The sequence below is a fragment of the Doryrhamphus excisus genome, chromosome 1 (assembly GCF_030265055.1).
Source record: "Doryrhamphus excisus isolate RoL2022-K1 chromosome 1, RoL_Dexc_1.0, whole genome shotgun sequence".
NCBI lineage: Eukaryota > Metazoa > Chordata > Actinopteri > Syngnathiformes > Syngnathidae > Doryrhamphus > Doryrhamphus excisus.
The window spans coordinates 43382809-43522297 of NC_080466.1; the positions used below are offsets into that span (position 1 = coordinate 43382809).

Here is a 139489-nt window from a genome sequence, read left to right on the forward strand (position 1 = left end):
ACGCCCATGTGGGCAGTGACAGTGTGACCTGGAGGGGCGTGATTGGGAGGAACAGCCTCCCTGATCTGAACCCGTGCGGTGTGATGTTATTGGACTTCTGTGCGAACCACAGTTTGTCCATAACTAAAAAAAAAAAAAAACTTGGAAAGGGGGAAAAATATTCTTCTGTGACAAGTTTGGGGAAAACTGAACCACCAAAGCAAATTGCATAATGAAATATCTTGCATATGCTGTTTTTTAAAAAGTAAAACAAACTCAAGAACAACTTGTGTGTGTGAGGTCTTGTGTGTGCCACAATCACTTTCACTTCACAATCACTTTTTATTGATTGTTCATGATCATTATTACAAATGTACAAGAAATGACTGAGTAAAATGTTGCATTTTGTGTACTTGCATGGACAATACAGGACTTGCAGGTAGACTATTGATACTGTGTGATACTATTGAATGCAGATGAAAGAACAGTAAGATATATTGTTGAATAAACACTGGCTACAGACACCATGAGAACACCATCAACCAACATGTCTTCCTTGTGTTTATAACAGACAGACGCCAACCATGAACACCAGCAATGGGGCCCGGGTACTCGTTGTGAGGCAAAGAATGGGAAAGAAAAAACAAACCACGTAACATATTCATGGTAAAAGGGGACAAACGCTTGTCACGCAAGCGTACTAACACGGTAACTGCATAAGACTTCACACTTATGGTGTCATAACTTTAATACTCCATCTTGCTGCTGTATCTACCATCTAATTAACACTAAGGTTGTAACAATACTTAGCAGATACTCATACAGTGGTACTCATACAGTTGGTCGCTGTGCCCGAATTCAAAGCGAATAAAGCTTTGCCTGTGATGCCAGCACCAGACTCGATGGCCTCCGATAGCCTCCAAGCCCAGGGTGGCATGGAACGCGTAAAGCAGACTTTTCAGGATGTGATCCACGGGTGTTGCAGGCATTGAGCTGCAGTGGCTCTTTTTTCTGGCTGAAGCCGCAACATGGTCAGGAGGAAGGAGCTGAACTGGGCCGCTTCATCCTCGGCCCACTCGTACTTATCCAACAGAATTTCTAACAAGCTCCACGGCTTCAGCTTCGAGATGTGCCTCAGTTGTCCTGGATGGAATCGAGAACAGATTTGTCGATTCAATCGTTAATCCTTGGGATTTGAGCTTTGGGAATACAGTTGGGGTCAGAAGTGTAACATTCACTTATGATGGGATTCAATGTCTTATTCAGTTTGAGTTCTTCTGATGGAACATCCTAATCAAAAGACCAGTTGAAAAGACGAATATACAACTTTATTCTCGTAATATTACAGGTTGGTTCTAGGGAATTTACGGGACTTTATTTTTGTAAAATTCCAAGTTTTTTTTTTCTTGTAAATTCCTGACTTTGTCTTAAATTTAATGTTCTGACCAGACTTCTTTTATTGACTTTTTACCTTTCTGGTTGAAGAATATTTTGTATTTCTTCCCCGAGAGGGCAAACTGTGACGGAAGGGCTCCCAGCAGTTCAATAATGTGAGCAATGTGATCTAAAACGACATAACATCACATTTGTTTTGTCAATTACAAACACATATCCATTTGTAGAATATCCACCTTCATCACGGGAGAATGTGGCCCCTGACTGAGGGTCAAAAAGATAGTCTCCGGTTGCCAGCTCAAAAGCCTGTCGTATGCAAAGACGGACACAGTTGGTCTGCATTGCATTGAAGTACTTAGAAAAAACTGCTCTTCTCACCATGCAGGCAGTACTCCAGATGTCAGCCGGAGTGCTGTAGTCGGCCCCGATCAGGACCTCCACGGAGCGGTACTGACATGTTTGGATGTCCTCGGTAAAGTGTTTGTGCTGCGTGGTCACACGGATGGCGTATAAACACACAAAAAGTTCTGTAGTCTGCGAATATTTATAAAAAATATTTCTTTCTGGTTATGTTTGTTACTCACCACCCAGCAAGCGTTGCCCAGGTCGGCGATCTTAATGAGCAGCTTGTCGGCGTTGTGTGGCAGCAGGAGGTCAAGAGGCACATCACAGTTGCTGCTTCCTAAAATACATTCAAGTATGACAGCACAAACAATCTGGACTATCTTTGTTTCATTTTCAGCAAATAGGGGGCTGGACGGACTTTGATTAATCTATGAAATAATCAGTAATAACTCAAAATGGAAAACAGCACAAACCAGTCTAAACGGTACCAGTTTTGGTTGGTCACTTTGTCCTTTTGTTTTGGGTCTAGTCTTGTGAGTTCACTTATCCTGACCTTCTTCTCAGTCAGTCCGTCAACTTTGTACCTGGCTAAGCCATTTAGATCTGCACAGGTTTTCATATCAAATGATTCCCAAAAGTATGAACTCCAAAGCAATGTTTCCAACATCAAACAATAAATAAATCCAATGAATCTGTTCCAAGCATCCCAACAACATTTTGATCTTTGGAAAGCGCAACGGAGGTTATGTTTTTGCAGGCCTTTATCTGTTTGTGGTCAAAAGAACTTTAAAAGTTCGAAATGGATTTGGATGAAATTTTCAGAAATTGTCGGAATCGAGATATGGAAGAACTGTTAAATGTTGGGGTTGATCCGGATCACCGTCTGAATCCAATCATTTTTTAAAGGATTCGTTAACATTTGTTCATATACGTCCACAAAACCAGCACCGCCACTGACCGTGAGGGGAAGAGACTTTGTCTGCAGTCTGGTGTAAAATTACGGATCTGGGAGCCTCTTTGGGGATGTCTGGCAATGAAGAGGTGAGCTTTCTGTGATGGAGCGCAGGTGAGTCGGGCCCATCCGACAGCAGCAAGGTCTGCCTCCGTAATTTGAGGTCAGCAGATGGAAGCAGTGATTGACAGGTTGCGCTCCGTGCGCTGGTGGGTGTTGTGAGCGTTTCATTTGGATTGTGGTCGCTCTCTTGTCCTTGTTGCTGCTTCTTCTCCTTCCTCATCAGTCGTTTGAGTTGGGATCTTGAAGCCTTGCTGGACTGCAAGGAAATGAGGGAATAACTAGAGTGATTCGGTGTGCTTGTGTGGGTTCCTTCCAGGTACACAAACTTACCCAATTTCCTATGGTTTGGAAAACGCCCGTAAGCTTTCCCATTAAGTTGGACAATGTCTAAAAAAAGGTTTAGGAGACATGAAATTGTGGCGCTTGTGATTGGATAGACTCAGATCTAAATATCGTTGTTGAAAGACTGATATTATAAACTTACCTTTTTTTGTTTGGCGCTGGAGTCCACTGGAGTAAAATGCAAAATATTAGTATTAGGATATAAAACTCAGTGGCGGTATGATTCATTCATTCATTCATTTTCTACCGCTTTTTCCTCACAAGGGTCGCGGGGGTTGCTGGAGCCTATCCCAGCTGTCCTCGGGCGAGAGGCGGGGCACACCCTGGACTGGTGGCCAGCCAATCACACGGCACATATAGACAAACAACCATTCACACTCACATTCATACCTATGGACAATTTGGAGTGGCTAATTAACCTAGCATGTTTTTGGAATGTGGGAGGAAACCGGAGTACCCGAAGAAAACCTACGCATGCACGGGGAGAACATGCGTGGAATCGAACCCTGGTCCTCCTAGCTGTGAGGTCTGCGCGCTAACCACTCGTCCGCCATGCCACGGTAGGCTCATGTTTGGTGTTTTCCATCAATCAGAAACACAAATATAATAATTAGCGCTGTAAAAAATGACGTGTTAACGGTGCTAATTAATCTGGAGTCATTCATTGTTTTTTTTTTCAAACATGCTGAGCGGTTAGCACGCAGGCCACACAGCTAGGAGACCCGAGTTCGATTCCACTCATCTCTGTGTGGAGTTTGCATGTTCTCCCCGTGCATGCGTGGGTTTTCTCCGGGTACTCCGGTTTCCTCCCACATTCCAAAAACATGCTAGGTTAATTAGCCACTCCAAATTGTCCATAGGTATGAATGTGAGTGTGAATGGTTGTTTGTCTATATGTGCCCTGTGATTGGCTGGCCACCAGTCCAGGGTGTACCTCTCGTCCAAAGACAGCTGGTTCAAATCCGGATGCCCCCGGATACACAGAAGAATAGTCTAAAAATACATGAATTGTATTCATATATATACACATATATTGTATTCAATTTTATTGGTGGACGAGTGGTTAGTGCGCAGGTCTCACAGCTAGGAGACCCGAGTTCAATTTCACCCTCGGCATGTTTGCATGTTCTCCCTGTGTATGTGTGGCTTTTCTCTGGGTACTCCGGTTTCTTCCCACATTCCAAAAACATGCTAGGTTAATTGCCGACTCCAAATTGTCCATAGGTATGAATATGAGTGTGAATGGTTGTTTGTCTATATGTGCCCTGGGATTGGCTGGCTGGCCACCAGTCCAGGGTGTACCCTGGGTGGATAGGCTCCAGCACCCCCACCCTTGTGAGGTTAAGCGGTAGAAAACGAATGAATGACAAACTGGGCTCACCAGGCAATGCAGGGAAGTCCGGCAGTTGCCACAGTTTGGTGTTGGCTGCCATTTTCTGAACGTAAACGTCATCCACCCGCAGGAGGATGTTCTCCGGCTTGATGTCTGTGTGAATGATCTTGCACTTGGTGTGCAAATAATCCAAACCCTGCAGAACCTGAAATATGGAAGGTAAACACAAGCACTTTCACATTCTCACTCGTGGGCAAGTTAGTCTGCAGTGAAGCTAGCATACAGCACGTGTTTGGAAGCCCCCAAACGCCACACGGAGTACGGGCGGAGATTGGAGCCCGGAACCACCCGGCTGTGAGGCAGCCGTCACAACCACAAGCACCATCATGCTGCTCTATAAATAGGCCGTGTAGCCGCAAGATATGGGCCGGGTTCCCATTTGCATACTTGTATACTTACACTTAGCTTTTTGAGTGCACTCGACACATTCCCAATGCTAACAAGCAACACGACAATAACAGAAAGAGCAGCTTTTCTTGCGAGTGAAGGATAATAAACAATAACTTAGTTAACTCTAAACATGTACTTTGATTAACTATTCACACAAAGGTGCCGCAAGGCATGCTAGGAAGCAGTCTTTTCTTTGTACTTTCCGTTACATGTCACCTGTCTGATGATGCTTTTGACACATGGAAGTGGAAGACCAGTATAGTTGGATTTGATGATCCACTTGAGGACGTGTTGGCCCAGCACCTCCAGAACCATGCACACATCTGATGAGCAATTAAGGACAGATGCTTTTTTATTATTTAACGACTTCATTAAGACGGCAATAATATAGGATACGCTCCCCGTTCACTCCAAAGATCCTGAAGTCATCGATGAGGTGCACAACGCAGTCACGGTTCAAATCTCTGGGATCGCTGTCCCTCACCTGATGATAGATGGACAAATTAATATTCACGCTCAGCAAATATTAAAGAAAATCTATATTGTAGTACAATAACAATGAAAAGGTCTCACTGACGCATTTGAGAAGTTTGATCTCATCCAGTGCCGTCTCTCGGTATGTCGCCGCGCTCTTCACCACCTTCAGAGCCACAAAACGGCCTTTTCTGCATCCATGACCACGCATCATTCATGAGCGGTATTCCGGATCACATGATCCATACTTACGTCATATCCCAGCAGAGCCACACGGTTGAAAAGTGGCCCCATCCCAACTTTTTCACAACCTGGTATCGGTCCACAAAGATCTCTCCAATGTCTACAGGATAATAACCTCCTGCAACACAGAATGAAAATGAAGGGCGTCCCCGAGGGGGCTGAGGTTTAGTGTGGATGTGATGTCTACCTATCCCGTATTCTGCAGGGTTCTCCTGGTCATCATATGGTCCCACAGCCTCAGGGGGGGCGGGATGTTGCAGAACGGGGACAGATTTGGGACTAGCAGGCGGGTCTGGAGCAGAGCGAGGAGATCTGGCTTTAACAAGGGCGGATATCGTGGCAGCGTACGAAGACGACATTTTCATCAGGCGGCTGGTGAGTCCAGACTGAAAGAGTAACGCAACATCTGCATCAGTTTGTCAGCAGGCTAACATCCATCCATTGAGGGCTGTTTTCTTAGTTGATTCATCCAGGAATCAAACACAAATAGTTAGTGCTTTGGGCCACAAAGTATCAGGAAAGATGCAAAAATGTCCATCAAAGATCCATTGTCAAAGCTGAATATCTTGATTTACCTAGATCAGGGGTCAGCAACCCACGGCTCCAGAGCCGCATGTGGCTCTTGAGTGTCTCTGTCGTGGCTCCCTTTGCAATGCTCAAGTATTTTTTAACACTAGAATGAGGAAAATACGCATCTTTGGAATGAGTTTTGGAAAAAAATCAGACTTTCTGTGAGACCGTATACTAGCAAGAGTACTTGATCAACTCCACTTTTTCTCTTCTGAACTACTTTGATACCCCAAAATTCCACTAATCAAAATCTTGGGAGACTCGCAATTCGCTGCGGATTTGAACACGTCACTACACATTTCTTCCATTACACACAAACACTGTACTTCTACTTGTTGGATTCTGCTCTTAAAACTTGTTAAAATAAAGAAAGATTAAAACTTTTGAAAGTTTATCAGATATTGTTTTTAAATTGTTTTGCGGTTCCAGCCTATTTTTCTTTAGTTAGCGAGGGGCTAAAATGGCTTTTTTGATAGTAAAGGTTGCCGACCCCTGCCCTAGATAATACGCATACATATACGTATATATATATATACATATATATAATACACATACAATACCTGTATAAAGATAACAGGTCTGCTTTCATGGATGATGGACTTTGTAAAATATTTGTGAGGCTAAATTAAAAAAAAAAAAAACAATGAATAAGATATCAAAATAGTTGTCAATTAATGGGATGATTGATTAATTGTTGCAGCTCTACATCCATCAATATTATCAATATTCTTATTCAGGCTGATGGGAGTTGAAGCCAATCTCGGCTGAGGCAAACATTCAGTCAGAATTAAAGGTAAAGAGTGTGAAGTAATGCGGACTGCATGCCAGCCAGCCCAGTGAACCACTACACTGACCCCTCCAACATTTGGAAACACATTTAGAATATGATAATTGTCAGGTTTAAACCCCAACACTTGTAAAAAAACACTGCCTGTACAAAGGAAGACACAGAGAGGTGAGTTTATTTTTACTTGCAAGGAGAGTGATGGAGACTGCACAGTTACAATCCTCCTACCAACTCTGAAACAGTCACCTTTCTCCTCGCTATTTATTGAATCAGGAACGCTCTAGTTACACAAGATTTCAATTTCTAAGGGGAGGGGGGTTTAACTAAACAAGTTGAAACTGGTTCTTTCGTACAACATGTTATCCATAGTGTGTGGGTATCTCCTCCTTGGCATGTGATCTTCTGGAGACACTCACACACACACATATACATTCCGGGTCACATGCAGCTATTTCCTCTCCACGAGGGTATGATAAAACTATCTGTTGAGAGAATGTTCTGTCACGTTCTGTTTTCTGTAATCATGATATACACCAAATGTGCAAGCGTCACAGCATTAATCTTACTTTTGCCACGTGAGTGATATGAAATGCTTGTAGGTCATAAGAAAATAGGTCATAAGAATATAGTAAAAATAGAATAACTTTATGTACAATTCTTCCAACAATAATGAATATGATAATGAATGAAAGAAAGTACGCTACCATTGTACCATTGTCCTTGCTAGTTGCTCAACTGCGCCCCTGCTGGTGGCATCCAGTCATGCACGATACGGAAAGGCCCGTCTGTGGTGTCACTCGATGCTATGTGTGGGTTGTTTGTGTCGCTGGTTGTACGGCCTTGTTGGCTATGACATTTCAAAGGAGCCATGCGGCCAATGTGCACGTTTATTTTTAGCCAGACAAAATAGCAAGTCAAGCTCACAACTCTTCCTCGTATTGCATGAAGCAGGAAAGAAAATGACAGTGACGTGTTTGATTTTTAAACCCATCATTAATCACATGATTCTGTAACTTTTACTTTATATGGAGGACCAAATTACCAGGAACTCAAACTCAGTGTCATGAAAGATCTCTGCAAGACTATGACACCGACTATTATACTAGTTGTTCTTGAACATACGCTAACCTAGTACACGGCACAAGTACTAAACAATAGAGAGGAGCCGACCTACCTGCTGTACGTCCACTTTTGGTCTCCACGGAGGGCGGTCAAACCGTGCACGTGTACACCAGGTCCCCCACCCACAGTCTCATAGGCTCCGTCTCGGCCTGCTGGGCTGTGGGACCCTCAACACTTATCCCAGGAATAGTAGCCGACCACTGGAAGAGCACGCTGCATTCCTGCATAGCTCTTCCTCCAACTGCTGTACCCCGACCCCCCCTGCGGGGGTGCTCACGCTTGGTCAGCACACAAGCGTATGTTCTGTCGCTTATGTTATCATATGAAATTAAGTTTAAAAAAGATGAAATACAAGAAATGTAACAGTATTAAAAATAGAAAAACGCCTTATGTTTATTCATGTGCTTGTTTTGCAGGGCTTATTAAAATATGGATAATGTCTCCTCCCAGATCCTCCTCGTAACAGCGCACAGAATCCATAACCCCTTTGCCATATGGTCACAACAGTCGAGCGGTTGGGACCATTCAAAGAGTGAAAAGGAGTTATAAGCCAAAAACTGAGGTGAAAGAAACACAGGAAAAAAAAACTTAGCAAGGCAAACCTTGTAAAAATTAATATCAATATTGGATTTTATTAATTTTTGTCCTAATCAATTCTTCAATTCTTGACATAATTGTTACATCATTACAGTGCGATTATGCCCTTCTTTCCCACTCCTGTATTTTAACGTCCACACAGTAGTCTTATTATCCCTACATAGAGAAGAGCAGGATTGAACACACTGGTAAATATGTCATAAAAGCAAGTAAGAAACACTGGAAATATGATTATGGAAATTTGGAATGGGCGTCTGTAGTGGCTATTTGTCCTTCACTAAAATAATAAACGTAACTTACACTATAATCAAAAGGCCACTGATGCACCACGGGTTTTGTTTTACGCAGGCAAAAGAGTCATTGTCCAAACAATCTTGTTCCGTTTCTTCTTCTTTCCTTTTATTACCGAGCAAGCAAACAAACAAACAAAAAAGGAACTAGGGCCTTTTCCTGTTGCCTCTCTTGCGCTGGTACAAAAACCATAGGCCCACCCCGGTGCATGCTGGTCCTGTGAGCACTGCCTACCTAAATATATTGCAGGTGCCCAGGGTGTTATCCAATGAAATAAACCCAGAAATTAACTACTAATTAACCCCAACAAAATATGATAGATAAACAAATCAATAAATTGAAAATTGAAAATATTATCAAGTAATCCAAACAAAACAACAACAAAAAATAAATAAAAAATAATAATAATAAATCAGATATCAGAAACATAGGAACACACTAATAAATAGCTCCTACAGCGTCCTTGTTGCTTACCTTTTGGCCCGGCGTTCCATAATGCAGATTGCAAGCATCTTCTAATCATGGTAGGAACTGGAGGCTCATTTTCAACTTGAATGGTCAATGAAGTCACCACAGTGACACGGGATGTTCCCAAATAGAACTAAAGAAGTTAAAATGGTAATACTACAAAATAACAAAATAATAATACTACATTTTTGGATCAGTGTTGGATATTTTATCAAATCTGTGTTTTTTTTTCCAAGTGCTCTGACCATTTTTTGTGGAGTTACATACACAAATGCCACAATCTCACAATGTTAACCAATTCCTGGATAGAGATCCGTGATCCGGATTGCCCCCAAAATGTAACCAGTTCTTCCATATCTTGATATTTCCGACAATTCCTGAAGTGGACCTTTGTCCATGTTTGAAAAAACTTATTTCATCTTTCCATCCACAAGGTTTGGAAACCAAAATAAAATGGTCCACTCCAAATGTGTCAACTGCAAGATGAGACTTTATTGTAGTAGAATGAACGCACACTCATACGTACGTGTACATACAGTATCAGTATAGCCTGATGTCATAGACCTGCTAATAAAGGGAGGTACTTAAATATAGTTTTTCAAATATTAACAAGTCACATTGCTGAATATAACGTTTGTAACATAACAAATTCATCCCCGCGCTGACTGATGAGAAGGAGCCACAGTAGATTGCTACAAAGTCTTCAAGTTTAGGAATACACGGCTTTTAGAGCTACCGCGGTTCTTTTCAACTCAAAGAAAAATACATTTTCACCTCCAGTGCACAGACTTTTGGTCTCGGCACAAAACTGTACGCTGTGTAGAGTACAAGAAAGCGTATCGTTCCACAGGGTGCTATACTTTGTACCAGAGTAGAAAATACGACGTGGACATACAGGATGAGGGATCGAATACATTCAAACGAGTCAAACATCATGTATGGCAACTCAATATGTCCCAAAATATGCTACCATTTTATGTCATAATCACATTTTCAGAGGTTTATGTTGCACTTTCATTAGAAATATAGACATTAAAAAAATCATACAAATGAATTGAAATGCTAAAATTATTGTAAATGGTAAAAAAAAAAAAAGTGACAAATAGTCTGGAGTGAGGCCTGCTCACGCCGTCATTCAGAACCGCAGCCCTCTTCTGATCGCGCCACTCGAGTCTGTGCAGACTCATGATTATTATTGTTATTATTATTATTATTACTACCTGTGGTTGGTTGTAACAATGACTGTATATTGTTAGTAAGGGAATAAAAGCTCAGTACAATCCACACTATGTACAGACTCAGACAGGCGTCCCGCAGAAGACGACAAGGCTTCGTTTGTCCCTTTTAGCGATCCTTGGCAGCACTCGCGCCCGTCTCCTCTCCGGGTGACAAATCATCGGGAATTTAAGGCTTAAGATGTTCATAAAGTGCTCTCCGTACGACAGTCACGTCCACGCCGCCACCGCATTCTTCGGAAAAACGAGCCGGTTTCTCGTCATACGGTCGTGTGCTACTGCCGTCCCGTAGATCTCATAACAGCACCTCGGCTTCTTCCTCAAAGTCTTCCGTCTAGAAATGAGGCAGAAAAAGCTACAAATATATGGAATGACATCATTCCAAACGCTCCCGATTTTAGTGACATCATCAACCGCTCGAGGTGATACAGTACGACTACGCTTACGTACGGAGGCTGAATACGAGAGTACACATCGTTTTTACGTGACCTTAAAGTCATCTAACCAACGTTTAGTTCTGCTCTATTAAAAATATGGAGGCACTCCTGTCTGCTACGCCGGTTAGCTAGCGTTCATAAAGCATACGTTTCATGTAGAAATATTACACGCTAACGATGGATCTGTGCGATCGAGCAGTAGCGCTGCGCCCGAGATGGATCCATCGTGAGCGCACAAATCGATCGATTTCCGCGCTCACGATGGATATAACTGCCTTCCGTTGGAGACCGATGCTTTGACACCACGCTGACGATATAATGACAATCGTTGATCTGCTAATTGCATACAATGACACAGTTAGGGTTAGGGCTAGAGGTAGGGCTAGGGTTCACACTCCCCCCGCCGAGAACGGTAACAAAGTGAACTGCTTGACAATTAATCATTCATTCATTCATTTTCTACCGCTTTTCCTCACGAGGGTCGCGGGGGGTGCTGGAGCCTATCCCAGCTGTCTTCGGGCGAGAGGCGGGGTACACCCTGGACTGGTCGCCAGCCAATCACAGGGCACATATAGACAAACAACCATTCACACTCACATTCATACCTATGGACAATTTGGAGTCGCCAATTAACCTAGCATGTTTTTGGAATGTGGGAGGAAACCGGAGTACCCGGAGAAAACCCACGCATGCACGGGGAGAACATGCAAACTCCACACAGAGATGGCCGAGGGTGGAATTGAACCCTGGTCTCCTAGCTGTGAGGTCTGCGCGCTAACCACTCGACTGCTGTGCCGCCCGACAATTAATCAAAGATTTGAAATTTGCATGCATGGACTTCTTGTTGATTCTTGTAAGTAACAACGCTCAGCGCTGCCATCTGTTGGCATCTAAACAAACTACACACATCCGTCCCGGGCGCATTAATATACCATCCATCGTGAGCGCAGAAATCGATCGATTTGTGCGCTAATGATGGATCCATCTTGGGCACAGCGCTATCGATCAATCGCGCAGATCCATCATTAGCGCGTAACATCAACGTCAACAAACGTGATCCACAAACACACCGGCATGTCGTAATACTTGGTCAACACACGTGATTCATGAGTAATATATTATTCCTTCTTCTTAATATAACTGTTCATATCCCACAAGATACAAAATAGTCATTTCAATGTGTAAAAAAGTATATCTCGGGAGAATATTTTTTTTGTGTGTTATCTTACGGCTCATGTTGGAGCAAAAATATATAAGTAGTAGAGCGTGGCCATATTGTTAGTAAATGCACCCCCCCTGCCGCCTTAGGGAGTTACGTTGAGAGACTTGACGAGGCGTTTTGACACTGGACATCTACACTTGGTCTTCAGTCCTTTTCTGCTGAGGTTGCAATGTTTTCTTTCACTGTTGAGGTCTCGTTGGGTCCACTCGTTTGTCTTAGGGTGGATGCATGGTGCTACCTGGAGCGTGTGTGTGCGTGTGTGTGTGTGTGTGTTCTGCTGCGTCAGACAAGGGTGCCTGGATCTGTGTTGGCTTCCTTTGAGGTCCCTTCTTGTGTTTGAGGAGTCTCCTGATAGAGGGACAGCTCCATCGACCTGTTGGGGAAACGAGAGATTTCAAATATCTAGTTGACCTTTCCACCCTGAGACATCACATGACCTTAACGCTGCATGAAGTCAGCGTGGACAATATCATAGAGTAAAAAAAAAAATAAAAAAATAAAAAGTTATCCTCCCACTCTGTGTGGAAGTGGTAAATTTTTGGCTACTTAATTTCAGTAAAAATAAATTTGAGGCTAACTGGTTAGCTCGCTAGTCAGGGGCCGTCTCGAGTTCCCCAACATTGGAGTCGTCCAATCTAATGTAAACGATGAATAATGGCCGTGTAAAGGGGACTAAAGGCCTGTCATTGTTGATGTTAAAAAACGTATTTAGAAAGTCATGAAAAGGTTTTCTATGCTGGTACTCTAAAAATATTCACTTTAATAACAATGAATCCTATATCATGGAAATTTACTTATCGTGTTCGGGTCTGGAACCCGGTAACCAGGTAAACACGATAAATGAGGAAAAACAGTACTGTGTCTCCAGGACTGGACAGCAGGATACGCTAACCACATTTGCGGCCCCCCATGGTGGGTTTATGTCTCGGTTAAAGCATGCGTGTAGGAAAAACCGTAACTGCTCTTAAGCTCTGCTGACCACAAGCTGAAGTACTTTGGCTCAAACAATCGGATATCGGATCGGGACCCCCCTAAATACGAGCGACTGTCTGACCCAAACCCAAACTCTGGCGGTACTAAAAAGCAACACACACCTGCCGTGCAGCGGGTGCCCGTGGAAGCTGGCTGAGGGCGGCATCTGAGGCCGGTGGGGGTTGGCGGCTTCACCCTGGACAGTCTGGGCCTGTCCCACCAGAGGGTAAGGGTGAGACAGACGAGAGATCCCTGCTTCGTGGCCCTTGGGGGGGTACCCAAGCGCGTTCCTCAGGTACCAGTCCCTTAGCCCCTCCAGAGCCAGGGCTTTGTGGAGGCTCCGTGTTGAGTCTTCCGGGGTAGGGAGGGAGAACTGCGGGGGTCTTCGGCCGAAAGCGGGTCCGGAGAGTTCAGTCTGGTAGGGAAGCAGGTTGGGGATGGAGGAAGTGGTCGTACCAGATGCGGGAAGCTGCGACTCGTACGCAGACAGCAGGATGGCGTCCTGGGGTTGCTGCTGCAAAGGAATGAAGGGCCCGCAGGATTTGGTTCTGGTCACTTTGACCCGGCGCATGTCGGCTTGAGACCCCCGGCCCACCATGGGGCTGTAAGGAGGTGCGGCGCTCGGGAGGTGCACCTGGGAATGGGAGAAACCGTTGGCATGGGGGGCCACCCCTCCGCTAGAGGGGCAGTGAGGGGGCAAGTCCTGCCAGATCCTGCCTGTGGACTGGAAGAGGTGATGCTGGACTTGCATCCGCTGCTGCTTTCCCCAGATGTAGTCCATCAGCAGCTCGTTGTACCCCGCCCCGGCCCCTCTGCCCCCCATGGAGAGACGCATCTTGGCCTTTTCTCCGGAGCCGTCGGCGTGTTTCTCGGGGCTGCCGAGGTGAATGTGGCGCAGCTTTCCGTCCGTGAGGGTCTCGGAGCTCTTGTAGGGACCTCCTTTGGGGTGCATTCCATTTCTGGGTGCTGGATCGTCGGGGAGACTGGACCGGTCTAGCAGGGCCTCCGAGCTGTTGCTGCGCCTGGCCCTGGAGTTGTACGGGCAGCCTCGGCGGTCAGAGGGGCCCTCCTGGGCCAGCGGTATCATGTATGGCACATCGAGACTGCCAGACCACTGCTTCAGGCCGTTGCCCCCAGGACCATCCGACCTGTGGAGGACAAGTGGGACAGTCAAGGTCAAAACGAGGAGAAAAGGCTGACAGTTGTTATGTCGACGCCAGTGGCCAAAGTGACATTTCTATGCTGTTATTGCTATTAATGTTATTTTTATTTATGGTAATATAATAAACATTACCATAATATTAACATATAACTTAACATATAATATTATGGTAATATATTTCTATATACGCTGATGTTCCCACTCTTTTTTTGTTGTTCTGTCTTATGTAACATTCTGTGATTATATGTGTATGTATGTATGTATGTATATATATGTATGTGTATATATATATATATATATATATATATATATATATATATATATATATATATATATATATATATATATATATATATATATATATACACAGTAAACCTCGGATATATCGGACTCGGATATATCGGAAATTCGCTCACAACGGACAGATAAAAAAGAACCAATTTTTCTGTAATGCATTTCCAATAAAAATTCATTGCATATATCGGATTTTTTATAACGGATTTGGCCTATTTCGGACAAAATCTCCAGTCCCGTTCCAATGCATTTCCATGAAATTTCCCTCGCATATATCAGATGGCCGCATCGTGGCGCTCCGATTCGCCGAATCGTGACAGGCCGCTATACGACGTCATTTGCAGCGTTTGCAGCGTTGCCTGCGCGTCCAGGTACATTGGAAACATAGTCAAGGAAGTGCCTTTTTATAACGGATAAAATCCCATTTACGCATATACCGGATATAAATCCGATATATGCGTAAAACGGACATTTTCCGGTATACGCATATAACGGATTTCGCTTATATCGGACAAAACCAGTGGGAACAATTGAATCCGATATATCCGAGGTTTACTGTATATGTACGTATATGTGTATATATATGCATGTATATGTGTGTGTGTATGTGTACATATATGTAAGTATATGAATATATATTAAGTGTATATGTGAGAAACCTTACTGTAACATAGTATGCATGTCTGTAATAAATAAAAAATAAAACCTTCATACGTGTCCAGTTTAAGGACAACACAACCAGGAGTGCGTCATGTCCTGTGGCCACTAGGGGGCCCCCAAGACTGCCGTGTGTCATCAACTAGCCCAATCAGCTACTGAAGTACTGATACACCATCTGTATTCCTATGTTGGTCAAGGATGGCCCATTCCCAAAATCTTTCCCTCTGCGGAAATGAACCGGGATCAAACATTACCTGACATGAACGCTGATGGGTGCCGTTCGGGCCAAGAGAGGCGTGGCCGGAACGCTTCGGCCTTCAGCATTCGTTGTACTTCTTGGTAACGAGTGAGTCGGGCTACGAAAGGGCAAAGTAATGTTTTATGTGTTTATCCCGTACATCACGTGTGAGCCAAACCTCGCCAACTCCAAACGTTGACTTCAGGTACCTGACGGAGCTCGTGACGGAGTTGCGGCGTGTCCGCATTTCGTAGTAAATCTCCACAGGGGAGAGTTTCCTGCTGATCCTGTGGTCGGGACTCCCCACGGTGAGCCGAGGCTGGGACAGCGAGCGCTGGTCGGCAGCCACACTGGGGGAGGACTCTTTGGAGAGGAAATCCACAGACGTGGGAAAAGGAGGTCGACATGACTTGGAATGTGAAACGTATAGCGAGCGTGTTCAACGCGAAGACGGATCCTACCGTTGTCGTGAGATGTGGAATCCGACATCGAACTTGTGCTCTCTGACATGACGCTATCTTCTGGAAGACAAAATAACGGGTCCTGTGAGTACGTTTGGATTGTTGTCGTGGGTTCAAGGAATCCTTTATCATCGCTCCTTCTCTTTACGTCTCGGGCCAAAGTCAAAAGTACATTTTGGGTTTTGGTCACTTGTGATATGAACGGGTTACACTGTACACCCAACTGTATAGTTCAAGTGCAGTAAATAAATACTCATGTGTACTGTGGTCCTTCTGCTGCTAAATGGCAATCTTTCTAATCCGTTAAAGACGTCCAAAACCAAAAATAAGAGTAATAGAGAAGAATGAAAGTACTCCTAGTACAGGGGTCGGCAACCTTTACTATCAAAACAGCCATTTTAACCCCTCGCTCACTAAAGAAAAACAAATATGTAGATTAAATATCTTTCAAAAGTTTTACTTTTTTTATTTTAACAAGTTTCAACAGCAGAATCCAATAAATAGAAGTACAGTGTTCATGTGTGATGGCCGCCAACTCGTAGCGTAACGATAGTATCATCTTGGTTCAACCTCAATACCTGACGCCTGAAAAACTGTGCAGCCAATTGCGAGTCTCCGAAGATTTAGATTGACTGCCAGATTTGGAGGGAATTTGGGGGTATCAAAGTAGTTTGGAGGAGAAAAAGCAGAGTTGAGTATCGGGTCTCACAGAAAGTCTGATTTTTTTTAGCAAAAAAATCATTACAAAGATGCGTATTTTCGCCATTATGGTGTTTAAAAAAAAAATACTTACAAAGAGGCTTAAGAGCCACATGTGGCTCTGGAGCCGTGGGTTGCTGACCCCTGGCCAGATTTTCAATCGTGTTTTTCACCTTCTTTAGAAACGTCTGTCTTTGGCCCCATGGTGGGTTATTTGGCAGTCACACTCAATAAAGAGTCGAGTGCTTGTTTGGCCACTTAGGGACACCACAGGGCAAAGGGTCTAGTGAAATACTGTATGAAAACCGAGACGGTTTGTATTCGGAAAACCAAATCATATAAAAACTGTATTTTATTTAACGAAGACCTCAAGTCAAGGTGCGTGTTACCTGTGTGACATCCCCGATGAACCGTCCTTTTGCTACTTGGAAGGTTCCGGTCCGAGTCCGCGTGTCGGTACAGGGCACCGGTAAAGATGGTTTTCATCTGCCTTCTCTGGGCGGCTTCATCCTGCAGACCGAAGGCCATTTGATCATTTGCGTTAAACCGCAGCGCGCAAGTCAAAGCCGGCGGAGCAGAATTGATATTCAAGGTTGACGACTTACTTCCGCCTTGCCGTTGGGCGGCAGGCCAGCCCTGCGCTGCACGGCGGGGGGTTTCTCCCCCGTCTCCAGAGGGAAGGCTCGTGGCAACTTCCCAGTCAGCTCCTGTGGAGGAAATCAATGAACTGAAATCCCTCATCTTGGCGGCCAAAGGATGGGAAGGATTTCATAAAAAGGACACCACTTAACAGATTGCTTTAAGTCGCTATAAAAACCATCCTAATAAATGCCTTGCTGCTGTGAAGCCGTTATGGCAGAGGTAATGTTGCTGCCATAAAATACCCCTACAGCAGTAACGGGGGGAGGACGTGAGTAGAGCTCACAATAAAAGGTGTTGGCAAAGAGTCTTTGACGGCTGTCAATCAACAGCTGAGACAGACGTGCGTCTATAAGATGGAGACGACCAACCAGGAATACATCCTATTATTTCCTTTCAAATGCAGCTTTCATTCAGTTGGCATTGTTCAACAATGACTACTTCCGGAATCGAACATGAACAGGATCGTTACACCAACTTGTTTCCATGCATCTGGATATGCATAAAATAAAATAAAATAAAATGTCTATCCAGTGGGGGTGTAGCTCAGTGGTAGAGCGTTTGACTGCAGCTCAAGAGGTCTCCGGTTCAAATCCGGATGCCCCCGGATACACAGAAGAATAGTCTAAAAATACATGAATTCATTGTATTGAATTGTATGGTACGGTGGTGGAATGGTTAGTGCATCACTAGCTAAAAGACCCGAGCTCAATTCCAATTTCTCCCTCCAGGTATTCCGTTCTTGCTAGGTTAATTATCCATAGGTATGAATGTGAGTGTGAATGGTTGTTTGTCTATATGTGCCCTGTGATTGGCTGGCCACCAGTCCAGGGTGGACCCCGCCTCTTTCCCTAAGACAGCTGGGATAGGCTCCAGCACCCCACACGACCCTCGTGAGGATAAGCTGTAGAAAATGAATGAATAAATTGTTTCCGTCTAAGCAATTCTATTTTATCTTTGCGTTGTTTTCAATAATTTTTCATCTTATTTAAAGATGTACATACAATATCATGAACTGAACTAAAGATACTTTGTTTTTAGCGCATCATTTTTACATGATCATTATCTTCAACCAAAAGCCAGAAGAAAGACACTTCTGGAAAAGCACCGCATTAAAAAAAAAAGTCATAGTTAAAGTCCAACAATGACCCAAAACAATAAAAATAAAGATTAAATAATAATAAAGTCAGATACTGCAAAGGAAAAAAAGCTGAAAATGTTGAGTCTTGCTGATTCTGTGAATTTTCAATAAGCTAAGATGTGGTTTGTAGGCAGTGCTAAGGTCAAAGGTTATACTACATAACATGCAAAGCACAGTGCGGTGGTGGTGGGGGGGGGGGGGGTGGCTTAGTACTCACTGCTTCCTGCAAGCAGACCAGTTTGAGCTCCTCCACGCGGGTGTTGAGCAGAGCCTCCAGGGCCTGCTTCCTGTCTTGGAGAGCCGTGACCCGCTCGGCCTGCAGTTTGCCGTCCTGGCAGCCTTGAACATCTACACGCATGACACATATGACACACATGACATACATGACACACGGGTTACTGTGTACGAATCATTACCCTTGCAGCAGCTACCAATTACATGGCAGCTTTTGGAGGGTGGGGGTGTTTTTTTTCCACTTTGACAATAGTCGTCTAGAAAGTGTGTATTTTGGGGCGTCAAGTCCCAGTCTCACACACACACACACACACACACAAACAAAATGGCGTGATAAGGTGATCAGACAGCTGAGGTGTCGGCGTGAGAACAAAAGGCCTTGACGCTGGCAGCTGTTGTTCCAGTTGCTCGTTCCCTTGAGACAAACTCTCGTGTTTTCATTGGCTTGGACCGCCAGTAAAAACACGCTGGGAATTCCTCCAGGCCGTTCCAGGCTTGTCCGGACACGAAGGTGTGCGCCTTCACACACACACACACACACACACACACACAAGAGTGTGGGAAGTCACGTCACGGCTCACCTGGAGCTCCCACCAAACCCATAGAGGTGATCAGATGGCCTTTGACCTCCATGTGATGTAATAACGGGGACTAGAAGGATTCACGCTCCCAGCCGCGTTCCCAACCTGAGGAAGCCAAAAACGGGATCAGACGCAGGATGAGGTGGACGCCCACATGGAAAAGATGCGTTGTCCGTCACGCATGGCTCACCTCGTATCGGCCATGCGTTGAGTCGGTAGGTCAGCAGTGGGTGAATTCGGGCGTCTCCTCATTCAGTCGCGGCATCGGGAGACCTCAGGAGCTGACAACGGAATCAGTTGGGAGATATTTCAATGCATGGAATGTAATCTATGATTATACGGATGATAGGGGAGCATGATGGCGGAGATGATGGCACACCTGCCAGGACATCCGGGTCGGGAACGTCTTCCCACAACATGCATGCTATGTGAAGGAGTGGGCGGGAACGGGGCTTTATGTGTCCTATGATTAGAGCCCTGCCATTGGCTCTCGCCCAAAGTCAGCTGGGATAGGCTCCAGCCGGGACAACAATTGGTATACAAAATGAACAAATGGATGACATTTCGGAACGGAACATCGGCCGATTGACACCAAAATTAACTTATTTCTTCCAAACTTATTACAAATATTAAAATGGTGGAAAGAAGAAACGGAAACACATCACTTTCTTGATTGACAATGTGACAAAAGTCTAGTTTATCTGTTTTAAGTTCATAAATTATATTAAAAAAAAAAGGTCCTCAAGGCGAAGAGTTTAAAATTAGCTCAGTGAATTAATTAGCAAGTCATTTGTGAAGAGGTGCTGAAGTAATATTAATATTATATTCAGACAAAGGAGCTCCAACTGTGTGATGTACAAAAATAGCAAATGCCGGAGAGGACAAAGTTTGCCATCACAGATTATACGCTGTAAAAAGTGTGGCATACGACACACTTTATAAATGGGATTAACATTAAAATGCACTTTGACTCTTGCTTGATGAAACGTGGACCTTCTAAGTATCGTCCGACGTGCACTTTTGGTCACACGACAGGGTTTCATTAGCGCCCCAATTTAGGGCTGCCATCCAAAAATAGCATCAGTGTTTTCTGCCAAAAGCCTCTCCGGCGACAGCGCTCACAAATCAGCGCTAGAAACGAGCATCTTGATGTCTGCATGCCAGCGGACTAAATCATGACAAGATTCTGCTCAAGCCGCAAATCTCCATGGGAATCCTTGAAGGCCGGATCCAAACGGGCTCCCAGTTTTTAAGGAGGAAGACGCTGAGTTATAGCGTGAATTGGGGTAACACCTTCATGAGACTTAAACTGGTGGAGGGTCGGGTTAAACCGTGTTGGGTACGCCACTGGAAAATCACTTGTATGTACGGTGGAACCTCTATTCGGTTTTCCAGGAAAATCATTGGCAAAAATTGTGTTAAAGTGTCTAAATAAAAGATCCACGTATTGGTGACCGCGTCTCTGCAAAGATCGGATAGTGTTTCTTTTAGAGTCACAAATATCCAGGGAATGTTCTAATCATGTATGTGGGGGCAGTTTATTTGCTCATTGAACACACACAGAACAATAAACAACTCTGTGTCTGGCTCCTTTCTGCATGTGTTTGGCCCGCAACGATGCAAAGAACTTTGACAACTCAATAGCGTTTCTCACCTTCATTTTTTTCAGTGCCTTTTTAAAAGAGCCGTAACCACACGAGACGCAGCAGATGGCATTTAAACATCACCCAGCGCACCTCAGAGCTCCCTCCCCCCGCATATTGAAGATGCTGAAACGACCACAATCAGCCCCTAGCCGCTAGCGGCTAGCGTATTGGAGACACACGGCGACACACGGCGGCCGATGATCGAATAAGAGATAACGTATCACGGGACTTTACATACAAGAGAAAACTGCAAACCAAACCACAAACCACCTTGGGGGTCCGACCTTTTCAGTTTAAGTTTTATAGTTTGGGAAAAGAGCAGTCGTCTCCGAGCTAGACGGGCTTTTTGGGTCAGACGAGAAGATCTAGGGTTTTGTTTTAGCAGCTCAAACAACATCAAGATTGAGGTGCGCTTTGTGTACACACGTACTTGGAATGCTTCCACCGAGTTTGCACCGGCTCCCATCCGGGGTCTGGATGAGTAACGTGTGAAAACCAGCAGCATCCTCCGCCTATTGACAGACTAGAGACTAGACACACGCTCAGACTAAAGACCACATGAGTCCTATTACACAGAACCAGATCAGCAATGGGGTTTGAAGTCATTCTTTCCAATGAGCAGGAGTTCCATGAGAGGGGGGGGGCTGCTTTGTCATGTCTGCACTCTGGTGATCTGCACACCTAAGCACTAAAGTCTCTAAGGGGGGCAGACTGTTGGTGGAGTTCTTCTTCTGGGCGGTTGCTAGGCAGCTCAACAAGGGAGCCAAAAGTCTGGAAAACATTTGCCTGGAAAACAGGTGCTACCTTTTTACGTGTTGGCCTTAAACGCCCGACGCAGGGTGTCAGTATGGCCCCCGCCTAGCATAAAAGTTAGCAGGACAAGGAAAAACCAGGGAACTTGTTTCCAGGACACTTTGTAACGGGGTGACACGGACCAGAAAGGTGATCTTCCAGATAAAATGGTGGATTTTTGGTTACAGTTCCATCATCACCTCTGTGTTTATAGGTTTAGTTTAGCTAGGTAGGCTTGGTGCTTGTGTTGACTTAGGCTTAGATCTCCAACGGGATTGAACGGCGGGTCGTGGGAGCGCACATGCATGACGTGCTGGTCTTCCAACGGTTCCTAGTCATGTCCGACAACCTCTACAGGCGCTTACGTTTTTTTCGGGATTCAAGACAAACTTCACCCGGGTTTGGACTAAATGTCAAAATGTTTTTTCCCAACTCTTGAGCGGCCAACACACAACAAATAAAGTTGGAATTCTTGGAAAATGAGTTTGCGGAAAACGTTACAATATTACAGGAATCACGTCAAACTATTACGGGAATGAAGTCAAAATGGTAAAAATAAGAAAGTCGACATAATTTGGGAAAGAAACATCCTTTCATTTTCCTGACGTGATTCCCGGTGTAAAATGTTTGGACGCGTCCGCTTGAGCCGAGCTTGAACAGCTGAGGTCCGGAGCGCACGGAAGCAGCATTTGTCCTTGTCAATTTGTCAAACAAATGGTTGTTCAAACACCAAATGGATGGTGACGATGGGCACGCCCCCCCCCTGTGAGGTGACTAATGGGACGGCCACTGAAGTTGAAGTATCAGGAAGAAAACGCCAGGAAGACTTTATCCGAGCCCCAGAGGCGGATGAAGGAGCGTAATAACAGCCTACGGGTTGGGTTGCATGGTGCAACACGCCGTCCCATAAACAGCAACGCACCTCAGGATGAAGAGTGGAAGCACCAAGTGCTCTGGAACATCTGGAGCGCAGATGCCTGGGAGATACAGGTACACCAGCGTGGACCGCATCGCATTCCTTGGAGGAGCCTGAGGGATCAGATAAAGCGGGCGCCGCATCAAAGGGAGGATGGAGGCAGAGATATGAACGCCGGGCGATTATGGAACACATGTTTTGTTTTTGCACGGATAGGGGAAGGGGGGGGTGGCGGGGGGGGCGAGGAGGCGCGGGGGCCATGTTGGTTAAAACATGAGCTGCGGTGCGAGCGCGCTTCCTCCGCATCACACGAATGCAAATCAACAAGGAGTTTAATATTCAAGTCTGCCGGGCCAAACGCTGAGAGAGTCTGTGACGCGGGTTCAAATCCTGCGACGCCTCGGCTCGCTTTGCGGCTTCTCACATTTTAAACTGCCGCATTCAAAGGGAAGCCGAGGTACATTTTGTTGGCGTCTCACCAGGATTACCAGGACTTTGATAAGGCCCTCGGTCTCGATAGAACGTCAGTAGCTTTACGTAAGATATAGCCACTGATGATCCAGTGGAGGGTTTCCCAAAATACGAAAAACCTCCCGGGACACCGCCAGTAGCTTCCAACAGGTGGCTACCAAGATCAATAGCCACGTTTACATGGACCCAAATATTCCAATTCCATTCGGGTTATTTGCTCAAACGGAAAGAACGTAACCTTTGTATACACCTCATTCCCAAAGAAAAGTGCCAATCCCAATGAATATATGATGGGATTCCCAGGGGTGGAATATTCCTTTCCCCAATCCGATTGAGGTATCTTGTATCCGCTCAATCGGAAAGTTGTCAGACTGCGTTCTTCTTCGAGGTGTTTTTCTTCTTCTGTTGTTTTCGTGTTTGGTGTGCATTAGCGCCATCTGTGGAACAGAATCTAAACCCTTCTATACGCCATTCACAAGTTCGGTTTTATTCAAAAAGAAAATACATATCTATATAAAACATGTGTCGAGCTTAATTATAAAATATTAGCAAGATTGAACTTTATCTTTTCCTGTTCCCGGGTGCGTTTTTTTCAGCGAATGCTGAGATATGACGTAACACGCAGATCCACACGTTCTTTGATTTCAAAAAAATGGAGGCGAGCAATTGGCACTGGACTGCTAAGGAAAGTTTGTTTTGGATCCAAACTAAATTTCAAGACTGGACGAAGGAAAAACTGGCAATACGGAGTTATTCCAACCATGGAAAGAAAAACTCGAGGAAGTCGATATCACGTGATGTTGGTGTTTATGCTTTAGTGGGCATGCCCCATTGACTATTCTGGTTGATTATAGCGGCACATGTAGACACACGATCGGAATATTCCTTTCCATGTATACCATTGCTTTCGGAAAGGTCATTCGGAAAGTCAAAAACTCCTCATGTAAACGTGGCTAATGATGTACTACCTTCTTCCTTTTAATTGTCCTGCCAACGGAACCAACGCATCCACATACATAAGTCCTCCTGGACTTGGGACTTGGAGAATGAGACGACAAATATCATGAGAACGTTGACTTGGCTGAGTCCTAGTCAGATATTACGTCACGAGCCGGGTCGGTGAAAGACGACCATGAGCCAACGTTGTCAGATGCCGTTTCAGGTCACCCGGAACGCCGTTGGCCTGCGGATGAGAGGCTGGAACATGAAAAGTGTTCCGTGTGGCCCCCTGGGGCTGTGCGAGTGTTTACGCCACGTTTTTTTAACCGCTTGTTCATGCAAACAAGCCTCGTACGACGCCCGCAGACGCCGCGCTACGTCGGAGTGAAGTTAGGTCAAGAGGCGTGTTTATTCTTGCTGCCGGCTTGTCGTCACCGTCAACAAACTGTCAATACACACAACACGCTTTTGGTCGTAGAAGAAGATGCGATGCTGCCAACTAAATAAGGGCGTCGTACGAAAATATTTTACATGAACTCATTCGCTACCAAAAACATACTTTGCATAAGAGGTGATGATGCAACTCTACGATAGATGAGAGTACGCTTGATGCAGTTTAAGGGTGGAAAAACACGACCACAAGGTGGCAGAAGTGGATTTTATAAGAATTGAGTCTGCATTTTTCTCATAGAAATCCACGCGGGCACAAACATAGTTGGGTACTAGACATTTGTACCGCCCCCCACACCTCCAAGGGGGGGGCCTGCCCCACTATTTGAAAAGCACTGATATAGAACCCTTGAAAATGAGTTAAATATGCAGGTGGAATTGCGGAATCGGATACGATGTCTTCCTGAACCACAAGTCCAGGCGTTACATCTGGTTGAGGATTTCGTAGTACAGTAAACCTCGGATATATCGGATTCAATTGTTCCCACTGGTTTTGTCCGATATAAGCGAAATCCGTTATATATAAGATACTATCTACATCAGATTAATTTTTCAGTCCTGTTTCATTTTTATTTTTACCAAATTGACCGAAAACGTATCACCTTATTATTTTGTTAATATTGTTACAGTTCCATATTATTGTATTTAAGTACTGATAAATTATTCACAAATCTGAATTAGAAGAAAAAATGTAAACATTTCAAGTAAAAAGTGCCGATATCATTACCAGTATCAGCAATGTTGGTCCTGTGTTTATTCGTCTATTATTGACTATTATTATTGATTATTGATGGGCGTGGCTGATCCTGCATAGGCCTTCTTTCATTGGCTATTGGGGCAGTTGTGACACAGCCCTATGAATTCCGCCTGGCAACAAATGGCCACATGACGGTACGTCATAAATAAAAAAATCAAATAGTTTTATTTCAGTTGTAGAAGTGTGTAAGGATTAATGAACACTCATATTTAACAGCATATCTAATAGTAGTACAGTACAATACAGTACAGTACTTTCCTGGTGTTTGTTTTCCACAGTCTGACATTTTTACGGTCCTGGGCCTTGCCTGAACAAAAATGGGAAGCTCCATTTTATTCTAATTTAGCCGCAAGAGGATTTTGCAGATATAAGTGAAATCCGTTATATGCGTATAACGGAAAATGTCCGTTTTACGCATATATGGGATTTATAACCGGTATATGCGTAAATGGGATTTTATCCGTTATAAAAAGGCACTTCCTTGACTATGTTTCCAATGTACCTGGACGCGCAGGCAACGCTGCAAACGCTGCAAATGACGTCGTATAGCGGCCTGTCACGATTCGGCGAATCGGAGCGCCACGATGCGGCCATCCGATATATGCCAGGGAAATTTCATGGAAATGCATTGGAAAGAGACTGTAGATTTTGTCCGAAATAGGCCAAATCCGTTATAAAAAATCCGATATATGCAATGAATTTTTATTGGAAATGCATTACAGAAAAATCGGTTCTTTTTTATCTGTCCGTTGTGAGCGAATTTCCGATATATCCGAGTCCGATATATCCGAGGTTTACTGTACCGTGCAGAGGTTGACATAATCAATAAAGTTAGCCAAGCTACATCAGTTTCGGAAATGTTGGGAAAATCGGTCCATGATGTATGGCATCAATAAATGTGAGCATTTTTGCATTTATTAAAATCACTCAATCTCGGCCATTTTTCTAAAGACAACACCTTCAGTGTCGGCCATTTTGGATGACAGATTGCAAGGCAGACTTTTAAATCTTGAAAAAAAAAAGATAAGATCTACAACAACGCCCAATATTTAGCTCCATTCTCCCGACAGAACGATCCCAACACTTTCATCCACGTTTTAAAGTTTATCAGTTCTTCGTCGTTCCTCGTCAACTCGCCGTCGTGGAACAGCTGACACGTAAAAGAGCATCTGAGACACGTGACGCTTTCCCGCAGCACAGGTGAGGCCGTGCGGTCGTCACCTTAACTGTTGGTGTTGACACAGCTGCTGCTGCTGTTGTCAACACCGACGGCTCAACGCCAACCGAGACGGGTCGCGACCGCACGTCTCCCGCTAAGACGAGAAGGACGCTGCTTCTTCGGACAAATCCTGACGACTTTGTCCCGTCCGCATCGTCTGGTTTGTTTCATAAGCAGCAGACATCCGACTTATCCAACAATATCGGACACTTGATAACAGCGGCGAGTCGGAGGAGTCATGGTCATGGAATTGAACATTTTTAACTCATTTAAATCATTTAGCTTTTTACTCATACTGAAAATGTGCTAAATATGTTTATGTTTTGGCTAATAATTGGCTTTATTCAAACAGAAAAAACAGTATGATTTTTTTTTTTTATATACCGTGAAGGATTGAAGACGCAAAATTCCAACCGCATGGCGACGGCCAACGCTATACGAGTTATTTCCCTTCCACCGTTCTGGATCATCCATGATGATCCAGATCCAAAAGTTCTGAACCCGGAGAGCCGTTTCACGTCACGCTTACAGGACCGTGTCCGTTTAAACCCGACCGGGCAGCCGGCCCCCGCCGAGCTGAGCGGGCTGAAGCGCTACACGGGTCCTAGCGTGAGCTTATTCTGCTTTCCATATTCATCAAATACGGATTCATAACACGCTTATCTGCACTGACCGGCGCTCCCGCGCCTCCGCGCTCACCCTTGCACTTTTGACAGCAAGGAAAGTGAGATGGCTATCCACCTGGATTCTGTTAAGCCAATGTGGGGGGGGGGGGGGGGGGGGGGGGGGGAATAAAGTGAAGAATGTGGCTCAGACGTCTGAGGGGATTATTTCCGTACATTTTCCCTTTTCTGCGGAACACCTGAGGGATGTGTGTGTATTGTCCGGGTTTGGACGACTCTAATCTGCTTTGCTGGTGTGTGTGTGTGTGTGTGTGTGTGTTGCTCCCACTCACACCTCCTGATAAGCTTTGGGACTTCCCTGATTCCCTGAACTCACCAAAGGTTATATGATCTTGTTTTGAAATACATTCCTGTATTTAAAAAAACAAAAAAAAAGTTCAGTCAGTGTCTTGTGGGCACAATGACGAGATAATGTCACCTTGACTGAGCTTAATAGCAAAATCTGCACTGATGGGGGGGGGGGGGGGGGTCAAGGTCCACTCCCATGATGCTTGCCTAGCAACATACCAAGCGATGGAGCGATGGAGCGAGGGAGTGGCTCATTGACGACTCGGCCGTGAGAAAAGCAGGGAAAACAAACACGGCGGCGGCGGCGGCATGTGTAGAAAAGATCAGGATGAAAGCGGCCATTAAGGCTGTCATAAATCAAACCAACCCAGCCCTTTTTTTTGGGGGGGGGGGGAAGGTGTGACTAACTTTCCCAACTGTTTGGCTTTAAAGTCACATTGGAAAAACAGAGATGTGTTTAGCAAACAGCACGGCAAAGACTTGCAGAGAATCCCCCCTGCAGGCATTGACTGACCCTCACAATACAATTGGGAGCCCCCCCCCACCACCATCACCCCCCCCCCCCACCAGAACCCGACAAGACATCCTTGTTGAGGAATCTGATCATGATAGGCCTTCTTTATAAATGGCAACCATAAACATGCTTTATGTATATTTTGGCTGTAATAACATTTTAGCAAGGGGGGGGGGCATGACACGCATTTCTCCTGCAAGGCTTGAACGCATGCACTCGCAATCCGGGACATGTGCTGCATTTAATGACTCACTCATACAAACCGACACGCGTTCGTTTTTTTTTACCTTAAACTGAAGGAACATACGTTTAAAAAAATAAACATTCCATTGCTCATAATGACCCCCCCCCCCCCCCCCCCCTCCCACCCCAACATACAGACATTTATCTGCATAGACGCAGACCACAATATGAAACAGACGTTCCGGTAAGGCCCCGTCAATGACACATACATGATATCCATGCTAGCATGAATGTTACATACACCTCGTAGAAGAATCCACCTTACCGGAGAGCATGACCGATGGCTTAGGAGGTCTCCATGGTCCGGGAATAAGAAGCCTTACCGGGGCGACACGACAGGGCGAAATCCTCCCCCCCCCCCCCTCCCCCGAGGAACCTTCACCAGGACGTAAAACGCCAACAAACGCGCTCGTTCATGGCGGCTCCTCGTCCCGATTCGAATTCACGACCTCGCCGCCGCTTTCGTCTCGTCGCCAGAACCGTGCGCATCTCAGCTGAGCTGCCACCGGAAACAAGCGCGTCAAAGCCCGCCCTCCGCAACAGCCAAACCCCGCCCACACGCTGCACGCCCCAGGTGCAATCAAACGAACGGAGGAGTTCTAGCATCCTTGGGCTTCCAAAGTAACAAGTCAGCCATAAATGTGGGCAAAGTCGTGTATGATAGATACGAGTGTGCTTTTTTATGTTTTAATCCATATTCTTGAAGAGTTATAATCATAGTTGTAATTCACCAACGCTAGGTCCACCCTCTGGCGAATCAACAGAACATGGAACGGCAGTTCGTCCTCCTGTCCAGCAGTCGGCGCTTTTTCTTCACTGAACAGAAAAGTCGTAATATTATCACAATAAAGTATTAAGATTTGTTTAAATTGGCTCGTTTTTGTAGTAGTTTTTATCTTTTTACGTAGTATTGTTATTTTCTTGCACAATAATCATAACAAAATGTGTGCTTATAATTTTATTCTCGTGTATCTGATAGCTCTGGGAGGATCAGTCCAAATATCGATGATACCAAAGATACTATCTACATCAGATTAATTTTTCAGTCCTGTTTCATTTTTATTTTTACCAAATTGACCCAAAACGTATCACCTTATTATTTTGTTAATATTGTTACAGTTCCATATTATTGTATTTAAGTACTGATGAATTATTCACAAATCTGAATTAGAAGAAAAAAATATAAACATTTCAAGTAAAAAGTGCCGATATCATTACCAGTATCAGCAATGTTGGTCCTGTGTTTATTCGTCTATTATTGACTTATTATTGATGGGCGTGGCTGATCCTGCATAGGCCTTCTTTCATTGGCTATTGGGGCAGTTGTGACACAGCCCTATGAATTCCGCCTGGCAACAAATGGCCACATGACGGTACGTCATAAATAAAAAAATCAAATAGTTTTATTTCAGTTGTAGAAGTGTGTAAGGATTAATGAACGCTGATATTTAACAGCATATCTAATAGTAGTACAGTACAGTACAATACAATACAGTACAGTACTTTCCTGGTGTTTGTTTTCCACAGTCTGACATTTTTACGGTCCTGGGCCTTGCCTGAACAAAAATGGGAAGCTCCATTTTATTCAAATTTAGCCGCAAGAGGATTTTGCAGAAAAGATCAACAGGATTAAAGTGTATGAATAATCATGGCGGATGGCCACAAAATGAGGTACACCTGGCAGCGAGCGCGACACGAAAACGCTAAACACCGCATGAAATAGACGTCTGTCTCTCTTGGAGCACCACAACAAAGAAAACATGTCGATGACTAAAATAGCAACGACAGCATCGCCCTCAGGAGAGAAGGTGCGGGAGGATTGTGCTTCGTGTTTTCGACTAAGGGCTTTAATACACCTGCTTAAAATAGCAAGGCAGTAAAAGGTGTAAGGGAAGTGGCGGTGAAAATAAAGGCGTGCGTCCTAATGAACTATCAGGGGTCCCAAGCCCTCCCCCCAGGTGTGGACCTGCCAAGAATAAACTCTTAAGTCACTTTTAATGGAGCCTCGGAACAAGGCTGAAATGAATATTTATTTCAACAGAATTCTCCAAATATTTAAGACAATATTGAAGAGATCCACAGTTACTTGAGGAAACTGGACCACAGCCCGGCTTTTCGCAGATGTCGCCTTCCAGGACCGTCAGCGAATCACAGGTCTATTTTTGACACAGCTCGCTTCCCCCTCCAAAATTCACATTTTTTTGTAATTTCAGATCAACATTTGCAATAAGAGTGACTATAAACGATTGGATTAATCTCCATTGTGCCTCACACGCCCCACCAATGGGTGATGATGTCAGATGATCAATACAACAGATGGCGCTGGTGTTTATAGAAGTTTCACTTTTGCATCTCAATGCAACCATGGTGCGTTCAGGGACAGCTGAATAAAGTGCAAAATCTCAAAGCTGCATTTGAAGGAACCAAAAAGACTTTCCCCACATATACAGTCCTGCTTAAATATTTACCTGGGGGGCGTGAATGTTATCAATTGGGGGCCCTTCATGACTCCCAATTTTAGCCATAGTTTTTCCAAGGTGGAATGATGATATCACGTCCTAAAGCAGGTTCATAGTCACACATTTTCCCCCACTCTGGTTTTCCAAGCCAGGGGGGGGGTCAGTCACCACAGCGGGTCAATCGCATCGACGACTTTGGATTACTTCTTACAACGAATGCCCTTCCTGACATTCCGAGCCCTCTGCCCCCACCAGGGAGCAGGGGCGTCAGTGCTGATGCATTCAAACACTCGTACTTTTCAGCTGCTTGAAGTGATCATTTGGAATGTGAAGTGGTTGAAAATGGCTGTGTTTCATCATGGTCACTAAACGTTACTCGGGTTGTCTATTTAAAGACCACTAGCGACTGTGAGTATATTTCAGCCTGATTGTGGTTGGAAGAAGACCCAAACTGTAACCCTTAGTTGAAGCGATATTGCTCAGGATGTTGAGGAACCAATAAGACTGGAGTCTGACATGAACACCAGCAACACCAGCGTCACGCTCCACAGGGAGGCTCAGACCACGAAAGATCTGGCAGCAGCTGTACCTGGGCCACAATGGGGTCATCCGATTAGATGACCATCCCAGACGGACGTCAACCTATTGAACATGTGTGGACGAGAGTCTGCTTAAAAGGTGGATCTGTGGCAGAAACCAGTTTCGATAATTCCAACTTTGCACCCAATTATTAAAATGTGTACATCGTATGATGATTCCACCCCAGAAAAAGGGCCCAGCATACTTTGCCATTTCCCAGGTACACAAAGTAGACGCAATGTGTCAGTTAAACCTTTAGTATTGTAGTATTTTGAAGTATGTGTGAGTAGCTTGTAGGTTAAAAACAAAAACTTCACAGCCTTTTCCCCACAATATTTTGTTGGTATAAAACATGAATTTACAGTAACGTATGACAATATTAGGAGCTATGGCTTATGTGTAATATATTGAACCATGGCTGAGTCCATCAGCTGTGAAATGAATGCATGAACATATCCTGTATGATCTAGAACAGGGGTGGGCAAACTACGGCCCGGGGGCCACATCCGGCCCGCCAAGTGTTTCATTATGGCCCGCCAATTTTTTTTCCAAAGTATTTCATTTAAACTCAACACATAACCTGGCATCGTGGCTTGGGCCAACTTTTTGATGGTTGAGGTAGCTGCTTTATCAATTTCGTTATTTGATGTGGTCTGTTGTTTACAAAATACTCCTGGAAAAAGGAGCACAAGCACAATAATAGTAATAATAATAATAATAATAATAATAATGTTGTCAATAATGATAATAATACTACTATTATATTAATATTGTTGTTAATAATATTAATATAATAATGGTAGTAATATTATTATTAACAAAATAATAATAATATAATAACATTACTATAATAATAATAATAATTCTAATAAAAATAACAATAATAATACATTTATAACACACTTTACATCAAATAAATGATTTCAAAGTGCACATATAGCAGATTGCATGACACTTTTACATGTAAAATATGTGTAAAAATATAGGTGTAAAAATGGACTGTTACGTGTAAAATACTACATAATCCCCCCCCGTCAATTTTGTTAAATTAATGCGGCCCGCAAGTCAAAAAGTTTGCCCACCCCTGATCTAGAATCATAAAGGCTACAAGACCACGGCCTCCAATTCAGAACGTACCAAGATGTTGCGTAAGAACAACTGTATCTGTTAAGATTGAACACGCTGCATATCCAAGCCTGTGAACATGCAGAGTGGAATATTCCATGTGAAACGGGATTGCTGCGATCTGGATCAGATCCTGATAATGATCCTATCATCGTACAGTATATGCACATACTAGCAAATTGTGTCAAATCAGGCCAAATGTATAGATGAATTTAGTAAGACAGGGATATATTGGAGATACCTTTATAAAGCTCTTGGTGACGTGATTACAAAATATGGAATGATATCAATAATCCAGTAGACAAAAGACACAACCCCACCCAAACCTTTTGGTAAAAAAGCTACAACAGGGAATTATCGGGGATCGTCACACCTGAGGCATAGGTGGGGCAAGAGAAGTGGAAATATTCCAAAACGGGACGGGGGTATTGCTTCCTCAAGTAAAAGTGGATCGGCCAGCACCACTTACCACACATAGGGGGCCATCACCCTGCCCAAATTCAGATGTTCAAAGAAAAAACGTCCACGGAATGCTTTTGGTGACGCTTCAATCCCAGCATTCCAGGGCAGAAGAATTCCATAATGCAACAGCGCCCTCTCGGTCTGAGGTCCAACATCCTCATCCGCGGAGCAACTTGCAGTTCGAGCAGATGTCCACGTTTCTCTCCACTAAGAAATCGCACGTCGAGGCTCGCTCCAATGTGATGGGGCCGTTACTGGACAACGGCCGTCGGGGGGGCAGCCCCTGGCACAGAACGTAGTTCTCCAGGCCCAAAAGCAAAGTGACCACTTCAGTCACAGAGGTCAGCTTGGGGGGGTAATCGTCATAGAGCGGGTGAGTGGGTGACAGCGGTTGATTTTGGACGGTGATCTGGAAGAAGAAGCCCGGGTCGATCAGCACGACGGTGTCCGACATGCTGGACTGTTTGGCACATTGGATGAGCTGAAGCTGTGGGCCCTCCGCCATGATGGCGTACCACAGGATGGGCAGTGTTGTGTCGCGCAAAGAGGCCAGCAGTTTCTTGAGGTGTTCGTCGAGTTCCTCCGTGCTGACGGCAGGGTTATCAGCCAAACTGAAGATCTGCGTGATCTGAAGAAGTCAAATAATGAAAGAAATGGTCAGTCAGAAATCTTGAGCAATTAAAGACGCCTCGCTCACCCTGGCATGATAGCAGCTTTGTTTGCCAATGGAAGCTATTTTTCCGAGATCCTTGCTTTGTTGGATATCGTCTGACAGGATGTACTGCTGCGGCATGTTTTTATTGTGAAGACAGGAAGTGTGCTCTTTTGTCTTTGGGGCTTGATGGCCGTGTGGTGTAACAGTGAGACAAAGCTGCGTCTGATAAGAAGCGCCGGCCGAGCCAGTCGTCCTTTTGTGGTGTTTTTATTAAGACCCTGGCTTCCATATATTTACCATCCAAAGGCCACACGTGGTAGCAATTCCATGGCGAGCTAGTAAGCTTGTTGCTGTGCTTGATGCACGTCGTCACTTACACGCTGATATCAGTATCAGCTGATACCAAAACAGATACTGAAGTGAACCTCATTCTTTGGACGATATCCTTTTTTTTGACACATAACCCGTCGCTTACCATTGGCAACTCTTCCTCATCTTCTATTTGTAGTGGAACGTCCGTGTCAGGGTGGGAATCATCTTCATCCCATTCATTTAGCACTTCCTGCAAAAAATAAGCACCAAACATGCACACTTCATGTAGTACTAGAATATATTATAATGTAGCATGAATGTCAAAACAAACGATGACCACTCCGTATGCTGATACTGTATGCACAATATAGAGTACAAATACACTGACTGACTACCGTGTGTGTCAGTATACTACAGGGGTGCTCATTAAGTCGATCGCGAGCTACCGGTCGATCGCGGAGGTGGTACTGGTCGATCGCGGCGTGACATTACAAAAATATCATCCCAGCATCAATGCCGTCACATGATTGACATACAGGGCAGCCATTCAGATGACAACTGAATGTTGCCCTTCGGGCGACCAATCAAATCAAACAACGTCTCTAAGTGCAGCAGAACTTACGATGTCAGCCTATCATCCATCCCCGTTACTTGATTGACATACAGGACAACCAGTCAGATGACAACTGAATTTTGACCTTTAGGTCACCGCTCATGCGTAAACAACGATGCAAAGTGCTAAGCTAGTCGGCGAATTGCGAGATTTTAAAGCCCTCGCTAAAGTTTATGGTCACTAAAATGAGTGAAGGAGCTGGACCAAGTAAAAAGGCAAAAACTGGACCAAGTAAAAAGGCAAAAACATATCACTTCCATACGGATATGGAATATTATACGGATATTATGATACGGATATTATCCATGACTGATAAACATTTGGAAGTGTGCTTGAGGCTGGCTATCAGCAGCTACTGTCCGGACTATGCATCCCTGGCTGGTTCAATTCAGTGCAAGTCATCAAAGTAAACTCAGGTAATTACAAAAAATGTTAATAGTTAATTATGTGTGTTTTGCAATATTGGTTCATTTGGTTATGTAAGGTACATCAACATACATTGTACGTACAAATAATCCTCAATACATTTGAAAATAAATAGATGTTTTGCATTTTTGTAGTGGGTAGATCATTTTGACTCGGTCATTTTAAAAGTAGCTCGCATGCTGAAAAAGTGTGAGCACCCCTGGTATACTACATATAGTACATTCCTCTGTTGGGATAAATATGCTCACTTTGGACTGACACCATCACAGAGGTATTCATTTCGGAATATGTTACAACTGCACGCCACCATACGAGACAGTCGTTTAATATTCAAATAAATCATCAAGGATTATAAATAAATCAAACATTGGATGTGAACTATTCTCTAATGATCCATGAAGATCTTCTTTTTGAGACAAAATCCATCCTCAGTAACTAGTTGTTCAGTTCAGAAGCACAGCAGGATAATATAAACATACACTTACCTGATGAGAACTTTTATGGCTGCTTCGGTCAATATCTGGTCTTGCCATTCGAACTTGATCTTCCAAATTGGAACGAACTAACTGCGGAAAGAAAGGAGTACACGTTTCTTCTGATGACGTTCGCCTACTGTGTCGAAATTCTATTGTCACACCTGTTTAGAAGAGTCGGGTTTCGGGTTGATGTCCAAGAATTTGCTACTGCTGGAAGGTTCGGAGCCCCAACCCATCTAAAAACAGCCAAGCAGAGAGTTCATTGGGTCTGAGAGAATACATGTAGGAAACAACACCTAGAAATGGTTAAAAAAAAAATAATAATAATAATAACTAACGTCTGGCAAGTCATCGTCGGAGAACTCCAAGGGGAATGTGGTTTTATTCTTCTTTGAATTTGTCTTTCGACTGTACGTGTAGTGAGGCCTTGGCCGGCCTGGCAGCGACGGGTCGGCGGACTTGCAATCGGCGTGGGTCATCTGGAAGGGCAGCAGGTGCCTCTGCAGAAAGAAAAGCAATCCAACGTTGTCAAGCGAGTATGTCACGACCGCTCGGACGCGACTTGGGGTACTAGCAACGTCGTACCATCGCCTGCCTCTGACACTGTCGCAGGCGACACTTCTGCCTCTTTTTGTTTCTGCCACCAAACTTGGGTTTGTCCACGCAGAAATCGCACGTGCCGCAGTCCTTCCTGCAGAGACACGCGTTGCATTTTCCACAAGCGCGCCGTTTACGCTTCTTATGCCACTGAAAACAAGAGCAATAGGATGCAACTTAGGGCTGGGCGATGTATCGATATTTTTAAAATATCGATATTTCTTTTAAGCACGATATGAAAAACAAGCATATCGTTCATATCGACAAAGACTGGATTGGATGCGGAGGTCTCATGTTTCAAGATGGCGCCGCCCAAGTGCAAGCTAGTTTTGCTGCTCCGTATCTTCTGCTGCGTTTTTAGTGTTTAATAGTCCTTATGTATTACTTTCTGACTGTTTTGTTGCCATGCCGACCCCTTAAGCAAGTGTGCAGCTATGGATGTTCATCTTGTTACGTTTGCAGAACGAGATGCTACCAGGAGCGTTTGAGGGGGATGAGGGAGCCGGCGTAGAATACGGTGGCGCTTTGATGAAGCAACATAGTCCAGGCTTCATTAGAGCGTTACAAATAAATAAATGACATTTTTGCTCTTCGCGGCGGGGGGTCTCGGAATGTAACCCCGGGGATAGCAGAACTACTGTACGTATGAGCATGTTACCACAGTTTTATAGAAATCAAACTAAACACTAACGTGAACCAAAGACAAGAACACTCACATCATCATCGTCGTCGGTTGACAAGTCCTCCTCATCATCGAAGTCCATAATAGCAGAAAAGTTCTCGGTGTCACTGCTTTTTAGACTCTGGTCTAAACTCTGGTGCTGCAAGAGTAACCACGCATTAAATGTTGAACACAAATCTTATTTTTTTCCATGTACATGATAAGACACCGGGAATGCCTACCTGTAAGTCTTGAATTTCCCTCTGCAGAACATGAACATAAAAGACGTTATTAGCTAAAGGTTGAGCTACATGAGTAATGTATCATTAAAAAAGTAATGTAATCATAAAAAGGTCGTCATGGTCTAGATCAGGGGTGGGCAAACTTTTTCACTCGCGGGCCGCTTTGAGTTAACAAAATTGTCCCGAGGGGGGGCCCGAATATATATTTAATACGCACTATTTTACGCTTATAATTCTGACAGTCCGCATTGAATTATTAGTCTAATTTTATCTGTAAATCATACTATCAGCTGTCACTATCAGACCACAGCAAATTACGAAATTTAATTTTACAGTTTTGTTTTTTCTGAATCAAACATCCGACTTGACTTATGTTGCCAGCTGTTGTTAAAATTGTTAAAATTTGAAATATTTGGAAGCAGTTGATGTTTGCTAAATAATCACTAATAAATACAATAAATCACTATATTGACAGTTACTATGGTACCCATTATGCCATGGTATGGTCATATCACCTCATACTTCGGTACGTGACAAAAAAAAACAAAACCATATTAGGAAAGCAGGAAGTGATCAAATTATTATGTCATTGTAGAGTCACATCACTTCTGTACGAGGTACATTATTAAAAAAACAACAAAAAAAACTTAAACTGTATTATGGAAAGCAGGAAGTGAACAAATGTAACAGTTACTGATTGTAAAAGTACCAGATGGAGGAGTAGGATTTAATAAGCTTTGCTTCTTCCTACTCCTTTTGGACATGTGGATCTGTGAACTGATTATGTGATGCATTCAATTGTAATCTGATGCATGTTCAAATGAAATAAAACCATTACCATTACTATAGAAAGCAACTGGCGGGTCGGATTCAACCGCTTAGTGGGCCGCATGTGGCCCCCGGGCCGTAGTTTGCCCACCCCTGGTCTAGATAGTTCTAAACCTACATGCATTGTAGGCAGAAAAGTCAAATACCTGAAAACTCATGCTATCGTCCAGGAATTCTGAAATGTCACTTTGTGACATTTTCTGTGGGAGGAGGTCTTCACTTTCAGAGCCCTGATAGGAAATCATGATGGAGACATAGACAGACATGTAAAGAAGTGTAACTACTTAACAATAACCAGCGCACTTCCTAAGCCCACCTTGCGAATAGGACAGATGCATTTGCGCATTCGACACACTCGTTTTCTGTTCTCTGGTCCTTGCAGTCCATTCTTGCAGTTGGCACACTGGCCACAGTTTGCTGTGGTCCGACATCCCACACACTGCCCGCACGGAAACCACTAAAGTTGGTGTAAACGTGATGAGAAAAGCAGTTATTATTATTATTATTATTGCATTTAAAAGGTTAGAATATTTTGCTGATGCAATTAGTAACTACTAATTAATTGCTTAAAATATTTGGCAACATTTAGTACAAAGCTAAAAAATCTGAAACATGGTTTATAGGTATTAATCGGGACCAATATATAAGCCAAAATAAACTCTAATACAAACTATATGCAAGACTGCTGACTGATGACGAATGGAAAAATATGCTGAACATTAGATGGGGCATTACCTTCCGGAAACGAACCATTGGGTGTTCATTTGCTTTTGAGGCTGTTAAAATATATCAAAGAGTGAGAAAAGTCAATGGTGAGCAATTACATCCATATTTATGCAATACTACAGTGTTTCCCATACCACGGAAATGCAAATTTATCATGACCAATAATGCAAATTTGACCATTACATGATCACACACCCCCACCACAAATAGATCGCTGTCCTGTCGGAAACACTGTAATACAGGGGTGCTCACACTTTTTCAGCATGCAAGCTACTTTTAAAATGACCGAGTCAAAATGATCTACCCACTACAAAAATGCAAAACATCTATTTATTTTCAAATGTATTGAGGATTATTTGTACGTACAATGTATGTTGATGTACCTTACATAACCAAATGAGCCAATATTGCAAAACACACAGAATTAACTATTAACATTTTTTGTAATTACCTGAGTTTACTTTGATGACTTGCACTGAATTGAACCAGCCAGGGATGCATAGTCCGGACAGTAGCTGCTGATAGCCAGCCTCAAGCACACTTCCAAATGTTTATCAGTCATGGATAATATCCGTATCATAATATCCGTATAATATTCCATATCCGTATGGAAGTGATATGTTTTTTGCCTTTTTACTTGGTCCAGCTCCTTCACTCATTTTAGTGACCATAAACTTTAGCGAGGGCTTAAAATCTGACGCAATTCGCCGACTAGCTTAGCACTTTGCATCGTTGTTTACGCATGGGCGGTGACCTAAAGGTCAAAATTCAGTTGTCATCTGACTGGTTGTCCTGTATGTCAATCAAGTAACGGGGATGGATGATAGGCTGACATCGTAAGTTCTGCTGCACTTAGAGACGTTGTTTGATTTGATTGGTCGCCCGAAGGGCAACATTCAGTTGTCATCTGAATGGCTGCCCTGTATATCAATCAAGTGACGGCATTGATGCTGGGATGATATTTTTTTAATGTCACGCCGCGATCGACCAGCGATCGACCAGTACCACCTCCGCGATCGACCAGTAGCTCGCGATCGACTTAATGAGCACCCCGGCTGTAATACTTCAATAATAGTTCTTCAGAATGATAGCTGTGACATACCCCAACATGGCGGACAGAAGGGCCTCTTTCTTTGCCTATCGTACCAAGTGCCAATAAAGAGCACACCGCATCGCCAACATTTCCTGTGGAGAAACACAACAACCCAGAGTCCCGCAGTACTTGAGTTTAGGACTGCCATAGAAGTAGCGTTGTATCAACAGGTCGTTCACCGGTGATTGAAAAGTACATTTAAAGCTCAGGACTCACAGTTGATTTTCGTCTGTGGCCATTTCCCCGTTTATTGAAGGCAGCGGTCGAGATGACGGCGGTCGATGAATCTTAATTTTAATACTGGGTACCACATTGTCATTGCCGGCATTTTGGGGGTGATAAGAATTCCCCATTGTGCTCTGCTCGGAGAAAGGCGTTTGGTCGGAACATACATCTTTGGGCCAGTCGTTGGGAGGGACGTAGGGGGAGTCTGGAGTGTCCGTCCCGTCTCCCGTGTTCATCCAGCTTGATTCAGTGTAGCTGCGGTCCTGCATTTTCCTCTGGCGGTTCAAAAAGAGCAGTCAACAAAACATTATCTTAAATATGTCAAACCACAGCAATACCTTTCCTCTGCCTCGAGGTTTCTGTCCTTGGCCATTGTAGAACCTCCCCGCTTTAAAGTCAAAATTTGACATGTCAACTCCCACAAGCAACGCCATCAGCTCGACTTTGCTCCTCACCCGATCGCCATCTGGGCTGTGAATTCGAAAACAGGTCAGTGATGAATGCAGCTTTTATACTATACTCTACTTTTTTAAGCTTTTTAACTATTTATAGTTTGCATTTTCTTAGTTTTTGTGTGTATGTACCACTTCACAGCAAAGTGGAATATGGTAATAAGACAGAACTAAAAATAATTGTATGGATTTTAATCCCTCAAAGAGCTATATAATGTCAATAGTTGCTTTGGTGTCATTCTGAAAACACCACGTGGTTTTATGATAAGATTGTGATTGCAATACGTGTTCCTGCTGATGAGGGAGGGTGGAAAGCTCAACAGTACTACAGTCGGAATGATTTTGTCTTTGCTTCAAGATTTGTTCTGTTTACTGGAAATATCTAATGTCGAATCCAACTCTTACATTCAAAGAAGAATAAGAAAATAAAATATCTGACAAAGTTTGCAACATTTTGTTTCCGCCTGACCAGAACCCGTGCATTACCTGAGATAATATACATCCTTTTGGCCGATGCTACAACCGGAGCGCCGGATAACCTCTTTCCGTTTCCAGCCCGCTCCAAGATCGGGGACGTCGACCCAGCCTTCTTCGGGACGTGAACGCTTGCGTATAAAGCCTCCGTTGCGTCGGTTTCCTGCACGCCTTAAAAGTAAATAGTGACCATACATGTTACAAATGCAGATACAAATAAGCTTCAGGCCACAAAGTGAGAGCTTGCTAAATGCTAAGGCAACCAAGACACACATTTTTCTGATGTGTTTTTTTTTTTTCCCTTTATTTGGGCAAATATGTGAATCATTACAGTGCATTTCTTACATCAATCAAAATATAACTTTCCATTATTTACATTTGTATTCAGCTATCTGATCCCAAGCCCAAAAGGAGTAGGCTGAAGCAAAAGCTTATAAATGCCTACCCCTTTTTGCAGGATATAATCATGTTCATGTCACTGTCTTGTTTCCCCTGTTATTATTTTCATTGTAATATTATTATCATTATTGTTATAATCTTTATCATTATTACCATCATTATAATCATCATTAATATTACCATTTTCATCATTATAGTTAAAAAATTTGTGATTTTTTTATTTTTAATTATTTAATTTTATAGACTTCATTGCTTCTTGTAGAGTGTAGAGATTTCATCTGTTATTTTCTGAAATCTGCAGTCTTTGTGTGTCAATTTATTGTTGCTAGCTAATGTAGTGCAGTTGTGACTTTCATTGCAAACTTTATGATTAAGTTCCTTGCAATCCATTAATAAATCAAAATAATGGAAAAATAGTACAGAGGAAGATTGAATGCAAATGGTTAATGATTATTAGTACCTACGGAGACTGCCTCAAAAAAGATTTCCATAAATATAAAAAAAATCCTCAGGTAAACTGCATTTCCTTTTATAATATTGTGACGAATACTCTAATTCTATGTGTCATTTTGTGTCATCAAGTCTATCTCGCATTGATTTAAACTCACGACAAGTAGAACAAATAACTTACTTCGTTTGTTTAAAGGCATTTTCACTGCCCCCAAAACTATGACTCTTTTCGCTTTCTCCTGCCAAGCTTTCCTCATCACCATCACTTTGCTCGTCATCTTCAAGTGGTTCCAGCCAGTCAACAGGAGGATTATCAACATGGTCCTTTTTTTCGTCCTTTATTGGCTTCTCCTCCTCTTCCTGGGTTTGTCCAACAGGATCCCATGCAGGTTTTTCTGCTCTATCTTGTTTTTCTGTGGTCTCCTCTGCGCTTTGTTCAACATCTTTTCCCACAGGGTCGCTCCCAGAAGGCGGCAATGATTCCTCCTCCATTGGTACAACAATTTAAACTAAAAACAGTCCTCTTGTGGGGGGAGGAGGGGTGGTAGTGTTGGTTTATATTACAGCATCCTATTTGAAGCGTTTTCACACCATATGAGAATTCTGTCTCCTCCCTGCGGCCTCTGGTGTTGGTCAGGGGGCAGATGACTTGTCTTGTTACTAAACATGAGTTTGGCAAAGAAAGGGTTGTTAGTAAACCACCATACATTCATGTTTTTCTAAATATACACACTTTTCACGCATGAATGGTTTGCCAATAACATGCAATCAACACAACATTTCGTATATATACTTAACATGATACTGCTGGTTAGGCATGGTGACTAACCATCACTTATATGTAGCAAATATTAACCAGGAATCAACATTGTTGCACTCGCCGAGTGCATTAAAAACCGTACAAATGTTCCTACTAAATTAACCAAAGCTATAACATTGTTACCGTTCATCGCCGGGCAAACACACATCCCACAATATTGTTATTATGCACTAGATGTCGTTGTATGAAACACTGAAGTCACAGCTATGCTAACGTTAGCAACCAAATGCTACAGCTACACTTCCTACTTCTAATGGAGAAATGCCCAAATCCGTAAGTATTTTACCGCTCAATGCACGCTGTCGGTTCGTTGGGTCAACAAAAACACATACCTTTAGCGTACGATATCCTCGATGCCTGACACTAGTAACACCACTGTTCTCCTGTTAAGGGGTGCTAATGATGCTAGCTAGCATAAATGTAGCGCCGACGGAAGCGACGGTGGGACCTAAACATAGGAGGCAACCGAAGATGCCTGTCTGGAAAGTTGCTAGAATAGTTTCTTTTTGGCAAATAAGCTCACTGGGGTGGATTATTCTCATTCCAATCACACTCGTTGGTCTAAAACACATACAGCTCAAAATGTAAAGTTGGACATCCATACTTGAAATGACAAAATTACAATTTGCAAGATGGAGTTACCAGTAATACGCAGTGGTTACTATTAATGCAGCCCCCCGTTTATGTATTTTACCAAACAATGAAAGGCCTCATTAACAACTACTTTCTCATTATTTAAGGATATCTTACCCAAATACATGTTCTTATTTCACACGAGGTTGCATATGCTATAATTTAATGTCATTCACAACTAATCAGGCACATAATTAACACACAGATAACCCAGTAAGACATTTGAAGGAGTTTATTTACAGCAGTGGTGTCCAAAGTGCAGGACAGGGTCCATTTGCAGCCCATGATTCATCACTTATTGGCTCGCAACACATTGTAGAAATCATTTAAACCAAAAGAAAATGGGAAAAATACAGCAAATTGTTTAGAGAAAAGGCTGAAATGTTGATAGTAAAAACTAGAAAAAGCTTTCTCTTTAAATATATAGCAATTTTTTTTAGCCTTTTTACAAAATGTAACAAATATATATAGAAATAAACAGGATTTTTTTAAAAGCACAGTATGCTGCCCTCACTGGAAATGTTCATAGCAAAAAGTTGGTTAGTGTCTCTCTACACAGTCAGGAAAATATATACTCACGTTACCACCTCAAGTTCATTATGATAAAAAAAATTATAATTATTCAAATAGAAAATCACTTTACATTGTTTCATGTTTCTCGGATGGATTCCACTATCTATCCTTATTACAACGCAGGTCAGTTGTCAAGGGATCATGTTGAATGGTTTGGTGCAACATCAGCGCGAGTAGACCGGCTCTGTTGGTCATGGCGGCCCTGACATTCCGTTCTTGTTCAAACAGCTCGTCCAACTTGTACCACTGCGGGTGCAGAAATCATACAAGTTACTACAATAGCGGGAACAACACAGTACACACCTTTAATCTAATACTTTATGAATACTGTATACCCACCACCCTGACTCGCTCCAAATCCACTTCAGCCCGCCTGAGCTTTTCCCAGTTGTAATGTTTGTTGCACTTCCGTTTGGACACCCTGCAGTATTCGCCCGTCAACTCAAAGACATTTTTCACCAACGGACACCCGCACACCTCGTCCACAGGAACCTGGTCACCAGAAGATGAAACATTCACATGTCAATTCATCGGGGGCTAAATTATTTTAATCAATGGATTAATGGATGTATCTATTATCGTGACAGGCCTACAATGACAGAAAGGTTGCGGTCACCTTTGGGTCTCTGGAATGTTCCGGACACAAAACCTGAAGCCTCTTGCAGTATGTTTTGCTTTGGGGATTGTACACATCACAAAAGAGTCTGGTTGCTCTGTGGAGGGGGGGGGGGATAAATATACAAAACAATAAAAAATAGCGACATGACTAAACTGACAGGATGTTAGGTTTTTCCTACCCTTCAATTCTTGTCGGATACATGGAACCAAAGGAGGTCTGACTCTCGTACTGTGAAGATAAAAAGATACGTTATGATGCGGCCTCATCTTAAAGACGCAGTAACCGAATGTAAGAAACATCACCTTAGCATAGCATCTCTCCATATGTCTCAGTGCCACTTTTGGATTGACGGGATGGCTGCAGGACACGCAAAAAATCTGAAGGTCTGTGTCATCACCATCCCCTTCGTTCACCTGAAAACAGGAGACGGAACACAAAAGGTTGAAACGTGAGCCTGCTGATGGAAGAGCGAGCCAAGACCCGCATCGTCACCTCCTCGTCCTGCTGCACCGCCTGCTGCTTGGCCTTGGCGATGATGCCTTCCAGCTCGTGGAAGCGGCGCTCCATTTCGGTGAGGCGCAAGCGAGCGTTCTGCTGCTCCCTGCGAATGCGCTCCAGTTGCTTCTTGCCGTGCTCCTCAGCAATGCACGGACTCTGCTGCCACTGCTGGATCCGCTGAGGGAGGATCTCGTAGATGCGGCTGTGGAGAGCCGTGCACATATGAGTCTTATGGGACACTACACAACGCTTTCTAAATTCTAAACCTTTATGGTCGAGTACCCTTCCAGGCATTTGACCTGCCCCATGTACCCCCAGCCCCTGCACACCCTTCATTCACTTTTTGGTTTATTAGTAATTCCAGGTCGAAAATGTGTATTTTTCACACCACTAAGTGTACCTGTACACCAGGGGTGTTCACACTTTTTCAGCATGCGAGCTACTTTTAAAATGACCGAGTCAAAATGATCTACCCACTACAAAAATGCAAAACATCTATTTATTTTCAAATGTATTGAGGATTATTTGTACGTACAATGTATGTTGATGTACCTTACATAACCAAATGAGCCAATATTGCAAAACACACATAATTAACTATTAACATTTTTTGTAATTACCTGAGTTTACTTTGATGACTTGCACTGAATTGAACCAGCCAGGGATGCATAGTCCGGACAGTAGCTGCTGATAGCCAGCCTCAAGCACACTTCCAAATGTTTATCAGTCATGGATAATATCCGTATCATAATATCCGTATAATATTCCATATCCGTATGGAAGTGATATGTTTTTTGCCTTTTTACTTGGTCCAGTTTTTGCCTTTTTACTTGGTCCAGCTCCTTCACTCATTTTAGTGACCATAAACTTTAGCGAGGGCTTAAAATCTCGCAATTCGCCGACTAGCTTAGCACTTTGCATCGTTGTTTACGCATGAGCGGTGACCTAAAGGTCAAAATTCAGTTGTCATCTGACTGGTTGTCCTGTATGTCAATCAAGTAACGGGGATGGATGATAGGCTGACATCGTAAGTTCTGCTGCACTTAGAGACGTTGTTTGATTTGATTGGTCGCCCGAAGGGCAACATTCAGTTGTCATCTGAATGGCTGCCCTGTATATCAATCAAGTGACGGCATTGATGCTGGGATGATATTTTTTTAATGTCACGCCGCGATCGACCAGCGATCGACCAGTACCACCTCCGCGATCGACCGGTAGCTCGCGATCGACTTAATGAGCACCCCTGCTGTACACCATCGGTCATAAAATAAAAGACGTATTTGTAATACAACACATATGTTACATATATGTTTTGTTTTTGCTTAGATTGCAGTCCTGTTGGGAACATTGGATTATAAATGCCCTTTATACTCTGCTGTATATGAAAAATGGCAAATGTAGCATGACAAGTGACATTAAAGTCACATACAGATGCTGTGCGATCAGCGTGAAGACCACCGTTTTTCCTCAGGCGCTGTTTACAAGAGACCGTTGTCGAATAATGCATTTAAACTTCGTTTTGACGTCATTTGTAAAATGAGAGCAGAATATTATAAAAGCACCAGTGAGCAGTAAGCGCATACAAGTGTGATATGAGTGTAAGAATATTTGTCTTTTGACAGAACTTTTTGAAATGCAAAGCAGCCAAAAGAGGTTAAATGACCTGTGTGGACGCTAGGGGGTGCAAACGCACTTACTTACTTGCGCGCTTAATCATGTGCACGGCACTAAAGGAGCCGAAAAGAAAAGTGACATCTCTTACTTGGCCGCTAACTTCATGCCACATTCTTCTGAGCAGTATTTGGAGTTGGCTCTGGCAGAGTCAACGCAGTTTGGGCCGAGACACTGATGTCTCCCTCCGTGATCCCGCACGTCACCCCTCTCGCTGTGTCGGTTTCGGTCCTTGTGCTTCTGCTTTTGCTTGTGGCGCCGGGACTCTTTCTGAACACATCATTTTTTTTAATACCCCAAATGTTATCTTCGATGTCACCACAGTTTCATAAGAAGATAACGTTCTTACTTTCTTGTCAAACTTCTTTTCTCGCCTCTTGACATGTTTCACCTTCACAGCCTTCTTTCTCACGACAGGACTGAAAGGCGGCTCGTCGTCGTCATCCGTCGCCCAGCCCTGGTGAAGATGGTAAGCATGGAGTTGCTAACACGACGCCTCAAAACGAGTAACACTTGAAGATGAAATGTTGCTACCATGTTGTCGTCCATCCCCGCCGCTCGGTACTGCTGGTAGAGATCCAGCTCGCTGTCGTAGTCCTCGGAGTACCGTCTCCGTCTGTGGTGGTAGTTCTCTCTCCTCTCTCGCAAGGACATCTCCTCTTCTTTTACGCGGAGCATTTTCTATCACACCGAGCAACAAAAAGTCCCAGAGTTAGTTCAGAGTTTCCAAATGTGGAATGCTAGATGGAATTTGTGGCACATTGGAAAAATATAATTAAGTGGAGAAAACAGCAAAAATGGAAAAGCCAGCTGGAATTTTACAAAAATGAAGACAAAATATCAGGAGAAAAAGTTATAATTTGACAAGAAAAAGTAGAAAAAGGTTGGAAAGATGTTTTTTTTTTTTAATCATAATATTATGAGAAACAAACACTAATAAAATTGTTTTTTTGGAAAATGTTTTTTTGCGCAAAAGTGGCAAAAAGAGGTGATGATGCAACTACTCAACAGAAAAGATCATGTATGGTGCAGTTTTAAGACGTAAAAGCAGCCACAAGATGGCAGCAGTATATTTTAGTAGATCTCGGCAAGAGCTTGTAGCGCCCACGAGGGTACACAGTGATGGGAAATTTTAAATGCATGCACACGTGCACAGTTCGATTCCAAATGTGAAAACTGTTTAGATATTCTGCGTGCCTTGAAAAATCTGTCAAAATTGTCAAAAATGGCCGGTCCTGAGAGTAAAAAACAGCTGTAATATTACAAGAAAAAAGTAAAACTATCAGGAGAAAAAAAGTCATATTCTAACACATGACAATATTGTCATTTTAGCAGCAATGAGTTCGAATATCAAAGAATAGAATTAGAAACAAAACAAAAGTTGGAGGATTAGGTTGGGGAAGAAGACAAAAAGCTATAAACTCCCCACCCAAAAAACATTATTATTTCAGAAGAAAGTTGAAATATTTGCAAAACAGCAACAATGGGGAAACGGGTAAAGACCAAAGTTACTACTACACACTAATACACTTGCCATTTTTTCTGTAAATATATATAGAATTTCTTAGCCTACGCACATTTCATTTTTCAGTATGTGGTCTTCGTTGGAAAACGTTTGGACACCCCTGGATTGAGACGAATCCAGACTCTAACACATCAGAATGGTTTTCCATGACAAACACCTACCCTTGCTCGCACTTCACACTGCCGAAATCGGCATTTCTGCCTTATTTTATTGGGTCCCCCAAACTTCTTCATGTCTTTGCAGAAGTCACACTGGGCACAGTCCTCGGTCCTTCGGCAGGGCTCACATTCACCGCACATTCGCACGGAGCGCTTGACCTGCAGAACACAAGAAGCAGATTCACTGCAAGGACCAGTTGGCCACTTTCATTAATATTGGTTCACTAGAGCAGTGATTTTCAACCACTGTGCCGCGGCACACTAGTGTACCTTGAGAAACCGTCAGGTGTGCCGTGAGGAATTATCCAATATCACTTTTTATAATTAACATTTATTAATCATCATTTGCAAATATTATGTCAATAGCCATTATGTCAATAGCATACATGGACCCAAATATTCCAATTGGATTTGGTTTATTAGCTCAAACGGAAAGAATTGAAAAGGGATGGAATATTCCTTTAACAGAGAGGTCTCAAACTCACGGCCCGCGGGCCAAATGCGGCCGCGAGACATTTTGTAACATTTTTGGTTAGTGGTGTGCCACAAGATTTTCCCAATGTAAAAAAAACGTGTCGTGGCTCAAAAAAGGTTGAAAAACACTGCACTAGAGAGTCCTTGTTTTCTAATTTGGATTCTCCAAGCCGGCACAACTCACTTTTGATCCACGCCGCCTTTCACTTTTGTAGTCTGGAGTACTCGGGGTGCTGTACTGGGTTCTGTCAGAGTCCGGTTCCTTGTCGCGGTTTTTCTTTTCTTTTCTATACTTTATTTCTAGGAATGGGTTTTCATCTGGGAAGAGGAGAAGGAAATAGGTCATCGTTGCTGTATTTTCTTACAGCATGAATGCAAACAAGAGGCAAGACGAACGTGTTTTGATACATCACCTCTGCATGTCATGCAGTACCACTCCCGGATAGCCTTGGCCATCTTCTCCGTGATGTTAATGCAGTTGCCATGGAACCATTCATTGCAGTTATCACAGCCACTGAAAGGAAGAAATGGCATTTATTTTACAGACCGTAAGAATGAAGCAGCAGGGCCGGTGTGTGCATACATCATGAAGCAGTTGATGTGTGGTTTCCTGCAGATGCAATACAATGGTGCATTCTCCCCGTCCATACCGCCGGATTCCGGTCCTGGTGCAGGATCGATGTCAGACGCTTCGCTTTCCTGGGAAATGCAAAGAATCCATTGCATTTTAAGTTACTTAAAACCGACGAGTGGCTTGTTTACAACGTGTAGACGCTAAGCTATGCAAGTGCTACACCTCAGTGTTAATTTAAGGTTAAGGAGAATTCTAATGTTAAAGTTAATGCTACTTTATCACAATATCTGCACCGAAAACATTAGCTTATCGTGCTGGGATAGGAAACAACACTTAGGAGGTACTGATTACACTGCTAGCGGAAGTTAGGCCATATTTAGATCAGCCAACGAAAAACAGCAAATTTAGTTAAGTCTTACATAAGCACACGTCAACACTTACCATTAAAACGAGTTTCCTTTAGCTGTGAGACGTACAAGAAATAAAAACAACAGTTAATGTCGCGAAAGACAGCGAATCTCTCAGCGCGCTAACCAGAGCTAGCCAATAGCTCGGAGCTGACCTACGAAAATGACGTCATGCCAATCGGCAAGAGTCGTCTGTACTCGGAGAAGCCTCATTTCTCATTGGACAATGTTCTTCTTCTATGGCTGCAAACAAGTAGCTAGAAATTCGGGCGCCCTCCTTAGGACATTGCCTGCAGTGTTTCAATGTTTACAGTAGCCTTATACTGTACTGTATGTACTGTATATTATGGGACATATTTATATATATTATACATATTTATAAAATATAGTTTTTTATCTCATCTTATTCTTATCTTATTCATCATAAGTGGTAATTATAAGGGGATTCATCTTGATGTAGAATGGCATCAAGTTGGCATGGATAAAGGTGGAACAAATAATACATATAATTGCATTTTTATTCATTTGTTGTTTCATAAATATGTGTGTATTTAATTATCTTCACCCGCACCATCTCAGCCTGATTTATTACAGCCATTTGCTGGTGCGACCACACACACACACACACACACACACACACACACACACACACACACATTCTAGCATGAGAGCATGAGTTCCTGCATGATGCTACAACTCTGATGAATGAGGGCTACAGTGTATCACAGGAGGGGAATATCCTTGGGGTTTTTGGGGTATTTTTTCATCAACCAAATGATGGCATTCCACGTGAGTACAGTTGTTTGTTTCTTGAAGGGATACCTATAGCTTAAATATAATAATTGTAATAAGAAACTGTACCAAAAAGACATTTTCAGTGTCTAAAATGCAACTGAAATCAGTCAGTAAATGGGATCTTTTATTCCGCATGCAAATCACAGGAGTGTTATATTTTTAGTCAGAAAGAATCGATTCTGTTGACTCCATTTGATGCCCCCCCCCTCTCCCCCAAGTCATATTTCAAAATGTTGAAGTTGGTGTTATTCTGTCCTTAAATTAAAAGAAGAAAAATGTCAACCTTTCACACAAGGCGAGGCACCTGAAAGCATGTATTATTCATCAATAGCAATTCTCATACAGCTGTCAGCATATTGGCGTATTGGCACAGCCTTTCATCTTATCAATGTTTCCAAAAGGGATTTTAATAATAGATTAACTTTGCTGCTTTTTCCAAGACCTTCTGACAAGATCGTAACACACAAGCCGGTGCATCCGAACCGAGTAGGCAGGGAATAAATTATTCCTTGTGCAATTGAATCAAATGAAGATAGATAGATAGATAGATAGACTCCCTTTATTGTCATTGCACAAAAACACAGTAGTGAAATTGCCAACGAAATGTCGTTGCCTGGCTCCCATATAATAACAGACACAAAAGAAGATAAGTAATAATAAATAATAATAATAATAATAATAATGTGGAGAATAAATAGATATAATAGACACCAAATATGAACAACATAATGTAAAGTGCAGCGTGAACAGTAAATTGCCCAAATAATTTAAATAATTAAATAAATAATAATAATGTAAGTAAGGTAGAGGGGCTTATTTGGCATTCAGAAATGAAGTTAATCTGCATTTACTGTGTAATCGATACATTTGAATGAAGTATTAATAATAATTCATGAATACTTTCTCCCATATTTTAGTTTTAGTTGATTTTGAGTTGAATATTGTTGTGGTGGATGTTATGGATGCTAAACCAAACGCTGCAGAGAGGCCTGAGGGGATCAATGATGGATGTGAGGACTTGGCGGAAGAAAGAACGGTTTTGGAGACCTCCATTCCACCCGACAGCTTGACTTCCTGTAAAACAGGTATTTGTTTGTTAGTGACGCTATCATATTTCTTAGAAAATATATTCAATTTTTTTTGCTTCTTTGAAGCATTTTCAAGCATAAATGAGGTAAAATACAAATATAAGGCAAATATAAGACACTGAATACCTGACACTGTGAATGAGTATTCTACACTGGCCACTAGGTGTCAGTAATGTGACTAATATTCGTCACTTCCTGTCCACCCGTCACTCAGCTCCCCGAGGGAACACATTTATAGCAACACACATGATTCTTATTCATTCATTCATTCATTTTCTACCGCTTTTCCTCACGAGGGTCGCGGGGGTGCTGGAGCCTATCCCAGCTGTCTTCGGGCGAGAGGCGGGGTACACCCTGGACTGGTCGCCAGCCAATCACAGGGCACATATAGACAAACAACCATTCACACTCACATTCGTACCTATGGATCATTTGGGGTCGCCAATTAACCTAGCATGTTTTTGGAATGTGGGAGGAAACCGGAGTACCCGGAGAAAACCCACGCATGCACGGGGAGAACATGCAAACTCCACACAGAGATGGCCGAGGGTGGAATTGAACCCTGGTCTCCTAGCTGTGAGGTCTGCGCGCTAACCACTAGACCTCCGTGCCGCCACATGATTCTTATTCATGTCTTATTTTTTCTTACTATGTTTACTATATTTGGTAATAGGAGAGTAAAGGTTGACCAATCCAGGGTGTACCTGCTGGGATAAGCTCCAGCATACCCCTGTGACCCTAATGAGGATAAGCGGCATAGAAAATGTTGGATGGATGGAATGTAAAGGTGACCATAGGGGTGTTATTTCATGTCTGGAGAACTCTAATCATGTTAAAAGCTGTATTTAGAAGGTTGTAAGTGAGTTTTCTATTATTTAAATATGAAAATATTCCATTTAGAAATGAGAAATCCTACTTTGCTGTAATTGACTTTATCCCGGTGGAGTCTGGAACCAATTAGCCGTGATAAACGAGGGATTACTCTATCACTACAAAGTTTCTGACTCCTTTTTTCAACATAGAATTTGAGACCCATTGGAGCCAATTCAATGAAAATCGTTTGTATTGTTTGTATACTTCCAGTGTTATTTATGGAGACATTTGTGTTACTCAGAGACCCAAGAAGTGGACGTGCAGAACAGCAAAAGCCCAGCAGTCCAGGCTTCAGACCTACCCATCAACAACTCCAGTTCTGTGGCGCACCCGTGTACGGTGCCGTGTGCCACAGATGTGAGCCAGTCGTTGACATCAGAGAAGAGTCAAGGGCAGATGAGAACAAACACCTCCACCATGAAGCCACTAGATGAAGATGGTAAGATCAGCACACCTTCTCATCATGCATCATGCTATTCTTCTCAGGGCATCCAATCCACAGTCCAGGTTGTCTTAGAAGATAGCTTTCATCAGCTCATGCTCAAAGACTAGGTGGGACAAACACTGGATAGGACAGCTTTAGTCTGACAACTTGCTGCTAGAGTCAGTGTATTTATCCTCTAAAGCAGTGGTTCTCAACTGGTGGGTCGGGGACCCAAAAGTGGGTCTCGGATTACGTAATGTACAACTGTGTGATTTATTATTACATATTATTATTATTTACTTATTTAGAAGTAAATTTGCATCATATTTTAGTCATATTCCTCTTGGTATACAGTATGAAAAAGCAGATTTTGCGCTATTTTTGATATTTACTTTTAATTTAAGCATTATTTGTATGCATGCTTTGTCATGTTCTTCCATATTTAGCTGATAAAATGCCTTCATAAATTCCTCTAAAATGCATTTTGGACATGTAATTGTGTATAGTAATGTTCTAAAAGATGATAAATGATGTTTGCTTGATTTAAATGCAAGTATAAAAAATATCCAAAATAAATTAAAAAAATAAGTAAATAAATATATTTTTAAATGGTTTAAATAAAAGTGTAAAAAATACAAATAAAAAATAATTTAAACATGTAAAAAATAAATAAATAAATGTTTTAAAATGAGAAAAAAATTGCCAAAATAATGAAATAACCACAACTCTAAAATGACTTAAATAAAAGTGGATTGTAAAACGTGGGTCCCGGTTGAGACCATTTGAGAACCCTTGCAAGTCCAGACAGGAATGTGTCAAATGGCGGGTTGTTGGGATACAACGGAATGGGGCCTCTGTCTGCCATCGATGGTGGTTGGATGGAATTATCGTCATTAGCATTCTCTTCAGATGTAATGATGGACACAGACCCACCTCAAACCAAGATGGCTGCGCCTTGTTTGTTGGTTGGAGGCTGAATATCGAATCAGGTGGTGTCGCAGTCCTCTGTTAGGGATGGTTTCCCTCACTTGAGCATGAACTGATGAGGCAAAACATCTCCTAAGACAACCTGAAAAGTCCAGTTGCGATGGATTCAGTGTCCTAGAATAAACATAACCTGGTCATAACATCCAATGTTCACCTCATTTGTCATGATGTCCCTCCCTGAGACCTCTGCGCCGCCATCCTGTTGGCCTGCCTGTTCTGCCGCCCTCTGGACTGTTTACTGGCCACGGTGAGCGGGTGTAACCAGTGCGTTTGGTCGCTGTTCTCCACGCTGTTCTGCTGCGAGTCCACCACCCTTCAGCCTCTCCTCGATATCGCCCGATACTGTGGCAGCTGCCAAGATCTGTGCTGCTCCCATTGCGACTGCAGTATCTGCGATCTCTGCCTCCAGGCTACAGAGTGCCTGGACCTGGCCATGGAAATCTCACAAATGCTATACCACTAGCAGCAGTCTTGGCGGCAGGCCTGTCACTATGACGGATACGTGGATTAATAACAATAATCGATAATTATGCCACATTGTCTGCACACCAAAAACACAACCATCCTTTCAGTTTTCCCAGCTGGGAAAAAAACTACTGCTGGAGTTGTAATCGAGTCCTGACAAGCCAATGCTTACGTGTGCACGCTCACAGACAGTGTCGCTCGCTACTTTGCAAAAATGCAACCAATCAATACGCTTATATGGCCTAAATTTGTATATTTTAGTGACAGGCCTACTTGGCAGCAAGCATATGATCACACTTAGAGACGCATCTGAAAAGAACGGTTTATTTGTTCAAATGTGCTCTATTGCGGAAGACACAAAACATGTACATTTGTGAAAGGGTCGGACGTGCTTGTTGTGTAAAACAGTTTGGTGTCTGATCTGGGAATTAACCATCCACACCAGTGGCACCAAGAAAAAAAAATACAAATTTAACTCCTAATAAATAATCATCAATACGCCTTTAAGGTTTCAGTTTGTGTTTTTTTGCTGGCAGCCATCGGAAATTCAAGCATATAATTACTGAAAATACTTGATCTGAAATACAGTACTAAAGTGTCTTGAAAAAAATCAACACATTCATTCCCAAAAGTTGCATGACACGTTTAATGAATGAAATGCCTTTTTATGGGTACTTCTTACGCATAATGAACTGCATCGTAGAAAATAGTGGTCTACTTGGGACATGATGCATTCTCAGATGGTTTCACACGCTTCCACCTCCATGACAAAATATGAACTGGTAAAATCAGCCAGTGATCACCAAGGTCAATGGAGACAAGTCACAAAAGAACTACTCAAAAGTAAACAAATTACTCGGGTATCAAAAATATCAACTACAGCAAAACCCAACTGCATTTCTTATAAGCTGAAGAAAGTGAAAAATAGAAGAGTGACAAGTGATGTGGCTACACCGGAAGAAGTCCTGCTTTGGCTAACTAGCTGCAGCAGCTCATTTGGGTGGTGGGTAGTGGGGGGGGGGGGTTCCACTACACTGTGTGTCACTGTAGGAAAACGGATATAATATTTCATTAAATGCATAGACTGCAATAACATAAGGTGCAGTGCAATTGCTCTAAATAAAATATTCTTATATACAAACGAGGGAAAATATTTCACCATGTGCCAATTGATTTTCCGAATATCCCTTTTGTACCTGCTCCAGACGCCCCCGCCAGAGCAAGCAGGCAAACCCTGATTCCAGTCAAAAAATAACAGCTATATCTCTGCATCATTAACATTTGCTTTCGCCAATATTGTCATGTGATAAAACAAAAATATTCCCTATAATAAATCCAAGCAAAATTTATATTACTCTTAATCTTTAAAAAATATCTGAGAATGTTAATTAATTGAAATGTATAAAAATGTAAGCATCCCTAGTGGACAATATTATATTTTATACTATTGCATTTACAAACACACATAATCATTCAAAGTGAACAAAAACAGTTAAAAAAACGGGAAAAAAACATATATAGGTTAGTTTCAATCTGACTTTTTTTTTCTTTAAAATGTTTCTGGCCAACTTTCTAGACCAGACCTGGGCAAAATACAGTCCCTGGGCCACGTCCCACTCTGTTGTCTCTAAAAAGTTGTTGCCTTTCAAAAATGTTCTATTTCGAATGCTTTGTTTTGTTTTGAAATTTGCTGATCTTATTTTCCATAGCTTAGCCCGGCTGGCCCGGCCCTTGGCAGGATGTTGTTTGTCACGTGGCCCCTTGGTAACTTATCCGCCCAGCCCTGGTCTAGACTCACCTACCGTGATGGCGGACTGCATGCTGACATTCAGTCTCTGCGGGCACTCAGGACTCATCATAAGTCCTCATCCATGTCCAAGCTGCTCCTGCGGCTGCTGCTTTTAGAGGCACCCGGTGACAAAGGAGAGAACAGGGGCTCAGCCGCCGCCTCCGGGGAGAGGGCGCACCCGTCGTCCATGAGAATGTCTCCCAAGCCCACATCAGGGTAGAGCGCCGAAGCGGAGGTGTCTTCCAGCTCGGCGAAGCTCAGGCTGCCCAGGTCCAACGGGCTGCTGATGGTGACTCCAGCAGGGGACTCTGATGAAGGTGGTGACAGGAAGGCGGTGGGCAGAGGGTGTCCGATGGCTGCTGCACCCAGATTGAGGAGGTTATGCCCGGACGTTGCTTCTGCAGCGTGGGGTAAGCACTGGCCGTTCTGCGGGGCTTGCGGCTGCTGCAGCAGGGCCGGATTGGAGGTCAGACCAGAGGAGATGCTGCTGCTGGAAGAGAGGCCGTGGACGCGTGCCTGGATTTCCAGTTCCTGAGGAGAACCCCAATATATTCATTTGTGCTAATTGACTCTTACGTCTCAAAAACTCTGTAAAAAAAACCTGTGGCATTGGCAACACTATCTGTACAACCAAAGCGACCATGCTCCAGGATCGTGGGTGCAAGAGGTCCAAATTAGGGTGGCTGGGCTCTCCCTTACAGATAAGGAGGAGGTGACAAGCACGGTCATCCTGGGGAAACTGATCAGAACTCCTCCACATTCAGAGGAGCCAGATGAGGCGGCCTCGCGGACACGTCCCTGGGGTAAAACCCCGGACACGTTGGAAAGACCGTCTTCTCAACTGGCCTGGGAACGCCTCAGGATCTGCTCGGAGGAAGTCTGGGCTTCCCTGCTTAGCAAAGCAGGTGCTTTGCATTGTAAAATACGACTAAACAGGAAGTGAGACAGAGCCCCTCCCATAGAAGAGCAGCACCGTACACACTTGTGCTTCAATGTAACGACCTTGATCGCGAAGGAGGCTATGAGCCGCCTCAAATCCATCCACACATTTGAATACCAACCTGGATCCGCAACATTAAACTGTGATTCGCCTGCTCCAGTTTTTTCTGACGTAGTTCGATGTCCTTGGCTCGCAGTTGCTCCTTCTGTAACTTCCGGATGTAATCCACAGAGGCCTTCAGAATGGTGCCTTTATTCCAGCGCATCTCACTGTGAACAGAACAGGAATATGCAGATGCGGGAATATTACATCGGCTTTCTGCTGCTGCTGCTGAGCAAACGTTACACTTACGGGTCACTGGACTTTGGTATGAGAGTACCGAGCTCCTTTATACGATCGTTAATATTGAATCTTCTCCTCCTCTCAACTGTTCAGGACAAATAGTGAAAGAATTGTTATTAACTGCATTCAACAACAGAATTGCATTTCGTAATCACAAGTGTGAACTTACTCAGGTTGTGGTTGTCTTTTTTCTGTCTTTCCTTCAGGAGGGCCTTTGTGTCAGCATCTGATAGGGAAATAATGCCTTCTGAAACTACTTCAAACTTGTTAGACTGTTTTTCAACGTACAGTGGTCCCTCGTTTATTGTGGGGGTGAGGTTCTAACAATAAGCTGCAATCAAGTAGATTTTTTTTTACAATTATCATAAATGTTTTAAGACTGCAAACACCTCGGCATATATTTAAAACACATTTCTCAGACAGGCGTTAACATTGTCTCACATTCCACTCAAAAGTTCAAACCTTTGAATTTGAATGAACCGATGAGGTTGGACACATTAGAAATTATTACATTTTATCCTGGCGCCACTCTGCTGTAGCGTTTTTGTATCCTTATTAAAGGGGACCTATTATGTTCATTTTGGGCCCTTTGTAATGGGGTGTGGACTCATACAATAACCCGCACCGAAAGTTGTCTTGATCTTCCAGAATCTGCACCTATTCTAGCTGTATTTCCTTGGATTTCCAAAACGGTCTGTTATTTATTTATCCTCCAGCGGACACGCCCACTCCACTGTGATTCACATAATGTCTACCTTCCTTCGACATGTCCAAAAGTCCAACTTTCTATTAGTTACATCTTCCTGTACAGAATGTTTTGTTGATGTTGCGGGTTTTTTCGGGTAGAAAACTTGCAAACACTTCAGAGTCACGGCATGGAGGAGTTTGACTGAAATGGTCTACAGTTCCTTAACCAATCAGGACGCAGAACACACACAAAAAATGGGACCACTGTATTAAAACTAATAGCACAAATTTGTCCATACCAGTAACTTCTGTTTTTATTTTGGGAAGATCAGCAGGGCAGGAGTTGCTAACTGTGAGAGTGGGTGCTGCCATTCCAGGGCTGTGATAGACATCCAGTAGATTTCCTGGGAGCTAGAGGAAACAACATTGTTAAAAAAAATACTTCCAAGGCATTGTGTTACAGCATGACCTTCCGATTCCTGGTGTTACAACTCAATGTGATCCACACGTAAACAAACACCCAACATGTATCCCTTTCAAAGATCACAAACTGGCTTTACCTCGATGTGCTTCTTTTTTCTTTCCTCCAACATCACCATAATCCTCATTTTCTGTGAAGTAGCGAGTGCTATGCGCCTGTGAATGTGGCAGCTTTGCAGGCTAGTCTTCAGTGAGCGCTAACAACTTGGTCGGACTTCTCTGCCTCGTATCTTCTGATAACATACCCCGCCCAGGCAGCACGTTTGTGACAAATGGTGAGTGAGTGCCAAAAGCATATATTTACTCCTACAACTAGAATACCTGGCTTTAAAGAGACAGTGCATTCAAGGAAACCAAACTATGTATATCCACAAAGACTGTATGACTGCTTATGTCATTTATTAGTGAAAACCTGGGATGCTCTGATCAGAGTTTTATGCTGTCAATTCTGATCATCAGGACTGAAGAGAACATAGGTCCCTGGTGAAACTTATAGAGGATGAGGATGTGAGAGTACATTGGTGGAGCTGGAGCAGGACTTCCACGTTAGTGAAAGCGAGCACTCAGTGACATCCGATGAGAAAGGGTGGTCATCTCGTCCGATGGATTCAATTATTTTTGGAGTTACGAGCTTAGCTTAGAGGTTGTTGTCCACATGGCTACGTTAGCTGCACTGATGATCACACAGAGTGCCTCAAAAACTCCCTTTATTGCCGTATTTATAAAGCTTTTTAACGTCCTCAGGGCTCTACATTAAAAACAAAAATGACTTGCCCATGGGGAATCCTTAAGGTGAGAACTACTTGCCCGAACTTGCCCCATGTAAAATGAAAAGACTGCCATAATGATATCATCTAATTTTTGTGGTATCACATGAGAATCTCAAATAAAGATGAAATGATTATCATTTCTTGTGGTTGTTTTCCTACATAGATCATGACGTTGCATGGAAATCTGGATTGTCAAGAGACTTCTAGGCACTTTGCCTTGATAAATAAAAGTACATTCATGATTGAATAAACATTGTGCTTATTAAATAATAAATGACAACACAAGTTGTCATTTATTGGCACACCTGTGCCATCATTTAATTTGCTGCCGCTAATAAAATACTCGTTTAGGAGGCACTGTTTCATCAATTTTTGGTGTTTTCCTTCAGAAGTTGTTGGCAGGGACGCCATGATAGATGTTTTCGTAGTCAAACCATCGCTGATTGGTTGATCGCGAGTGAGTAGAATGCGGACTGTGGACTACGGACCGCGGTCTAAATAAACGATTCTGATTCTGATCGGTACATCATTATTGTCGAGCCCTGGTCCTACCCCCACAAGATCGTTTTTGGGGCACGTGTTGGCAGCTGAGTTCCACATGGCAGATGTGATTGTTGATGTTTTGTGGGAGAACGACCTTGCTCCAGATGTTAGGGCGCTGCAGGACAGGATCGCTGCAGGCTGCAATAGCGCTAGCCGCGGGTGATCTTGTCAATTTCACAGAAATCAGCCGGTACTGATCGGAGCATCCCTGGTGACAACACTTTTTGAAAGATGTAAAAAGTCTTACCGTGCTCGGTAACTGAAGACCTGAGTCGATCAATGTAATGATGTCATCATTAAAACTGGACTCGAGACTAATGATGTCGTCAATAACGTCTTCGATCTAGAGAACAAACACACGCGGCGCAATATAAGTCAGGTGACGGGCGTTACGTATTCACAAGTATTGTTCACACACTATGTACAGTATGTGGTGTATACAGATTCACTTTGAATGGTAAAAATAATTCTGCCTCGTGTCTAAAGATGCAGGCGCGTGCGAGAGGAGGGCTGGCAATCTGTGGGTGCAGTATTTAACGTCATATTGTGACACCGAGCCAACAAGTATATGATGACAAAAGGCATGCAACATCACAGTGGGACTTGGGGGCGCATCGCCGCAGAACAAACAGAAAGTAATTAGGTACGAAGTGAGCAGAAGGCTTGGCCTCGAACGTCTTTCTCAACAACAACGTTGTACCATCTACTGTATGCAAAGTGCGGTTGAAAAATAAAGAATTGGGCATACTTCCTCCTTGTTGGAGCCGATGTTAAGTAGCGCCATCGGGCTGTTAGGGGCGCTGTTGGCAGTGGGGGCCACCTCGGGGGCAGAACTGCACTGTGGCCCAGGCGACACACCGAGGGTCTGAGTGACGGCGTTGTTACTCAGCGTGGTCGAGAGGTACTGCTTCACCTGCTGCCTCTGCGCCTGCTGGATGTGATACTTGGTGGGGTTCTCCAAGTGGGTCTGCACCTGCAACATTTCAACGGCAGCTTCTCTTAACATACTTAACATACTAACATAACATACTTCATACACCTGAGACGGGAAACAGGAAGGACGCTCTTACTTTCAGCACCTCCACAGGCACCTGCGCTGGAGGTGGCCGGGCTGTATTTGGATGTAGTGTGACAGAGATGGCTGGAGTGGAGTCCGGGGCCCGGAGCTGAGAGGCGGAGGCCTGTTGCTGGGCTTCTCGCCTCTCCTGCTCCCGAGCTTGTTCTCGCATCAGCTGCTGCCGCATCAACACGCGTGACGACATGGCTGAGGAGAGCGATCACGGTCTAATATGGAGCTATTAGAGCAAAAGAGAAGAACAGCATTGAGACGTTAATCTTTGCTTTGTTACATCTTTTTTCTTTCAGATTGTCCCATTAGGGGTGGCCACAGTTGGCCACCCCTCTTTCAGTCCAACCATGCAGGTGGTCCTCTCTAACCACATCTAGAAACTTCCTCTTTGGCGTTCCCCTTCTCTTCCTCTCTGGCAGCTCCATCTACAGCAAGGCTCATGAAATTTTTTCCACCTGTCACAGTTTTTTTTTAAATATATATATAACTTGTTAGCATATCTTGCTTTCCAAAAGTGACCATTGCATCCTTTAATTTCTCAATAATGATTTAGACCATCCTTGTCACATCTCCATCAGGCGTCTCTGACCTCGTCTCCCAGACATCACATTTGGGATGTTCCTCTGAACTGCTCATTTGTAATCCTGTTCATCCTTTTCACTCCCAATAAAGTATAATCATCAGCGTTGTCTCCAGATCATACATCAGGCCTCGTCTTACTATCATCTTCTACATCTTTCCCTTCACTTTCACTGCTCTTCTGTCACAAAAGACTCCTGACACTACTTTCAGTCACCATCATTTGTTCACAGCAATAATGTGACATTTAGTAAGAAATAAGAAAATGACATTTTCACCTCATCTACATCATCCGGGTCATTTTGCCACTCTTTAGGTGGCACAATAGGTAGGCTATCATTTGTCTGTTTTGTAACCTACACAACAAAAGACCATTAATCAGCATGCAGCAGGATCTTCTACAGTTAACACATCAATAAGATTGATCACATCAGGGCAACTCGGGTGCAATGTTGCTAGCATGTAACAAATAAGGGATAATTATGCCCTTTAGTGTCTATATTTAGTCTCTATTATGTGCAATATAAGGGACCTTCAACAAGTTGCTACTTATTCCAACGAGCTGGTTACGTTAACTATTTGTCATCATGAGACTATTTAAAGCGACTCCAACACTACTTGGGGTGTTCATTGGCTGTCATGCAACACACACTCCATAATACTATTTAATTGTTTATGCTGTTACAGTGTTTTATTCATAGCTAATTGAACCAGAGCCGTTTCCATGTGCACATATGTTACGTCGCCAAATTGACAGCTGTGTGTTGACAGGCCCACTACATTCCAACTTAACACTCAAGATCGATATCGTATACGACGAGGTTCACATAACTAGCGGCTACGTTTATTTTTTCCTTCTACGCACTAGCTGAAAAACTAAAGAGACAATCAGTGTTTGAGAGTAAAAAGCACAACGTTAGTATAAAAAGGGGAAGTTGTGGCTTAGCTAGCTAACTAGCCAAATGAATAATTGCCAAAGAAGCTAAATGTAGCTAACCTGGTTGAAATAACATGGCTAAAGATAGGACTTTTAAACGTACTGTATCAAAGACAGTGTCCGACGGGATCAAAGCCATGAAGCCACAAAGTTGACTGTTTCTGTGGCCATTTCCAAGTAGTTTCATTAATAGCAGCAGCCCTTAGCCATGGCCGCCCCGACCAGCTTGTTTACCTCGGGCCAACGCGCTGAGGTCATCCCCCCTCCCTCCCACTTTAACCCGGAAGTTGTTGACTTAATGGAGGCAGTTATGTAATTTGCTAAATCATTCAACGTAGTCCTGTCTAACACGTTTCTGTTCCATTGTAAATGCCATTAAGCAAAACAAAAAGCACACCACTTTTATCATGTTGTAACAACCAAAAAGTATCCATATATAAAGACAATCTTTAATTATTTCTTTAATCAACTGTCACAAAATGAAAAATCCATTGCAGATGTCAAAGTGTCTGAGAGTTTGGTAGCAAGTTTGTCTGCAGAAGAAAGAAACAAAAAAAAACATTAAAGCAAAATGAAACAGAGCAGCATAAGCATTTACAATTGGAAGTTGAGATACAAACCAGCTCTTTTTTGTTGCTTCTTCCTCTTCTTGTTGGCAGCCACCAGGGCCTGGCCTTGCTGTAATGGATCCACTTTCACTATATCCTTCAAATCTGGAGCCTTGGGTGCAGGATCACTTTCCCGCAAATCACTCTTTGACTTCTGAGATTTGATTGCCACTGTCATTGGTCCAAACTATGATGGCGGGACAGACCGTGACAAAGTTCAAGAAACCACACTCCACCGAGATATAAATTGGATAAGTCAGTCATTTTTGCCATACCTCAGGATCCTGACCATCCTCCATAGATTCAGCTTCGTCTTTCAATTCGGGCTCCTCGCCTTCCATTTCCTGGTAAGAGGGCGCTTGAGTCTGGTCGCCATACGTCATTCCAGTGGTCTCAATGCAAAATGCCATTGGAATATCAGCACAAGATGAATCTGGAACACAATGAAAGCATATCACATCTACAATAAAGTGTCACTGGTGATTCTTTATTTAATAATTAACTATTCACAAAAGATGGTCGTCTTTTCATCACTCTGTTTGCATCCTGCAACATGCCATTACTTAACATTAAAGAACCTATGGTTCTTAGGAACTGGAGGACATGTTCATAAGATGCTCCGGGATTTTAAAAAATGTGTAGCCGCAAAAGTGGAGTTGAAAACATACAGTACATAAGAGCATGAGTGACCGTTACCTGCGAGAACCTCCTGATTGCCTTTTTCAAGTTCATCCCAGTCAAAAGCTTTACCCATCTCCGTCACAATCTCGGCGCTGACGTGCGTAGGAAGAGTATGTGTCTCAGGAGGGTGTGTGAAGTAACTGATCCTTCCCCTGAATAGCGTTACACACCGGGATTAAACACCGTAATGGAATATAGCTCTGTAAAGGCTTGAAAATCAAACATTTTACGCACCCCGTCCAGTCCATTAACACGCTCTTCGCTGCTTTGTCAGTGTCAGGCAGCCCTCCCTTTCTCAGCTTGCCCTGACGTCGTGCCAGCAACGCCAAGAACTCCGGAGCTGTATTAAAGTCGGGGACGCCGTAGTGTTCAACGATCTGCGCATCCATGAAAAGCGGTGTCACGGCAGCGTCGTCGCTTGAACACTCGCTCACTGAACCGACAGTCTGACGAGACAGCAACATACCTGTGCCTTGTTGCAGCGTCGCAAGATGGCTTCAACTGGAGGAAGTGGATCAACAAGCTGCTCGATTTTGACACAATTACGTAGAATCATAGCTGCGTCGGTTGTTGACGTTGCCATGACAATTCCAGGACAATCAAGAAGCTTGATGTGCTTGTCCAAATGCACCTCTTGAAGGCACCTCAAATGATGTAGAGAATAGGGGAGCTTGGTTATCAACAGACATAAGATACTCATTTAATGAACTCAAAGTGTCACAAGCTGTCCACAGAACGAGTTTGAATGACAATGAATATAACAACAAAGTTCAACAATGGAGTCTATCTAGACTAGGGATGGGTGCCTTTGACATTTGAACTGATAACTCCGTGTCCACAGGGGACAAATCAGTTGAAAACAAATGAGAAAAAGAGAATGGAGTAAAAATAATGTCATGTTATACACTACCACGAACACTAGGGGTCGCTGAATTGCTTTGTGTAGGGAAGCTACACTTAGAAGCTTTCATTTGTTGGAAATATGGCTGTTTTGGTGCCTATAAAAAGTAGAGTTGTCGGTAGCCATCCCTAATCTCGACAGTCACATTTACACAAATGATAGTATGACAAGCTTAGCGACATCATTTGTAACATTTTACTCACTTGGTGACACCGGGAGTTGCACCGACACTACACGCTCTTGCACGTTTTAGACTGTTGATCAAACTGCTCTTTCCCACATTAGGAAACCCTGGAAAAAAAGAAGTACACAGCATCATCATAAAATGAGATTTTAACCAGCGGTGTCGTTAGTCAGTGGTGCCACTGTAGAATTTCTCCAAATTAACTCCCAATCAATCCCAGCCATAAAATATATATAAGCCAAATATCAGTTCCCGACTAAAAAAGAGAAATTCATGTTTTTGTGAAAAGATACATTTCAAGCATAAATTTTACACAAATATTTTTTGCTTTTTACATTAAAAATATACATATTTTTTTACAAATACTTTATAACAGTATAAACTATTTACAATTTTCACACTTCATGTAGAGTTGTGTCATCACCACTTTATGCCTCTCGCACAAAAAAATGTAAAAGATGTAGAAATACTTTGTTGGGGTCAGGTACTGCGGTTTATAAAAATGTAACTCCAGCTTTGGTATTGAATGCGTTCAGTACATCTTCAGAATGGGTAACCACAGATCCAAACCCAATACACGTTGTGTACAAATGAAGTGAGTGGTCAGCTGCGTTCTTACCTACAACGCCTACGGTGATGGTCGTCTTTATGTCCAGGTTGCGGCAGTAATTACCGAGTAACTTCATCAAGCAATCTGCTCCAACACAAGCGCTGCTGCTGAGAAGCTCTGTGGGGGCTTGAGTCACGGGGACATTACTGCGTTTCTGTCAAAGCCAAGAAGCATAACATGTTATTAAACAATGCATCACTGAAAATGGCACATGGAATAAAATAAATGAAAAACATGTGGAAAAGTTTGACAGATACCAAATTTTTGGACTGTTGTTGAGTAGACGCTTTGAAAGCCACGGTGGGAAACTCATTCCGCAGATACTTGATCCACTTCTCCACGATTTCCTTTGACACCAAATCTAGAATCGGCATAAAGCATTTCAAGGCAGACACATTTAAGTCAAACACCTTGAATTTTCAAGCATTTTAACACTGGATGCCATCATTCCGTGTGCCGGGTCGAACTTACCGATTTTATTGAGCACCAACACAATCTTTTTGTTTGTTCCACTTTGAATGACTGCCTGCTCAACCTGAGGACATCTGCACCCTAGAGGATCGCGTGCATCCAAAACCTCCAGAATCACATCTGCAGCCTCCACTACCTGCAAGACATGGTTTAAAAACAATTCCATCATAGTGCAAAGGACTCATCATGGTGTACATAATGAAACAACAAAGTGGAACAAAGCTGACCTTTTTAAATTCTCGATAATATGCTTTTCTTGAATTCTCATTTTCAAAGTTCACATGTTTTTCCAAACCCTGCATCGCCGTTTCCTGTGAACACAAATAAACAGTTACCAAAGAAAATGCAGGAGGTGATGAGTGGGTAGCAGTTCACTGGACTACAAGCGACATAGATGGATGGCACTGCAATACTGCCTCTGTCCACCAGAGGAAGCCAGAGGAGCCATCGGTGGACAGAGCCCAGAGGGAGGCTGACATCATTGCAGTGCCCCAACGAATGTTCAGACGGGAAAATGTTAAAATGTTTAAAATGGACAGGTCGCCAGCCAATCACAGGGCACAAATATCTGCTGATATTTACCCTCTGCTCAAACTCTCTCTGCCTCTGCAGGATGTCATTTTGAAAGCTCTGTAAATTCCTCCTCTTCAAAAGCTGTTGTTCTCTGGAAATTTTCTGCCTTTCTTGGAACGCTTGAAGCTTATTTGTCAAAAAGAAATATAAAGTTTACTGTACACGTCACCTTAAACCAGGTAAAAGTCTCACAGATTTATTACCCGTTGCTTCCTGACTTCTTCTGGCTTTTTGTCCTTGGCTTGCTGTGCAGATTGCTGCTCTTTATTCGTTGTCTGGCCCGAAGCATCCGCCTTTCTTCCATCTTTATTCTGTGGAGAATAAACATTTTGATTTTTTTTCCCCAGAAGACTTCAAAAGCAGAATAAGTGTTTCTCGTTATGTGCAGACATAATACAAAATACTTGCAAGCTTAGTTAGCATGAGAAATCAGGAATATATTTGATGGCATGTCTAAAAATATAAGTAATTTGCAGCCTCTAAATGATCAACAATCCCACACAGCTCTATGACATTCACACCAGCTGATTTCGCCAAAAATAGTAGGTTCATATGACACAAAAAGGTGACGCATACAAACAATAATCATTCTTTACCACTGTATGCGAGTCAAGCGTCAACACAAGTTAGCCGAGGCGGACATTTGTCAGTAGGCGCTTACCTTACACTTTCCAAGAAAACCAAGGCGTTTCGCTCGTTTTTGTTCTGTAAAATACAATATATTGAGTACACAATTAAAATCGTGTTGATTTTGAGACAATGTCTAACTTGAAAAGCTGCGTACTTGATTTAGACATAGCTCTTTCCACACCGACGGACTTCACGTGCTTGGCTATGTCGATGACGTGAGCATGCGCAATAGAGGTGCGTAACATCCGGTATAACTTCAAAATAAAAGTTAGGTAAGCGGGAGAACGAACGTTCTGTTCCAACTGTTACTGTAGAGAAAACAGTCATTCTATTGCTAATTGCTATATGCTATGATAATCTATTGATCAATATCTGAACTTTGAATTATTTGGATAACTTTGAATGTGTTTTCTTATGCTATCCAAATGATGATCTATGATCTATAATTAATCAGTTTGTTGCGCAATTTAAGTTGAATTCACATGTTTTGAGTGTACAATTTCCCCTCGTTTATCGCAGTGATAAGTTCCCAAAATAGCCTGCAATAAGTGAATCTTTTTTTAATACAATTAATATATGTTTAAAGGCTGTAAAACCCATCACCATACACTTTCACAGACAAGCAGTAACATCTCTCTCTTGTTGAATCACTCTCAAAAAAGTTCAAACCATCGACTGATTTTTAATCATCAACCTACATGTCTGACATAATAAATTATAAAGTCACTCACAGATGTTTCACTCCTGTGATATTGTAGTGGTTTTGTATCCTTGTTAAAACATCGCTGCACTACTCCTCCTGTTGCCATCCTCCCCTTTGGAACCGAAGAGCCATTACAAGCTAGCATTCAGGCAAGCTACGGTGACACATGTAGGCGACAGGGCGGGGGCGGGCGAAGGTGCTTGATTGACAATGGTCTACAGCCAATCAGGACGCAGAAAACAATAAGCGGCGCAGACAAACGACAAAGAGAGAGAGCGACAGAGAGAGAGAAAGAGAGATTGACTCAACTTCACACAATGCAATTCTTCTTAAAGGGCCAGGCTCTACTTGTAACGGCGTTCATATCTTCAATTAAAAAAAGAGAAAGAAACCCAAAATAAATTAATATTGGAAGAAAAAAGACACCATGCCAACATGATCGTTTATTTTGTTAAAAGACGTTTGTTTTAATATTAATGCTGTGCTGTATTTACTAACAGCATGTCTTTCATTTACACACATTTTAACAAACTTGCAATGTAAGTAAGACCCCCACCTTTTCTACAACAATCTCTGTCTTTCTCTAAAACACACCTCGAATGTGTTAACAAAAGTCTGTATTTTTCAGGTTTTTCGTTTACACATTTTCTTGCTTTTTGTTACTTTATCTGCCCCTATAGACAAAGCCATGCAACGTGCCATATTGTTTTTGGTATTATGTATACTGTGCAAGCAAACATCATTCACCATGAAGAGTTTAAGCAGGTCCAACTTTTGAGACTTCAGTGACTGACTGACTTGCTGATGTTTCCTCATCATCACCTCCACTGAGCCCGAGCATCTTCTTGAGACAAGAGCGGAACTGAGGGGAAGAAGAGTGATTGGTAAAGTAGTGTTATTTTTCTTTTATGCCATAAATACATATACAGTGGTATGAACAAGTTTGGGCACCCCGGATAATAAAGACTTTCCTTTCTAAATCACTGTTTGTTGGCATCAGCAATTTCAGTTAAATATGTCCTATAGCAGACCAACGCAGTGATAGATGGGGAGTAAAATGAAGTTTATAGGATTTACAGAAAGTGTGCAATAATTATTTAAACAAATGTAGACAGGTGCAAAAAGGGCCATATTTGTAGTGTTACTTTTTATGTTAAATATATCTAAAGTTTGCAGATCGGCTACAGTTCAGAATTCTGAATGTGGCAAGATTCCAACCTGTTTATTGAGGATGATGTAGATAACTGGGTTGTAGACTGTGGACGCTTTGGAGAGACAGGACGGGATGGTGGCGAGCCTCAAGTCAAAAGGTTGCCCGCGGTTATTTACAACCCAAACAGCAAAGGAGGCATAGGGCAACCAGCACACCAGGAAACCCAGGACCATGACGACAACCATCCTGCTCACCTCCTTCTCTGCTTTTTGGGTAGAAACAGACTCCGCCTGGGCTTTTGCCGCCTGTTTAATGCGAGAGAACAGACTTGCTGATACTCAGGAAAGCATGAAATGACACCAAGTAACATGAAACGTACAGATTTCAGCACAAAAAGCAACTGTGAGTAGCAGAAAACAATAGTGGTGAATGGCACTGCGAAGCAGAAGCAGAAGAGGAACATCACATAGGACTCATTGTTGAACTTGTTGCTGGTGGTGTACCAATCCGGACCACAGGAGCACTGCATTCCCTCCGGAATGTACCTGAAGACACACAAACAGGGCATTAAACAAGATAGCATGACTATCACAAAAGCAGCACAAATCCCAGTGCAGTATCTTACAGTACCTGCTCCATCCAAGCAGTGGAGGAACTGCAGCCATCAAAGCAAAGACCCAAGTGGCCGCACAGCAAGCTATAGCATGGTTGGGTCTAAAAACAAAGTTTCCAAGAGGTTTGCACACAACCAGCCACCTTTCCAAAGCGATCACTGCCAGAGACCAGAGGCTGACCATACCTGGAAGAAGACAGAATGCATAAACAGTAATTACTTTCCTCGGTAAATGTACGCTTTGTGGACTTAAATTAAATTAAATTAAATTAAATTAAATTAAATTAAATTAAATTAAATTAAATTAAATTAAATTAAATTAAATTAAATTAAATTAAATTAAATTAAATTAAATTAAATTAAATTAAATTAAATTAAATTAAATTAAATTAAATTAAATTAAATTAAATTAAATTAAATTAAATTAAATTAAATTAAATTAAATTAAATTAAATTAAATTAAATTAAATTAAATTAAATTAAATTAAATTAAATTAAATTAAATTAAATTAAATTAAATTAAATTAAATTAAATTAAATTAAATTAAATTAAATTAAATTAAATTAAATTAAATTAAATTAAATTAAATTAAATTAAATTAAAAATTGCATTCCAGCGATAAACAGTAATTACTTTCCTCTGTAAATGTACGCTTTGTGGACATAAATTAAATTAAATTAAATTAAATTAAATTAAATTAAATTAAATTAAATTAAATTAAATTAAATTAAATTAAATTAAATTAAATTAAATTAAATTAAATTAAATTAAATTAAATTAAATTAAATTAAATTAAATTAAATTAAATTAAATTAAATTAAATTAAATTAAATTAAATTAAATTAAATTAAATTAAATTAAATTAAATTAAAAATTGCATTCCAGCGTTAAACAGTAATTACTTTCCTCTGTAAATGTACGCTTTGTGGACATAAATTAAATTAAATTAAATTAAATTAAATTAAATTAAATTAAATTAAATTAAATTAAATTAAATTAAATTAAATTAAATTAAATTAAATTAAATTAAATTAAATTAAATTAAATTAAATTAAAAATTGCATTCCAGCGAAAAAAAAAGACGTAATTTTACGTGAATGGAATTCCTCCATCCCTACATCCTTTATGTGACTTATCCTAGACAAACAACCATTCCCACCCACATTCATACCTACGGACAATTTGGAGTCACCAATGAACCCTTTTTGGAATGTGGGAGGAAAGCGGAGTATCCGGAAAAAAACCCACATGAGATGAGATGCCCAAGCAGAGATTCAAACTCAGGTCTTCATTACCTCCTGACTGTGGCCTACATGCTAACCACTTGACCACCGTGCTTTTTGTATATCGCTTTTCAAGACACTCAAAGATGCTTTTGCTCATATTTACCCACATTATTGTTCATATCACCTGCAGCATCCTTTAAATTGTACTAACATGTAAGTTAGCAACTGGGTATCACTTCAACTCTAACATCTTTAGTTTGGTCGACATGAGATGCGATTATTGCCATCGTAAATAAACTAAGCATCTTATTCACAACACATATCACAGTATCACAGTACCACAGTATCCTTTCATGTACTTACCCCCAAGAGTTGCTGTAAATCCCTCAATCTTGCACCCCAGGGGCCCAAGGACCATGTATCGGAAGGCGAAGCAATAAAAACACGTGAAGGAGCCCACGGAGGAGACGATCAGGTTTGCCACAGCCAAGTTGACCAGAATGTAGTTGAGGTGAGACCGTAGCTTCTTGTGTTGGGCGGTGCACGCGATAGTGAGGACATTGATGGTGGTGCCGGTGATAAATATGAAGAACATAAAAGCCGACATGGAATAAAAGATGGCCTTGGTCCCGAGGTGATCCTGGGGAACCAGGAAAGGGCTGAATAGAGTCATGTTGTTCGTGTCCAAAGGGACGGGGATCCAAAAGTCATCCGGGAGCTCCATGGGGTGATTTCTTCTCATTTTTCTATCTGGCGATTAGAATAATAACTGAAAAGATGATTATGGCTTTACAATGCAGGTCGGTCGTCTTGTGGCTCTCTCTTATTGTGACCTAAAGCTGCATTTGTAGGAACTTTGAAGGCTTCTCTTAATTGGCTCAAGGGAAGGATTTAAAGATTTGGTTTAAACCCCCAGACGGGCGCACACGCTACGCTTGATTTGAGATTCTGTTATGTAGCGCTTATCGATTATGCATATGATATCCCAGTTTTCTGGATTATTATGGGGTGGTTAGCAAGTTGGCCTCACAGTCAGGTCATGTGTGAGATCTGGGTTCGAGTATCTTTATGTGGAGTTTGCATGTTCTCCCCGTGCGTGTGTGGGTTTTTTTCCGGGTACTCCATCCATACCCTCACGGGGAAAGCTGGAGCCTATCCCAGCTGACTTTGGGTCAGAGGCAGAGTACACCCCAGACTGCTGGTATTTTGGGAATGTGGGAGGAAGCCAGCGTACCCGGAGAAAACCCAGCCACACACAGAGATGTACTGTGTTTAATATTTTTTAATTAAATTAAATTGTATTTTTACAAAATTATATTTAATGTTAATAAATATTCATATTAATATTCTATTGAATGGTTTTCTGGGTTGAAAATGTAAGTTATTTTATAAAATACTTCAAAAATATACTTCTAAAGCGGTTCACATTTGGGCTCAAAGGAAGGAGGGCTGCATGTTTGAAACCCAGTGGGAGTCCAAAATATGCAAATATGCAAAATAAGAATTGCTCAACTGCGCTGCAGACGCACCCTCTTTGGCTTGCATGACTATAGAATAAAGTATGTAAAATATACACATAAAAAATACAAATATAGTTTATAAAAATACATGTGAATGAATGCGAATGCATTGCGGCTGTGCCTACGCATGTAGTTTACCACCACTACTGACTGCGGAGTGAATGTAATATCTATTAATGCGCTTTATTATTATTATTATGTGAAAAATGTTTGTTGTGTGTTTCCATTATTGTGTTGTTTTTGAATGCATTGTATACAATTCAGCAATTTGCTAAAGAATTTTTTTATTATAATGATTTTTTTGATTTTTTTAATATGCGAAAACATGCATTTGTAGTTATTTACAACTGACTCACACAACTCATTAGTGGCATACAAATGAAGACGTCCACGGTCTAAGCAGGCCCAACTTTGGAGACTTCAGTCACTGACGTTGTTGACGTTGATGTCTCTTCCTCACCACTACTCATTCCCATCATACCCATCATGCATGAACGGAACTGTTATGGGAAGAAGGATAGCAAATGAATGTGTTAGTACCACACCGGGCTCTCACTTTGGGATCTATGGGTTTCTTCTTCGGCACTAAAATGGCACCCGACTAGCACGGCATTGAACAGACCTGTTTGTTAAAGACGACATAGATGATAGGGTTGTAGACTGCGGAGGCCTTTGAAAAGCAGGAAGGTATGGTGGCCAGTCGTAGGTCAAAGGTTTGCCCACGGTTATTGACAACCCAAAGAGCAAAGGAGGCGTAGGGCAACCAGCACACCAGAAAGCCAAACACCATGAGGACCACCATCCTGGTCACCTCCCGCTCTGCTTTCTGAGTGGAGGCCGACTCCGCCTGGGCTTTTGCTGCCTGCGAGTGAGGAACCGTTTGATGAGACACTTAAACAGACAAAAAACATACAAGTTGACGTCACCATTTTCAGTGTGATGAGCAGCTGAGCGTAGCAGAAGACGATAGTGGCAAAGGGAACGGAAAAGCAGAAGCCAAAGAGGAACATCACGTAGGACTCATTGTTGTATTTATTGTTTGTGGTGTACCAGTCTGGACCGCAGGAGCACTGCAGGCCTTCAGGGATATATCTGGAAAACACAAATGATCTTTTTCCGTCTGTGCGGTGAGAAGAAAGGTACGGGATTGCAGATACCGACCGACTCCATCCGAATAACGGAGGCGCTGAAGCAATTAGCGCAAAGATCCAAGTGAAGAGACAGCATGCCAAGGCGTGGTCGGGCTTGAAAATAAAGTTCCCAAGCGGCTTGCAGATGACCAGCCACCGTTCAAAGGCAATCACAGCAAGAGACCAAAGGCTTACCATACCTGGGGCAAAACAAAGAGGCATTGAAACCAGGGTTGATATCGTGACAGTTGAGTTTGGTGCATTGCTGGTTATCGCTCACCGCCAAGTGTCGCCAGGAAACCCTCAATCTTGCATGCCAGCGCTCCAAAGATGAAATATCTTGACGAAAAAGAGCAGAAGGCAGTGAACGAGCCCACACAAGACACAAGTAGGTTTGCCACCGCCAAGTTCACCAGGATGTAGTTCAGGTGGGACCTGAGTTTCTTGTATTGGATGGTGCAAGCAACGGTGAGAGCGTTGATAGCGGTGCCGACCGTAAACACAAAGAACATGAATCCGGCCATGCCGTAGAAGGTGGCTGCGCTCCCCAGATGGTCCTGAGGAACCAGGAACGGACTTAGCGATGTGATGTTGTTCGTGTCCAGCGGGATGGGTATCCAGAAGTCTTCTGGCAGCTCGTTGCCTCGATTTCCCCTCATTTTGCCTCACCAGTTCCTTGTTTATGATATGGCTCAAGCAATCACATGTACTACTGCATCGCCAGCGTCCCTACAGTCTTCCTTGGCTCGTTGGGAGGAGCGTTTATATAAGGAACCAAAAAAACCACTTATCCTCATTAATGGATAAATCACTTCTCTAATTGACTAACTGATTTAAGTTTGCATTAATCGATGTAATTCATTTAGCGGTTTCCTGTTCTGTCTTTGCTGCCAAATAGGTTAAACAGCTCTTGGATTCAAGTTTTGGGAGGCGTGATCTCAATGTCAAGAGCACACGGGGCACGTTGCATCAATTTGTGTCTTCAAATATGTTGCTCAAACTGTACAACACAAAGACATACACTACATGACCAAAAGTATTTGCTCGCCTGCCGTGACTCACATATGAACTTAAGTGCCATTCCGTCCAAACCCGTAGGATTCAATAAGATGCCGACTCACCTTTTGCAGCTATTATGGCTTCAACTCTTCTTAATGGAAGGCTGTCCACAAGGTTGAGGAGTGTGTTTATCGGAGTTATTGACCATTCTTCCAAAAGCACATTGGTGAGATCACATTGGAGAAGGCCTGGCTCTAAGTCTCATTCCAAAGATGTTCCATCGGGTTCAGGTCAGGACTCTGTGCAGGCCAGTCAAGGCCATCCACACCAGACTCTGTCATCCATGTCTTTATGGACCTTGCTTTGTGCACTGGTGCGTAGTCATGTCGGAAGAGGAAGGGGCCCGCTCCAAACTGTTCCCACAAGGTTGGGAGCATGGAATTGTCCAAAATGTTTTGGTATCCTGGAGCATTCAAAGTTCCTTTCACTGGAACTAAGGGTCCAACTCCAACTCCTGAAAAACAACCCCACACCATAATTCCTCCTCCACCAAATTGTGGAAAATGTACCGTTGCCCTGGCAACCTCCAAACCCATCTTCATCCATCAGATTGCCAGATGGAAAATCGTGACGACGTCTTTGCACTATGCACCTCAGCATCAGTTTACATGGCCTACCACTTTGTGGCTGACTTGCTGTTGTTCCCCAAATCTTCCATTTCTTATATTAAAGCTGACAGTTGACTGTGGAATATTTTGGAGCGAGAAAACTTCACGACTGGTTTTGTTGCACAGGTGGCATCCGATAACAGTTCCACGCTGGAATTGATTTTATACACTTGTGGCCAGGCCAAGTCATTCGGATGCCTGATTCTCATCATTTGAATTGGTGAGCAAATACGTTTGGCAACATGGTGTACGTCACAGCGATGGCAGGGTCAAAATGTGCTTTTGCAGCTAATCATGAACTTTAGTCCTCTCCAACAAATCACTTTAAACAGGTTAATCCCACTTTCTTAAGGAAGAGCACAGCAGGCCTTTACCTACTAATCTGGTTTCCGGCAGCATCAAATCCTATAATCTCACTCGCTGTAGCCCTGTGTAATCCACTCTGCGGGTTTAACTAGAGATTTGTGTTACCTCTTTGGCATTTTCCCTTCTTCACGGCACAAGATACTGACAACATCATACAACTGGGAAAAACAACTATTCAATGCAGTATGTTGATGTTTGTACAGGTTTTGAGACTGACACAAAGGTTTTTAGAATGGCAATGTGCATATACTCCAGAATGTTATGAAGAGTGATAAGATGAATTGCAAAGTCAATCCCAGTCATGAAAATGAGCATGATCTCATCAACAGCAATTCCACTGCATTTCAGCCCTGTTACAAAAGGACCCTCTGACATCATGTCAGTGATCCTTTGGTTTGGCTGAAGGTGAGAACATTTTCTGGTAAATGTATGACTCTTCGAGACGCTCCCCTCTGGCAGGAGGCTGCGGTCCATCAGGACCAAAACCTCACGCCACAAGAACAGTTTCTTCCCGTCTGCTGTCAGCCTCATCAACAAGGCCCGGAACCCCACCTGACACTCTTCACACCCCACCTCTGCCTCATCCTGCCACTTTGACACTTTGACACTTTCATTGTATACGTTACATTAACGCTCAGTTTGGACTCTTAGGAAAAACAATCAGACTGCACTTCTGGAATAACAAACAAAAACAGACTGTGTACATATATTTATACTGTTATTCTGTATATTTTGTATTTTCATATTTTGTATTTCATATTTTGTATTCTCATTCTTTTTTAATAGATGTGTATGCACCTACTACACCAAAACAAATTCCTAGTATGTGTTTGCTCATACATGGCAATAAACCTTTTCTGATTCTGATTCTGATTCTGATTCTTTATTCATGTGAATGTACAACTTTTTCTCGTAAAATTGCAACCCCATTACTGCGTCGTACATGTGCAAGGAATTGCTTTGAAATTATTTAATCTTGTCTCCAAACTATTACACGTACTAATCTGTCCCTGAGTATCCTTCTTTCTGTTAGTATTAAAGTGGGTGACCTATGGGTTTCCTCAGTTTTATCAACAGAAAACACACTGTTGTGTGTGTTTGTTACCGTAGCAACGTGTCAATCACAAACACATTGGCAGCCATCCACTCAAGTACATTCACATTGAAAAGTCAAATGAAATAATACAAAAATGCAAATGCTTAGCGCTTTTCAAGGTCTTGTTTGCAGTCCTTGCCAGTCCACAGCCGATCCCTGGCTTTGACATCACGATCTCTTTAGGGTTTCAAAGTTGTTTTAATGATTGTTCCCTAATGCTCTTACTGTGTATAAACCCTTACAGGCAGCTCAAAGCAGTGCAGAAGATCAAGATCTCTGAGCCTTACTGACCCATTTAAACCAGCTTCCAGTCACTCTCCCAGTTGCTGCGTATGATATGCTGAGCACTGAAAACGTTGCAATGCGTGTGTTTGTTTTAAACAAGCATTTATATATGAGCCTGAATAACACAAGGGACGGTTTTAACTTCCATGGCAATCATCTTCATTCCAGAACTTGGAGAACATACTGCGACCATCTGAATGAGGACCCAAATAAATGCAACACCATACAGGCTTGAGACAAACTGAGCTAAGATTCAAATCAAAATACTGACAAATCATGTTGGCCTGCAAAAAATACTAAAATATATTTTGTTTTTTTACAGGGATCTTTTCAGCATTCATGAAATAACTATTTTATACTGACCTGACCATTTACTGAAAATGGCAACAAGAAAAAAAAAATCTAAAGTAGCTGCCTGCTGGTGGAAGTCACCAAGGCAAAACAAGAGAAAGCCTGACATCTGGTGGATTCATAACTTTTCCTATTTTGGTATAATGTCAGAACCAAACAAACATTGGAATCATTGGAAATTAATAATAAATATATATACACACTGTAATTTGGTTATTTGACTTCCTTGGGTATGTTATCCTGTTATCCTATGCATATGATGTGCTATTCTGGTTCTACTATATTATTATATTACATTATTTATTTTTAAAATCAAGATAATGTTATTAATACAGTACAGTACTAATCATTACTAATATAATATTGATATTAGTATTGATGTTAATGTAATTAATGGTAATAATGGTGTTAATATTAACAAAGAAAAACAGGATAAATGTGTGACGATATCATTAATACTAATATAATATAATAAAGATGCATTTATTGTGGTCAGATTTGCAAGCAACAACAACAACAACGACAATGATAAGAATAAAAATAAGAACAAGAACAAGAACAAGAACAAGAACAAGAACAAGAACAAGAACAAGAACAAGAACAAGAACAAGAACAAGAACAAGAACAAGAATACATGTATTCGCATTTTCACTTGTTACAGCCATTTAAGATAAAGAATAAAAATTATCGGATATTATCGGAAAATATGATATTATTTAAATATATGAAAATACGACCCTCGTGGGGATAAGTGGTAGAGTAAATGCATGGATGAATGGATGACTTGTTTGTACAAAATAAAATTGTTTCGATGGAGGGCGTAACTACATTGCTACAACGAATGTGGGCGTGGTAACTCTATAAAGCATGTGAAAAAAATATTTATGTTATTGCTTAAATGTGATAATTGTGAATGAATATGCATGTATACTTTTATTTGTGTGGGGCGAAAACAACCTGCAACATTGAAATAAAAAGAGACTCAAAAACGGATGTCGCCATCTTTAGTAAGGGACAATAAACCTTGGACGATATTGTAACTTCGTGTAATTTGTTGAAACGAATATTATACGGTGCAATAATATTTATTTGTAGCGTTCATTAAATACCTTCGTCGCGAATGCAATTGTATACCGATTTACTGACGCAAAGTGAAAATGTGTATTAATTTCTGTCCAACATAGTCAGCAAGTTGTTCTCCGTCGCCATGTTTGCTTTGGGTGACGCCAACTCTCTTCCATTTTCCTCCGCCTCTGGTTGTCAAGAAGATGGCAGCTTCCAGGCAGGCATGAGAGGAAATATTTCTTCGCAAACTGAATGAATCTGGATTATTACCACAACCTCAGACCGCCCATCAGTGCTTTTGCAATTACTGAATCGAATTAGGTACGTGCATTCTACATATATTTGCCCGTCTTTATTTTGTAATGTTTTGTTGTGGCAAACCGCCCGGCCATTTTTCTTGAGGGAGCCGTAGAACTAGGCCAATTGTGAAAAGATGGCTGCTTCCACTGACGGCATGAAACATAATAACACTATGTTTTTGCAGTTGGACACGGTTTAGCTATACTCAGAGGGTTTTGTTGCAACGTTGGTCGTAGAAGGTAACGTTTGCATGTCAAAATAGTGTGAAAATACATTGCATTTAATTGTAAAATTGTGCGACGCTTTGACAGATGCTAGCCGCTTAAGCTAACCCTGTTAGCATGGGTTCTTGGATTGAGCAGCTAGCCGCTAGTGCTAACAAAATTCAAGCTAGCGAACGTAGTAAATGTGCGTTTTGCTGTACCGTATGCGGGTTGTAAGACATCAGATTATTACAGTATTTGGTGCTGTTTGGTGAACTTAAATGCTGTGTTCCGTTGTTAGTATATGCGTCGGAACGGCTCTGGAGAATGCTAAGTTTATTAGCTACAATATGGCGACTCCCAGAGAGGCATGAAAAAAGCCGACTCCTGTTCATGAGTTTTAACTGTGATTAAAACGTGAGTTGTCGTTTTGTATGGTCCTTTGCGTTGACACATTCTAGTTATTTTTAATTGCTGCATCGGTTAACATTTCTGTGTAAATATATTCGGCGGTCGTGTATTTTTCCTCTTTCATTCGCTTCCGCCATTTTTCAGACTGGCAATAGCGTTAGCCGGGGCTTGTTTGGTTACAAGATGGCTGCTTCCATGGATTGTAGTCAATGGTTAGAAACAACCAATACCAAACTTGTATTACTGGGATTTTATTAATTCACTGACATGTGTTAGATGTTACTCAAAGCTCTCACTTGAATTTCGTTTTGTGGACTAGTTTATCAGAAACTGTAAAGCTATCGGCGCACAAACTGCAAAGTTTCCCCGGTGCAGAGTTATTGTTTTTATGTTGAGCATATGCGGTCGCTGGTCGTCATATCAGTGGACTAATGCTCCAGTGTTCTTTTTCTGATAGAATCATGTCTGTCCCTGGTTCCGCGGTGACTGGAACCTCGGCGTCGGTTCTGCAGCCGCGGTGGAAACGGGTCCTCGGATGGTCCGGTCCTGTTCCCCGGCCCAGACATGGGCACAGAGCCGTGGCGATTAAAGAATTGATGGTTGTGTTTGGCGGAGGAAACGAAGGGATAGTCGATGAATTACATGTCTACAATACTGGTAAGAATCTTTTGAACTTACACGTTCACTTCCTATTTATTAGTAATATACATACACATATCAGTGTCACAATGTAAGCCCTAACATGTTATCATCTATCGAATATCTACGTCTAGAAATGAGCAACATTTATTTCGTAAAAATTGACTGTTTACATGCAGGATATTGACGCTTACAGGCCGCAGCAGGCCTGAACAGTTTGAAGTTTAAGTGAATGTGTCTCCCTCTGCTGGAGAAGAGTCGACATTGATTATTAAAAAAGGCGGGCTAAAATAAAATGGATGCACAAATGACAGACAGTCGATAGAAAGCTGTTTGGATGTATTTTTGTACGTGTACTCCTTGCGTGTATGTGTTTCAATGCCACTTTAAGGCAAATTGCTGTCCAAATTGTTCATGGTAAAATGTCCTGTTGATGTTATTGTTTTCCATTTCTAGCAACAAACCAGTGGTTTATCCCTGCGGTTCGTGGTGACATTCCACCGGGCTGTGCTGCCTATGGATTTGTCTGTGATGGCACAAGGTTGTTGGTGTTTGGTGGTATGGTGGAATATGGAAAGTACAGCAATGACCTTTATGAACTACAGGTAACTTACACTTGTTGTCATTTTTGTGTCGATTTGTGTCTTTGTAGAACCCTAACTTCAAACGCTACAATTAAATTATCTGTCGGTCTGACTTGCAGTTGGACTGTGCTTTGCACATAAAACAGTGGTCTGTTTTAGGTCTAGCTCAGGCATCGGCGGCCTTTTAGATATTAAAAGAGCCATTGTGCCCCTCTTCCACTAAAGCAAATAAATAGTTGCTGGAGCTGCAATACATAACACAGCGTATAAATACATTTTGAAAAGTTTTCATCCTTTTTTTTTAATTGTACGTATCGTAAAACAGAATACAACAAACAGAAGTGCAGCTTGCGTGTGTACACCTGCTTTGAGTTAAATTAAAACGTAATTAATTTTTTTTAAATAAAAAATTAATTCACTTAAAAAAACACCATAGTTGTAAATAAAAAAAAATAAAATAAAATTAGAAGGGCTTTTTGACAAGGCCAGTGTGCAGACATCCTCTTCAAGGTTCTTTCTCAGCGAGCAGTCAACGAAGCATTGCAAAATACAAAAAAAAAAACCCCGACGGGTCTGAAATAAACTTTTTTTCTGCAAAATAATGCATACCAAAGAAGCCGCCTGCAGGTAAAGGCAAGGGCTATCAACCAGGATGTGACTCATACTGTGTTTGAATCGAAATAACTTTGCAACAAAAATAACATCAAATGAATTTTGTCAAGGTTGAAGGGAGGATTCCACAGGAATGTGCATTTAGCTAGTTAGCTTTCTTTGCTAGTGTACAATGGCAATTGAAGAGAGAGTATTCTGGAGCTGAATGTCATAATGCCAACCGTCACATTTATTGCAAGTTTTGATCAGATGTCAACATCAATGCTGCAGGAGGGTTTGGGGGGTAGGAGTGAGCTGTGTGTTAAATATATACATTTTTATTAATTACCAATTTCTTTAATTTGCTAGTAGGTGTGGAACATAAATGTGGGTCAATTTATCAATGAAAAACCTTGAGGTTGTGTTCTGTTTCAGGCCAGCAGATGGGAATGGAAAAAGTTAAAAGCCAAAAATCCCAAAAATGGCCCCCCTCCTTGTCCACGTCTTGGTCACAGTTTTTCCCTGGTGGGAAACAAATGCTACTTATTTGGGGGGCTTGCCAATGACAGCGAGGACCCGAAAAATAACATTCCCAGGTACGGTCACCAATAATGTTTGACCTTGTGTGTTACGATTGTGCAACATGATCTCTGTTAATGTGTGGCGTGATTGTTCCCAGATACCTGAATGATCTGTACATACTCGAGCTCCGTGCCGGCTCCAGCGTGGTCGCATGGGATATTCCCATCACTTATGGAGTCCTGCCTCCTCCCCGAGAGAGCCATACAGCGGTGGTTTACACAGAAAAGACAAGCAGAAAATCTCGTCTTATAATCTACGGCGGGATGAGCGGGTGCCGTCTTGGAGATTTGTGGACTCTTGATATCGGTAAAGGTTATGACCTGATTATGCAGCCCTTTGAGACGCTGCTTTTTTGTAACAAATGCATTGTTCCTACCTCCAGATACACTGGCGTGGAACAAACCATCAGTGAGCGGTACGGCGCCTCTTCCCAGGAGTCTTCACTCTGCCACCACCATCACTAACAAGTGAGACAACTTGCTGATTATTGGTTTGTTTGGAATTCCAGACACAAGCAACTCATGATTCACATGTTTGCTGTGCAGGATGTATGTTTTTGGAGGATGGGTTCCCTTGGTCATGGATGATGTGAAAGTTGCCACGCATGAGAAAGAGTGGAAGTGCACAAACACTCTGGCTTGCTTAAATCTCGGTAGGTCTAATTCTACTTCTGTTATTGAAGTCTTTTGGGTGCAAGATTTAACTTTTCATTTTTCCTGTAGACACCATGTGTTGGGAGACGGTGTTGATGGACACTCTTGAAGACAACATTCCCAGGGCTCGTGCTGGCCATTGTGCAGTGGCTATCAACTCCAGGCTGTATGTTTGGAGCGGCCGTGACGGATACCGCAAAGCATGGAACAACCAAGTCTGTTGTAAAGACCTCTGGTACCTGGAAACTGGTATGCTTACCTTGATTTTGGTTTTGTCCCGTCATCTTGCCGTCAGTCAGAGCTGTTGACGTTTCTTGTTCTCCGCACTGACAGAGCGGCCGCATGCGCCTGCTCGGGTGCAGTTAGTCCGTGCCAACACAAACTCCCTGGAGGTGAGCTGGGGTGCAGTATCCACCGCGGACACGTACCTGTTACAGCTGCAGAAATACGACATCCCCGCGACTCCGGCTGCAGCCTCGCCAGCCATGAGTACAACCCCTACGCAGCCTTTGAACTCTCCCAAGAGTCCAGCACCGGCTGCTGCAGCCCCGTCCCCACAGAGCCTTCCACAAACTGGTATTACAACTGTCTTTCCTCCTCACGCCTCCAAAAGAAAGCTCAACTCTGTGTGCGTTGTGCATAAAGGCTTGTTGCATCTTTGTCAATTTTGCAGCTGTTTTGAAGGTTGCTCAGCAATCTGCCACAGGTGCATCTGTTGTCACAGTCCGCCCGAGCCAGCCCGGGAAATCCCCCGTCACTGTGACATCCCTTCCTCCTGGTGTCCGAATGGTTGTGCCTGCTCAGGCCACCCAAGGATCGGTATGTACATGTTGCAGCAGTTCTTGATAGATGCATGGTCAGATGAGTAAGTTGACTCTCCTCGCGTTTCAGCCAATCGGAAGTAGCCCTCAGATGAGCGGTATGGCAGCATTAGCTGCTGCGGCTGCAGCAACACAGAAGATCCCGCCGTCCTCTGCAGCCACAGTGCTCAATGTTCCTGCAGGTGCCACGATTCTCAAAACAGTAGCCGTTTCCCCTGGCACAACCACAGTGAAAATGGCTTCCCCGGTCATGGTACATATCGAAACGTTTCCATTTCCAAATGTGCACGTGCAGAAGCCTCGAGCCAGGCGTTCAAATGGTTTTGTCTGTCCAGGTCAGCAACCCCGCCACCCGTATGCTGAAGACTGCTGCAGCCCAGGTGGGCACAGCAACGGCCTCCTCTCCCACCACCACCACCAGACCTATCATCACTGTGCACAAGTCTGGTGCGGTCACCGTGGCTCAACAGGCCCAGGTGGTAACCACTGTGATGGGAGGAGTCACAAAGACCATCGCCCTGGTTAAGAGTCCCCTCACAATGGGCAGTGGTGGAACTCTGGTAAGAAGAAAGTCACATTTTATTGTAAAATAAAGAATGTGAGCACAGGGCGGTGTTATTGATCTGCATGACAATGAGTCAATTAAGCTTGAATCATTAGTCTCTTCTCATATTGGCAGATCTCCAACCTTGGCAAGATGATGTCGGTGGTTCAAACCAAACCAGTGCAGACATCTGCGGTCACAGGCCAGGCTTCCACGAACCCTCTCACCCAAATCCTCCAGGTCAGCTGTCTGCACTCGTGAATGAAGAACAGTTTTCTGTTCTATTCCTGTACAGCACATCAGACAGGCATAACTTTGGTCCTCTCGCTCACCAGACAAAGGGTCCCCTGCCAGCCGGCACTATTCTGAAGCTGGTGACCTCTGCAGATGGGAAGCCTGCAACAATCATCACCACCTCCCAGGCTGGCGGCACAGGAAACAAGCCCACAATCCTCAACATCAGTGGGGTGTCTCCAAATACCACTAAACAGGGTCCCACAATCATTAAGACCATCCCCATGGCGGCCATCATGACCCAGCCTGGAGCGACAGGTCTGAACATTTCAACTTTGTTGCTGTCCCTCAACCGTCGCAGCCGTCACATTTCAGTTTTTACAGTTGGCATTTGTGCTGTTGCTTCTGTAGGTGTTACAAGCAGTACGGGCATCAAAACACCCATCACAATCCTGACGACGAAGGTGATGACGACTGGAACACCTGGTAAAATCATCACCGCGGTGCCCAAGCTGGCGACTGCAGCTGGCCAGCAGGGTTTGACGCAGGTACACTGCAGTAACGTGTACAATACTAAACTCACTGCTGATGCTTTGGCATATCATATAATATATTATATTATAGCTCCTGTGCAGATTTATTTCAAATAAGACTCATCCTGAATGTTGTCTGTAGGTTGTGTTGAAGGGTGCTCCTGGCCAACCGGGGACTATTTTGCGTACTCTTCCCATGAACACAGTTGGTGGTGTTCGCCTTGTTACGCCCGTGACGGTATCTGCTGTTAAACCTACTGTCACAACCCTGGTTGTCAAGGGAACAACTGGTATGAAATGAAATATTGAGCATATATTATAAAAGCTTTTGCTTTTTAACATTCCTTTAACACGGTTTGCCTCCCGTCTAGGCGTCACCTCTCTTGGCACAGTGACCGGTACAGTCTCCACCAGCCTGGCGGGCGCCGCCGTGGATACTGCTAATGCATCACTGGTTACTCCCATCACCACGTTGGGGACCATTGCGACCCTGTCCAGCCAGGTCATCAGTTCACCTGCAATTACTGTGTCGGCCGCCCAGACCACCTTAACGTCTGCCACCACACTGCCCTCGTCCACCATCACAGTGCAGGTGACATGCGGCTACGTTTTTGTCTGTTTGGAGTCCTGAGTAATTTCTGAAAGTACAAATGAGCTGCCTTGAGAGGCAAATAGGCAAGTTGTGTATGTGATTTTATAATATTGCTTACATTTGCCATAATTTCCCCCTGAAGCAGCCCACCCAGGTGACACTGATCACAACTCCCAGTGGTGTAGAAGCCCAGCCGGTGCAGGATCTCCCAGTGTCCATCCTGGCTTCGCCCACCTCTGAGCAGCCCAGCTCATCTGAGGCTGCCGCTGCCGGGGACGGGTCCGGGACAGTCACACTGGTCTGCTCCAACCCGCCTTGTGAGACGCACGACACAGGAACCACGAATACCGCCACGACGTCCTCTGCCACCATCGGAGCAGGGCAGGTTTGCTCCAACCCACCCTGTGAAACCCACGAAACGGGAACCACAAACACAGCCACCACCTCCTCCGCTACGATTGGACCAGGGCAGGTGTGCTCCAACCCTCCGTGTGAGACCCATGAAACGGGAACCACCAACACGGCTACAACCGCAGCATCAAATATGACTTCTCTGCGTGTGTGCTCGAACCCGCCGTGCGAGACCCACGAAACCGGGACAACTAACACAGCGACCACAGCATCTGCCAACATGGGGGGCGCCCAGCAGGTGTGCTCCAACCCACCCTGTGAAACCCACGTGACGGGCACCACCAACACAGCCACCCAGGCGTCTTCCAACATGAGCGAAGGCCAAAGTGGCACAGTGCAGAGGGTTTGCTCCAACCCGCCTTGTGAAACCCACGAGACGGGGACGACTAACACGCCATCCACAGCCACCTCCAACATGGGAGGAGACCAGACCAGCACAGCGACCGGCACAGTTCAGAGGGTTTGCTCAAACCCGCCCTGTGAAACCCACGAGACTGGGACCACCAACACAGCCACCACTGCCACCAGCAGTCTCGAGACAGGAGATGGCACAGGTACCAAGATGACTGCTTTTTGCATCACGTGTTTGTTTATGCATTTAAAATGTCTTTGTAAGATATTATATTTGTTGTCTGTCAGCAGCTCAGCAGCCAGAGGATGCAACTGAAGGCACAAGCAGCACCGAGGAGGCCTCCACCACTCCAGCGGCTGGCGTAGTGACCACCACCCAGGGCAGGGCCATTACGACCGTCACTCAGTCGACACCTGCCCCCGGGCCTTCTGTACCTGTAAGAAAGGCTGTGTTTGTGGCAACGTAGAGCTCATCTTAAACTGATGAAGCTGTGAATGGGTCATGTCTGTGGGATTTTTGCTAATGGGCCTTTTGATGTCTGTTTCCCCCCCAGTCGATTTCGTCAATCACAGAGGGGGTGAGCGCTGCTGCCAGCTCCACAGAAGAACCCATGCAGACGGACGAAGCGGCATCAGCAGAAGCCGCACCTGCAGTAGAAGGAGCGACTCCTATGGAGACTCAGGCGGAGGTAAGTAAAGCTAGCCATTGTTCGGTCGGAGGAAGCACTTTTGTACATCACCAGTCTTTTGATGCCATGCCTTCGCTCTCATGTTTCTGTCAGGGGGAAGCATCAGCAGTACCAGTAGCCACAGCCACAGCCTTGAACCTGCCATCTGAGCTCATGTCCGAGGGCCAGGGAACCACACTGATGGTGACGGGTCTGTCAGACGAGGAACTGGCTGTGACTGCTGCAGCAGAGGCCGCCGCTCAGGCAGCAGCTACTGAAGAAGCTCAGGCCCTCGCTATCCAGGCTGTCCTTCAGGCTGCTCAGCAAGCTGTAATGAGTAAGTCTAGTTTTGGCTGTTTTTTTTTTTTTTTTTTATAAATAATTTTCAACAGCCCAAATTGTTGTACCTGACAAAAATACTTTGCGTGCAGATGAAGGTGAAGCAGCGGCAGAGGGCCAGCAAACCACCAACATCCCCATCATGTTGACCCAGCAGGAGCTGGCGGCGCTGGTGCAGCAGCAGCAGCAGCTGCAAGAAGCCCAGGCTGCCGCCCAGCAGGGCACAGTAGACGCAAGCTTGCCCACCGAGGGCCTCGCTCCCGCCGACAGCCTCAACGACCCTTCCGTGGAGAGCAATGGACACAGTGAGATGACTGCTGCAGTCACAAGCGCCGTGGCCTCCCTGCTGCCGCGGACCACCGCAGAGAGTAAGTGTTCTTTTCACCGCCGATGTTTTCTTCAAAACGTGTCTTGATCTCTCCCGTCTTCCTCTTCCACAGCGCTAGCCCCCTCGAGCACATTTGCACCCTCCGTGTCGGTGGCGAGTCCAGCTAAGCTGCAAGCAGCAGCTGCGCTAGCTGAAGTAGCCAATGGCATCGAAGGAGAGGTGAGGCGTTGCCCAATCCTCTTGCTGCCTTTAGTTACGGAGAATAACATCGAACTGAACGTGTGGCGTGTTGTTTGTATGCAGAAGCAAGCCCCCCAGCCTGCCCCAGCCAAGCCTGTTGTCAAGAAAGAGAACCAATGGTTCGATGTCGGGATTGTCAAAGTGACAAATATGGTTGTCACTCACTTCTACGTGCCAGCAGACGATTCTCAAGGAGATGTAGGTATCTCTGGTGTCCCCTTCTCGTGCTTCATTGGCTAATGCTGTACTCTGGTGTCCAATAGGACGACTCGGGCGTCATGCCAGACTACAGCCAGATGAAGAAAATGGAGCTTCAGCCCGGGACCGCATACAAGTTCCGTGTGGCTGGAATCAATGCTTGCGGCCGTGGCGCCTTCTCCGAGATATCTGCTTTCAAGACCTGCCTACCCGGGTTTCCCGGAGCACCCTGCGCCATCAAAATCAGCAAGGTAAACTCAAAAGTAGTTCCTGTTGGTTTTTGGCTGCTGACGTTTGGCCAGACGTGTCAACGCCACCCCGGTTTCCTGTCTCACAGAGCTCAGATGGCGCTCACCTGACCTGGGAGCCTCCCTCTGTGACGTCGGGGAAGATCATCGAGTATTCCGTGTATCTGGCCATCCAGAGCAACCAGACGGCTGAGGCCAAGGCCTCCACCCCGGCCCAGCTAGCGTTTATGCGCGTGTACTGTGGACCCAACCCCTCCTGCTTGGTGCAGTCGTCCAGCCTCTCCAACGCCCACATCGACTACACCACCAAGCCAGCAATCATCTTCCGCATCGCCGCCCGCAACGAGAAGGGCTACGGTCCTGCCACTCAAGTGCGATGGCTGCAGGGTAAGATGGGCCACTCGGACTAAATGCTAGGGACAATAAGAGCATCCCGTTTCATGAATCCATCTTTGGCTTTGTAGAATCCGGCAAAGACGCTGCCTCTGCAAAACCAGCTGCCAAAAGACCAGGCACCTCTCCTGATACGTAAGGACCTCATCTTACCTTCCGAGCTCGGAAACACGCGGTACTCAACTGCTTTTTATTTGTGCTCTTCCAGGAAGGCTACTGGTCCAAAGAAAGCAAGGACGGACCAGTGAGGCTGCCCAGAGATTCCTCCCCTTTTGTCCTTTTCCTACTCGCTGTCCTTTTATCAGGAAGACTGACCTTCGACCCCTCCACCTCTTCATCCTCAACGCCATCCTAATCTCCGTCTCAGACCACAGCCCGATGAAGCCCAGATGGAAGCAATCTGAGATCTTTCTGTAGATAACCCCCCCCCTTTCGTCCTGGTTCTGTTGGCCATGCTATTTGTAGAGCAACATAAACTTAGAAGCACATTATCCCCCCCCCTCCGTCATTTTAACTTTCTTTTTTTGGCTTGTTTCAGTAGTTGAGCAGTATAGAGAAGCATTTACATATTTCACAAACTGGGAGCAGCCCGAGCGCTACGTTACTTTTTGTCTTTGTTTTGTCCATCCGGGATGTAGAGAGAGACTACACCAAATGTACAGTGTTGGAACAACATGGTGGAGGCATTCGATTAGACGGGAGGGAAAATTGGTATGGAAACAAATAAAGCACTTGTCCTTGACGACAGGACATCACCCCCACCCCCCCCTTTCTTTTATGCTCCCATTTGCTTCTTGGAGAACCAAGTCCGTCAAGTCACCTCGGCGGACTCCCGGGAACGTCATCACTGCGATTTTTACCCCAAGACGAGGACTGGTGGCATCTGGATGCGGACACGAGGAACACATTTGTAGAGAATCAACCACCAACTTTGCTACGACTGAGACTTGCAGCGCGCACACAGGGAAAAAAAAAATCTTGCAAAATCTTCCCAAAAAATTAGCAAGCAAAAGGCGCAGAAGATCTTTTTGTGTAGTTTATTTTTGTATTTTTTAAGCTTTTTCTTTGTCCTTCTCCTGTGTGTATGTTGTGTGCATTTTTAAAGACATCACTTTTTTTTAACTATTCTTCACCCCCCCTCCCCCTTCCAGTAGTTTGTGTTTGTGGGCAGACCGTGGCCGTTGACGTCGCCACTATATTTTTAAAAGTCAGCATCACTTGGTTGTGTGTTGTTGTTATTGAAAGATGCTTGTGATGAAGAGCCAGACTTTTCTATTTGTTCCAAGTAGAAGCGCAGAGGTTCTAGGACTGAAGGGAACTTGAAGTGGACCCAGGGAGAGCTTAGACTTTTGTTTACTACGACTTTCTCCACGCGTTGCTTTGCACGTGTTGCTTTGTTTGCCAAACATGGAGTTCCGCAGGGTTCACGCCCACCGCCCTTAACATCCCGCTCTGTTGTCACATGCTTTTTATGCTCACGAATGTGCTATCTCACCTCTTTTTCATTTCTTATTTTATTTTACAATGTCCAATGGTATTATTAGTAGGCATGCCCCCCCTCTACACCACCCTACCACCCGCTTCAAGGATGTATGTGAATCCATTGAATAAATTGACATTTCCCCCCCTTTCCACGACTCCGTGCAGACCTGTGTGAGGTTGTCTTGGGCAGAAAGCTTGCATCACTTGTAAATGAGTTCATTCATCAGAGCAAAGAATAAAAGCAAAGCAACATCCGGGCCTTTGATAGAATCACCTGTCAGAGCGTTTTCACATCACGGCCATCTTGATTGCCTTTTTGTGTCTTTACTTGTCAAAGAAAGAAATCTATACAGAAATCTATATAAAACTATATCTAGTCTCCTTGATTGTTTTCAGTTGGGAGTGTGAATGTTGTTGTCCAACTGCACTGGCTCGTTTCAGTTTTTCTTCCCTTCCTGCTCGCATCTCCTCCTCTAGCGTTCTCCGAAAGAACTTTGTCTTCACATGCATTCATTTTTTTGTGCGTGTCGGTGTGTCTGTTCAACCAAACTAGACATGCATGCAACAGCCGTGTATTTTGGTAGTGATGCCTTAAGTTAGATCATAAGCTGAAGGTTCTACAAGAAAAAAAAAAGCAACAAAAAAAAAAAAATGGAATAAGTTTGTTCCTCTCTCCATGTGGTATACAATTGTGTCCTTTCCTTCCTCAGTACCTTTGCGGGGTGGCTCTTTTTTGCGCCCTTGTTAGATAGCTCATCAGCAGCGGCGCCCGGGTGTTTCTGAACTTTCCCTCCCGTGTTGGGACGAGCTGCTCTGGGCACCGACGGTTGTTTCTCTGGGCTGATTGCAGGTTACCTGGAAATGTCCTGTATTTTCCAATGTGTGTTTTTTTGTACTGTAGGAAGTAATGTATCTTTTATCATCAAAAAAATAAACATCTTAAACATACACGGGCTTTGTGCTTACCTGGGACAAAAGAACACCCCTTAATAAAGTTGTTCTCCTGTGATAGTGAATTTATGAGAAAAAAAATCAATACGCCAATATCGTCTAACTGTCAGTTTCTGATATCAGCCGATACTGATATGTATAACATGACATATCTACTGTGGCGGAATGAACAGCATCTTTCATTTTTCATTGGTTTTCATGATCTGGAAAGAATCCCGTATATTGATATCAACCGATATCGCATTTGTATGCTGATACAGTCATAAACTCACAAGAATAAAATCATACATTTATCAGAAAAGCTACCAGACAAAAGTGGTACATTTACATGATGTTGCATCCCTAAGGTGTCCAGGGCAAGATGGGACGGAACAAAAGTGTAAAAAGAAAATACCAGGCCCGGGAGAGATTGCACTCTGGTTGGTCAAAGAAAAAAAGTATTTACTATATTTAGTATAAAAAAAAGTATTCGAGGATGACAAAAAACAACCCCACAAAAACTCAACACACCCATCCAAAATGGCTGCGCACACACAAACAGCATCACAACACTTGTCACTCTGTGTCATATGTACAGCAATATTTGGGGGGAAGCATTAAGGGAGACCACCCCCTGCCGTCTGCTTCTTTTATCTGAGCTCCACCTGGGATGCACCTTCTGGGTGTGGCTCAACAAGCATCCACGCCCACTACGGGACGTAACACACCAATAAAGTAATACATTTATGACAATAAAGTGGTATTTTTACAGGGATATTCGTTGGCTGTATGTATTTTTGTACTTGTACTTGGCATACTGATATTTGGGATGAGCGCTCGTGTCAAACCTTATCAACACGCCATTGGTTGGCAGTTGCTAGATTCACCACAGGAGGGCAGTAGAGTCTTCAATTGTAAGACTTCGTCGTCTGCCAGTATCATCAGGGTAATGAATCATTTGATTCCATCTAAATACCTGCTACATAATGTCGCCACCTTGTGGACATTAAAGAAAACAGCAGGTCGTCGCATTCATGTTGAATAAACTAAACTGCCGGAGGACAGTATTGTGCTGTAACGAAGAGGAAAAATTCATGTTAAAAAATATTAATGCTTTCATAAGTAAGGACGACGGAGTAATAAGGTATTAGACGTAATATAGTATTAGGCTGTATATATTCAGACATCTTTTTAATTTCCGACTTTTGAAAATGTCATAAAATGTCATATCGTAATGTACGACGTTTTCTTGTAAATTTACGACTGTACATTTACAACTTTATTCTCTTATTAAATCTCACATATTTTTCTGATAAATTTACAACCTTATTCCGGAAAGCTCAAATTATTTTAATACTCCGTGTGACAGGCATTGCCTGAGACAGCTATGAAAAGAGGGGGCTTATGTGACCTTTGGCCTTGGGCAATATTGGGCCTTTTTTTTTGGTCGTGAATTTATAACATTATGCTCTTAATTTATGAGTTTTTGTAGTAAATGTACTACTTCATTCTTGTCAATTTACAACGTAATTAGTGTTTTCTTATGAATGTACAACTTTATTTACAAATGTTTGGATGTTCTTGCACTTTGGGAAGTTGAAAAATAATTGTGATTATCGTTATGATGGAAGCATTGCTGATGACTTTATGTGTTTTATTGTTTAAAAAGAAACCGAAGCCCAAATGGACCTCCTGGTCTAGAGGTGCTCAGCAGGTTCCTCCTGCCTTTCTAATAAGTCAACGTAACGTCCCCGGCATAGTAAAGTCCACCAAAGTGTGTGTGTGTGTGTGTGTGTGTGCTGTGGTGGACGTCCCAGAAGGCCCTGCGTGGCAGAGATAAGAGCGCTGTCTATACACAAGTTGATTTCCTGAGAAGTGGCCGTCAGTCCCTTGAATCCACCGCAGTGACGGACGACGCCGAGAGCCGCCGCACCGGAACGTCCAAAGGAGACCATAACCGGGGGGGGGGGCTTGCGTCTACCGCTTTTACTCGAACGTTCAACCAACAGTCACTGTGTTGTGTGTGTGTGTGTGTTGTGTGTCTAAGTTGTGTCTGTCAGCCAGCGGCTAATTCCTGGCCTCCCTCCTTTCATCGTGATAAGCTCTTATCTCCTCTCACACAGCAGCACAAGACGCATCCCTGCCCGGCTGTCCTCATCTCTCTCTCTCTCTCTCCCTCTCTCTCTCTCTCTCTCTCGCTCACACACACACACACACTCCTGCCCTCTTTTTCACTATTTACACGACTCACAAAAAGTTCTAGGCTTTAGGCTTTAGGGTGAAATTTCAGAATGAACCCAAAATTGGGGGTTTAGGGACGCTAAAAAATGTAACCAAAATATTACAAACACATCTGACACGCATATTTGCATGTTTCGGATAATCAAGAAAATGTAAATATTAGTCAAGAACACAAAATGCAGTTTTAAATGAATTATTGTATTATTATTAAGGGACAAAAAAAGTCCAAAGTTACATGGCCCTGTGTGAAAAGCTATTTCTAAAGTTTTGGGACTCCAGCAAACCACAGTGAGAGCCACTATCCACAATTCGCGAAAACAACTTTCCCAGGAGTAACCGGCTGACCAAAATAATGACCCCCAAAAAATGAGCTCAGCGACGACTCATCCAAGAGGTCACAAAAGACCCCACAACAATATCCAAAGAACAGGAGGCCTCACTTGCCTCGGTTAAGGTTCGTGTTCATGACTCTACCGTCGGGCAAAAACTTGCCTTGCTTGTGTCAATTTTGCCAGAAAACATCCTGATGAACTTAAGAACTTGGGAAAATATTTTGTGGTCTGAAGATACAAAAGATGGAAGTTTGGAACGTTGTGTGTCTCGTTACATACGCCGTAAAAGGAACACCCCATTTCATAAAAAGAACATCATACCAAGAGTAAAATATGGTGGTGGTAGTGCGATGGTCTGAAATGAATTTCATTGAAATGAAACGACCTAATTATTAATTACTGATATCAACAATATATGACAGTAGTTCATGAGGAACAAACCTAACTCAACCCTAATCAATACTCATTAGTTCCTCATTAGCTTCTCAGTAACTACTGTTTTTTTATCCACCTTAATGTAAAGTCAGACAATTGATACTTTGATTGACAATTGATACTAGTCATTTAAGGTAATGTTTGTCGGAAACATTGGAAAATACGATAAATTTGACCTGGATCTGACACAAAATCAGTGATATCACACTGGACCTTATCAGCAATGGATAGGATTTTATATTGTGCTTTTCATGGTGGTAAACTACATCTGTAGTCACAGCTGCACTGGGGTAGTCTGGCGGCAAACATGGCTGCCGAGTTGTTCCTACGACCTCCGCGGCCACCCCCGAACATCCATTCCCGTTCACACGCCGGTAGAGGCAGCGGGATGATTCCACTTTTTTGTTCCCGTCCTCTAATTTCCCTGAAAACTGTAAATGAACAAAGAGAGAAAGAGGAGAGAGTTGCAGGGCTGTTTTGACTACCAAATGGCCGCCATGTCCGCATGCAGGCCGTGTGCTATCAAAGCGCATCTCTCTCCATCTCTCTGCGGCGCTTTGCATCGCCGTGACGCTCTTTTGTTTTCTTCACTTGTCCGTCAAACGCTCGCCAAATAGCGAACACGGCGCCATTCAACATCCGACGCATCCGCACTTTGATAAGTTGATACCGGCCGAGGTTTGGTGACGGCAGGAGCCATGACTGCGTTGCACAATTGGGAATGTAGAATTTAGGCGGTCACATGACTCCATCTCCGGATGGAGGCGTGTCTCCATAAAAGCTGGCCCCCGTCCCGCCCTCTAACTGTTGGCCCCAAAAGTTTTTTTCTTGAGTCAATGAGAAGGTCACTGAAGTTGTGCCGCCCTCCACCCGACAGGACGTAAACATCTGACCTCTCCTCATTAAGGTAAGTGACCCCCCCCCCTTTTTATAGACTTTCTAATGCTAAGCAAATGTTCATAAATTTATTATTCTTGGTTCTTGGATGAAGATGCCTCCTTTGGCCTGTTTTGTACTTGGAAGTTTTATTTCTTGAATTGGGACTGCGGGGGCTCTTCTGTTCATCAGGCTTGCCATGCATCAATTTACTGCTTTTAATATAATAAATATAATAAAAAATATATAATAAAAAATATATAATATAATATAATATAATATAATATAATATAATATAATATAATATAATATAATATAATATAATATAATATAATATAATATAATATAATATAATATAATATAATATAATATAATATAATATAATATAATATAATATAATATAATATAAAACCTATAACCTATATAAAATATACTATTTTTTTTTATTTTTCTGGCAAAAATTTTGTTCATTCATAAAATTCTAAGGATGTATTTCTATCATAGCGTTCTATTCAGTAATATTTAATATTAATAAGAACAAATGATTTTTTAACATAACATAACATATTAAAAAGATCTATTTTATGTTCATTCATAAAATTCTAAGGATGTATTTCTATCATAGCGTTCTATTCAGTAATATTTAATATTAATAATAACAAATAATTTTTAACATAACATAACATAACATATTAAAAAGATCTATTTTATGTTCATTCATAAAATTCTAAGGATGTATTTCTATCATAGCGTTCTATTCAGTAATATTTAATATTAATAATAACAAATAATTTTTAAAACATAACATGACATAACATAATATATTAAAAAGATCTAAAACATTTTGATTTTTCTGGCAGACATTTTGTTCATTCATCATTCATAAAATTCTAAGGATGTATTTCTATCATATCGTTCTATTCAGTAATATCTAATATTAATAATAACAAATCATTTTTTAAAATGACATTTTTTCATTCTTTTGCGGCATATTAAAATGCCTTATGTTTGTCAATGTTTATGATCATCAAATAAATTGAAATATTAGTCAATGACAACACAACTGAACACAAAATGCAGTTAACATTTTTAAGGGAGAAAAAAAAATTCAAAATTAATTGAGATTAATTGAGATCTTTCAGTCTAAAAAAAAGTTCTAAAGCTATTGCTAAAGCTTTGGGACTCCAGCAAACCACGGTGAGAGCTGTTATCCACAAATTGCAAACACATGGAACAGTGGGGAACCTTCCCAGAAGTGGCCAAAAATGACCCCAAGAGACAAAACATCCAAGAGGTCCCAAAAGACCCCACAATAACATCAAAGAACTGCTGGTTCAATGTTCCTGTATCTTTTGAAGAACCTGAAGACTAAACGTTTACCTTCACAAGGTTGTTAGCGGTCCAGGAGTCATCCTCAGGAACGTCATCATTCCCACTTTTCACTGGTTTCCATAAATTGATGGACGTGACGTGTTCTCCTAGGTAAAATGGAGGATTCCTCAGAACCATCTCATTGGGTGTCTTCATCACTGCTGGGCTCAGATCCTCTGGTGGCCTTCTCCTCCGAGTCTAGTCTGCTACCACCAGGAGAAAACAGCGATGCCTTCTTCTCCTGCCAGGACGCAGATTACACCAGCCTATCGTCCTTCTTCTCCAGTCCAAGTCCGAGTCGAGCAGCGTCCACCTACAGACACAGCTCAGGTGGGTGTCGGTGGTCCGTGGTCCCCCATCAAGGCTCCCCAAACATCATTTGAATCATTTCACCGTACGATAAAGGATTTTAATGAATTCCGTTCTGTCCAAAAGTCCGCCAGGTGTTCTCCTCGCCGAGTCTCCTCAGTAACTTCCAGCTGCTGGACGGGCCCACCAGTCCCTCACCCTACGGCCCTGCACCCGGCACCTGGACCAGCAGTCCTCTGACCAAAACCGCACTCCCGACATCTTCATACCCGGGGGTGTCCTCCTCCAACCCCACCAGAGAAGGATACTCGTCTCCGAGCGGGGGGAGCAGGGAGAGCCCCCAGCCCCAGGAGGCCCTCAAGGCCGAGCGTATGAGCCCGTTGGGGGGGTCCACGTCCTGCGGCAGTTTTCTAAATCTAACCCCTGCTGTTGGGGGCCTGTACACGCCGTCGCCCCACCCTCACCCCCACCCCCACATGCTGAACCCTTACGGCTCCTACATGGCGGCCTCTCAGGACTACGGAGCAGCCGGATACTACGGCAACCCGGGGGCCTGGATGAGCCCCTCGTTCTCGCCGAAACTTCGCAGCAAGATGAGAATATCCACACCGGGTGAGGGCAATAAATATCATGATCCATAACACAAACATCAATGATATATTTATATGTACTAAATATTCATCAAAGAAACAAACTTTTGCTTTTTGGACCCCAAAGACAAAATACTTGAAGTTATCAGATTTTTACATTACCATTTCCATTACCATTACCATTACCATTTCCATTACCATTACATTACCATTACATTACCATTACATTACCATTACATTACCATTTCCATTACCATTTCCATTACCATTACCATTACCATTACCATTACCATTACATTACCATTACCATTTCCATTACCATTACATTACCATTACCAATAAATTACCATTTCCATTACCATTACATTACCATTACCAATAAATTACCATTACATTACCATTACCATTTCCATTACCATTACATTACCATTACCAATACATTACCATTACATTACCATTTCCATTACCATTACCATTACCATTACCATTACATTACCATTACCATTACCATTACATTACCATTTCCATTACCATTTCCATTACCATTACATTACCATTACCAATACATTACCATTACATTACCATTACCATTTCCATTTCCATTACCATTACCATTACCATTACCATTACCATTACCATTACCATTACCATTACCAATACATTACCATTACATTACCATTGCCATTACCATTACATTACCATTACCATTTCCATTACCATTACATTACCATTACCAATACATTACCATTACATTACCATTTCCATCACCATTACCATTACCATTACATTACCATTACCATTACCATTTCCATTACCATTACCATTACCATTACATTACCATTACCAATACATTACCATTACATTACCATTACCATTTCCATTTCCATTTCCATTACCATTACCATTACCATTACCATTACCATTACCATTACCATTACATTACCATTACCATTACCGAAACTTCGCAGCAAGATGAGAATATCCACACCGGGTGAGGGCAATAAATATCATGATCCATAACACAAACATCAATGATATATTTATACGTACTAAATATTCATTCAAGAAACAAACTTTTGCTTTTTAGACCCCAAAGACAAAATACTTGAAGTTATCTATTAATATATTTCTTTCATCTTCACCCGAGAAACGCAATCTCAGCAATAATTATTTAATATTCTAGAAAGCATTTTTACATTTTCGTGTTCATATGACCGAATATTCAGAATGATCAGATTTTTAATATAAGATAAGATAAGATATTTAATTTGCATTGCACAGCAGCAAGAGTACAAAATCAGTTAAGCAGTACAAAATACACAATATAAAAATAAACAATATAAACAACCCAAGTATTAACAAATCAACAATTTTACCCACAATTATATACAAATACAGTATCAGATACTATGAAATGAGATGAAATATATGACCAGTATATACATCAGATCTTGAGTTAATATGAGGCATTATAGAAATACAGTAAACCTCGGATATATCGGATTCAATTGTTCCCACTGGTTTTGTCCGATATAAGCGAAATCCGTTATATGCGTATACCGGAAAATGTCCGTTTTACGCATATATGGGATTTATATCCGGTATATGCGTAAATGGGATTTTATCCGTTATAAAAAGGCACTTCCTTGACTATGTTTCCAATGTACCTGGACGCGCAGGCAACGCTGCAAACGCTGCAAATGACGTCGTATAGCGGCCTGTCACGATTCGGCGAATCGGAGCGCCACGATGCGGCCATCCGATATATGCCAGGGAAATTTCATGGAAATGCATTGGAACGGGACTGGAGATTTTGTCCGAAATAGGCGAAATCCGTTATAAAAAATCCGATATATGCAATGAATTTTTATTGGAAATGCATTACAGAAAAATTGGTTCTTTTTTATCTGTCCGTTGTGAGCGAATTTCCGACATATCCGAGTCCGATATATCCGAGGTTTACTGTACTTGCTAGAAGTATAGAAATATTTGCTCAATGACTCTGATTCTGATGTCCTGTGATTGGCTGGCGACCAGTCCAGATTACCGCCGACGCTAACGAGGACCAGCGGTCATCCTGGACCTTGGTTCGGAATTGGCACTAAGGTGTCTCCAAGATCCAAGTTTGTAATCCTGGAATTACGCCATAGTACATAGTGTACTCATACAAACCTTGGAATTGAACGTAACATTCCGACCACTTTGACGGTGCAGTCGAATCTCCGTTTTCTCACAGAAGATCGTTTGTAATCCTGGAATGACTCCAGGCGGAGTGTACTCATACAAACTTGGAATTGAACGTAACATTCCGACTACTTTGAGGGTACAGTCAAACCAGGTTTTTCTATGATTCATTTCCTGTTGAAAGCTTTCGCCAAAATGTTGTCACAAAATCAAATTGACAGTTTAGTTTTAAGTTCCGCTCTTAAATAACCCGCCATGGGGGCAAAAAAACCTTGTCCCGGCACCGTGATGACTTAATTAGATCTTCGGAATGAACAGGAAGTGCTGCATCAACACTAATAACACTTCATTCCCGACACAGAGGCACGAGAGTGTGTTAACTGCGGAGCGACAGCGACCCCCCTGTGGCGTCGTGATGGTACAGGCCACTATCTTTGCAATGCCTGTGGACTGTACCATAAAATGAACGGCCAGAACCGACCCCTGATCCGACCCAAGAAGAGACTGGTAGGACGCTGACGTCTTAAAGGCGGGAGAGAAAGAATCCCAGATCAAAGATCCTGTTTTTACTTTGTTCCAGATCGTTAGCAAGCGGGCGGGAACGCTGTGCGCCAACTGTCACACCAGCACGACAACGCTGTGGCGACGCAATGCAAACGGCGAGCCCGTGTGCAACGCGTGCGGACTCTACTTTAAACTACACAATGTGAGTCACTCAGAACTCAGGATGTTGGCGATCGGGTATTTGACTAATGATGCGGTTTTTAAATCCCAGGTTAACCGACCCCTCACCATGAAGAAAGATGGCATCCAAACCCGCAACAGGAAAGTGTCGAATAAGAACAAGAAGAGCAAGAAGGCGGCCATGTTGGAGACGTTTGCAGAAGTCCCCCAGACGCCTTCCATGGAGGACACCGGGGGGCCCTTCGCCCTCAGCCCCTCCACTCTTCTGACCTACAGCCACGCACCGCACTTCGTGGCGAGCCAGCCGCACCTGCACGCCGCCGCCCCTTTGCCGTACACGCACCACCACAGCGCCGGCATGGTGCCCACTTTGGTGTGACGGAGGTCCGCCGGTCACGTAAACGCACAAACTTGATGTCCTTTTCTATCACTTATGGTCTTATGGTATGTGTATATGCTCAGCGTGTCATGGCGTCTGAATTACAGGCAAACGAATAAAATATGAGAATCGATTCAGGATGGTTGTGGACTCACTGAAATGATTCGTTCACTAAACTCTCATTGTTGACTTTGGTTCATTCATTCATTTTTTACCGCTTAATTAGGGTCGCGGGGGGTGCTGGAGCCTATTTCAGCTGCCTTCCAGCCGGGAGGCAGGGTCCACCCTGGACTGGTGGCCAGCCAATCACAGGGCACATATAGACAAACAACCATTCACACTCACATTCATACCTATGGACAATTTGGAGTGGCTAATTAACCTAGCATGTTTTTGGAATGTGGGAGGAAACCGGAGGAAACCCACGCAGTCCAGGGTGTACCCCGCCTCTCGCCCGAAGACAGCTGTGATAGGCTCCAGCACCCCCGCGACCCTCGTGAGGAAAAGCGGTAGAAAATGAATGAATGAAAAACAAAAACTTAAGCTATATTAGGAAAGCAGGAAGTGAACAAATGTAACAGTTAGTGATTGTAAAAGTACCAGATGGAGGGGTAGGATTTAATAAGCTTTGCTTCTTCCTACTCCTTTTGGACATGTGGAACTGGGAACTGATTATGGGATGCTCTCAATTGGAATCTGATGCATGTTCAAATGAAATAAAATTACCATTACCATTACCATTACCATTACCATTACCATTACCATTACCATTACATTACCATTACATTACCATTACCATTACATTACCATTACATTACCATTTCCATTACCATTACCATTACATTACCATTACATTACCATTTCCATTACCATTACCATTACATTACCATTTCCATTACCATTTCCATTACCATTACCATTACATTACCATTACCATTTCCATTACCATTACATTAACATTTCCATTACCATTACCATTACATTTCCATTACCATTTCCATTACCATTTCCATTACCATTACCATTACCATTAAATTACCATTTCCATTACCATTACCATTACCATTACATTACCATTACATTACCATTACATTACCATTACATTACCATTTCCATTACCATTACCATTACCATTACCATTACCATTACCATTACCATTTCCATTTCCATTACCATTTCCATTACCATTACCATTACCAAGATTCTGGCTTTGAAAGATGATCTTATGATGATCAGTGGACGATCAGCCTATTTCACCTTAATGTTTGTTTGCAATAAATTGCTTTGTCAATTTCTTTTCTTCTTTCTACTTAAATCCTCCTTCACATCCAACAGTACAAAGTGTATATGACAGCTGAGAAAGGGATGGAGTGGACACGGAGTAAGGCCACATTCCATTCCAAGATAATTCCAAAAACTGCAACGACGATCCAAGCTGATATGATATGATATGATATACTTTTGTCCCTTAAAGGCGTGACGGGGGTAGTCGGTGTTTGTGGTACTATTAGCTGTTCGGGAGGATACTTAGCATTGACTGCGTCCTTGATGCTAACAAGCATGGCTGCTAGCACACATCAGTGAGGCGTAGCTGATAAGTTATCAGTGACATTGCAGACCTCAGACCAGTCACCTGCTGCTGGCATCTCCATGCTCACACTCCCCGCAGGCAACTCACAGTGTGGCCCCCGGGGGACACCCATTGGCCTTTTGCAAGCGTGCAAAGAAGTAAAAGAAGTATACATGTGTTTTGGAGACTTAGTAGTACTCACATTATGCTTGTTTTGACTGGTCTGTGTGAAAATGACACTTACACTGTCTAAGACAGGGGTGGGCAAACTTTTTGACTCGCGGGCCGCATTGATATAACAAAATTTCCGGGGGGGGCAGACTATATATTTTACACGTAACAGTCCACCTGGTATTATTGTATCTGTAAAATTGTCATGCAATCTGCTATTATTATTTATTATTTTATATTTATATTTAAATATTTTAAAAATAATAAAAAATTATAATAATTAAAATAAAATTAAAATAATAAGTATTATATTATTATTATGTAAAATATGCAAATATAACAATATTATTATATATAATTAATATAATAATTAACATTAATATAATAATCATAACAGTTATAATAATAATATAATAATTATTATTTTAATTTTTATTATTATTATGTGCTCGTGTCTCTTTTTTTCAGGAGCACTTTGTAAACAACAGACCATGTCAAACAACGAAATTGATACAACCATCAAAAGGTTGGCTCAGGCCATGATGCCAGGTTGTATGTTGACTTTAAATGAAATACTTTGGAAAGATTGGGCGGGCCGTATTCAAACACTTGGCGGGCCGGATGTGGCCCCCGGGCCGTAGTTTGCCCACCCCTGGTCTAAGATCATGAAAGGCACCGTTCCATTAAACAGCACTGACATGCAAGATTTATACCCCCCCCCCCCCCCCCCACCACCCTCCAACTGCTCATCTGCTGTTTATCTGCAGCGAGCAACTACGTTGTGGGGAACAAATGACAGAATAGATTAGCAACCACAGGCCTTCTGACATTTACACACAAGCTGTGGCGGTTTCAGCAAAGGGCCACACGGGCAAGTGCCCAGGGCGGCATTCGGGGGGGGGGGGGGGGGGGGGGGGGGGGGGGGGTATTTATGCTCAGCGATTATTTCATTTCATGCCCTCTACAGGTGGGCAGTCCCCAAATGAAGTGGAGTGTCCAACACACACTGCACAATCATATTAGTGTTATTTCCCTACAAAAATGACCAAATTGTGAGTGAGTCAACAGGAGTTAGTTGGCTGCTAGATCAGGTGTCGACGGTGAGGGGGTGATTATTAAAACGTCAACTAAAAAAGCACAATTGAGAAAATGAGGAACATGGGAAACCAGCCAATGACAAAGATATGGAGCTGTCATCACTTTATGTAAATCATATTATGGAATGGCCCTCCCAGGGCTTGCACTTGGTTTGGTCCAAGTGTAAAATGCCAAATCAGTTTCTATAATACGTATGTTCTATTCATAATAAACTCTCATGTACCAAGAATGATGTGTATTTGACATCATTTAGCCTCATAGCATTCAGCATTCATACAATATTGGTACACAGGCGCCACGCCAAGGAAGTCAAGAGGCACTGCAATTTTACCCCCCCCCCCCCCCCCCCAAACTGACAATACAGGATGTAAACCCTTGACAGATAACGCTGTGTATGTTGTGTTTACTTCACTGGCCTGTATTTGGCACTAAACTAGAAATACTACATGCACTTGCTCTTTATTGGTATTGGTATATGGTACTTGGTATTAAGGTACTTTCTCTGAGTCTCATATATTTTTTTTCACATCAGAGAAAAAAAAAATAAAAAACTGCAAACATGGAAAAAATACAGATAAAAGCACACTGAGAAAATGTCTGAAATGTTGATACTAATAACACATAATTTTGCCTTTATTTATACAAATCTGATTATTTTCAGTATACGGCTCACAGTGGATAAAGTTGGATACTCATGAAGAGAATGCATTTTCTGAAATATTTATTTGAAAGCTGAAAATAGACTGATTGTAATGAAATATCAGAAGAATCTAGTCATTTCAGAAATAAAACAGAAGATATTGTACTTTTTATTGACACTTCTTGAGGTGAATGTGTATCACATAATCTACCGTTACCATGACAAACTGATTGACGCCGTCAAATAATTTAAAACCTGTCTAATGCTAAAGGAAACTATTTTAGTCAATGACATTGTTAAGTAATTCCAGTGTGCTGGGCTATTGTTTATGGACTAAACTTAGATTGTTAAACTAAGCATTAGCGCCCCATGCTGTTAGACTTGAGTACTGCATGTGCAGTCTTCATTCTGGTAGGAATATCCACAATATAAAGTGCAACATTTTGATTAGATGTCATTCTGCCTAGTATGAGTTACTGCAGCCTTTTGGAATATTAACATATTTCAAAATATCATCAACCATATCATAACCTTTTCGTTGATTTTCAAAAAATGACTCGAGGAGGGGAAAAGTATTTTTGTTTTTTATTAAATAACATTTTATTCAATTTTTTTCAATAACTATACAGTTTCCAAATAAACACTGGCAATATAGTACAGGTTGAAGTCACCTCATTAAAAATATATCTCTCAGAAATGAGAACATATGTCGTTTATAAGTGTTACATAAAGTATATACACTGATAACCCCTGGAACAATGTGAATGTGTGGTCATGTGATAACACTGCCGCCGAACAATACGCATGCATGCATGTCCGTAACATTTTATCAACCCTCCCTTTTTTTCAACAATTTAAAAAAAAGACACATACTTTCATTGGACAATACGAGCCAATGGAACTCCTTGTTCAGATGATTGCTTAAAGGCACACTTGCAAAACGGACACCAACAGGAAGGGTTTCAAGCCTCTCGAAGTCCGTCTTGCAAAGATTCTTCATCGGCGTTTAAAGGCTCGAATGTGCTTACATGTGCCACCTTTTCTGTTGATTCTGCTGGCTGTTGGGATCCAGTCTTTTGCAGGTCCGGGTCACCGTCTGTGTCATCGACAAGCATTGGTTCCGTTTCTGTTATTTCTACTGGCTGTTGGGGTTCAGTCTTCTGGGGGTCCGAGCCGTCGTTACTGTTAGCAAGAGGCATTGATTCAATTTCTCCTGATTCTGCTGGTTGTTGGGATTCAGTCTTCTCCAGGTCCGAGTCATCATCTGTGTCATCAACAGGCACTGGTTCGGTTTCTTTTGATTCTGGTTGTTGGGATTCGGTCTTCTCTAGGTCCGAGTCATCTGTGTCATCAACAGGCACTGGTTCTGTTTCTTTTGATTCTGCTTGTTGGGACTCAGTCTTCTCTAGGTCCGAGTCATCTGTGTCATCAACAGGCACAAGTTCTGTTTCTGTCGATTCTGGCTTTCGGGATTCGGTCTTCTCCAGGTCCGAGTCATCTGTGTCATCTGTGTCATCAACGGGCACTGGTTCTGTTTCTGTCGATTCTGGCTGTCGGGATTCAGTCTTCTCCAGGTCCGAGTCATCTGTGTCATCAACAGGTACTGGTTCTGCTGATTCTGGCTGTCGGGATTCAGTCTTCTCCAGATCCGAGTCATCTGTGTCATCAACTGGCATCGGTTCCGTTTCTGTTGATTCCGGCTGTTGGGATTCAGTCACCTGCAGGGCTGACTGATTATTTGTGTTATCAACAGACATTAGCTCTGTTTTTGTTGACTTTGCCGGCTTTCGGGATTGAATCTTCAGCTGGTCTGGGTCACCATTTGTGTTAGCAACAAGTATGGGTTCTGTTTCTGGGTCACTATCTGAGTCAATCAAGATGGGCTCATTGCATACGATCCGTCTGGCAGGGGGCATGCTCTGGGGTAATAGTTTTGTAGAGTTTTGTGTCATGTTTGGAGTACCGGACTTGAGGCCACCAGGCCTGGCCTCTGACGTACCGTCACGCTGGATGTTCTCAAAGACGATGTCGTGCTTCACTTTCTTGAGCGCCTGCATGTCAAAGCCCAGCAGCACGGATGCGTTTGATGCTTCACATTGTCTTTTACACGCATTTTGCATGGTTTCAAAGTGCTTACAGATGTCCGCTTTCCAAACCCACAGACTCGCAGACAGTTTCTTCTCTTCTTTGGGGGAAAGGTATGGTTTTTGATTGAAGTAGGCCTTTAAGAAGTTTTTCCGAGCCTCATATGTCTTATTCTCATTGATTTTAGGTTTTAGCGCCAGGCCGTCTTGACCAGCGTGAGCCATTTTCACCTTCCTTGGGTGAGTTACCGCACGTGTTGGCAGCTGTTTCTTAATGATGTTCACTCCTGACGAGTGAAGGGGCAACGCTGCCTTGGGACCTTGCATTCCATGGTTCCTCCCGACTCCTCGGCACTGGACAAGATGCAGCGTAATTGTGGAAGCCACCATGTTACTAGTGTACACTCCCAAGCAATGAATGCACTTGTACGTCAATCTTTTTTCAACGGGATGCATTGTTTGGAGTACTTGATGTCGCTGTCTCAGATGAATTACCAAAGCATCGGGGGCGGGATCTTTTAAAATGGCGCAACACAGCGGACACATTGGCCTCTCTATCTCATTGGCTTCCATCACCGTATAGAACATGTCCGGCGATTGATTGGATAGCTCTGAAAATGTGGACGGTGTCGCTTTGCCGTGAGGGCTGCCCATATTCAAGCCGCCCACCGAATGATCTTGGCCGTCTGCCTTCTTCATGTTAAAGGTGAGAATGTGAAGCTGGATGTTCTGTTTGATGGTGAGATCAAATGTTAAGGGTGATGCTCCCGGGGGTCCGACATAAGCCTCAAGGTGGACCTGCCGCTCGTGGTCAAGAAGTTTTTCAACACTGTGGAAAGCGGAGTGACACTGCGGACAAGTGATTCCGTGTATTAGCATGTGGTTCAACAGTGTATCACTGGGCAGGTAGCGGTTGCAGAGCAAACACTTGCTCGTGAAGTTATGGATTTTCATGATATACTTGGCCAGAGCCCACACTCTCCTTGCCTTGTGAGCACTTTCAAAATGAGCACTGTAGAGGTTCTCAGGAAAGAGCTCATTGCACACGGTGCATATCTTCCACTTCTGTGTCTTGCCTGTGTTAACAACAGGCCCGCTACTTTCATCGGCGGTGCTCTTGGTGGTAGGAACGGGGTCCTCTTTGGCAGCGACCACCGACTGATTTTTAAAAACAGGAGCCGCTGGCTTTAAGTAGCCAATGACTTGTGACTTCGGATTAACCACCATTGGTGACCCCCCGTTGACAACCATAGAGGACTTCTGGGACATGCTTGGTAAACTGGAGACCGTAACATTAGAATGTCCTATCATGGTGGTCACTTGAGCACCAATGCGCTCATGGTACTCAATGACATGCTGCACAAGTGACTCGTAGCTTTTTGTGGTAAACCTGCAGCGTTTACATAGGATGTTGTCGCCGTTGAATGGGGCGCCATTTTGAACGGATGATTTGGAAACCATACCCAGATACGGTGTGGCGACGTGCTTAAAATGTTCCCTGTAGATGTGCCTCCTCACGCCGTTGTAGAGAGTGTCGCGGTACATGCATTTTTTGCAATAGTACATTGGCCTTACGGCACCATTGGCGGCCCTCTTTGGCTGTAGCTGCCGCTGTCTCGTGGCCGCTATCCTCGCAGCCTGCTGCTGTTCTAACTTGTCTTTGTGGAATATTCTTACATGGATGTCCAACGTTGACTTTTTCCCAATAAATACACAGTAAGAGCATTTGAGAAGAAGTCTGTTTTGAATTGATTTTTTGTGTGCATTACGGAAGTGATTCTGGTAGCTTGGGTAGCTTCTGGAAGAAAAATGACATACTCCGCACCAAAAAGGCCTCGATCGATATCCCTAAATGGTAACAGGGAGTACATTACATCACATATTACAATGTCAACTTAAGTAATGTGAAAACATTGAACAAAATAACAACAACAGCATATTTACCTGTATTTTAGAGTAAGCAGGATGCCACAAACAGACATCAGTATGTGGCATATCATTGGAAAGTTCCTCATCTGAACAAAAGTCCTTCAAATCCCAAAAGAGGAAAAAAATAAAGAATGCGAAGGAGTATTACGATAACAAAATGGCTTATGGAACACATCAACTAATCATACTCACCTTTACCACCTCCTTGCAATACTCCAATCCAATATCTTCAAGGGCAATTTTAACTTTTGTCCGAGCTTTCCTGAGTGTTGTCACGTCGGTCACTGGGACTTGATACATTTCTCCTGCCACACACAACGTTCAAATGCGGTCACGATACAAGGAGTCGTTCGCCAATCTCAGTACTTTGAGAGTACCGTTATTTTAGCACATAAGTGACCCATGTGACGATTGACTAGAAGGCCCGATGGATGGATGTTTTTAGGCGGGTACGCTTCAGTAAAGGGGCTTCAATCTACCGAGGATTAATCTGCCTGTAACTGCGATGAAGCGCCCTCTTATTGCTGCCAACTGTAGATGCCCGCCATTATCGGAGCTATCGAATACGAAATATGTACATTATATTGGATGTTTCCCGCCAGTGTGAATGTATTAGCTGTTTTATTAGCTCCACTCAGCTTGGTTAGCCTTTTGAACGTCTTAGCATCCCTTTGCCACACAACCGTCCTTACTTTATACAATCTGCGTGTATTTTACTCACCTTGCGATAAGCCAGGTGGGCCGATAACCTCAGTGCACAAACAACGAAAAAATATTTAGCGGCCTGTTGATGTTTCTTCAGCTGAAAAAGCCGGTGCGGGAGCTGTGCTTCGAGGCTAGCTAAAAAGCTAACCAGTCAGGGCGCTAACACAGCCACTGGCACGACGGAAGGATACGACGCAGGATGTAAGTAATGGGCATCCGTGGGAAAAGAACGTCCCCGAGAAAAATGTTTGTCAGCACCACCCAGTGCACTGTGTAAAATGTTGCAACAGTGGACAATTAAAACGTGCTAGCTTGTGGTATCAAACCAAAGTAAGCCGACTCGAAATCCAAAATGGCGTGGGCAGGCGGAAGTCGTAAGGAGAAACCAGCTCTGCTTCGCTGTTGTGGAATTTGATTTGAACATTATTTTATTTCATACAAATATTTATTTTATTATCGCTCACTACTACTACTACTCATAAACACACTGGAATAACACATGTAATATTGGGTTACGTTGCACTATTTACAGTGCAAAAGATCTCCATCCTTGTTTCACTGTTTTACAAAGATATACTAATAGTTGTGATTGGCCACGACGGAGATGTTGCTGTTGTTGTAATATAAATAATACAACAATAATGGTAAATTTGACCAAAACGATAGATTATACTTCTAAATAGCAGAAATATGTACAGTATGCAAGTAAAAAAAACATTGTTCCGATGGTACTATTGTGTTGTAGATGTTTTGAACTGTAATTCACGGTGTAACTGTAGGGGGCAGTGGCGTTTGCTTGCTGGGTTTAGAGCCAGTGCGGAAAAAGAGAGGAAGAGTCTTGGCGGTAGCCAGTGGATGTACTGTATATGTAATCCACAAAACACAATTATCCACGATAATTTAGAACAGTTTAAAATACGTGGCTATTAGCGACAACAAACAGGTTACACGACTCTGCACTGCGCCCAATGTTGTGCATTACCTCAAGTGTCTCACAGCCGGAAGGGGGCGTTGTTCTGCCAGTGGCAGCATTTTCCAATAGTGGTCTTTTTTGTTCGGTAAAACTGTATGTAAACTATTGTATATGTGGCATGTGGTAAAGTTTTATTCTCGACCAACGTCAAATCATGTATGTACGATAATTTCCATCAAAATACGATCATTTAAAGCTTCTCGTATGATAAATTGCCATTTTCCATTTGGCAACAGTCGGTAAGGTTGCCAGATGTACGACACCCACCATTCTACACCTCAGTAGTAATAATTCGAAACACTCCCATAATGTAGGAGAATTTGACCCGCAAATGCAAACAAGATATATTTTGCACTCTACTTGAGGTTTTCATTCTTAACCATTATCTTAAAATTGGCATCAATTGGCATTTTGGTAAATTGCTCAACCTTCAAAGCTGCTTTCACACCTGTCGTTTGGTACTCTGTTGTAGTCCAAAATAAAAAAAAAAAAACAATAATAACAACACTAGTGTTTTTGTTATTGACCTGTGCAATAAAATAAAACATAAAGTAAGCAGTCATTGGGAAACTTTTGCAGCTAAATATTTAGCTATTTCTACTAGCTCCGATTACACAAAGAACTTCTTAAACATCCTGTACTTTTATAGCGCTATTGTGCGTTTAGCTCCACGAGAAGGTTAAAATATCAGAAGCACCTGGTATGATGCAATTCAGTGACGTGTCTGATTAGAAAATCCCTATGCTCCCGGCACGTAACGTTATTCCAGTGGTTCCATCACTTCAAGGACAACAATGCGAGGTCCCGTCATCACCAATGTGGTCAACGTCCTGTAGTCCAAAGGGAGTACACACTGTCCATTCAACTGACAGACAAATTGCCGCACCTGAAAAAGGGCATGGTTTGAATAATCAATGTTCATAGTTGTGTCGTTTATATATGTTTTTATCCCCAGTTTAATGTGCATCACCTTTACTCCGGCAGCTGCTGCGGGGCTTCCAGGGTCAACAGCTTGTACATAACAAGGAGCCACTCCCCGAACCACGAAGCCCCAGCCCAGTGCATCGCCGGCCACCTGGGATAACGGTGAGTGAACATTTTATATTAATTTAACAAACATTTATGCTTACATTTGCATCTATGGCCAATTGAGAATCTCCAATTAACCTAACATGAGTGTGTTTGGACTGTGGGAGTTAACCAGAGTAATTGGAGTGAACCCACACAAGAATGGGGAGAACTGAAAAGTCAGAGCCGAATTAGAACCCAGAACAAATCCCCATATATTTCATATTGTATTTGAGGGTGAACACGTGGAGCCAAATCTATTTGTGGCGGTCCACTAATACCACTAATATATGGAAACACTGCAATAAACGATAGTTGCTACAGCAACTCACCGTCAACACTCTCTTTGTGAAGGGCGCTCCTGGTGCCAGTAACTCTTCACAAGTAAAATGTCTTTTAAGAACTGCAAGAGCGTGACTGTCATTTCTCCAAAATAGTTGCAACAAAAGAGCCAGACTTTAATGTACACTTGCCAGATTTAGGGTTGCATCTTATGACCGGGTTTGATGACAGCGGGGCAAAAGGAGGAAATCCAGCAGAGTGAAGCTGAAGGGAACTCAAGCTGCCTCGACGCCCGCTAGTCACCTGTTTCGGGTCTTTACTGGCTCCCACTGGCATTAAATGGTGTGAAAGTCAACCGGAGTAGAACAGGAGTATGCCACCATATGAAAATCATTTTTCCGACCTAACGAAAAAGCGCCTTCTGCCTCCTGGGGTTGTTTTTTGCGCAGAACAAATGGACTCTCGGGGTGGCTGTCTTCATGCGTTGACACCACTGTGCCTTCATCATCATCTTGCTCACTCTCATTCAGCAGCTCCGACAGGCGTCGTCTGCGGCGGAAATTGATGCAGAACTGATAGAGCAGTCCACTGTCAAAGAAATCGTGTTTTTTGGCCACTGTTGACGAGAGTGAGAGAGAGCAAAATATTATTGCTCATATTTTACCTCAGACTTGTTTTTTTTTTTTTTTTCATGCTGTTCTCTCACCGTGCTGAATGATGCCATGCTCTTGTAAAGCACGGCACAACTCAAGGCCGCGGCGCCGGCTCTCTGCCTCTCCATTTTGAAGTAACCAATCAATGAGCTGGCAACCAGGAAAAGAGCGCTGATAGGCAACACCGAGCTCCTCTCTCAGCTGCAGAATTGACTGCTTGTCCCCTATGAGGCTGCATAAAGCGATTCCCATACAGTCGGTTATTTGTAGTGGCCCCCAATAAACACATTATCACGGGACTGTCTTTGAATGGAGCTCTTGGTCCACCTCATACGCACCTCGGCGTAGCAGGAGGGATCAGTGTTGCCAACTCAATGAGCCAGTATTCAGACTCTTGATCATACGTCTCCAACTCAAGGCCTGGGGGCCAGATGTGGCCCGTGAAAGCCTGGGAATAATGTTTCTCAATAGTGCTCTGCACCTTTTTCCTTCTAAAGATATTTGTTCCTTCATTTTCACCAATAAGTTATACTGCGTGTTGTTCCTCTAAACATTATGCACCATGTTATCAAAATAAATACTTCCCTTCCCATTTTAAAGCAAGTTATCAAAAATATCAAATGGATGGGCAAGTGTGTAATAATATCATGAGGATATGTTCATATTTATGTTCATCAATTTTTTATGACGCTTATCCTCCCGAGGGTCGCGGTTATTTTGTCTTTTTGTTTTGCTTTTCATGGTTTTTGCTTATTTTTGTCTCCTCCAGTGTGCATAAAAATTCCATGCAGGTGCACCGTTGCCAATTACGCAAATTACATTACATCATCTATCCCCCTCTCGCCACAACCCACCACCACAAATAGATTACAGTCCTGCGGGAAATACTGTATAAAGTATAAATTCTTATGTAAGAAATAGAGCATATCCATAGAAAACCTTCATGTGTGGGTGATTATGAATTAGTCCATTATGCTGCAAAGTGTCCCTAACACTTTTGTCAGTGTTTTAAACGACAAAACCCAACATTTTATGTAAAATACTTTGGCCATGGAGGCTCTCACAAGGCAACATTAAAGGAGCTGCATGAATGTCTGAGTGGTTGTGCGCTAGGCTGTGTACTGCCTGCCAAAGCTTTGCAAAAACAAACAAGTCCCCAAACGGAAAGAAGATTGAGTACTTTAGTGTTTTCGGGTATGATTCCAAATGGATGGCATGAAAACCGTACCTAAGTCAACTAAACTAACTCAACTAAAAAGCTGTCAGTACAGCATAGAGTTTCAACCAATGCATCAACCTGAGTTTGAATGTAATCTTTGGGGTTACCTGAAGTGTCCTCGCTATCTGATTGGATTATATTGCAAAATAAGATGTGTCCTGCAAATGAGATCAGAATTAGTTTGATTAGCTGGACACTTGGAGAAAAGCCACGCAGGCACGGGAAGAACATGCAAACTCCACACAGAGATGCCCAAGCAGAGATTGGAACCCATGTCTCCCCATCTCCTGACTGTGTGGCCTACATGCTAACCACTCCTCCACTGTGCATTTTTACTATTCTATTCATTCATTCATTTTCTACCGCTTTTTTCCTCACGAGGGTCGCGGGGGGTGCTGGAGCCTATCCCAGCTGTCTTCGGGCGTAAGGCGGGGTACACCCTAGACTGGTCGCCAGCCAATCACAGGGCACATATAGACAAACAACCATTCACACTCACATTCATACCTATGGACAATTTGGAGTGGCCAATTAACCTAGCATGTTTTTGGAATGTGGGAGGAAACCGGAGTACCCGGAGAAAACCCACGCATGCACGGGGAGAACATGCAAACTCCACACAGAGATGCCAGAGGGTGGGATTGAACCCTGGTCTCCTAGCTGTGAGGTCTGTGCGCTAACCCCTAGACCACCGTGCCGCCCTTTTACTATTCTATATTTTTCGTTATTTCTGCAAAAATGAACGCAGGGTCGTTCACCGAAAAGCTCTTACTGTTCATACAGTCGTTGTCCTCTCATAAAGATTTTCACTTCTGTATTGAAGGGGGATGTGCCGTCATCTTTGCGGAAACGGTACAGCAGTTTGGCGTCCTTGAACTCTGACCTCTTATCACAAACTACAACAAATACAGAATTTTTTTTAGCATTACTATCACCTTGTTCAGGAGTGTCTCGGTGCCTCATTACCATGGTGAACAATGTCCTGGTCCATGAGGTGCTGCATCAGACAAACGGCAGTGGCCCGATCCGGGGCCTCCTTATGGCTCACGAGCCAAGCTATGAGCTCCTGCGCTACGAAGCAATTTGGATATGTTCTGAGATGGTAGCGTCTCTCCTTGATCAGTTTTCCATCGTGAAGCCTCAACCTTGAAGCGAAACTGATATCATCCGCCTAACCTGGACAGAATTTCAAATATGACCACGTTGTGTTTCCTCGTACCTGAGTTGTTCTCCAGCAATCATAACTTCAGCCTTGTGTTGTCTATCCATGGCATTTCTCCGAATGCTACTTCTTCGCTCCATGTTTGTCTATTGACCAGAGAGTGGGTAAAGCAGATGCTCACTCCAGACGTTGAGGTGTTGACAAAATATACACTGAAAGACACCGAAGCCAAGCACCATGTTATGTATACACACATGGGATAAACACAAAGAAAGGATGCACAACCACTTGATGGCATTGTGTACTTTTTGTAGCTGTAAAGTGTGGGTTCTTACATTTTAAATACAGAAATATCAAAACATATACCAAAAAAAATCCTTTACAAATAATATCAATAAATAAAAAATGGAAATATAGATTGCTAGATTGATGAACTTGTAAAGAACACGGATGGGATTTATACATTATAAGACACTTGTGGGGGCGGCACGGCGGGCTAGTGGTTAGCGCACAGACCTCACAGCTAGGAGACCAGGTTTCAATTCCCCTCGGCCATCTCTGTGTGGAGTTTGCATGTTCTCCCCGTGCATGCGTGGGTTTTCTCCGGGTACTCCGGTTTCCTCCCACATTCCAAAAACATGCTAGGTTAATTGGCAACTCCAAATTGTCCATAGGTATGAATGTGAGTGTGAATGGTTGTTTGTCTATATGTGCCCTGTGATTGGCTGGCGACCAGTCCAGGGTGTACCCCGCCTCTCGCCCGAAGACAGCTGGGATAGGCTCCAGCACCCCCGCGACCCTCGTGAGGAAAACGCGGTAGAAAATGAATGAATGAATGAATGAAGACACTTGTGCTGTACAGGCAGGGGACGCTTGTAATGTGGACAGATGGCCACCAGATGTCAGCATTTGCCAGCGCAGTCAGAAATCAACTGTAGTGTCGGACGTGAATATTTAGTTGCTAAGTAAGCTAATCAAGGCTGCAAGCAGAGTCTAGTTAATGATCGATAAACGCCTCAGGTGACGATTGAATAATTGATCGCTTGTACGGATGTTTCGCGTCTGCTCGAGCAACGATGGTATTTATCACACACATATACATGTCAGTAATAGAATACGTGACAAGAGAAGCAAAAGCTACATTCAGGCTTGATGCATTAACGCGTGTTAGTCAAGTGACGGTCACGAGCAGCTTGTATGCAAATATCCTGTGGAGCCTTCTCATTGGACAAGAGCGTGGAGGTGTAGTCCGGGGGGCGGGGACGCGGTGCCGTGCAGCTTTATGAAGTAACTGTGCCCCCGCTTGCACAGTCAGACGTGTGGTCCAAGTCCTCAGACACTGGTGGAGTTTCACTTGGTTCTTATTTCCTGAGAAGGCTGACTGCTGCACACTTTGATGCTGTGGGAGTCATTTGACCTTCTGGGCGGATATCCATGTTTTGGAGTTTTTGGATCGACTGCATGAACTTGTGGACATTTAGCAGCTCTTTGACGAGACAAGAAAGCCGTTAAGATGAGCACCGATGCGCATTCACATCTGGGACTGCAGAAACCCCCCATGAGTTTTGTCAGCGACTTCGACTTGATGAAGTTCGGGGTCAAAAAGGAGACGATGCAAGCGATAGAACGCTCCCTCATCGGGCCATGCGGCCAGCTCCACAGACCGGACTCGGTGTCTTCCACCCCTGGCAGCACACCCGGTAACTCTGTACCCTCGTCACCGAACCTCCCGCCAAACGAGCTACGTAACAACCCAGAGGGTGACCCCTTTTGGATACCCAACAACGGGGCTTACCCTCACCAAATGTACCCCCAAGCGTTTGGGCTCACGCCCGAGGACGCGGTGGAGGCCCTCATCGGGGCCACGACGCAGCAGGGACATCCCCCGGCGCCTCACAGCCACCACCAGCCGCCTTTCCCCGTTGAGTACGAAACCTACAACCAGCTCAGCGAGACGGCACACCACTACTCGGAGCTCTCTGCCCCCCCAGATATGCTCCCGAGCAGCCACTGCCAAGACCCCTATCTGAAGAATGACATGCGGAGCGCGTCCCCTCAGTCCCCGGACGAGCAGCTCGAGGCCACCGGTGTGGGCCACCATCACCACCACCACCTCCTGCAGGGGCAGCACAGGCGAGCCAACGCCGACGTGAACTTCTCCGACGACCAGCTGGTGTCCATGTCGGTCAGGGAGCTCAATCGGCTCCTCAGGGGCCTCAGCAAGGACGAAGTCATGCGTCTCAAGCAGAAGCGGCGAACCCTGAAAAACCGAGGCTACGCACAGTCGTGCCGCTTCAAGCGCGTCCAGCAGAAGCACATCTTGGAGCACGAAAAGACCAGCCTGGTGTCCCAGGTGGAGCAGCTCAAACACGAACTGAACAGACTTATCCGGGAGAGAGATGCGTACAAACTGAAATGCGAGAAGCTGTCTGGTGCAAACTGTTACCACGAAACCGGGTCCACCAGCGACAACCCTTCCTCGCCAGAGTATTTAATGTGAGATGCGCTGATTTTCCCAGAGAACTGATTCTTATCAATAACCAGCAGTCCACTTTGCTCTTAAACAATCAGTCCCGTGGATGGATTCTCCACACTGAATTCAAGTTGTGGGACTCTGAGATCCCACGTAAAAGTAAGAGATAGAAAGATTCAACAAGTTCTGAATGAGAAGATCCCAATAAAGCATGCATGCAGGACATGTGTGACAGCTTCTGTTTGAAATCACATCCTCTGCAAATGATTCCTATTCCTGTTATTTCTTTGAATCCATTTTGCTGATTTGGCTTTGTTTTTTTTTTTCTTACCAGTTTCTGTTCTTGCTTCTTTGAAACATTGACCAGAATAACCGTGCCAGTTTTGTTATCACTATCGAGCTGAGCTGAGCTTCTGCTGGACAGATGTCTTCTTGACTTGCTTGTCTTTTTTTAGGAAACGACAATTATGCAAAATGTTGTTTTTTTTGGTGTGTTTTTCATCAACTATGGATCAATAAACCTCTTGTGACTTTTTCAACTAATTCTCATCTCTTCATGGAATTTGCAATACAAACATTCCACGTGCACATTTGCTCTTTTATGTTATGTCACATATGAAGCTGTAGAATATTGTAGTAATATTGAGTCGTTCACAAATGCATAAAAGAGCATGTTACCTAAGAATGGAGGCTCAGGCAAAGGTAAATTAGGTAACGATGTGTCATTTCTATCCTGAAAAGAGCCAAACATGATTGAATGTACTGTCCACTCTTTCAACCTAATGGGGATTCTAGACGTATACTGGGATCCGTATATGCACAATTGCAGAGTCTTTGTTTTTGCGGTGAACGAGGGGACAAGTGGCCCCTCTCTCCTTCTCTGACCTTTACCCTTCAAGGAGCACCGCTTCCTGTGGGATCCCGTCATGTGAAAGCACAGGAGGCAGGCTGGCAGGGGCTGCGGGGAGCAGATAAAACGCGGTGGAAACCAGGCTTCCCCTCGACTCCTCTACTCTCTTCCTCAGTCAAACAAATCACATCTGCACTCGGTGACAGAGGAAGAGAGAAGCCGCAAACCACCGCAGCCGACTTGGCGTTCCTCTGGACACTTCCAGGGGAATGTTTGCACTTGATACCTTTCACCCCCCCCTTCATCCAGTTCTGTCCTGTTAGCCATTTTGTAATCCGCAAGCAAATATCCTGAACACGGAACCTTCTCCGTTCACGAGTGCAATAATATTTAGATGACCAACGTGCTTCCCAGGCCAATGTGATAAGCGAGGCCGTTGAGAAGAGCGTTTGGAACCGACAACACCGTCAGAGAAGACTTTCTGACACTTTTTCCAAACAGGTGGCTGACGTAATTGCACCATGCCTTCTCTTTTCTTTTCATGGGTGACCCCTGACAGTTCCCCACGCGACCCTCTCACCACAGGTGCAAAAGCACTTTCCTCCCTGAAAACCACCTCCTGCTTTGGGACTGCACCAAGCAGATAATATGGTGGAATTACCAAAGATGATAATGTTTATTACTGATAGTAGGTTTGCTTTAGGCGGGGCATGTGGCTTTAGACCAGGGGAGGGCAAACTTTTTGACTCGCGGGCCGCATTGGTTTAACAAAATTGACGAAGGGCCAGACTATTATGTTTTTTTACACGTAACTGTCCACCTGGAATTATTGTATCTGTAAAAGTGTCATGCAATCTGCTATATGTGCAATTTGAGGTCATTCATTTGATGTAAAGTGCGTTATAAATTCAATTAATTATTATTATTATTAAAATATTTTTTATTTTATGTGAGTGTGAATGGTTGTATGTCTATATGTGCCCTGTGATTGGCTGGCCACCAGTCCAGAGTGTACCCCGCGTCTTGCCCGAGGACAGCTGGGATAGGCTCCAGCAACCCACGCGATCCTTGTGAGGATAAGCGGTAGAAAATGAATGAATGAATTTTTTTATTTTTATTTTTTTAATTGTTTTATTTTTTAGGAGCACTTTGTAAACAACAGACCACATCAAATAACAATATTGATAAAACAGCTACTTCAAACATTAAAAGGTTGGCTCAAGCCATGATGCCAGGTTGTACGATAAATTTCAATGAAATACTTTAAAAAGAACGGCGGGCCATATTCAATCACTTGGCGGGCCGGATGTGGCCCCCGGGCCATAGTTTGCCCACCCCTGCTTTAGACTGCTTTTAGTTAAGGCTTATATTCAAAATGTGAATAATTATATGTGGGAAAAGACACATTGTTTACGGCAATTCATTCTTAATGATTAACTTTGTAAATGATATGATGCCACATGTGCAATCATTACATAATAATAGGGGAGTTGCTGGTGCGTACAGCTTTTGTTTATTTACTCCACTTGCTCCGAGACGTTTCAGCCCTTTCAAGAAGTGCCTTTCTTGCGCGTTACTATCTTTGACCGCGTTCAGGCCTGCCGTGTGGATTTCTAAGCGTGGGCTGGATAATGCGGCGCCCGTACCGGCAGGGAAGAGGGGCTTTGTGGTGCTGTGTGACAATGTACGGGGTGCCATTGTAGAAACGATTAGCCAGCTCTTTTTCCCTCGCATGTGATAGGCTGGAGCGGCTGATGTGAGAGGCACACATTTTCCCCCACCCCCGACGCCCCGCCGCAAACACCCCGAGCCCACAGCGCCTGAGGCAGGCTACTGAGTCAGCAGGAGGGAAAGGTGTCTGCACGTCTGTGGCATCAGAATGGAGAAAGGGAAGGATTGCACAAAAAAAGGAACACGATGATGAAGCAGGTTAAAGAGGAAGCGTAATCACGTCTTGTATTGTTTCAAAATCCCTACCGCTGTGGCCTTTATTAATCAGCGTGACCAATACGACATCCACACGCTTTCCAGTGAAGCTTTGCCAATGTCGGGCTGCGTCAGAGAGACAGTGGACACAGACAGAAGAATGCTGCAGAGAGTTGCCATTGTGTGGCCAGAGTCAGAGGAATGCAGGCACACGGACACCAATGATCACAGCCAGAGGCCTGGAGCCTCAAGAGGAGGCCCGGGCCGACAGAGTCCAGCATCACTTAGCTTTTGGACCCGTGAAACGAGATTTGTTGGCGAAGAGCTCCTGAGTGACTGTCGGAGATTAGATAGAAAGTAGCATTAGCTCATCAGCAGAGTAAACATTTGTTGACTCAAACAAACACTGCTGATCAAGGAGGGGCTTCTTTGCTAACGCTGATAATTGTTTTTTTTTTTTTCGACGGCCCCAACGTCAGGCGGGTTCCAGTTCCAGTTTTGCAACAGTATCATTAAGCACAGCTCACATTAATGATTTGTCCGAGAGCACAGCTACACATGAAGCGGTGATTTGGACGGACGACAGGATGGACGAGGGGCTTCCTCTTTCACTTCCTATATGGGGACGCAGTCAAGTGACTCTTTGTGAGAGCGTTAAGCTTGTATGTCGCAGGAAAACACAGCTTGGATGGCTGCGGTTTCCGTTCAGGATGTCCAGTCGTTTCTGGGCAGTTGTGACACTGTGAATCATGCGGTGATCACACACGCACACTCATGCGTCTCCGTGGGGAGGGCACACACAAATGCAAAATGAGTGCAAGTTTAGCCGGATTGATGGGAAGCAAAATGTACGCGTTTGGTACGTTTCTTTCTTCTTTTACTAGGACTATGTTAAAAAGCCATAGCATTTCAGTATGTGGAATCAAGCTATGGAATGGATTTAGTAAGGAAATCAAACAATGCACAACGATGAACCAATTCAAGAAACGATACAAGCAGTTGATGTTTGCTAAATACAAGGATGAAGAGTCATGAACCAGTCATGATGTGCTATATATATCACTATATTGACACTTACTATGGTACCCATTATGGCATTGGATGCTCATATCACCTTGTAAAAAATTTTTAAATTTTTAATTTTTTACATTTTTTTAAAAAAATTTAAAAAATTAAAAAAAAAATTTAAATTTTTAATTTTTTAAAAAATTTTTAAAAATTTTTTAAATTTTTTTTAAAAATTTTTAAATTTTTAAATTTTTTATTTTTTTATTTTTTTCTATTTTTTTCTATTTTTTTAATTTTTACATTTTTACATTTTTACATTTTTACATTTTTACATTTTTACATTTTTTAATTTTTTAATTTTTTAATTTTTTAATTTTTTAATTTTTTTATTTTTTAATTTTTTTATTTTTTAATTTTTTTATTTTTTTATTTTTTAATTTTTTTATTTTTTTATTTTTTTTATTTTTTTATTTTTTAATATATATATATTTTTAATTTAAAACATTTAAAAAATTAAAAACAAATAAAATTTAAATAAAATTAAAAAACTAAAAATAAAAAACCTTAAACTATATTAGGAAAGCAGGAAGTGAACAAATATTAACAGTTACTGATTGTAAAAGTACCAGATGGAGGGGTAGGATTTAATAAGCTTTGCTTCTTCCTACTCCTTTCGGACATGTGGAACTGGGAACTGATTATGTGATGCATTCAATTGTAATCTGATGCATGTTGAAATGAAATAAAACCATTACCATTACTGATTTTCTTTATGCTTGGACCTCAGAGGCATTTTTCACTGGCTCCCACATCCTGACAGATTCCTCAGTAATTACGAATGTACTACCGGTAATGACTAATGTTATCACATGACATGCTACGACAAGATACAACTGAGCGGATTAATGTGTAGCTCTGGAAGCACAATAAAGTTTGAAGACCTTTCCTATTGGCTGCCGCAAGGCTTCCTGGAGACGTGGTGTTCAGTGTCTTTGTGCATGAACTTCTCGCCATCTGATAGGACAGAGCTGATAAAGAGCTTGTCACGTTTCACTGGACACCACAGAGACAGCTTTGACAAAGTCCTGTTTCATTACCGGGTCCGGACTTTGGTCGCGGAGCAAAGGGTGAACTACTGTATGTAATAATTATACAGATGTCTCTCGTTGTGAGGGAACAACATTGGACGAGATCTTCATATAGACTGAAGGATGTTCATGTTTTCGGCTTCATTGTTGTGACACTGCAACTTTACAGGATAAATGAGGCCGGTCAACACAGGCTGGGGGGGGATTATCCAAGAGAGTCGACCTCTTTCCCTTTCTTTCCCTGTTAGGATTTCCTGTTCTGTTTTATGGGGGTCGTGCAGCTGGCAGGCGCCCTCCTGTTTCTGTCCATAATAATGACAGACATCTATTAGTGCACAGTAGAAACACGAGCCATAGAGGTTAACTCGGCCACCTTTGCCCCCCTCCCCCCCACCACCTCCCCAGCCGCCTAACAGCCTCTTCCCTTTCCACAGTTCCCGACCCTGGTATACAGCCCACCTATCTTTAGGGCCGATCATTGTGTCTCTTAGTTGCTGTTAAGCAGAGCTCCGCTGATTTAAGGGTCAGCTTCTGCACACGTATGTGCAAACTATGGAAGAAGGGCTGACCTCCAGTCAGCACTTCGTATCTCCACTGTACAACACGTCGCATCTCCGCTACGCAGCATCCTTGTTTATGTATTTAGTTTTTATATATATTTTTTTTTAAATACATTAGGTATTCTTTACTGCAGAGGTAGGGAACCTATGGCTCGGGAGCCAGGTAGGGCTCTTTTGATGACTGTATCTGGCTCTCAAGCATTTACCACAATACAAATGTATGTTTGCTAACATTTTAAAGTAAACATCACAGAAATCACTGTTAAAAATATTAAAAATAAAAACTTTCTTATACATTTTAATTCGTCCAGCAATATGGCCGACCATATCCATCTTTCTTGAAGATATTTTCCAGGTCAAACACCAAAACTTGATTATTACTGGGTAATGCGGTAGTCTACCTCGGTCATTGAGATGTCAAAAAAACATGTAAATGTAAACTTTCCTCCTTTAGTCAAATAGCTAAAGCTGCAGAACCAAGCCTTTTGACGAAGATGGCCAAAAGAATGAAATACGTGTACTGAGTACGGTTCAAAACTATGCAGCAGCAGAAGTTGCATTAATGGCAGCAAGTATTTGATTTATTATTGGACACTGCGCTGCTCACGAAAGTGTGCTGGCCACACCCCCTTGGCGTGGGGTAGTGTGCCTGGTCTACATAATTAGAGTCCATTATATCTAAAACTGTTGGTCTTACATAAAAATGCACACATTTTATTGCATTCAATGTTTAAAAAAATGTATATGGCTCTCACAGATACACATTTTAAAATATCTGGCCTTCATGGCTCTCTTGGGCAAAAAGGTTCCCGACCCCTGCTTTACTGTAATATGTGAGTCTGTGTTTATCGCCTCAACACGGCGGACACGAGACTATGGCGGTGGTGTCATATGTTCTGGAGAAGTGCAACAAGTCTGCTTGAAACTGGGTGTGTCACTCTCCCACTAATGTGTCATGTTAGTGTCATAACTTGTCCCTCATAGTTATCCAAAAGGCGGCTGGTAAACTTGAAGCCATTGGATAGAAACCGCTTGAATATCGGACGCCATGGACGTGACAGTCCAGGATGTTGGCTCAATGGCGAGCACTTTTGACAGTCATGCCTCAGAATGCGGGGATGGCTGGATCAGGCGGGTTACACACTAAAAAAAGTTGCATTCCCAAAATAGTTTTTTTAGAATAGAATGTCAAGTTCCTTTTTACTTGCATCTCGAATTCCATTGTTGGCCAAACACCGAGTGCCTTGTTTCAGCTTGTTTGGGTGGAGAAAGAGAATGCTACATACTGATAGTTGTCAAATGGACAAATGATCGAAGGAATAATATCTTACAACCAGATCTTACAACCTTCTCTGAGATGATTTAGTAAGAAAGTCCAAAATGAATGGTGTTGTGTCGCGGAGGACTGACTTCACTTGGCTCAGCCTCTCCTGCAGGAATGACGCATGATTGATGGGCTACAACTATTGACTTGTTGTAAATACAATAATTAGTATCAGTATCAGTAGTGCTGAAAACAAATATAGAATGATAGTAAAATATATATATATATATATATATGTGTTTTGGTATGTTAACTATTTTATACCATTTGACAAAATGACAATCTGACACCGTCATATGAAGATTGAATAGGATGCCCCTGAATCCGCCTGAATAGGATACCCCTCAACATCGTCTTGGAGCACAGTTTTCATCACAACACACACGCACGAGTCATATAGGTATACGTAAATATCTTAAATGTGTACTATTTTGGAAAATATGCATATAAAGGTGACTATAGGGGTGTTATAGTTCTAGAGGGCTCTAATAAAGTTCATTCATTCATTCATTTTCTACCTCACGAGGGTCGCAGGGGGTGCTGGAGCCTATGCCAGCTGTATTCGGGTGAGAGGCAGGGTACACCCTGGACAAACAGCCCTTCCCACTCACATTCATACCTATGGACAATTTGGAGTCGCCACTTAACCTAGCATGTTTTTGGAATGTGGGTGGAAACCGGAGTCTTCGGAGAGAACCCACGCATGCACGGGGAGAACATGCAAACTCCACACAGAGATGGCCGAGGGTGGGAGTTTCTCCTAGTTGTAAGGTCTGTGCGCTAACCACTCGACCACCGTGCAGCTAATAGGTCATAAATAGGTTTTGATTTCTAAATAAGGAATCCTATTTGGTGGAAATTCACTTATCACCAACTGGTCCAGAACTAAATGACTAAATGATAAAGGAGGGATTACCGTAAGATAAATGACATTTGGGTATTCCTCCCCAAAGTCCTGATGATGGCCTCGGCCTTGGCTGAGATACAGCAGCAGCTGGGCGTCACAGAAGAGAAAGTGAAACGTGTAAGGCATGTCCAGGCTGCACAGCAACACGTTGGGGGCCTTTGGCTGAAACCCAGCAACCCCTGAACCCTGCTTGCACACCATCAGATGTTAAGCAACATTTGACTATAATAGTGGTGAGACACCCCCGCGCCCCCCCAACACAAAGTTACATGGGAAGCTCGAGTCATTTAGATTGTTGTTTCCATTGAAAGAACACAAAAGGGTGCTAATCCGCCTCGGCTGGGGCAGCGCCCCAGTTAGCCTGCAGTGGTGAAAAACATTTGCTGTAAGAGTGTCAGCTTCAAGTCTCTTTTGTACATGTGAGGTCAAAAGGGCAGCGCAAGTGTGTGAGTGACAGCAGTAAGGGCGGCCGGTCTATATTTAAAAGCAAGAAGGAACAGGACTTTGACTCACGTGTGGACCCTGTTTCCACACAACATTGTCAGCATCCGTATGACCTGATGACAATCATTATTTTAGGATACTTGATTATGACATCTGTCGCTTACATTATTAGATTGTGTCTGTCATGGCTGTCCTCTTGGAATAGCTTTTATTGATTGCTCAGAAAATGTGATCCCTTTCTTTTAGGAGGAGAGGATGAGGAGTTGATCTTCCGTGTTGGAAGATCAACTCCTGGATGCGCTGTTAAAGTGTGTTGACATGTCGGCGGCAGCTGAGGTGTTTGCAAAGGTTGCCGGTCGCTGATTGGCGGAGCCGGTGGAAAGCGCAAGACTTTTGCTTTCCCACACGGCGTAGACTTTGAAATCGGAGCAGTTTCTCCACAGCTTTATCAAGCTCCCATCACCGGATAGACCTGTCAGAACCGCGGCTCCTCGGCAACAACCTGCGTTCATTGGAGGTTGAACAAATACAGTCAAACCTGACTTTTTTTATGATTGGCTTTTCGATTAGTTTATCGTACAATATCGATCGTAATGAACTAGCCGGTTGACTCGAATTCTATTATTCTGCAAAATCAGGTGCTCAAATAAAGCACCCTAAGCCATGCGTTGGTGACCCATTGCATTTTTTTATTGACTGCCAAATAACCCGCCATGGGGCCAATGAAAATTGCAAAGTATGAAGATGGGGTCTCCTCCCGTCTGACTTTTTCATTTCATTTGTCATTTGTAATTAGAGTTTAGGGCGGCACGGTGGTCTAGGGGTTAGCGCGCAGACCTCACAGCTAGGAGACCAGGGTTCAATCCCACCCTCGGGCATCTCTGTGTGGAGTTTGCATGTTCTCCCCGTGCATGCGTGGGTTTTCTCCGGGTACACATTCCAAAAACATGCTAGGTTAATTGGCGACTCCAAAATTGTCCATAGGTATGAATGTGAGTGTGAATGGTTGTTTGTCTATATGTGCCCTGTGATTGGCTGGCGACCAGTCTAGGGTGTACCCCGCCTTACGCCCGAAGACAGCTGGGATAGGCTCCAGCACCCCCCGCGACCCTCGTGAGGAAAAGCGGTAGAAAATGAATGAATGAATTAGAGTTTACTCAATAAAATGTATTTTTATTCATATTTTTGGGTGCGGATACATTGGATTTACATTAGTTTCTATGTGAAAATGTGTTTTTCTTGGACCTTTTGAAAAAAAATACTAATGAAAACTGAGGTACTTTTAATCCAGACTTGAGTTGAGGTAGTCGCAGTTTTCCAGTCAGACGTTCCAAAGCAGTTAATATGTCAAATAAACAGGAGATTGATGATAGAAGTGTGGCAGATAGCACGTCAGTTATGCCTTCAGTCTCGACTGTTTTCAGAACAACTCGCCTCCAGGGCTACCTCAACATGCACACACCTTCATCGCTATCTCGCCAGCCCATCTGCGTCAGCAGTGGACTGGGGACACGAGCATGAGAACTGGAGGCGAGCCTGGTCCTCAGGCCCACGGATAGGGGCTGTGCTGTCAGAGGTAAACAGGTTTTATGTGTCTGTGGATTTTTTTTTTTCCACCTGGGGAAAGGTAGCTTCCCACAGGAGTAGCGAGAACCTTGGCGTCCCACACTTTCCTATCCTGATTCCTTCTTGGCGACGCAGTCCTTATCGTTTCATCTGCCAGACCACTTGGTAGGAGGATGGCAGGGTCTTTTTTCATCAGTTGGGGTTAACATCCATCCATCCACTATAAACTATTTAATATTCCAACTAACAGCATTCCTTTATGTACTTTAAGGTACTTCAAACAGTGACTATACTGGTAATAACGTTCTTAATGCCTTTTGTGGTTGAAGGAATTGATCCATTCAACGTCAATCATTGCCTTCATCGATGTCATTGATTGACTGAGTATTGATCGATTCCACAATAAGAGCAAATTGATGGTTGAATAACATCTCAAGGCATCGGCGATAGGATAGGATCTCTGTTCTGCAGCTCTAAAATACTCCAGCTTTCCGGAGGATTGTTTTTGGAACGTGTGAGTGAATATTTGTCAATTTGCTGCCCCACACTGGCTTAAATTCTCAGTTTCAAATCATTCCGATGTTTTTTTTTTTTTGTCAGCGACTCGGGTTCTGTGACAGAAATGAGCCTTTCTTTTATTTTACGAAGATGCAAATACGGTGGATAAAAGGAACCCGGGGCGTGAAAAAGGTGATGCCTTTGCTCCATCGTGAGCCACCATCACAAAGAGAGCTTGACCTTGCCTTTTGCCTCTTGGCTGTCTGACAAAGCAATCCCCATGCTCTGGTGCGGCACGGCTGTCCTCTAAATGAAAGTAGCTGAGAGAAGAAGGGCAAAGAGGCCTATGGAATATCAATGTGCGACGCTCTCATTTAAGATTAAAGCTTTGAATAGAACCCTATGGAGCCTCTTCCCTAAGAAATGCTTGACATTTTACCCTTGCTGACTCGGGATAAAAAGGTGCGCCGCGCCACCGCTATCACCACCTCCGCTAACTAGCTGCGCCTCCTCAACTTGCCCTCCATCCTCCAAATTCATTGTGGAGTTATTGACTTAGACTACAGTCGCACTTGGAGCAAATAAGTGAAATGGATCCTCTTACTGGCAGCCAACGATAAGAATACTGAAACAGCTGAAAGTGTCGGGATCAGCAAAATGGCCGAGTATGGAGGCAAAATATGAGGACACTCGGATAAACCCCGACAAGGAAATTCTTTACAATCGCACACGTGTTATTAAAATGAGTTTTTAAGAAGGATGTAATACATGAGCCACCTATTGATGTCATTATTGTTTACTATAACATACAGATGTAAAACATTCATCCTAAAGGGGGCAATTCTGTGACTTCAGTGATTACTGTATGAGTGTTAGGATTCAGCTCTTCAGTTTGAATCCCCCAAAATGTATATTTGCATATTTCATGGGCAGCTGTTAACTCATTCAATGCCAATATTGTGTTCCATGTCTATATAAACATGGAACTTTCATTCATTCATTCATTTTCTACCGCTTTTCCTCACGAGGGTCGCGGGGGTGCTGGAGCCTATCCCAGCTGTCTTCGGGCGTAAGGCGGGGTACACCCTAGACTGGTCGCCAGCCAATCACAGGGCACATATAGACAAACAACCATTCACACTCACATTCATACCTACGGACAATTTGGAGTCGCCAATTAACCTAGCATGTTTTTGGAATGTGGGAGGAAACCGGAGTACCCGGAGAAAACCCACGCATGCACGGGGAGAACATGCAAACTCCACACAGAGATGCCCGAGGGTGGGATTGAACCCTGGTCTCCTAGCTGTGAGGTCTGCACGCTAACCCCTAGACCACCGTGCCGCCCTAAACATGGAACTTACCAAAAGAAAAAAAAAATCCTATCCTTTTCTGTTCTTTAGTCATCAGTAATAGAATAGTAAGTTTCAGGAAAATATCAGTTCCTAACTAAAAAAGGGAGAAAAACAGCTTTTTGTGAAAATGTTTTGGTTCTTTGACACAAATATTTGTGGCTTTTGTGACGTCTAAATAACCATACCAACATAAACATCAAAATATAAATTTATTTACAAACATAAAACTATGAAGTATTTACAATTTTCACATTTGTAACGCAGCTACTGTGTTTGTATGCATGCAAATTTCCCTACAATGTGTAACCTTCTGCATGCTACACTCCTCCACGTCCTGCCAAGCTCTCATCAAATACGCTTCTGCCACCTAGTGGCCGTTGTTGTTTACTATTTTTTGCCTCTTGCGCCAAAAAAAACAAACCGTAAAAGACGTACAGCATAAATACGTTGTTGGGTATGACGAGTGTTTAGTATTGAAAGAGTTTATCAAATCTGGTGCTTGTGTGTCTCACAGAACATTCCAGTAACATTACTGAATACTATACTGTACAACATCAAAATGTCTTTATGCTTGAAAATGCTTCATTTAGGCAAAACTTTCTTAAATATGAATATTTTCATATTACTACTATTTCATAGTAAAAGAAGCATATTTTTATTTCACAACAATCATGTGAGGGAGGAGCTGCTACCTATATCGGTATCGCCAACGGACGACATTGGACATGGCTAAGAAAGTAAGAAATGATCTGTAATATTTGGAGAGTCTACATCAGGGGTGCTCATTAAGTCGATCGCGAGCTACCGGTCGATCGCGGAGGTGGTACTGGTCGATCGCTGGTCGATCGCGGCGTGACATTAAAAAAATATCATCCTAGCATCAATGCCGTCACTTGATTGATATACAGGGCAGCCATTCAGATGACAACTGAATGTTGCCCTTCGGGCGACCAATCAAATCAAACAACGTCTCTAAGTGCAGCAGAACTTACGATGTCAGCCTATCATCCATCCCCGTTACTTGATTGACATACAGGACAACCAGTCAGATGACAACTGAATTTTGACCTTTAGGTCACCGCTCATGCGTAAACAACGATGCAAAGTGCTAAGCTAGTCGGCGAATTGCGAGATTTTAAAGCCCTCGCTAAAGTTTATGGTCACTAAAATGAGTGAAGGAGCTGGACCAAGTAAAAAGGCAAAAACTGGACCAAGTAAAAAGGCAAAAACATATCACTTCCATACGGATATGGAATATTATACGGATATTATGATACGGATATTATCCATGACTGATAAACATTTGGAAGTGTGCTTGAGGCTGGCTATCAGCAGCTACTGTCCGGACTATGCATCCCTGGCTGGTTCAATTCAGTGCAAGTCATCAAAGTAAACTCAGGTAATTACAAAAAATGTTAATAGTTAATTATGTGTGTTTTGCAATATTGGCTCATTTGGTTATGTAAGGTACATCAACATACATTGTACGTACAAATAATCCTCAATACATTTGAAAATAAATAGATGTTTTGCATTTTTGTAGTGGGTAGATCATTTTGACTCGGTCATTTTAAAAGTAGCTCGCATGCTGAAAAAGTGTGAGCACCCCTGGTCTACATTGTCCGTGGGAGTGGACGGTTGTTTGTGTCCAACCCACCGGTGACCCAAATGAGGACAAACAATATGTAAAAATGAACACATGAATCCCAAACTGCTGTGTGTATCATCATCATCATGGTCTTGGCGGCGATGAAGACAATATAGAGAATCATATTCAAATGTGGTCTGTGGCGCTAATCCCACTGGTGATAAACAGAATTCCACATCACGCTCCAACTCTGCAGTTAACTGAATCAATGCAATTCCACTTTTGCTGATCTTGCAGACCGAGACCCTCCCCCAACCTCTCTCTCTCTCTCGCTCGCTCGCTCGCTCGCTCTCTCTCTCGCACGCACACACTCCCCGGTGGGGCCGGCCTACCCATCGTAACGTATTAGCGGTGGAAGTCATCACACAATCAAGACAAGGCAGCGTATGAGACGTCAGGCCAATTTGTTCCCTTCTTGGCGCTACATCACATTAGCAGGGTAGCTATACCCTTGAGCTAAATCTAAGTTCACGTCGAGGCAGCAGGCCGCCGGACGGCGTTGTCAGCACTTTTTAGATGGCTGCTGACATGTATCCACAGACTGACAAGCGAGGGGGGGGGGGGGGTAAAAACACGGCAGCTTGAAATACGGTCCTACGGGTGTTCCTTTTTTCTCAGCTTGTAGTTCTTATCCCGAGGCAGGAGCGAGAAGTGTGAACATTTAAGAAAATAGCACCTCGGTCAGAGGTTAGCGTCATCAGAGGATTCCGCCAAGTGGATGAAAAGACCCGAGCCCCACTCTCATCAGGATCTCGGCCCAAATGTGGCGTACCCTCCCTGAGTCACGAGACAAATACCACTCAAAGAGGCCAGTCGATAGTTCAATTATCTGATATCTGTCTGCTTTAATTAAACATATCATTGACCATTCCAGGACAAATTATAGCCATCCCATTACCCGTGAATGGAATGGATTTGGCATAACCACCACTTGACCCCCCCCTCCCGCGCATTGACCGGGCCTTAAGTACAGGGTCAGAGCGTATCCGCCGCTCGCCGCCTTCCCTCGCAAACGCCGTCTGATGTGGCGCCGGTTTTGCCCAAAACAGTCGGAGGGGGAAACACAATGGCTGCGAGATTATCATACTGCCTCCGTTTGACTTTTTCTAACTGAATTCATGAATATATATGAATCCATCTTGCGTCTCAATCTCAAGCACCCTCCAGCTGCTGCCATTTTCTTTGTTCCCCCCCACACTGTTTTCTTACAGGAAGTTACAAAACCAGACCCTCGTGCTTTGGCTTTTTTAGTCACAGTAGGAAATGTAAACCTGTATTTTACTAAAATAGTCAATAATACTACATAAAAAAAAAATAATAATAATAATGTTTGGGCTTTACTTGAAATCCAAATGATTTGGATAGTGAACTGCCCTGGAATAAGGAAATAAACATAAATAAACATCTGTCATTGCCTTTGCGACCTTGTATAACCTTAGAAATGATACCGGTTTAACGGCTGGGACACAGCTCAATTTACTTTACAGCACACTAAAATGTACAGGGGGGAGCTCAAAATATAAATATTGCTAATATTGCTTAATCTAATATATAAGTATTCCTTGGAAAAATAATAATAAACTGGTTTAGAATGTGTGCAAAGCAAAGCAGACACTTAAAAAAATATAAGGTCATCATTTTCTTTATTGAGCATCAACAATGCAGCATAATCACACCGCTAACATTTTTTCCCATTTTTTTAAACATGAATCGTTCATTCATATCGGCCGGCAGCTTTTTAGAAATATGTTTATACATTACTTTCCATACAAATGTTTCATGTAAAGATGTTCCTTGAAAACAGTTATGTTCTCTGCACTCGCCTCGCCCGTTTTTGTCTTAAACCTTCCTCTTTTGGAACTTTTAATGTCATTTGGATAATGTAAACATCCAGCAGCAACACGACATTTTGGCATGATTACTATTTTGAGGAAAAATACACCAAAATATACCGCTCATAAAACATAATAAGATATTTATGTCATTTATGACCCTTTAAATACTGTTGAGGTGTGATTCAGTCCAGCCCTGGCATTTTGTTTTCTGGCCAGAAAGATGATTGATGTCTGAGGAGGCCACCGCTGCAGCGATATGTCATGTCATTCGTATTCCCTAAATGTCACACCCTCGGCGCACTTGTGCGTGGCATCACACAGCAACCCAAGAAGCCGAGAACACACACACACACACACACACTTTTCTCCATGAATGTATCGCCAACCTTTGGACTTCGCCACTACTCCTTTTAATAGCTGCGTCTTATGGATCATTTGGAAGCCTGCTGAGACACGCAGATGGGGGATGGATGGCGAGGCCAGTCAATGAGCCAATCAATGCAGGACATGCATCAATAAATGGATAGAGAGCTGCTGAAATAGACACCAGCGTAGAACATCATCGTGTGCAGATGGCTAATACGGGACGTCCTGGCTGATAAGGTGTCCCGTTGAGGTGTCCCGCACGGCAAACACGCCGCGTCATTTGGAGAGGCCGGACACCACCCTTGTTTTACTTTCACACAGCTAGCGTTTTTCATTCTAGCAAGTCCTTGCTATTTATTACAGAACAGTGGTTCCGTACGTAGCGTACATCCAAGGGTGTCCCTGAACCCGTCTCATCCTGTCATCCAACACGGTGCTAGTTTATCATTCAAACAGCCACATGTCTTCATTGGCCTCAGGGCTGGCTGTATTATGGCTCACAACAAGGCGGCAACAAGAACCTCGCCAGGAGATAGATGTTTATCGACATACAGTATACTAGAGTGTCAGATCATTCAAATTTATAGTCATCACCATGAATTACCATGTCTGAAATATGCTCATTTTTACTGTATTTTATTATAATAAAGATAAATGGCAGGCGGGGTCATGTATGTGTGTATATTTATATGTACTAACAGCCCCGAATAAAGTGGTTGCTTTAATAACACAATATTTCAGTCAGACTTAAACTGTGTTATTATGAGCAATGACGAGTTGCATTCAAAGACACCGCGTCATTTCAGTTGTATTGACAAGTTTTGAGTGAATTTTTCTGCACTTTCGAGCATTCTCAAATGCAGTAAATAAAGTGCGTTTCTCATTTAATAAAGACGTCGTGATGTTCTGAGTGTCCCTGAATGCATCATGCCGTCTATCTAGTGACAATGAGGAAGTGTTGTTGACATGGTAGTTTGGAGTTGGAGATACATACTGTACTGCTGATGAGTCAGAATAAAGCCGCTGACGCCGCCGCTGACGCCGCTGCTCACGCCGCTGCTCACGCCGCTGCTCACGCCGCTGCTCACGCCGCCGCCGCCGCTGCTGACGCCGCTGCTCACGCCGCTGCTCACGCCGCTGCTCACGCCGCCGCTGACGCCGCCGCTGACGCCGACGCCGCCGCCGACGCCGCCGCCGACGCCGCCGCCGACGCCGCCGACGCCGCTCACGCCGCTCACGCCGCTCACGCCGCTCACGCCGCTCACGCCGCTCACGCCGCTCACGCCGCCGCTCACGCCGCCGCTCACGCCGCCGCTCACGCCGCCGCTGACGCCGCCGCTGACGCCGCCGCTGACGCCGCCGCTGACGCCGCCGCTCACGCCGCCGCTGACGCCGCCGCCGCTGACGCCGCCGCCGCTGACGCCGCCGCCGCTGACGCCGCCGCCGCTGACGCCGCCGCCGCTGACGCCGCCGCCGCTGACGCCGCCGCTGACGCCGCCGCCGCTGACGCCGCCGCCGCTGACGCCTCCGCCGCTGACGCCGCTGCTGACGCCGCCGCTGACGCCGCCGCTGACGCCGCCGCTGACGCCGCCGCTGACGCCGCTGACGCCGCCGCTGACGCCGCCGCTGACGCCGCCGCTGACGCCGCCGCTGACGCCGCCGCTGACGCCGCCGCTCACGCCGCCGCTCACGCCGCCGCTGACGCCGCCGCCGCTGACGCCGCCGCCGCTCACGCCTCCGCCGCTGACGCCGCCGCTGACACCGCCGCTGACGCCGCCGCTCATGCCGCCGCTCACGCCGCCGCTCACGCCACCGCTGATGCTGCCGCTGACGCCGCCACCGCTCACGCCGCCGCCGCTCACGCCGCCGCCGCTCACGCCGCCGCCGCTCACGCCGCCGCCGCTCACGCGTATGCATCAATTACACAAATAAATCTCCCATAATTAATGAAATAAATGCGTCAACAGCTGTAGTTGATTATAATGAATAATTGATATGATTGATTTGCCGTGCCGGGTATTTTAATGGTAATCGTTGTGGTTGATTTGATTTCCAACACGCATCACGTAAATACTTTTTGGGTATTCTAACGTGCCCAAAAGGGGGCAGGAAGTAGGTAGGAAGATACCGTGACGAGACGGCCATAGCTGCGTTGTCCGTCCACGAGCATCCCCTCATGTTACGGCAGGATAATGCACGGCCCCGTGTCGCCGGGGTCTGTACACAATTCCTGGAAGCCGAATACATCCCACTTCCTGCTGGGCCAGCAGACATGTCCACCAGTGGGATGCCGTGGATCGGCGTATGCTGAATTTGAGGCGAAAGGCGGCACCCCGGATACTTTACCCCCCCCGTGATGAGATAGTTGTGAGCGTCTTCCCGCCAATGTCGTGTTTTGACTCAGGTGCGTCCGTGAGCAGATCGTGAGTCAGTGCTTGGACACGGGTTGTTGTTCCACGGTCCATCAGCAGCATCCCGCTCTCTGATAACGTGCGTTCCACACCGTGTCAGCTGCTGGGAATACGCCGCGTCGTAAACACAATACGTGCGACGCCCCCCCCCCCCCCCATCCTTCAGCTCAAGTGTCAAGACACTACAGCTGCTCCTAATGGGCCGTGCCATAAATCTCCGGAGAATGGCTGTTTTGAGGGGTGGCTGCCGAGGAGCAGCTGTACCCTAAATATAACATGAAGGCCTCTGCAGGACGCGTTGGAGTCAACATGCGGTTCGGCACGGAGAGCTTATCAACAATGCCTCCCACCTGCAGCGGCCCCGCCCGAGGCCTCGCGTCAGCGCTACCACACAGGAAGTCCACGTCAGTGGTGGCGCTCTGACTCTGACTCTGACTCGCACCCCCCCAAACAACAGGAGGATCGGGACTACGGAATCACACATTTGACTTTTACACGGCAAAACATTCACAATCAGCACCTTGTGGTCTTAGGCGGGGGGCGGAGGTGGGGGGGGGGGGGGGGGGCAGGCAGCAGACTAAGCTCATTTTATCAGTGTTTTCCTCCAGTCATGTTCATCCTCTCCATGGAAGTACAAACTGTATATCCACACCTGCTGATAAAAATACATGCAGTATGCAGTCATGCGTATCGGAGGACTTGGTACAAACATTTTCAACAGAAGGGGGGGGGGGGTGGATTTTTAATGTTTATAATTTGCTAAACGGGCTAAAAGCCAAATTCAAAACGCTAAGAAGTGTTTACAGAAAAAACAGCCGGCATCTCCGCCGCTTTGAGCTGCAGCGGACAGACATAGTACACTATTATTATTATTATTGGTTATTACTATCAATATTTCAACTTTTTACCACCCTAAGATACCCCTGACTTTTCTGTTACGGTGTCGTGTTGTTGTTTTTAAGCAGATTTAAGGAACACATGTGAAACGTTTCAACACAAGTCGTCATTTTTAACGTAAGAAATCCTACAAATCCATCGACTCTTGTTCTGAACTCCCAAAAATCTTTAACATTTGGGATTGGACGAGTTGATAAATGATCGTTAATGAATTATCGCTGTTTGGTGGTTGACTATGGAATATTTTTAGTCCCAAAATATTGAAAGACAAAGGTATTGGTTATGTTTTTATTATTTGTTATTTCCCACTGCATTTTTCTACTATTGGTTTGTGCCATTTGTTTTTATTTGTGATCAGCACAAATGTGATCTAACGTCTACGCGTTTGGCAAACATCACAGCTGCTAAATAAGCCAAAATGAGACAAGTCGAGTTTCCCGTGCCAGCATTTGATAAGGAAGAAGGTGAAGAAGGTTGGCTTCAAGAAAGAACACCAAGCAAAACACGGGTGTCATCCTCGGGGGGGGATCTTCTCCTCCCTCGCTGCTCGTCATCGTCGTCTTTGTCAACAATCAAGTCTTCCAGCAAAGTAAAAGTCACATGATATCTTATCATTTATCATTTATTATCGCTTTCATGAATTCTGCTGACTAGCAAAAAGTGTCCGTTCATCTGTTGGTGACCTTCAGCTGAAACCACCTTGGGTTCTCCAGCAATGATCCAATGAGCCACCTCTGAAAAGGCTGAAGAAAAACCAAATGAAGACTTTGGAGCGGCCTGGTTTGAGTCCAGACCTGGATCCTACGGAGATGCTGTGGTGTGACCTTAAAAGGCTTCATTCTGGAAAAGCCTCCAATGGGGTTGAAGCAAGGTATCACAAACGATTAGCTTTGGGGGGGGGGCATCACTGACTCACACAGGGACATGGCGCTTTGGATTTGGTTTTCTCCCTTCATAATGAAAAGTTCAGCTCTGTTATCGTTGACTAATGTCTACATTTGATGATCTGAAACATCGAAGTGTAACAAACATAAAAAATAAGAAATGAGGGCGGGGCCAAGCCACTGCATCTCATTCGGTTTTTTTTTTAAGAGCATGCTGAGGGCCAATAAAAAAACAAGTCGCAGGATGAAACGGCCCCCGTGCAACATTTTGGACACCCATGCTGGTGCGAAACCAATTTGGTTGGGAGTCTTTGGAGATGCCAAATTGTGCCTCTGGGAGTCACTGCAGCTCACAATTTGGCTAATGAAGGCCAAGTAATCAAGCTTCTAACTCGTCGAGCGTGGTTGCCATAATTAAAAGGTCAGTATCGGGAGTGCGGTTCCCTACTGCCGCCTTCCCGGAGTAAGACGCCAAGTACCAGTCCCACTGATGAAGGCATCAATCCACCTCGGTCCGGTCTGTCAGTCGCTGAAGCAGCCTAACGCGGTGACGTGTATCCATCCGATAATCCATCGGGTCTGCGTCATAAAATACCAACATGGTGGAACGCAATAAAGCAGCTGGCCTTCCAAAAACGACCATGTCCGCCATCCCAGCGGACCCACCATCATACGTGCTCTTAACTGGGGACAAACTGCAAAGCACATTTTATGAATCTGTGGCGTGCTATTTGTAGCTATCCCAATAAAACACGACAATAATAATAAAAATAATAATAAATGATGAATTAAAAAGGGTGATTACACATTGGCATAGCACTTGACTTGTGATTCCACACATGCTGGCTAACTGGACGAGAGCCCGACGCTAACAATATTTGGAAGGCAGCGATCTTACACCTTTTGTCAGACTTGCTGACGTCTACAAGGATTTTAGCCAGCGTGCAACCTCCGGGGATCGTAAGGTGACCCGAAGAGGACGCCGTCCGTCAAACATCCGTTATTAATAATAATAATAATAAAAATACATCCCATTTCTATCATGCTTTTCTACGTGCTCAAACTCAATTTACACCAGGGGTCTCAAACACGCGGCCCGCGGGCCAAATGTGTCCCGCAGTTTAATGTTAGTGCGGCCCGCGCAAGTTTGATATGGATGCTATATGGTATCATGTACCCAGAAAAAAAATTATTACGTTTGATTCATGTTCATGTTAAAGGTTAAATAACTGTTAATAGTTATCCTCCCTATCCGTGTGGAAGTGGTACGTTTTGGGCTATTTAAGTTTAAAGGAAATAACTTGAAGGCTACCGTTTAGGTCGCTAGCTCTCTAGTTTGCGAGTTAGCATGTGTCTCAAGACCCTGCAGTTGCGCAATATGTTGTAAATAAAAAAAAGTCTAAATGTGACTATAGTCGTGTTTTGTCATGTATACAGGGCTCTAATAATGCTTTGTTCATTTTAATATGAAAAAAAATATTTTTCTACCCACCAACTATATGTTTTTATTATTTGCCGTTTTATTATTATTATTATTATTTATTTATTACTGATTGATTGATTTTCTTTATTCTTGATTTGTTTATTTATTTTTCATCTTATTTTGTGTTGAAAAATAAAAAGTAAGATATTTGAGAACAGTGGAATGTTTTATCAGAGCTTTTATTGTAGAAAATTGGAACCAAAGCAAAGTTTTTAAATTTTTTTTGTTTTTAATAAAGGCGTTTTTTTTTTTTTTTTTTGAAAACCTGATGCGGCCCAGTCTCACCCAGACCCGAGCTCCGTATTAGCCATCTGCACGGTCAAGGAATAAGTCAAACTTAATCTAATTTCAATGCTTTGAACTGAGTACCAAAATAATTGTAGTAGCGTCCATATTTATCATTTCATATCATTTAGTAATCATCATAACAAATCCTGAATGCTAACACAGCCCAGACCTGCAGCGGAGGTTTTCCATATGCAAGAACAGGGCACTCTCTGGTGGCCGGAAGCTGCTAGTGACGCTTCCTGCTGCAAGACCCTCCAAGAGTGAGGAGGCAACAAAATCCTTCATACCGCCTTTTCATTTTTTTCATCACGCGTGAGATGAAATATGAAAAGGTTCCGTGTTTACCTGTGAGCCTAAGCTAATAGGTGCAGACTGTTGTGCTGTGCATCCCCATAGCGCTTCCCTAATTACAGCCAGTGGTTGCTTTGCAGCAGCCTATTAAAATCAAATACTGTTCTCTCCAGTATTACTTCCATTGTACTTGCTTGTAGATCAGACCCCTTCAGCTGTGCCGTTTTACATAATGAACGCACAGGCGTTTGATGTGTTTGCCTGCGAGGAGATGCACGCTCGGCAGGAGGAGCCGCCGCGGGGCCTCATGTTCTTACCTTCTTCCCTTGGAAGCGTTGAGAGCGCTGGCTGAATTAAGCCTGAAGAGTCCCGATGTAGCGTGATGTCAGTGAAATGCACGTTATTTTTTACATGGTTAAAACATTTGGTTGCTATTAACCAGTCGCGTGGTGATTAGCATTCATAAGGGGAACGTGCAGCGGCTTGTTCAATGCATAGACTGAAAGGCGACCACATGCTGAGATGGTTGGAGTCATACAAATGCTAAAATGCATCTTCATAACTACCCCGGACTCATTTAAAGCCTCGCTATTCACGTGCGACAAAAGGCTTTTGTTGGACGTGATTTGCTAAAGCGTGAGATGTGCTGGTAAAAAAAACACCTGAGCTCATTCCATTCTTTATCTCAGCCAAGTGCATTCCAGCTACGCTAACAAAGCCAACGCACTTCCAGATGGATAGAGTGTTGCATACGGACGATGTCATCACAGCGCCGTTACTTCTGGACCATTATCTGACCAGACGTTCATCTTCAAGGTGCCGTGTCGCCACATCGGGCGTGTCCAAACGGTTTCCACCATTGGCTGTGTCGTGTAAAGTTACCTGTCCCGTCATTTATGGTAATGGTAATGGTAATGGTAATGGTCATGGTTTTATTTCATTTGAACATGCATCAGATTCCAATTGAGTGCATCCCATAATCAGTTCCCAGTTCCACATGTCCAAAAGGAGTAGGAAGAAGCAAAGCTTATTAAATCCTTATTAAACCCCTCTATCTGGTACTTTTACAATCAGTAACTGGTACATTTGTTCACTTCCTGCTTTCCTAATATAGCTTGAGGTTGTTTTTTTTTATTACATTTTTTTGTAATTTTAATTTTTTTTTGTCACGTACTGAAGTACGAGGTGATATGACCATACAAAGACATACTGGGTACCATAATGGTTTTATTTCATTTGAACATGCATCAGATTCCAATTGAGTGCATCCCATAATCAGTTCCCAGTTCCACATGTCCAAAAGGAGTAGGAAGAAGCAAAGCTTATTAAATCCTACCCCTCCATCTGGTACTTTTACAATCAGTAACTGTTACATTTGTTCACTTCCTGCTTTCCATAATACAGTTTAAGGTTGTTTTTTTTGTTGTTGTTGTTTTTTTTTAAATAATGTACCTCGTACTGAAGTACTCGGTGATATGAGCATCCAAAGCCATAATGGGTACCATAGTAAGTGTCAATATAGTGATATATTGACACTTGTATATTTATTAATATTCATTCATTCATTTTCTACCGCTTTTTTCCTCATGAGGGTCGCAGGGGTGCTGGAGCCTATCCCAGCTGTCTTCGGGCGGGGTACACCCTGGACTGGTGGCCAGCCAATCACAGGGCACATATAGACAAACAACCATTCACACTCACATTCATACCTATGGACAATTTGGAGTCGCCAATTAACCTAGCATGTTTTTGGAATGTGGGAGGAAACCGGAGTAGCCGGAGAAAACCCACGCAGAGATGACCGAGGGTGGAATTGAACCCTGGTCTCCTACCTGTGAGGTCTGCGCGCTAACCACTAGACCGCCGTGCCGCCCCCTTAATATTTATTATTATTATTATTAATTATATTAATATATACTTATATATTGATGATATATCATGACTGGTTGAAGACTCTTCATCCTTGTATTTAGCAAACATCAACTGCTTGTATTGTTTCTTGAATTGGTTCATCGTTGTTTGTTTACATTTCTGTTTATGAAATA

At 43.3% G+C, this 139489-nt stretch overlaps 14 protein-coding genes and 1 non-coding gene across 18 annotated transcripts; 5 read left to right on the plus strand and 10 right to left on the minus strand.

The window, feature by feature from the left end:
• Nucleotides 1–295: 295 nt before the first annotated feature.
• LOC131105601 (SRSF protein kinase 2-like) lies at nt 296–5955 on the minus strand. Its single transcript, XM_058053949.1, has 14 exons — nt 5764–5955; nt 5586–5694; nt 5437–5524; nt 5256–5343; nt 5076–5182; nt 4458–4614; nt 3219–3244; nt 3065–3121; nt 2678–2990; nt 1959–2056; nt 1753–1860; nt 1611–1680; nt 1451–1543; nt 296–1122 (listed from the first exon to the last, which is right to left on the minus strand). Exons 1-14 carry the CDS (start codon nt 5939–5941, stop codon nt 938–940), a joined length of 1677 nt encoding a protein of 558 aa, XP_057909932.1. The 5' UTR covers nt 5942–5955; the 3' UTR covers nt 296–937.
• Nucleotides 5956–9893: 3938 nt separating this feature from the next.
• On the minus strand, nt 9894–28758 carry ccdc120b (coiled-coil domain containing 120b). 2 transcript variants are annotated; one of them, XM_058053674.1, is made up of 12 exons: nt 28570–28758; nt 22747–22853; nt 19577–19667; nt 19387–19491; nt 18789–18919; nt 17397–17498; nt 17181–17301; nt 16093–16152; nt 15841–15994; nt 15648–15749; nt 13400–14425; nt 9894–12678 (listed from the first exon to the last, which is right to left on the minus strand). In XM_058053674.1, exons 4-12 carry the CDS (start codon nt 19436–19438, stop codon nt 12588–12590), a joined length of 1839 nt encoding a protein of 612 aa, XP_057909657.1. In that variant the 5' UTR covers nt 19439–19491; nt 19577–19667; nt 22747–22853; nt 28570–28758; the 3' UTR covers nt 9894–12587. The 2 variants fall into 2 exon arrangements, with proteins under 2 accessions (XP_057909657.1, XP_057909586.1); XM_058053603.1 differs by lacking the exon at nt 22747–22853.
• trnac-gca (transfer RNA cysteine (anticodon GCA)) lies at nt 17966–18037 on the plus strand. Its single transcript has one exon. It is a non-coding gene; the product is annotated as a tRNA-Cys (tRNA).
• A 3611-nt stretch (nt 28759–32369) lies between the features above and the next one.
• On the minus strand, nt 32370–42855 carry mbd1b (methyl-CpG binding domain protein 1b). 2 transcript variants are annotated; one of them, XM_058053133.1, is made up of 17 exons: nt 42711–42855; nt 41740–42218; nt 40722–40880; nt 40122–40254; nt 39775–40058; nt 39568–39650; nt 38475–38515; nt 38056–38196; nt 37886–37969; nt 36912–36932; nt 36725–36829; nt 35997–36158; nt 35750–35911; nt 35573–35647; nt 35421–35501; nt 34060–34146; nt 32371–33557 (listed from the first exon to the last, which is right to left on the minus strand). In XM_058053133.1, exons 2-17 carry the CDS (start codon nt 42048–42050, stop codon nt 33087–33089), a joined length of 2400 nt encoding a protein of 799 aa, XP_057909116.1. In that variant the 5' UTR covers nt 42051–42218; nt 42711–42855; the 3' UTR covers nt 32371–33086. The 2 variants fall into 2 exon arrangements, with proteins under 2 accessions (XP_057909205.1, XP_057909116.1); XM_058053222.1 differs by lacking the exon at nt 35997–36158 and having other exon boundaries at nt 32370–33557.
• A 373-nt stretch (nt 42856–43228) lies between these two features.
• On the minus strand, nt 43229–49695 carry cxxc1b (CXXC finger protein 1b). The gene is made up of 14 exons (XM_058053810.1): nt 49545–49695; nt 49113–49228; nt 48943–49043; nt 48714–48847; nt 48059–48214; nt 46907–47053; nt 46722–46829; nt 46464–46642; nt 44696–44903; nt 44506–44616; nt 44382–44431; nt 44201–44297; nt 43924–44076; nt 43229–43830 (listed from the first exon to the last, which is right to left on the minus strand). The coding sequence occupies exons 1-14, from the start codon at nt 49545–49547 to the stop codon at nt 43684–43686; spliced, it is 1710 nt and encodes a 569-aa protein (XP_057909793.1). The 5' UTR covers nt 49548–49695; the 3' UTR covers nt 43229–43683.
• Nucleotides 49696–50166: 471 nt separating this feature from the next.
• si:dkey-245f22.3 (uncharacterized protein LOC492819 homolog) lies at nt 50167–54140 on the plus strand. Its single transcript, XM_058056641.1, has 4 exons — nt 50167–50299; nt 51223–51390; nt 52508–52705; nt 53860–54140. Exons 1-4 carry the CDS (start codon nt 50212–50214, stop codon nt 54138–54140), a joined length of 735 nt encoding a protein of 244 aa, XP_057912624.1. The 5' UTR covers nt 50167–50211.
• Nucleotides 54141–54452: 312 nt separating this feature from the next.
• tfe3b (transcription factor binding to IGHM enhancer 3b) lies at nt 54453–62542 on the minus strand. The gene is made up of 9 exons (XM_058054215.1): nt 62382–62542; nt 60764–60988; nt 60442–60666; nt 59941–60036; nt 58200–58311; nt 57383–57439; nt 57223–57298; nt 56993–57140; nt 54453–56462 (listed from the first exon to the last, which is right to left on the minus strand). Exons 2-9 carry the CDS (start codon nt 60953–60955, stop codon nt 55998–56000), a joined length of 1371 nt encoding a protein of 456 aa, XP_057910198.1. The 5' UTR covers nt 60956–60988; nt 62382–62542; the 3' UTR covers nt 54453–55997.
• Nucleotides 62543–62721: 179 nt separating this feature from the next.
• On the minus strand, nt 62722–67760 carry gnl3l (guanine nucleotide binding protein-like 3 (nucleolar)-like). Its single transcript, XM_058053475.1, has 16 exons — nt 67668–67760; nt 67091–67190; nt 66968–67011; nt 66510–66617; nt 66316–66432; nt 65961–66044; nt 65734–65869; nt 65520–65623; nt 65272–65416; nt 64672–64759; nt 64034–64211; nt 63802–63944; nt 63583–63719; nt 63162–63319; nt 62899–63073; nt 62722–62811 (listed from the first exon to the last, which is right to left on the minus strand). The coding sequence occupies exons 1-16, from the start codon at nt 67743–67745 to the stop codon at nt 62744–62746; spliced, it is 1863 nt and encodes a 620-aa protein (XP_057909458.1). The 5' UTR covers nt 67746–67760; the 3' UTR covers nt 62722–62743.
• A 314-nt stretch (nt 67761–68074) lies between these two features.
• Nucleotides 68075–71443, minus strand: LOC131106522 (blue-sensitive opsin-like). The gene is made up of 5 exons (XM_058055722.1): nt 70996–71443; nt 69423–69591; nt 69172–69337; nt 68858–69097; nt 68075–68501 (listed from the first exon to the last, which is right to left on the minus strand). The coding sequence occupies exons 1-5, from the start codon at nt 71372–71374 to the stop codon at nt 68397–68399; spliced, it is 1059 nt and encodes a 352-aa protein (XP_057911705.1). The 5' UTR covers nt 71375–71443; the 3' UTR covers nt 68075–68396.
• Nucleotides 71444–72419: 976 nt separating this feature from the next.
• Nucleotides 72420–74011, minus strand: LOC131106464 (blue-sensitive opsin-like). Its single transcript, XM_058055590.1, has 5 exons — nt 73563–74011; nt 73314–73482; nt 73079–73244; nt 72775–73014; nt 72420–72652 (listed from the first exon to the last, which is right to left on the minus strand). Exons 1-5 carry the CDS (start codon nt 73939–73941, stop codon nt 72548–72550), a joined length of 1059 nt encoding a protein of 352 aa, XP_057911573.1. The 5' UTR covers nt 73942–74011; the 3' UTR covers nt 72420–72547.
• A 4078-nt stretch (nt 74012–78089) lies between these two features.
• Nucleotides 78090–90391, plus strand: hcfc1a (host cell factor C1a). The gene is made up of 28 exons (XM_058088357.1): nt 78090–78433; nt 79484–79683; nt 80122–80270; nt 81276–81436; nt 81520–81728; nt 81805–81889; nt 81968–82074; nt 82145–82324; nt 82409–82651; nt 82749–82894; nt 82967–83149; nt 83232–83456; nt 83576–83680; nt 83776–83992; nt 84086–84222; nt 84350–84497; nt 84579–84799; nt 84942–85764; nt 85850–85998; nt 86116–86250; nt 86344–86566; nt 86661–86936; nt 87009–87115; nt 87200–87334; nt 87400–87585; nt 87672–87969; nt 88047–88110; nt 88184–90391. Exons 2-28 carry the CDS (start codon nt 79488–79490, stop codon nt 88221–88223), a joined length of 5148 nt encoding a protein of 1715 aa, XP_057944340.1. The 5' UTR covers nt 78090–78433; nt 79484–79487; the 3' UTR covers nt 88224–90391.
• A 3801-nt stretch (nt 90392–94192) lies between these two features.
• Nucleotides 94193–101039, plus strand: gata1a (GATA binding protein 1a). The gene is made up of 6 exons (XM_058074199.1): nt 94193–94302; nt 95754–95972; nt 96078–96563; nt 99087–99232; nt 99306–99431; nt 99501–101039. The coding sequence occupies exons 2-6, from the start codon at nt 95759–95761 to the stop codon at nt 99786–99788; spliced, it is 1260 nt and encodes a 419-aa protein (XP_057930182.1). The 5' UTR covers nt 94193–94302; nt 95754–95758; the 3' UTR covers nt 99789–101039.
• A 2836-nt stretch (nt 101040–103875) lies between these two features.
• On the minus strand, nt 103876–108336 carry LOC131138825 (activity-dependent neuroprotector homeobox protein-like). The gene is made up of 4 exons (XM_058088092.1): nt 108002–108336; nt 107473–107585; nt 107296–107379; nt 103876–107199 (listed from the first exon to the last, which is right to left on the minus strand). Exons 2-4 carry the CDS (start codon nt 107578–107580, stop codon nt 104230–104232), a joined length of 3162 nt encoding a protein of 1053 aa, XP_057944075.1. The 5' UTR covers nt 107581–107585; nt 108002–108336; the 3' UTR covers nt 103876–104229.
• A 179-nt stretch (nt 108337–108515) lies between these two features.
• On the minus strand, nt 108516–113573 carry si:dkeyp-97e7.9 (DEP domain-containing mTOR-interacting protein). Of its 2 annotated transcripts, XM_058088104.1 has the most exons (9): nt 113400–113573; nt 113147–113325; nt 112953–113076; nt 111015–111193; nt 110712–110924; nt 110500–110637; nt 110359–110429; nt 109929–110033; nt 108516–109844 (listed from the first exon to the last, which is right to left on the minus strand). In XM_058088104.1, the coding sequence occupies exons 1-9, from the start codon at nt 113480–113482 to the stop codon at nt 109719–109721; spliced, it is 1218 nt and encodes a 405-aa protein (XP_057944087.1). In that variant the 5' UTR covers nt 113483–113573; the 3' UTR covers nt 108516–109718. The 2 variants fall into 2 exon arrangements, with proteins under 2 accessions (XP_057944087.1, XP_057944098.1); XM_058088115.1 differs by lacking the exon at nt 110359–110429 and having other exon boundaries at nt 108519–109844; nt 113400–113572.
• Nucleotides 113574–114640: 1067 nt separating this feature from the next.
• Nucleotides 114641–116354, plus strand: mafbb (v-maf avian musculoaponeurotic fibrosarcoma oncogene homolog Bb). The gene has a single exon (XM_058075950.1). It carries the CDS (start codon nt 114856–114858, stop codon nt 115840–115842), a length of 987 nt encoding a protein of 328 aa, XP_057931933.1. The 5' UTR covers nt 114641–114855; the 3' UTR covers nt 115843–116354.
• Nucleotides 116355–139489: the final 23135 nt, after the last annotated feature.

Excerpts from the sequence above, each read along its gene's own strand:
- ccdc120b (XM_058053603.1), bottom strand. The coding sequence starts at position 19,438 with ATGGAGGTCAAAGGCCATCTGATCACCTCTATGGGTTTGGTGGGAGCT. Across the intron at positions 17,499-18,788 it reads TGGTCTGCTTGCAGGAAGCA|GAGCTGACTGGGAAGTTGCC; the intron begins GTGAGTACTAAG and ends TTTCCTCCACAG. Across the intron at positions 15,995-16,092 it reads TTCCACATCTCACGACAACG|AGTCCTCCCCCAGTGTGGCT; the intron begins GTAGGATCCGTC and ends TCCTCTCCAAAG.
- mbd1b (XM_058053133.1), bottom strand. The coding sequence starts at position 42,050 with ATGGAGGAGGAATCATTGCCGCCTTCTGGGAGCGACCCTGTGGGAAAA. Across the intron at positions 35,502-35,572 it reads AACCCGACTCTTCTAAACAG|TTAGTTCGTTCCAATTTGGA; the intron begins GTGTGACAATAG and ends TTCTTTCCGCAG. Across the intron at positions 33,558-34,059 it reads ATGAGGAAGAGTTGCCAATG|ATCACGCAGATCTTCAGTTT; the intron begins GTAAGCGACGGG and ends TGACTTCTTCAG.
- hcfc1a (XM_058088357.1), top strand. The coding sequence starts at position 79,488 with ATGTCTGTCCCTGGTTCCGCGGTGACTGGAACCTCGGCGTCGGTTCTG. Across the intron at positions 81,890-81,967 it reads GCCACCACCATCACTAACAA|GATGTATGTTTTTGGAGGAT; the intron begins GTGAGACAACTT and ends TTTGCTGTGCAG. Across the intron at positions 82,895-82,966 it reads CTCAGGCCACCCAAGGATCG|CCAATCGGAAGTAGCCCTCA; the intron begins GTATGTACATGT and ends CTCGCGTTTCAG.
- LOC131138825 (XM_058088092.1), bottom strand. The coding sequence starts at position 107,580 with ATGTATCAAGTCCCAGTGACCGACGTGACAACACTCAGGAAAGCTCGG. Across the intron at positions 107,380-107,472 it reads ATTGCAAGGAGGTGGTAAAG|GACTTTTGTTCAGATGAGGA; the intron begins GTGAGTATGATT and ends TGGGATTTGAAG. Across the intron at positions 107,200-107,295 it reads CTGCTTACTCTAAAATACAG|GGATATCGATCGAGGCCTTT; the intron begins GTAAATATGCTG and ends GTTACCATTTAG.
- LOC131105601 (XM_058053949.1), bottom strand. The coding sequence starts at position 5,941 with ATGAAAATGTCGTCTTCGTACGCTGCCACGATATCCGCCCTTGTTAAA. Across the intron at positions 5,344-5,436 it reads AGATCAAACTTCTCAAATGC|GTGAGGGACAGCGATCCCAG; the intron begins GTCAGTGAGACC and ends ATCTATCATCAG. Across the intron at positions 3,245-4,457 it reads GGACTTCCCTGCATTGCCTG|TGGACTCCAGCGCCAAACAA; the intron begins GTGAGCCCAGTT and ends ATTTTACTCCAG.
- LOC131106522 (XM_058055722.1), bottom strand. The coding sequence starts at position 71,374 with ATGAGAAGAAATCACCCCATGGAGCTCCCGGATGACTTTTGGATCCCC. Across the intron at positions 69,338-69,422 it reads CCACTGCTTGGATGGAGCAG|GTACATTCCGGAGGGAATGC; the intron begins GTACTGTAAGAT and ends GTGTGTCTTCAG. Across the intron at positions 69,098-69,171 it reads TGCTTTTTGTGCTGAAATCT|GCGGCAAAAGCCCAGGCGGA; the intron begins GTACGTTTCATG and ends CGCATTAAACAG.
- si:dkeyp-97e7.9 (XM_058088104.1), bottom strand. The coding sequence starts at position 113,482 with ATGGAGCGAAGAAGTAGCATTCGGAGAAATGCCATGGATAGACAACAC. Across the intron at positions 110,430-110,499 it reads AAGATGCAACCCTAAATCTG|TTCTTAAAAGACATTTTACT; the intron begins GCAAGTGTACAT and ends ACGCTCTTGCAG. Across the intron at positions 110,034-110,358 it reads TCACAAAGAGAGTGTTGACG|GTGGCCGGCGATGCACTGGG; the intron begins GTGAGTTGCTGT and ends CCGTTATCCCAG.
- LOC131106464 (XM_058055590.1), bottom strand. The coding sequence starts at position 73,941 with ATGAGGGGAAATCGAGGCAACGAGCTGCCAGAAGACTTCTGGATACCC. Across the intron at positions 73,483-73,562 it reads TTTCCTGGCGACACTTGGCG|GTATGGTAAGCCTTTGGTCT; the intron begins GTGAGCGATAAC and ends GTTTTGCCCCAG. Across the intron at positions 73,015-73,078 it reads TGCTCATCACACTGAAAATG|GCAGCAAAAGCCCAGGCGGA; the intron begins GTGACGTCAACT and ends CCTCACTCGCAG.
- mafbb (XM_058075950.1), top strand. The coding sequence starts at position 114,856 with ATGAGCACCGATGCGCATTCACATCTGGGACTGCAGAAACCCCCCATG.
- gnl3l (XM_058053475.1), bottom strand. The coding sequence starts at position 67,745 with ATGGCAACAGGAGGAGTAGTGCAGCGATGTTTTAACAAGGATACAAAA. Across the intron at positions 67,012-67,090 it reads AAGAGCTATGTCTAAATCAA|AACAAAAACGAGCGAAACGC; the intron begins GTACGCAGCTTT and ends TGTATTTTACAG. Across the intron at positions 64,760-65,271 it reads CATCACCGTAGGCGTTGTAG|GGTTTCCTAATGTGGGAAAG; the intron begins GTAAGAACGCAG and ends CTTTTTTTCCAG.
- tfe3b (XM_058054215.1), bottom strand. The coding sequence starts at position 60,955 with ATGTCGTCACGCGTGTTGATGCGGCAGCAGCTGATGCGAGAACAAGCT. Across the intron at positions 57,299-57,382 it reads AAAAGACAACCACAACCTGA|TTGAGAGGAGGAGAAGATTC; the intron begins GTAAGTTCACAC and ends TGTCCTGAACAG. Across the intron at positions 56,463-56,992 it reads GTTTAATGTTGCGGATCCAG|GAACTGGAAATCCAGGCACG; the intron begins GTTGGTATTCAA and ends GGTTCTCCTCAG.
- si:dkey-245f22.3 (XM_058056641.1), top strand. The coding sequence starts at position 50,212 with ATGAATGAGGGCTACAGTGTATCACAGGAGGGGAATATCCTTGGGGTT. Across the intron at positions 50,300-51,222 it reads ACCAAATGATGGCATTCCAC|TTTTAGTTGATTTTGAGTTG; the intron begins GTGAGTACAGTT and ends CCCATATTTTAG. Across the intron at positions 52,706-53,859 it reads GAAGCCACTAGATGAAGATG|ACCTCTGCGCCGCCATCCTG; the intron begins GTAAGATCAGCA and ends TCCCTCCCTGAG.
- gata1a (XM_058074199.1), top strand. The coding sequence starts at position 95,759 with ATGGAGGATTCCTCAGAACCATCTCATTGGGTGTCTTCATCACTGCTG. Across the intron at positions 96,564-99,086 it reads GATGAGAATATCCACACCGG|AGGCACGAGAGTGTGTTAAC; the intron begins GTGAGGGCAATA and ends TTCCCGACACAG. Across the intron at positions 99,233-99,305 it reads TCCGACCCAAGAAGAGACTG|ATCGTTAGCAAGCGGGCGGG; the intron begins GTAGGACGCTGA and ends ACTTTGTTCCAG.
- cxxc1b (XM_058053810.1), bottom strand. Across the intron at positions 48,848-48,942 it reads GTACTGCATGACATGCAGAG|ATGAAAACCCATTCCTAGAA; the intron begins GTGATGTATCAA and ends TCCTCTTCCCAG. Across the intron at positions 47,054-48,058 it reads AGTGTGAAGTGCGAGCAAGG|AAAATGCTCCGCGTAAAAGA; the intron begins GTAGGTGTTTGT and ends TCGGTGTGATAG.